The sequence below is a fragment of the Fistularia commersonii genome, chromosome 26 (genome assembly GCF_037954325.1).
Source record: "Fistularia commersonii isolate RoL2024-O1a breed Wild chromosome 26, RoL_Fcom_v1.0, whole genome shotgun sequence".
In the NCBI taxonomy this organism is placed as follows: domain Eukaryota; kingdom Metazoa; phylum Chordata; class Actinopteri; order Syngnathiformes; family Fistulariidae; genus Fistularia; species Fistularia commersonii.
Window position 1 is genome coordinate 7,636,887 of NC_141309.1, and position 113,296 is coordinate 7,750,182.

Consider the following 113,296-nt stretch of genomic DNA (forward strand, 5'->3'; position numbering starts at 1 on the left):
TGTCAAACCTTTGATTTCCTATTCTTTTTTTTTTTTTTTTTTTTCTCCTCGTTCTCCCGCTTGTAAAATTCACAATACGTAGAAAGCAAACTGACGGATCTCGAGAATAAAATGAAAAAATAGGATGACAGTTTGGATTAAAATACTGGATTTTTTTTGTTTTGATTGATGGACTGTGGTTGTGATGTCTGAATGGAAGTTGATTGATCTTGAATCTCTGATCGCTTTCTACAAAGCTGCAGTTCTTCAAAGATCACCTCTGTGAGACTATGAGGACATAGAAGAGATTCAGTTGTAATGTATCCGATACTGATTGTGCAGAAACACAAAGATTTCCCACCCTTTCAGAGAGCTAAAATACATACATATTAATAACAACAATAATAATAATGCTATTTCATAAGTTCAAGAGCTGAACACAGTATATTCTTCTCATCCGAACCCTTTACTTCAATGTTTATTCTCAGTCGCTGTGATCCAGATATTTCCAGAGGACACTTTTTTTGTTGGACCAGGATCAGCATTCAAAAATTTTTTTTGCACAAAAAAATTTCGATGAGCCCTGAGAAAACCAACTTGCTAAATCTATGAAGGTGGAAATGTTTTTTTTCTTCATCTAACCACTTGGTTAAAGCCCAAGAATTGAGCTGTAGAAAACACTTTTGAGGAGAATATAAGTATTACACTTTACTTGGAAGGCCGCAGATGTCCTAAGTTCTATGTTTAAATAATACTTGAAATACTAACATTTCAAGTATTATATATTTCATGTTGAATTATTTACATTAAAATACTGAAAACAAAGTAAAAGCAAATGGTCTCGAATTGTACAGCAATTGCCCACCTTACTGTTTCAAAGTGCTTCGATATGTTAGTAAACAAATGAGCATATTGTTAATATTCCTCTTCCAAATTAGGAATAATTTTGTTTTTTTTCTTTGCTGACTTTGTCCTTATGATGTCACCTGTGCCAGAATAGACCTTTTCATATTAAGCCAAAGAGGGCAACATTTTACTATATATCCTCTTGATTTTAAACAAATATGACAAATGAACAGAGTAATTACATATCAATATTTCTTTTATCTTACAAGAAAATCCTGTGAACTTTTTATATAAAGTAACGCAAAAAACTTCACAGATTTAATTTCTCAAACACTTAACCCCCAATTACATGATAAATGTCAAATTCAAAGGCATGTTGACGTATAATGAAGAAACCAGGAAAAATTAGCACACACACATACGTACACACTCACACCAGCGTCAATCTTTCTAACTATATGCGAATCTGGAGTGGCATAATGTGGAGCTGTTCTCGCCCACTTTAATCCTGTGAATGTGGAACCAAAGTGACACGAAAAACAACAATTTAGCACTTGAGGTCCCTATGGTACGGTAAATCAAGTGTATCTTAACATGCCTGTAATGAAACCGAGGTCACCTCGGCGTACAATGGGAACATTAACTTAAGAACGAATCGGACACTTTAAGACATCGTAAGGAAGAAGAAAAGGATTGCAGGCATTCATTCATGAGAAAAAAGCAGACTGGATAATAAAGCCTATTGTTTTTAATAGCACGACGACTGTGCTACAGACCTGCAAAAGCAGAAAAAAAAAGCACGTTTTAAACCAGTTTCCACATACTGTATGTGGGGCGGAAAAAAAAAATTGAGAATGTCTATGCATTGGGGCTCCACACATGCCCGATGCCAGTTTTCCAAAGTTTAAAACATCTGCTGTCACTTGAATACGCTTAGATATAAGCGTGTGAAAAAGCCCCGTTGAAGCGATTCACTCTGTGACAACGAAGCGACCTTTCTTATCTCGCTGCGGGTCGACTCTCTGGTGCCATCCCACGACTACCGCATCAGCGCTCCGGTTCCACTCGGCGCTGCATTACCGTCACTTGACAAAGGCAGAAAATTCTTTTTTTTTTTCCTTTTTCCTGGCAGAAGATATTCATAATGTGAGCGAAGGCGCAGCATTCAGAGTCCCGCAGGCTCTCTGATGGGGAGGGTTCGGAGGCTGCGAGGCTCCAGGCCTCTTAGACACCAAAGATCTTACATCATTTGTACGGGGGGGGAAAAAAAAAAAAAAAGGCCTGTCATGAGGTAGACGTCCCATCCGCTCTTGTAATTGGCGGGATCCCTTATTGCCGGGATGACTCCTTATTAATGATCATTCTGACGGGGAGAATTGAATTGAGGTCCTTCCACTTCTGTAGCATTCGCCATGACTGTGCAGAGTCAGAGACAGAGAAGTGGCGGAGCTGTGAGAGACTCGGTATAGAACCGGGAACAACAACAACCGCAACAGAAAAAATAACAGAAAACATCCAAACATTGGAAATACCTTGACGAACTGAGCTTTGATCATTTCGAACTTGGCCTGCTCGTGGACCGCCCTGGCCACGTTGTTTCTCTCAAAGGGCTCTGCAACAGGAAACACCGTTAGTCGCGGGGAATGTAGCGGTGCTGCTGTGCTCGAACCGAGTCCTCTGACATGTTTACCTTCCACGCAGATGTATTTGTTTTTCCATGCCGCGGAATTGTTCTTGGGCAGAGCGGTGGCCTCCCGAATAGAGATCACCTGCTTATCCCACCTGCACGGAGCAGAAAACAAACAATTATAATTGAAATCAAATTGACATTTGATTGTTGTACGTGAAAATCTACATGTCAGGGTGAATTTTGTTTGTGCCCGAAAGACTTGAGAGCCAAAATATTTCCCCCTTCATCTTTCTCGACAGCAAAACGAATCCTGTTTTGGGAAATTGTTAGAAAAAAATAACTGCTTTCAAGATGAACATGCGTGACCTGTTAGTCAACAGAGAAAAAAAAAAAGAAGACTGCCCAAAATATTTTGCATAGTTGACACTAAAATTATTCTTGCCTACGATGCAAAAGAGGGGAAAAAGAAAAAAAAGAACGCGGTCCACTTCACGACCGTAGCATGGCACAGTAACACACATCCTGCAAACACATGCAGCGCACTGTCGGTTTGCTGTGTAAGGCCAAAGGTCCCACCTGCTACTGCTTTTCAAGTAGAAACATGAGACTAGGGGATGCAGGAGAGAGGAAATGAGGCACTAGGGAGGGAGAATCCATTGGCAACTGTATTGGGGCAAGTAAAACTTGCGGGAGAAATAAGCTGGGATGCATGTGAGTCACCAGAACGATTGCTGCGGTGCTATGCGTTTTTTTCTGAGAGGTACCTGAAATCTGTGGCGTAGTATTTAAGGAAACCCAGGAACAGATCTCCCAGCGATGATTCATTTCTTGAAATGAAGGGGGGGATGTGTTTGGGTCCCTCTGGCACCATGTCTACCTCTAGAGATGGATCAAAACACTCCTAAAAAAAAAAAAGCCAAGGCGTAGTTTTAAAAGAGGAAAGTTCAGGAAAGCACAAATGGCATTGTTGGGATAAAAAAGTAAAAAAAAAAAAAAACAGGTGCTAAAAGTAAAGCCCCTTGCTGCCGGCCGGAACAAGATTCAACTGCCCCCCCCCAAAAAAAATAGACTTACTGGGTAGTCCCTCTGTAATGAGGGGAGGACAGGCTTGCTTAGAGCTGCAGAGGATAAATAAATACAATGAATAATTCAAAATAATCCAAATCCAGAGAAGAGCTCAAAAATAGGATGGACTGTGTACTAACTCTGGAGATAGTGCAGTATCATCAGCACCAGAGTGTAGCTGCTCAACGTTCCTTTGCTGGCATTGTTGATTTCCGTGTGCCGAGCCCATTTCTTGACAACGAGAATGATGGGTCGTATCCTCAGATCAGCTGAGAGACACGGCGACGGGATGCCACGGGGCATTACAAAACAAGCAAAACATTGTTTTACCCTGTTTCCCAAGACAGAGAATATCGCATTTTGAGCCGTGTTTCTAAGCGATAAGAAAAAAAAAATGAATTACCATAAGCATAGGTCTTTAGAAGGAATGTGTTTCTGATGCCCACTGTGTTGTTGACATTGAGATCAAACTCTAGGTCGCTGAGGGAGAGACGAGCAGAGCTGTCACAATGACTCTTAATTCTAACTTTGACAATAGTGCAAAGAACCTGCAAAATTTTTGGTCCCACCTGCCCTTCTCTCTAAACCTGAGAATCGGCACTTTGGCTCTGATCAGTTGAGTCTTCTCTACGTAGGCTGTGAATAAACAGAAAAAAAAAAACAACCATCCGATTTCTTTACGTTCCTAGAAACCTGTTGTTGTCCACTGAGAAAAGAGCTCCACCTAGTGGACATGTGGAGAGCAGCGTGTCTCTATACGCGGTATAGCAAACCCCATGACAGATCCTGAAGTTTCTTGATTAGGAGCTAGAAAAATAAGTAACAGCTGGTAAAGGTATTATCAATGAATCCTTAACCATGTTTTGAAAAAAAAAAAAAAAAAAAGTTGTCTCCGATGACCCTAAACTTGCCAAAGTGGTCATTACTCACGTAGAGATTTGAACAATCGTTTGAGGACAGACAGCACGTGAATAGGATCGGGTCTTTTCTGTAACAAAAGCAAATGATGATGACGATGATGAGAAGGTCAGCGTCTTTGACTGCACCTTTTACGCACACTGCTTTGGATGCTGAGCCCAGAAATACTCACTTTTTCCTCAAGGACCAGACATAAATCAGCATCGCTGCTTCTGCAGGCTAACCCGCTCATGGAGGATCCAGTCAGGTAGAGCCGTGCCACTGCGGAACGGACCACCGGTCAGGGATCGCGAGAGAAAAACACATAGGGACGAGCGCGGATTTTACGTGCACCTTTGAAGATGTACTGAATGTCTTCCTGCAACCGACTTCGGCACATCTCCTTACGATACAAATCGGAGCTCTGCTGCTGGCAGGCCTCGAACATGGAAACCATCTGCTCACTCAGCTGAGGGCAGAAATACACGCAACACTGACTAAACCAAGAGCACCTACCTACACGGGAGGAAATTGGCACGGTATAATATTGCTAGATCTTTCACGGCTATCAGTCAGTCTGTCCACTTCGCAATGGCTTTTAAAAACCCAATACCTAATTGAGTGAACACGTTCGTAGCTGCAATATCATATATTAGGCTAAGTATCATGATTAATTATTTACTGCCGAAAACATATCGATCGCAGGTCAAAACCAGCTGAATATACCTTGTCCTTCGCATAGGACTGCAGATCCTTTGGGGATTCTCCAATTGCGGGCCACTGAGGCTGCGGGTGGGATTGCGGGCTGGGACAAGATAAATCCGACTGCCTCGACGGCCCGGCCACCGCTGGAAAGAAAAGCGGCGGGGAGTCTATCGACGCCTGGGACGAGGACTCGAGGCGCTGGCGCTTCACGCCATCTGGGCCGAAGTTGTCACGGTGTCTCCTTGAAATTGAAAATTAAGATAAAAAAAAAAAAACGAAGTTAAAAATTGGAGAACACAAACCAGAGATGTTTACGGAAATATTCATTCGGGTGTACGTTGGTTTATTTTTCGATAATGGTTTGTTCAGAGGGTGCTAGATCTGTCGTGTAGGACCAGGTGTTGATATCCCTCGATAAAAGCATACCTAAGGTACCAATGAGATTCTGTGGGGTTCAAGTGAGAGGTTGATAGAGAGACAATCATACTTGCGTCTGGCAGTTGCAGATGGATTGCGATGAGGAGGAGGAGGAGGAAGAGGAGGAGGAAGAAGAGGAGGAGGCGGAACGGGAGGGCCAGGTGGAGTGGGTTTCCACTCATAACGAGGCAACCATTTTGGTCCGGGAGCATGGAAGCTATAACAAATAACACACACACAACACATAAGGACACAAAAAAGCTGATGAACAGGTGAAAATCTGGTACTGCTGTGAAACATAGATAAATATCAATAATGACTGAACGACGATGCAATTAAAGGGTCGTGGGCTGCTACGAGCTAAGCAGCGAAACAGGTTTATACGACCCAGACACATCAGTATTGGTTAGCATGACCGTCATGCTCAGCAAAAGTGACTGCAAGTATAGACAGTAAACCGTGTTTCTGAAGAGACGCATACGTGCTTTGGATGTGTGTAGTTTGGTCAGAGCTAGCCTTGATGAACTTCGCGCATAGACTCAATGCTTTCCTTGCTCGGGATCATCAAAACAATTAGTGACAGAGACATTTTCTGAATCAATTGAAGTGTCTTTGTTGCCTCAGTTGGATTCTAAGTAAAAGAACATGTATTTGATGCACGAGAGAACTAGCATGAAGATGTTTACAGAGAAAAGGCAGCTTAAATGAGCACACCAAGCTAACAGCGTGAAAATTCAAAGTGTTGATCAGTGTTTATTGTTAGCAATTATCATTGATCCTACATTGTCCAGGCATTTCGTCAAAGGTCCCCTTTCTGACAAGCTGTCACTAGCTGCTTCACTCTTCCTTTTCTTTCTCTTTTCCTTTCAGATGTCGCCTCCAGGGGTCGTCACACTGATCATCCGCCTCCATCTAAAACCTCTTCTCAGCATCCTCTTCTCACACCGTCTCACTTCACGTCCTCTTTCACGCCATCTATAAATCTTCTCTTTGGTTCCCTCGTGGCCTCCAGCCTGGCAGTTCCAACCTCAGCATCCTTCCAGACATTCACGATCTCTCCTCTTATCATGCGAATCCAACATATGGCACTGGTCCTATCACTATCGCTGTTCTCCAAAATATGCAAGGACCTTTTGTTGCTATTTAACAATATTACATATTTATATGTTGCCCCATCAGTCTTTTTCCTCTCTGTCTCCTTTCAGCTACTCCCTTTAGGGGTCCCCACAGCCACTCAAACTCCTCCATCTAACCCTATTCTCTGTACTCCCATCTCTCACACAAGCTAACTTCATGTCATCCCTCAAGACATCCGTAAATCTTCTGTTTGGTCTTCCTCTAGGGATCCCTGCCTGACAGCTCTGACCTCAGCATAATTCTACCAATATATTCATTATTCCTCCTGTGTTCATGACCAAACCATCTCGGTCCAGTTTCTCTGACCTTATCTCTCAAACATCTAACATGTGCTGTCCAACCTATCACACCTCACACCCGTCATCATACGCTCTTTGTTTGGCATTAACAACCTTGCGCTGTACCTCGCTGTCTGCTCTCTTCAGTCACCTCAATGTCCCACTTCATCTTCATCCACCCAGAGCCTTCTTTAACTCCTCCCTGAAAACCATACAAGATCCCTGCCCTTTCAGCTTCTACCACTTCATCCTCTGCGCAGTCTTTATCCTCTTCATCTTCATTGTCACCAAATTGATCCTACAGACACCATCCTATGCTACACTCTGACTTACCTCTCCTTTGCAGTCACTGATCTCCTTCAGATTACATGTGTATAAAAGATGTAGTCTACCTTACCACCATCCTTCCCTCAGTGTTCCCATCCTGGATACCAAACTTGCCCATCACTTAGTCATCACCTCCACTGCCTGCGCCAACATGTCAATTGAACCTGTGCCAACTACCAATCTCTAACCTTTTCAGTGATTTTCTTCATCTAAATCACTCCAGGAGCAACACACACCACAACTTCACATTGCCCCGTCACTATGCCCATTATTAACCGTCAACGGAAATCTTTTCCACACAGGGATGAGTATAAAATTGCTTTCATACAGTTAGTCAATTCCCTTCCTTGCTTTTCCGGATACTTAAGTCAGACCCACCTGTTGAATCCATCCACTACTCGTCGGTTGTAGTCGTGATACGGCGCGGCATGGTTCGGGGGAGTCGGACCGTTGTAGTGGCCTGGACGCCCCCGAGGGGCAGCGCTGCGTGGGAACATACCGCGTTTCATTTCGGAGGCGCAGCATCAAACCTCCCCGGCGTTCACGTACGATTTACAACGTGTCAGAAGACTCGAATGAGTCTACGGTCGTGGGAGAGCAGCTACGCCGACTGCAATTTGTCTATTAAAAAAATCCAACAAGAAGTTACAGAGTAAACTGAATGTAACGATCGGTAATTGGTCGCAAGCTAACGCTAGCTCTATCCCGGCGTCTCCCAGCTAAATGAAACAAAATTGAATTAATCTGGCTGCTGCTTTAATTATCAACCGAGATAGCACTGTTTTTCGATGGCTTGAATTCGACAAAACTATAATTATATCTGAATTTTCCGACATAACTTGTCAGCTGTACTTTAGCACAACACTCATACACATGTAAGCATGTAAACAAGAGTAAGGGAGCTAATTTCCGGGGTACGACTTCCGCATTGCTATGACGTAACTATACGTCATTTAAAGGAACCGTTTCCCGACGCTCTTAAAGGACAACTCCATACAAACATACTGGACTTCTTCAGTCTTCTTCTGCATTTCTTCTCTTAAAGACGTTTAAGCTTCATCAGAAAGGCCATCGATTTTTAGTATGTGGATTTTACATGGGTTAGGATTAAGAAGAAAGAATTAGAAGCTTTCACAACACACCTAAACTTGATTTACATCCACATGAAATTCAGTAGGGTTGAAGCCACTGATGACAAATTTCCTTTCTTGGACTGTTGTGTTCAATTTCAACAGGACAGGAGCTTAAATAGTAAGAACTACAGGAAATCCCATTAACCGCCAAAGGCCAAAGACGTATTTGAAAAGCCCTTAAAACTAATTAAGCCTTTACTAAAAACAGAAGAACCTAGAACAGGAGGGCAACAACAAATGTAAAAACTTTGTCATACCATATGTTGCTGCTATCTTGGAAAAATTCAGAAGGGTTTTCGACAAACACCAAATTACACTACACTTCAAACCCCTCAATACCCTGAGGCGAGGATTGCCGCACCCTAATAACAGAACACCAAGGCATGAGATTGAGAATGTGGTGTCAACACATGGTTGGGGAGAGGAGTCAAAGAAGCTCTGTCAAAACAGGAAAACTATCTCTGAACAGAGGAGGGGGCCGTATGCATAACCTTTCGCACTTATGTTGCGCCGTACTGGGATCCACCCAAAGATAGATTAACTCACGCACACCGGTCTACACGCACCTTCCAAACCGCCCAGGATGATCCACCACCAAAACAGGTTTCTCTCCCTTATTTGATGCGTTCAGAATTTTTCAGAACAAACACAAAAAGACTGACCCTCTGATGTGGTTTAATTTGTTACTAAATACTTGTCCAATCAGAATACCAATTCTGACATTTCAATGTTTAATTTTGAATATTTACAATAACTATAAGAATAGCAAATGGGGCTCCACAGTCAAATGAGAGTCAGTTAAGATCCCAAAACATGAAATTGTAATTGGGATGAATATGTAAAATGCAAGTGAGAGGACATGAAGGTAGAGTATACAGAGAATAGGGTTAGATGGAGAAGGTTGATTCGCTGTGACGACCCCTGAAGGGAAAAGCCAAAAGGAGAAGAAGAAGAAGAAGATGTAAAATAATTTATTCAATGACAATAATGTCAATTATTCTGAATATGGGCTTGAGAAAAAAGGAAAAACACGCACATCCGCTGCCCAGTTTCAAGCGGCCCTGTAGTGTTACATCTTAAAGAAGCTAAACCTAATGTCTCCAACTTAAAGTATCCGGGCGTTGAGGCCGTAAAATATCCTCGCAGAGGGGGGAACCCGAACTCTATCCTTTTGAAACATGAACTGTTTTGGATATAAACACTCGGAACACTGACCCCACAAGTTTTAAATGAGGATTTCAATATTAGACCTTGTCTATAGAAATGTTTTTGGACAATTTAGTTGTCCTCGCCATGCTCTGTTTGTCTTGTTCCTCCTCTGTATATATATCGTTTGTTCAAAACCTCTGATCAATAATGTTCAGTTCCATCTCTGTACATATATCAAGAGTATCTGTTTTATTTTGGAGCAAGATGAAGAAAAGTCAAAATAAAAACATACATTTAATAAGAGGTGCCTTTTATAGAAAAAAAAGGGAATCATGATCATTCCCTTTAAAAGTGGTGCCACTGGAACATACTTGTTAAGCATCTGAAGAAGAAGGGATTGTGGCTCGAAACATCATGCAAAAATAATTGATCCTTACTTTGGTGCCCTCTTGGTGTGTGGATTTTTTCAAACCTTTAATTATTCTGAATATCCCACTGATTGGTGACCAATTTTTATGGGAAAGGGTTATTCTCTTTCCAGATTACATGGTGTGAACAGTCCCCGGGACAAGTTGTTGTGTAGCGATAACAACATAAACAGTCTAACGTAGCACAGCGCTGTTTGTTTTTGTAATTGCTCTGCCAGTGACCTAAAAAAAAAACAACGAGGGGCCCCTCGTATTGATCATATCACAGTTGGATGTCAGCTCTTTGGCCTGGGGCCCCCGGGAGTCTGGTGTCGCGAGTCTATCTATCACAATTCACCTCAATATGACAGACAACCTATTGTCTCTGTCTGCCTATCCTTCCGACAACTGGGTTATCAGTAATTTGAACCCAAATTTGAAATGTGAAAGTGTGTTGGTTCTTTTAACAACTACACAATAGAACTGTCCTCTTATGCACTACAGGCACAGAGAGCCAGAGACTGCTTTCTGTAACCCTGAACTCTGAATAAACCAGATTTCGTGTTTTGTTCTGGATGTTATGATTACCCAGATTTGAGAGTGCGAATGCAGCGATGGGCCTTTACCCATTGACAACATTCGAGGATCTAAAATATGCGCATACCTGACTATATAACAGCCTCTGTATGTGTTGGGAGATTTTTTTTTTCCAGGCCTGGGATCATCGAAAAATGATCACTTATAAATGTATCAAAATCTCAACCCAATTAAAGAAACTACAAATCAGAGTGATTTGACTGTTAAAATGACCTTTTTAAGTATTACTGATTTACCCCTGGTGAAGACCAGACATGAGAGCATAAAATATACAGTTACGACACGCATTAATTGAAATGGATAATTGGCAAACAATATACACATTAAACTTTGCCATGGGAGGATGTAAAACGCGGTCAATTTATTGACAGGGAAAGGACCCAGATCGCTCTTGGAGCGTAATGTGTTCTTTTTAATGAGGTAGCTATTTTTTCACCAGTCATAATGACAGTCTCTGTGAATATTAACTCAAGAGATGATATTACTTTTTTTTTTTGCTGTTGTTTTTGTTGTTGTTTTTTTTTCCCTTTCGATGTTTCCAAACTTATTTTCTTCAAAAAAAAAAAAAATAAAAAAAAATAAAAAAAAAAAAAGCAAGTCCCTTGAGAACCGAGTGACGTCACTGCGGAGGACGATTGTCGTGACGTTGGAAGTTCAATACTGACGAGGATCCGGAGGAGGAGGGAGGAGAGGATGCATCAGCCAGATGTGGAGCAGCACAGGAGCGGGGGGGGCTGGGGGGGTCTGGATCGATACATTGCAGGGCATAATGACAGCATATAAAACCTGATCTGCGGGATATTTTGAATGCAAAGGTAAAAAGAGCAATAGATGCAATAGATGTTGCAGAATCACCGCAGGAGCTGCGGGGGCCACACGAAATGAAAAAAAAAAAATCCCTGGTTATTGTGGATGCATTAATATTGAGCGTGTGTGTGAGAGTGAAATAGCTGTAGTCTGGGCGAGGAGAGGAGAGAGTGGGGGTGTAGCTTGTGAGCCAATGGCAGAGGGAGAGAGAGGCGGGTGGACGGGCTGATGCTGTGCGTTATCTACTGGCTGAGGTTCGTCTTTCCCAGTTCAGCAGCAGGGCTCCTCCACCCATCCAGCGAGGATCTGATCTTTTCCCCTCCGTGGAGCCCACCGCCACCCACTCATCACCCACCAACACCCCCCCTCCCCCCATCGCCGGAGAAGAGGGGTCTGGGTGACCGTGGAAAAAAAAGGGGCATGTGGGTGTGAAATCCACGCAGTGGCAGCCACGGGGAGGGAGGGAGGGAGGGAGGATGGAGCAGTTGTCATCAAATTCCTGCAGACGCACCGACGGTGATACAAGGGAGGCTGTCGTATAGAGAGAGAGGCCGTTCATACGCAGCCGCCAATCCGAAATATTCATTTTTTTTTTATTTTATATTATCGCCAGCGGGAGAAAAAAGGGGGGATCAGCGGTCAAGTGTCGCCTGTCGTTTCGACCACAACCATGGGGTAAGTGTGATTATCATCCCACAGGCGAACCTTCCCATCTGCATCCATCACAAGGGAAAGCCCACCAACTTCACACCCATGGAAACGCAACAACATAGTGAGAATAGGAGGTGGTGTGTTTCAGAGACCATCATGAGGCTGGTGTTCAAAGCATGTCGAAGGATGCGAAAGCCATCTGTTTGTTTTTTTGTTTTTTAATTTTTCAAGTGGAGCTGAGATCTTTTGGTTTTCTCATTCATTAAGCGTAGCGGGTAAAGTCGGTGTACCCTTCTCAAGGTGGTTCGTTCCGGGAAAGAGAAATACACTTTCAACACCTATGGTGAACTTTTCCGCACAATCAAACTTTTTTCGAATCCTTGTTATGCAGTTGAACCAGCGTGTCCCAAAGGCTTATTCTTTGGATGCGTTCACGCAACATAAATTGAGCACATCAAACCGGATCCTTGAATGCTCATCATCTAGTCTGGCATTTACTGTCAACCTCCATTATAGATGGTTATGTAATTTTTGAATGTTGGCGTATAGAACCACAGTCTTTCTTCTCAAATATTCAAGATGTTCTATGGCGCTCCGTACATCATGTTCCGGGTCCTGCTCCAGGACTGTGCCGTGCACCTGAGCAGGGGGATAATAACGGTCCAAATGCAGAAATCGTGTCGCTCCGTGGCCTGTTCACTAAACACACGTTCAACTCCGAGCACTCTCACATTTTTTAATACTCGCCGGGCGCACAACAGCGCTCATTTGCATGGCCCCTAACCCCGAAGACAGCGGTCCATTTCGCCCACCGGGCCTGTCGGTCATTAACAATTGTCTCCCGCTGTTCATTGTGATTAATTGCACCGCGGGAGGTTAACAAAATGGCAAAGGCAGCCAAAACTCCTGCATTAACTCCAATACACAGGAGGCTTCTCAGGCGCCCACTCTCACCTCCTACAGTGTGTGCGGCACATCATTCAGCGGTCTCCTACTCAGCTTCAGCTCTCACCAGGCTCAGCCGTACTGGTGACTAAGTTACTGTTATGCAACTGACTGGAGTGAGTCAATTGATACACAATGGAGTGCATTGTAAACTGTTCTTCAAAGGGCAATGCTGGGTACTCTGCATTTGTCAGGGCGTGAATTATTGCTCTTGCAGATGCGATAAAAGTGTTAATAAGTACGGCCCGGCTGCCTGTCACGCAATAATGGCATTGACGGATTGACTCATATTTCACTTGCGGCCCGGCGGTTCAGTCGCAAGCCTCTTCCAGCCCTGACGGTAATGGCTCGGCGGGGAACGTGTGTGTGTCGCGGAAGAACTGGAGATGCTTATCTGGAACGTTTCTCATCTGGTCGGGGAAATGCGGTCGCCGCGAGGGGAGAATCTTTCGCTCTCGTCGTCTGTGCTTGCGCGAGAAAGCATGCGTTCGCGGATGCGACGTAGGTCATCTGAGGCGCTCCCTGTAGACAGACGGAGCAGCAAGGAGCTCGCGGCGCTAATCGGTCTCAAGCTGATATAATATTCAATCACTTTCTTCATGGATGGTGGAAATCTTTTTAGAAGGCTGGAAGGGCCAAGGTGAAGTAAGATGTTTAAGATGGACCATTAAAATAAAGAGGGGTAACTGCATACTTCAACGAGACATACTGAAATTGAAATATATGCTGCAATTTATCATAAAATGAGGTGTGTATGCTGTTTGGTTACACACCGTGACCAGGACTTTTTCCACATCCGTGCGTCCAACCTCCGAAGCATTCTGTAGACATCACCTGTTGCTACACCCAAAACTGCAGATGTGTGTGTTTGTGTGTGTGTGAACATGCAGACGTGCAAAGTCTGGTGGAGCTTGGGGTTGAAATGATATATGAGTGCCTCTAGAGAAAGAGATCATTATTTTGGATCTTACAGAAAATAAGGCCATACTCAATCACCAATTCACTCGATAAAGATTAGTAATATTTGTGCTAAAATTTAGATAAAATAAAAACTTTCCTTGAAAGCATAACTGGAAAAAAAAAGGAACTCCGATTACTTTTCTGTGCTCCCGCTCTCATTTTCCAGCCATATTCGATGAATAATGATAAATAAAAGATGATTGATAATAATGACAAATAATACATACATGGGGAAAATAATAAAAACACCATCTTCTACAACACACAGTTCGGAGACCCCTGATTCCTCAGGGGTCCTGAGGTTTGATCATCTTGTCCAACATCTATCCGGCCTTCCACGTTCTCCTCCTCCCCCTGCCTTCCCAGTGTTTTAGCATTCACATCACCTGCCCTTGTATCGTGCTCGACGCCCTACATGCCAAAGACCTCCTTTTCCATTTATCACTCACTTGGTATCACATTGTTTATTGCCTTTACTTTCCCAATGCTTTTCTCCCTTGTGTTTGCCTTCGACACCACCGGTGAAAACCTCTGTTATTGTAAAAATTTGCACGCTCCTTTACAGTTTTTCTATATTTAACTGACAGAATTTTTTTTCTCCTTGCTTATGGGAGATCGTCTGCATCTTCTTCTGGTGTCTCCCCGTCGTTAAATCTGTGTCGACTTCACGTGGCCTACGCGTTTTTTTTTTTTGTGGCGTTCAGACGACGGGATCGTGTGGTTTTGAAGTGGCTTCCGCGCAATCCAAAATGTCCGGAGTACCATAAAATGCATATTTTGAGAGAACGCAACAGCCGACTCGAAACATATTCCATCATTGCTTTCAGAGTTCAGTTGTGGGAGTTGATATTGCTTTTTTTGACAACTGGTGGGTGTCATCTTGGAACAAAACTCATTGGCGCTCGCATTCGTGCAAGAATCAAAGCACCGGTATTGGCCGCACATAAACTGAGCAACAAGGCGCGCCGAACAGCGAAAAGTGTCACAGCTCAATCAAAATTATGCAATAAAAAACGACGTCGGTTGCCAAGCAGCTATTGGACAGATCATACGGAGAGGCCCCGTTTTTTCGCGACGTGTGTGCTGGAAGAGAGTTAAAATGACTCACAGTTCTGCCACTTACACCGCTGTCGATGATTATGATAATTCGTGCACGGCACTCTACAAGCAGCTTTGTGGAGCAGCATTAATCATCTCAGATTCACACGTAGACTTCCTATACTCTCTGCATTTCCCATCATTCACTCACCCTTCCCGTCCACCTCCTTTTTTTTTTTTTCGCTCCATCTTCATGTTTTTCTGTCTTTCCCGGTCTTGGCTAATCACGCACAGGAAAGGGTACTGCTGCTGAATTTTAATATTCATTTATACAGCAACCCTTTGATGTCCCCCATCACCCCCTCGATGCAGTGTAAGCACTTCTCTATCTCCTGCTCTGCCAGCACTGCCAGCCCAGAATATCTCCCCCTGCACCCTGCACTTTGAGTGTGTCTGTGTGTGTGTGTGTGTGTGTACTGACTGTAGATACTACCCAAAAGCCCCAACAATGCGGGAATATCTGAGGGCATTGTGCAGGAAAAACCAAAGGATGAGGCGTAAACGGATTGAAGGGTGGAGGGGATGGGGGGGGGGGGGGGGGGGGGGGGGCGCACTTGCTCGAGCGATAAGTGACGTGATAGTCCGAAGCGTAGATGAATTTCCGTCCCGCAGATCACGTAGAGGTCAAAAAGTCATTTCAACCCAACCCGCAACTGAGCTTCCATCGTATTCTACGCGGCCACGTGTCCGTATAGACGTATTTTGCAATTTTTTTAATAGTTTGTGTTGACTCATACGCATGTAGGTTTTGACCATGAGGAAACTGCAGTTCGGAGGGTATGTCTCTGGCAGTAAACTGCGGCCCACTGTCTAAATTTAGCCTTAAACTGCCTCTTCTCCGCCCCCCCCGTACTCCCCTGTATGACCCTCGCTCAGCGCTGCAGGCGTTCCCATATCTGAGGCACGGAGAAACAACTCAGGCCGAGAAGAGGGAAACACTGAGCGAGTTTCTGTTGCGCTTTAGTTTGCTAGTTTGCACGGCGGGGGATGAGGGCCAGAAAGGGATCGTAGATCTCACGCGGACGTGTTGAGTAACGGTGCTTTTCTCTACTTGCCAAGTGACGATCAGTCTTTTTGTGGTGTAACCATGGAGGATGGCGAGGTAGCGATCCAGCCGACAGGGAGATCACACTCTCCTACGGACGGCGGATTCGATTTCGGCGGTGGTTTCGGTGACACCTTGGTGTTGCGGCACAAAGAGGTTCACCACTTCTTCTTCGTCCCCTTCAGGGAGCAGCCCATCTACAGCACGCGGGCCCACGTCTTCCAGATTGACCCGAACACCAAGAAGAATTGGTTGCCCACCAGCAAGCATGCCGTCACTGTCTCCTACTTCTACGACAGCACGCGCAACGTCTACCGCATCATCAGCTTGGACGGCACCAAGGTGAGCTTGCAGCTTACGCCCCACACACGATTATTAGTTATTGACACGATTGTCAATTTCGGCCCTTTAGCTATTTAAGGGCAATTTTTCATATGTGTGTGGATACAGACAACCTCCCTGAGCACACTGAGGACCACTGTGAGCAACATTAGATGTGCACGCTGCGGCCACACACCAGTATTACACCTTGGATCATAGCTTCCATTTAGTCCATATTTTTCCATCAGAAAACTCGCTTACTACATTAGCTTCGCTGCACGTTTGGCAGCGCAGACCTTTTTCACTCGCAAAAGAAAAAAATCTCACCCGGCTTCAGCGCTTGTTCTTTTATTTGCACATACTCCGACAGCCTTTCCGACTTAAAAGAACCGCATTTTTCACTGCCCGCTCATTTCGCCGGGATAAGGGGCTAGCATGTTAGCATTAGCGTCACTTAACTTCGCCGTACTGTTATTATTGTACTGTACTGTCAATGCCGTGATTGGCTACGTAGCGTGACTGCATCGTATCATATGATTGGCTGGACACCTGTCACTCACAGACTTACACAGCAAAACGATACAGAGAAAAATGTTATATATCTAATTCATTTGCAGTGCGTTAACTGCGTTGGGTAGGTTTTCTTGTGCGCTGAGAGTGTGTGAGCAGTGCGCAATTGCGCAGTTGCGCAGCTTACATTGTTAGAGGTTATATTTGATAGGGTTTCAGCCGGGATATTTCTGCCTGGCATCATACTGTACTTTACAAGGACGGCTCAGAGAGGAGGGGAGACGTTCGATGGGAAAGACAGATGATAGAGAGAGTGAAGAAGAAAATTGTGGAGCCAGGTGCCCATGCGGAGGGGAAAAATACCAAGTGACTGATGGGGACGAAGTGAGAACTTCGGGAAGGACAGTTGCAGTCACGAGGACATAAACCATTTCCTAGGGTCACAGTGGCAAGCGCTCAATATGTACTTAATAACTGAGCTCAGCTGTTGTGTAATGGATGCCCAAGCCTTCAGCAGCTCTTATTGATGCCACCTAACCATTACGTAACAAAGTTAATAGATTTGCTAATTAAATAACGTATATTATGACCATTGTTGTTTTAGATAAAGTCGATTATTTATTTCTTGGCTTGGTTCGTTATATAGTTTATCGGGACTTCTCATTAGTATCTTTGGCACTCATCTCAACACCCAGCGGTTTCAACTGGGGATGTTTGTTTTCCAGGTTTCTAATTGTGATTTAAGCGTGTATGCCTGGATGTGTGTGTGTGTGTGTGTGTGTGTGTGTGTGTGTGTGTGTGTGTGTTGTTCTGGATGATTTTCAAAGACAAACACAGTAATTATGTGCTTGCTTTCCATGTATGGATGTCATAGTGAGCTTGCAACCCTTTTTGCACAATAAACAAACATACTTCCTGTAAGAATTAACACAAAGACTGAAACACTTGTTGCGCTAAATATATCGAGTCCTATAAGAGTCCTCTAATATTAATTTGACCACACATAGACGCATAGTGATGTTTTGTCCATTTGTTGTCTAGTTGTTTATGATAGCGCAGTACATCTTCGAAATGAATGAAGTGGGTTTTCCCCATCCTGCAGGCAATAATCAACAGCACCATAAGTCCCAACATGACGTTCACCAAGACCTCACAGAAGTTCGGCCAGTGGGCAGATAGTCGAGCTAACACTGTGTACGGTCTAGGATTCTCTACCGAGCATCATCTCTCTAAGGTAAGCCTTCCCCCAGCACCCACACACACTCCCGCCACACACATGCACCCCGTCATATAGTAACTCGTATCAGTCGAGGAATGGCTTCTTGTCTAAAAAAGGGTGGCATATCTGTGTTCTCTGCACCCTTGTCGCTTTAGATTGTCTCAAAAAAGATGAGTTTGCACCTAATGATGTGTTTTTCTGTGTGTAACTGAATGCGTATGTATATGGGTGTATATTTATGAAATTAATAGATGGTTATTTCTCACCTCTGCAGTGTGATTAAGCTGTGTTGTGAACCAGGGAGGCCCAGAGGATACACACACACACACACACACACATACACATGTACACACAAGCGCACACGTGCACGCGGACACACACAGTGGTTTGGATATGTCCTCTGTCTTGGGCTGGCAAAGACAAAGAGGCTGATAACAATCCCTGATATAATGACCATTTCCTGTTTCACATTAGCCCGGACACTAATAAGTAACCTGGAGGTTGTTGGGTCAGCTGGTCCTCTCCTGAATAATTCACGTTAATAGATCTGAATCTTTTTTTCCCGTTTCCTTTTACCTTAATTTTATTTTTATCTGTTTGTCCATTTATGCACACTGATGAGATTTGGTCAGTTAGGGGGCTCCACGTGAATGTAAGAGGCAGACATTTATCCGAGACTATCACGTTCGTTCAAGGCTCTTTGCCAGCAAACAATGACTTATGCTGCTCTTAAGATTATTATAATGATAATCTCTGATACTTAGACAACAGCTTCACGTGACTGAATTAATTATAAAATGAACACGGACACAGTATTATTGCATCTTAATCTTTGTCTTTTTTCAGTCAAAGACAAAAAGTATGTTACCGAAGTCGTACGCACATTTGCCAGAGTAAATAAAATAGATTAACCCCAAATTTGCATAATTATGTTCTTTTTTTAACATGCAAATTTTGCTAACAGAGTAATTCACCCACGGATTACTTATTTTGCATTTCCAGTTTACAGCTTTACCCCTTAGGTTCATGTTGGCTTTTGCCTAGTGTCTTTTTTTTTTTTTTACTATCATTAAGAATATATTCCATAAAAATTGCATGTACATATGAATACAGTGAATCAAATATAATTAAAAGTAATAGAAATAATGTTAAAAAAATAATCAGAAGATGTATTAAATGGTAGAGAAATTGAATGATAAATTGAAGTTAAAACACTGACTGCTTTATCTGCATTAATACAGATAAAGCTTGACACCAACCAAAACTCAAATTCGGTAATGTGCTAATGTTAGCATTTGGGCTGTTGAAAAGGTACTTGTTCAATATCCTGTATACCTTTTAGACCAGCCATTTGCTTCAGCTCAAGTTTAACACTGAAAGGATCGGATCCACGTCTCAGATGACTGCATTGCAAACGCTTAAACTTGAACCAGCCGCATTTAGATAACCGTATCGGCGCAGCACAGAAGTGAAATTATATCGAGTTACGAGTATCATCCCCACTAATGACAGACACGAGATAGAGGTGTCTATTTGATTTCCATGCTATTCAATCCTCTGTATTACTCTGTTCCTGTGAAACACCGCAGGGGGTAGTGGATGCAAATAACCACACCCTGACTGCAGCCAGGATGTGAGCTTGTTTTTTTTTTTCGTACCAGTGTATTTATTCTCAAAATTTGGAATATCTCCTCTTGACTTACACCTTTTTTTTTTTTTTTTTTTTTTTGCGATAACATGCTACCGAATACAAAGTCGGTGGCGGTGTGCATTTTTCTGTGTGTGATAGGAAGCTTGTCAACAGTGACCTAGTTAGCTCAGGTTTCTATGCAGGCATTACGGGTGAGGGCTTGTTTCGGGTCAAATGCAGGTCGTCACTGGCAACAGCTTCTCCCGGTTTCATGGCTTCCCTGTTCCACACAGATGTCTGCATATGATTGTGTGTATGCCTGTCTGTGTGTGTGAGTGTGTTTGTGTGTGTGTGTGCGACCATGTTCCTATGGCTTTGTGAAAGAGATTACCTCTGATGGCTGTCCTCTCTGTCCAGTTTGCCGAGAAGTTCGCCGAATACAAAGAGGCAGCGCGGCTCGCCAAAGAGAAAAGTCAAGAAAAGATGGAAATGGCCACATCTCCCTCACAGGTACATTCAGAACACACCGATCACCGATCCCCTCACTTTTTCTTTTCATTTACTGGACATCTGTTTAAAAAGTCGACTGAGTAATTATCTTTCCCCCCTTTGCATTACAGTCTTCTCAAAAAGAGGTCAATTGATAAAAAAAAAATGATGACCTCTTTAGAAAAAAGACATCATCAATCTTGTTTTGATTCACAACTGTTCTCATGACCCCATTGGATTTGACAACAAAATGTTTTAAAATGAATGTATTGATGTTTTAATTTTTTTTGCAATGTTCAGTTGGTGAGTATTTTTTTGGTTCATTTTCTAAAGTTTAGGTGACAAAGATTTACGGGCAATAAGGCGACTCTCGGACAGGTCTCAAAAAACAATATAAAGAAATGAATGGAGCAATCTCCTCCACATGGAGTCTTATACCCTGTATAGATATACATAATAAAAACATTAGAAAAGACCAACACAGCCCCTGAGAACCAAAAACAAAAACAAACAAACAAAAAAAAACATTGCTTGTTTTTTTAGTTCATTACATGATAATGTGCCATCCATAAAAAAATCTGCTTTATCTCTCTCCATGCCAGAGAGAAATTAAGTAATACCTTTCGGATAATCGTGATTAACCTTTTTTGCTAGACGCTTGCACCCGTCATATATAACGGCGGGAATATTGAGAATAAGCAGTTTTTGATCTCCTTTTTTTTTGTCATCCTCTTTTACAACTTTATTTTTCAATTCCAGTATGTATATACTGGATACTGTATGTTTAGAAAAGGCCCTTGGGGTCCTACATAAGGAAGAACATGCAACTTCTTTTACTGTATCGTGATCCCATTAGCAGAGTTCTGTAACGCATCAGCATGTAAGTAGTATTACAGCTTATACTTCAGCCTGAGTACAGCGCTTGATTAAAGTTGCTTTCCGCTGCGGCGTGAGCCCTCCGGGAGAGGCTTGTCTCTGAACAATATGCCAGATGCACCAAAGGACAACATTAGCTTTATGTGCTGCATGCAGGGGAAAATACAGACAAAGCTTTGTGTGGACTTAAATTGGAGGAGTTAAGCACCCTCAATGTGAGGTATTTGTTTGCGTGGGATATCTAATAATAGGGTGTTTCGGTGAATGTGTAACTATGTCTGGGAGAAAATTAGTTTGTTTCAGAGATTCTCCAGAGAAATCTGTTCTTTAATTTAAAGGCCGTTAACTGGCTCCATGTCCTCGTCTGTTCATTAAGGAGGGTAGGAGACACCCCGGCTGTGTTACTCTCTATTACTCGCGCTATTAATGAAATGACCCACGTGGGATGCCACAGTATTGGAGGGCATTTTTAATGAAGCCAAGTGGACAGTCTCACATTCATTGTGTGTGTGTGTGTGTGTGTGTGTGTGAGTCGGGGGGGGTGTTAACGTGGGACTGGTCAAACTGGGATATTATTGTAAAAGCAGAGAATACTTTACAGTGTATTTTTCTTTTACGCTCCTGCTACACGTAAAAATCGCAACTTTACCTATTTGCCTTCTGATTTTTCCCTTTTGGCTTAGATTTATTTAATTTTATTTTCCAATAAATGTATACTCAAATCATGAATTGCTCACAAAAAAAAAAAATGAATGCTAAATGCAACATATGATAAATAAGACAGCGACACTGGTGGAAATGCTTCATTACAAGATATTAAATGTTACAGACGGCGAAACAGTAAATGGAAACCAAGACTCAATCTGAATCTTATCTCTGCATTCTGTCGGGTCGTTTCAGGTCATGCAGGCATTTCTGCTGAGCCACTTCATTATGGGTTGTGTTGTCCACAGTCTTAAAAGCTTCACTACCTACACGTTGGTTTCAGTTATTTGTCTCTTGTGTCCTTTTATTATTCTGCTGTCGATGGGATGTAAAGCTGTAATCTCTCATTCCTCTGTCATGCTTCGGCTAAAGTAAACATTTTACTGGCCCACAGGCATGAAGAAAAGACCCCCTAATTTACCTCGTCGGCGCTAAGTGTTTTTTTAAATCTTTATAGTTGTTTAAGCAAAATTCATGTCATTTACGGCATTTTCTTTAATGAGAGGGCAGGCAAAGGTGCACAAAAATATATATTTTTTAAGAAAATATTGTTAAACTTTGAGGTAAATGTCAAATGTCAAGGAAAAAGCAAATGGTAGCAAGTAAATAGGATATTAACATTAATAGTTATTGAAAATTCATACACAAAATAAAATAAGATAAACAATTCTTGCTGAAATCAACACGTGAACTACTTTTGATTTAGTACCTCTGTAGGAATCTCCAGTAGGCCGCCCTGACCCCCGATACCCTTACTTTTTCTTCTTGCTTGCTGGACAGCTGTTAAATAAGTCGCCTCAATTGTTGTCTTTCCCTTGTTTTGCTTTTCAGTAGTATAGAAAAGAGGTCAATTGGTTAAAAAATTATGACCTTCTTAGAAAAAGAATAAAAATCTTTGTATTGATTCACATTTTTTCTCATGAACCCTATGGGATTAGACATATTTAAGTTCCTGTTAAATTAATGTATGAATGTTTTTCTATTTTTGCAATGTTCATTTGGCAAGTATGCTTTGGCTAATTTGCTAAAGTTTGTGTCGGCTACAAGGATTAATGGGTAACAAGTCGACTGTGGAAAAGATTGTTATCGAATAAAGGTCCTGAAAAAGGATATCAAGAAAACCACACGTCTTAAACAATGCATAGATATACATAATAAAAGCACTATAATTGACCACACAGCCCCTGAGAACCAAAAACAAAGTAAAAAAAAAAAAAAGATAATCAAAATTGTGACTTTTTTTTTTAGTTCATAACATGATAATATGCAACCCACAAATCATCAATAATTATCAATAATTTGGTGTCTTGCCGAATTTAACACTTGAACAACTTGCGCTTTGGTACCTCTGTAGGAGTCTCCGGCGGGTGAGCTCTCGTCACCGTTGACTCCGGTGACTCCGCCGATGGAAACCATCAACGGCACGGACGATATGTGCGACGCGACACCCAACTCGGATCCCCGTCCAGAACCGTCCCAGAACGCGCTGGCTTTTGCACACAGGTACGTGCCAGATCACTTACTGCAGCAATGATCTCATCCCGACCCCTGGTCTTGATTCTTTTACCCTGGTCAAACACACAAAACAAAACAAAATTGAATGTTAATATATGAATCCGGAATTGATGTGAATCCCGACAATCTTTGGTTATTCCTTTTCCAAATGCCTTTCTGGAAAAACAAGTTAAACCTTCCAGTTGTTTGCATGAGTGACGTTCTTATACTGTCTTGCGGAATATGAGTAAATATAAGAATATCTCCATTGAGAAAACAGAAAAATTGGGAAATATCTCTTGGAAGAATTATATGATCATCTCACCAGTTACATCGGGAGACGTAGTGAATCCTTGCCAAGAACAATGAAGCTCCTCTGGTGGATTTTCTAATGTTTGTTTATCCTCCAACTGGTGGCGAATCTGTAGATTAAACACAGATAGCTGTTGCATCAGATTTGTCCCGATACAAATTTTTCTAATATTTTCATCATTTGTCACAAGCACAAAATTATATACTGTGTTCTTGCCTGTGTGTGTGTGTGTGTGTGTGTGTGTGTGTGTTTATGAATATATATATATTTTTTGACATATATTAGTGAATGCTATTCACTACTGCTCTCTCGTGTTTTTCTCCTCTAGGGAGCAGTTTAAGACATGTCGCGTCTTCTCTTTCTAATAGCGATGTCATTACAAGTCCTGACCGCTTCGACAACGTGACTACTTAAAAAAATAAATATTCAGGATTAAAAAGAAAAAAAAACAACATTTCCAATATAGTAGTCTTGACAGCATATCAGACACAGCGAGGGGTCTTCTTGACAAAAACCTGAGGACTGTTTACGCCACGCAAACAAATAGGTTAACAGAAGCACACCGTGACAGCAGGGAGGAAAAATGAATTTACAGGGACTTCTTTTGACGCGTAGAAGTGTCACTTGAACCGGACCAGCAAAAACATTGTGTTTCTCAGGAATGAAGAATTTTTTCAAGCCAATATATTGTTTAATCTGAGCATGCTCGGTGTTAAAAACCCAATAGTTTCCAACTGCAATGCAATAATATCTTCTTGAATTCAACTCTCATGACTTGTATGATGTTTTATGGCATTATGAGAATGCAGCAATGTTATAGCTATGCATGCACAACTACTTTTGTATACATTCCTATGTCTGTTCCTGTTAGCAGGCTAAAAATGGAGTTTCATATTTACAGTCCCTGTGATCATGAGTGCTTATTCATATGCATTGGTTTGTGTAAACGGCCAAGTTGCCGTGTAAATATATTTTGTTTTGTACAATGACCTGCTGAAGAGCTGTGGTTGCGAGGTTGATGCCCAAAAAGGTGTTGATGAAGTGTTTATGTAAGAGTTATGTAACGATTCCGGGAGTCGTGGAGGCAGGGAAAGAGCAAGATAGACAGACACAACAGAGAGTGTCAAAAACAGATCTGGGAGGTGAGAGAATGATAGAGAGAAAAGGCGCATTGTTTAAAGTCTGTACATGAGTCACAGACAGATGTATGTACACCAGCGCCCACCCACGCACACACACACACACACACACATGCATGCACATGCACACACAAACACACACGTTGTACCAGACACATGATTTTGAATCTGAACAGGAAGTCAATTAGTTCAGTTAGGCTATTTGAGTGCGTGAACTGTAGAGGAAGTGTTCCTGGTACCCGCTGTCAGATGCAGACTGTACACGAAGATCTTTTCATTTGTAATCTTTGTACTCTTGTGCCACTACTTTCCTTTTTTTTTTTTTCCTCCTCTGGATGAGATTCTCATTAATTAAAGATATCAATCAATCAGTAAATGCATTATCTTTCTTTTTTTTTCGCTCAACTGATGGTGCCTGAGTGGAGACGTTTGGCCATTTCTTTTTTTTTTTTTTTTTTGATATTAAAGAGCATTTTGGAGATATTCAAGGACGCCAAGAATTATTTTTTGAACGGGATATTGTCTGTGCAGGCCAGCTCGGGCGCAGATGCTCGGAAATCACATATGTTACATCATAAACTCTTTAAGGCTGCACTGTAGAAGCGCAGCGCAGCAGCAGCACAATGTAGAGAGGACACCCACTGCCTGCTGCAGCCTTGTTGCTGATGTGACTATTAATTCTGTGTGCGTGGGAGACCGGGTCGACTCTTGGCATTCGCGCTAGCGGACGTGTACGTAACAAGCAGCTCTCGGTGTCAGATTTCTCAGAGGGATAGGGCGAGAAGTGTAGGTTCGCGAACCACATGCGGTATATTTCCCCGATTATCCCTTCCTTTCGTGGCTATCGTACGACATCTGCTCCTTTTTAGTTACGACGGCTCCGTCGGTACCCTGTAAACTGATGTAATGGCCAAAGAATGAGAAATAAAATGATCCGGGGGTAGATGTTGAACGCGTTTACCTCCGTGGTTTCCAATGAAATTCAGACCTCCTTGTCGACACCCACACCTGATTTTTTTTTTTTTTTTTTTCATAAGGGTTTGTTCCCGCGGGTTGTCTCAAATAGATGATGATTCATCGCTGTAACATACACACCAGCCCGCTGCTCATCAGTGTGTGGGCAGATGTGTGTGGGTGCAAAGGGCAGAGGAACGCAGAGGAGTGTGAGAGACAGCTGAAAGCTGGTAGAGCCCTTTTTTTTTTTTTTTTACATCTTCGGATGTAGGCGTATTGGCTGCTCTTCTGTGGACCTACTTTGACTTGTTTTCTGATTGGAAGACCTTTTTTTTCTCGGGACTTCCTTGGCCTCGCATGAATGATCCTCCAGTGTGAGAGGATGTGGGCACCTTTTTCGAGGGCTCGTAGTAAAGCCTGTCTGATTGGGGGAAGAGCGCAGATGCCAAACGCAACTGTGCCACATGAGCCTTCATTCCTCTGCTGCTGCCATGGCAACTGCTCTGGCTCCCTGCTTCTTGGAGGGATCCGCGAGGGGGAACGGAGCTGCGCGACAGAACAGCGTTCAGGATGTAGAGGACTTTGAAAATCTTTAGTGTCACAGTCATTTGTGTTTGCTATTGTTGGTTGTTGAGCCTGGAAGGAGAATTCTCTAACATTGCAAAGTGTCAAAATAGCAAATAGAGAGTTGATGTTTTATTTAGTAAGACTCAAAATCCTTTTTTTTTTTTTTTTTTAACAGAAAACAAAACTTAATATTCTTTCAAAACAAGTGTTCTTCATCAGGACACTCAATTTAAAGACAGGCAAAAAGATAGACAAAAGTGAACTTTTTAATAGTAAACAGATGCAGAATTTAAGAAGTTCAGATGAATTAAGACGTCATAAATTCAAAGCATGACACATAAAATCTCCATACAAGTTGACACAAACAGTATCATGTTCTTGGCCGGGTTTACAAACCCGAAAGTCATACAGATTTCTATAGCAATCGACGCGTTAAAAAAAAATGAACAGCAATAATATGTCCTCATTTTCAATTCATCAGAATTTCAGTGACTCTTGCCGCCTATAACTTACCCTGAGTGTGTATCACACACCTTCAGCTCTGTTTTGCCGTCCTCTGCCAAAATTGTTTCTCTCAGTCAGCAGACTCATTTGCTGAAGAAGAACACAAGTGTCAAAACATCCTGCACTGCTTATTATCCCCTAAATTCCCTTCCATCGCTCTCCCTTCCTTTCTCCGTCTGTCTCCGTCTTCACATGTCGACGCTTTCGCCCGCTCTCCCGCTCTCCGAGCTGTTGTGCGGGGTTTATACATTAGCAGGTCTACGTGCCTAGGTGACAGCATCGCTCCATATGTGTATGTGTGTGGTTGCGCGCCCGTTCATGTGTGCGCGTGTAGGATGGAGTGTCGTCTCCCTCCTATGCGTCACAAATGCAGACACACTTGCACTCACCGAGGGGGTGGCTGTTGTGTAAGAAGTGAAGGCGCCGTGGGAGTCATGAGTGAATTAGATCTGGGCATTCTCTCTCTTACAGCTCACAAAGCGGGTGTTATGGCATAGTGGAGTACTGCAGTATTTGTATGTGTGTGTGTGTGAGTATGTCAGTGAGGGGGCGACCAAAACTGAGAACACAGTTGGTCTTATACCTCATCACTGAGCCCAGCTTCCTTTGTGTTTTTTTTTTTTTCTTCCTGGTTTTGTCTTTGAGGGGAATAACAGCGAAGTACGTGGGAGTGGGAGCTCCTTTTTCGCCGATGCACGGCTCGATCAATCTCCATGTCTACGCTCCAAAAATGGTTTAGATCTCGGATGTTCCCCCATCCGAGGCAGACCGATAAGATAAAGAGAGCGGGCATTATGTAAACGTTCCCGAAGCCTGAATCGCTCATTTCCAATGGAATTCTGCTCCCCTCGACTTTACACATGTATCGGATATTAAACTTCCAGTCGATGAAATTCATGGCCAAAGTTTTTTTTTTTCCCCCCAATAACCCCTTCTGGCCCAGACGTGCTACTCTCCTCTATCATTTAGTTACATTCAAACCCTTTGACTCGACTCATCTCCTCATCTATGAGTAGCTGGACCAGATTAGTCTCCAGCCAGTCTGAGAGGATATAATCACAGATTACAACTCTTGTGGCAGACACTTGGCCAAGGCTGGGAGAGTTGGTGTGTGTGTGTGTGGGGGGGGGCACGCTGCTTCCTTTGTAAGCTTCACGGATGGATGGATGGCTGTTAGTCGGAGGCAGGAATGGGACCAAACAAACAACACAGATTATCTAGGTGGATGGATGGATGGATTGATGGATGGATGGATAGATGGATGGATGGATGGATTTTTTTGAATGAATATATGGGTTTCTCGTGTTGAAGCCCTGCAAATCCTGAGTGGTTTGCGTTTAAAAAAATCCCCCCAAAATGCATGCAAATGTAAATCTCATATTCCGGTCATGTTGTTAAACTGATCGTGTGTGTGTTTCCATGTACTACAGCCCTGCCATGACAAAACACTGGGAGGCCGAATTGGAGGCACTAAAAGGGAATAATGCCAAGCTAACAGCAGCCCTGCTGGAGTCCACAGCCAATGTCAAACAGTGGAAACAACAACTGGCTGCCTACCAGGAGGAGGCAGAGAGACTACACAAACGGGTGAGCGAGTGGATGCGGTATACGCTTTCGTTTTCATGTGTTATCGAGCGGTTCGGCGGAAGGAGTGTGAAATCGACCCAAACAAAGGTGTCAAGTTAGGAGATTGCATGGGAGGGGGATCAAAAGTCAGGGGTTCGTTTCAATGGACAAAAAGCTGAGATGTTTTGTTTTGCCTGTCCTTCCTGTTCCTTGCAGGTGACAGAACTCGAGTGCCAGAGCAACCAAACTCCAGCAATCAAATCACAGAAGACAGAACTCAACCAAACCATTGAAGAATTGGAGAATACCTTGAGGGACAAAGAGGAGGTATGTGTGTGTGTGTGTGTGTGTGTGTGTGAGATCAAATCACATATAGAATTTCTTTCCTAAGATACTGTCAACATCAACAAATTTGTCTGACAGACAGGATTGTGCCACATTTCTCTAGCATTCCCTTGCACGCTTTCTGCGTGTTTAGTTCTGCAGATATTACCGGAAATCAGATAAAATGGCTCAAAAAGTGCAAAAGCAAATATACAAAATAAAAGACTGCCGAGTGGTTGAATTTAAAAAAAAACAATTGTTTCTAAATTTTATAAAAGTCTTATCTACCTATTGACAAAATGAACCAAATTACCAACTGAATACAACCCATCTTAGACTGTGCGTGCTGTTGCTTACCTTGAAACACCTTCAACAAAACCTTTTATTTTCGTCTTCCAGGAAATGGAAAAGCTAAAAGAGGAATTGGAAAACATGAATGACCTGATGGAACAGAAAGACACCCTCACCCAGAAACTTGAGGTGGGTAAATTAGACCAGTACCGAAAACTGAAAAAAAATCCTTACCCAAAAAAGTATGACTTGAATGAATCGCCGCTCGATGTTGTTTAGGAGACAGAGCTGCGTAGCAGAGTCCTGGAGCAACAGCTGGCGGGAGCCGAGCAACGACTTGAGGAGAATCAGGAGGAGCAGGAAAATTTCAGGAAGAGCCTGCGGACGCTGCTGGAACTGCTGGATGGAAAGATCTTTGAGCTGACTGAGCTCAGAGACACTCTGGCCCGACTCATAGAGGAGGCCAGTTAGAGACGGAGCCGGCATAATATCAAAGACAGAGCCATAAAGATAATTCTCACCCCTTCGCCCACAACCGATCCCGCCTGGCCCGCCTCTCCTCCCTCCTACACCTCAGATTAGTTTCAGTTGAGATGTTACACTGCCCCGGTTTTGATTTTGCCCCCCCCCCCCCTAAAAATGCGCAGCTAAATCCCTGTTCTCCACCTTCAAGTTACAACCAACTGCAGGCCCATCCTGTAGTTCAAAACAACACGGGAACTACCTCATCCTGGCTTTTGTTTGGCTGGAGTGGGTGCATCCTGGTTGAATTGATCTCTCTAATTGTACAAACACCTAAACTGCCCTGCCACCTGCTCACACCCCCCTCCCCCTCCTCGCCATCGCGTAGAGAAAACATGAGAACTGTGCCTCAGTGCCATCTGCTGTTGGAAACCGGAGAGCCGCACAACAGCGCGCCACATCACATCGTCGTTGCTTCTTCTCTTTAACCCCCCCCCCCCCTTCCCAAGGGAATGTTAAAAGTCATGTGGAAATAATTGCTGGTAAGACTCTGTGAACTGTGCCAAAGCTGCCAACCCACCCCCACCCCGGTCCTCCCGTCCCCATCTAACATTGTGCATCTCGCTGGCCAATCCTTTGACCCAAAGTGACTTACCGCGCAGAGAGACATTGAGACATTGAGTCCGCCGTGGTTGTCTTCTCCGGTAAGGTTCGATGGCGGTCCGCAAAACAGACAATTACAGAACAGATCACAGTCCGTCTTATCTCCAGGGCGGGGGGTTTGCTGGTATGACATTTCAGCCGCTCCATCGCCTGGAAATAGAGGGCTGCTCGGAAACGGAGTTGATCGGTCCTGGTGTGAGAATGAATGGCTGTTACATCCACCGCTTAATTAAAATTCTAACGTAGACGCATTGAATCTTCCAGAAGGCGTTGTTCGTGCCCGCAGAAAGAGAAAATCTATTCCGATTTGACATGAAAAAAAAAAAAAAAAAAAATCCGCATCCAGACTGCTTCCACCATTACAGACTACCGACCTGTCTTCCTGCCAAACTCAGTGTGGTGTGTGTAACCCCAGCAAGGCCTGACCTTACTCATAACGTGTGCCTTCAGCGCGCACATAGGTGGACAGATGTTTGTATATAATATGTGTGTGCGTGTGTGTGTGTTTTGTGCTGTGAGAGAGCGACTACGTTTTTGAACATCAAGGCCAACTACGCACACACACACGCACTGAGCAATACCAGACAGGCTCTAATACGACACCTCTATCGAATTCTATCAGGTATTCAGTGAACTCACGCAGATACGAAATGCAACTCAGCTGATCTCCCCGATCAACAGAAAGTGTACTACTGTTGACCGCGAACCTGTGTGGTAGCCCTGCCTGGTCGGAGTAGTGCATCGCGAAGGGCTCATAGAGTGTCATCTTTGTGTTGGTAAAATTCCACTCTCAGTGAAACTGGCCACAGATTTTCACTCCTCACAGGTGAATACAGGACTGTATTCAGTTTCTATTCTTTTTTTACACAGGATATAATACCGATGATATAAATATAGAACTGTATAACACAACTTTATACTTATAATGGCATTGTAAATGAAGAGAAGGATACATCAAATGCAGTAACACCCTGCAGTGGCTTATTGTTGTGTATTAACCCATGGAGAAGTGTTGCATAGTTATTGTGACGTATATACTTTATAGGTAAACATGGAGAAACCTCTATATATTCGAAACGCATAACAACACAATGTAAACACATGGCGTGCTGAAATATGCAGCGCTCTTCAAACGGCGTGGCTGCTGTACAAGTAAAAAGATCCAAGGCTGCATCTTCAAATCGCTGCCTTTGAAATCAAATTTCAAAAAATCGAAATCCTCACAAAAGATGCTGCAACTCCTAAGGTCTAATCTTACGTTTCAGTCAGGCACCTCGTTTGCACTGTGTCATTACACTTTGTAATTACATGATATAACCTAGAGATTTGCATTTAGTACTAGCACATCATCATTCTCTGAGTACTATATTTTGTGTTGTTAGTCACAAAGGTTAATACACTGGAATAAGACCCATGTAGAGGAATATTTTTCTTTTCACTTTGTTTCACTTTGACAGTCGAATGACGGAGATGGGACACCTCAATATTAATGCTATTGTTGACGAATGCCTTTGTACAGAAGTGGATAAGAAGATTTTCATTCTCTTGTTTTGTAACTTATGGTATTTAATGTAGGTATTATTATTGTATTTAGAGAGGTATGAGAAGACTGGCAATATTTTTGACTATTTAAAGTAATTTTGGACTCATAATATTAAAGAGGTTCCTCAGGCTAATGATGTTTGTAGACTGGTGAGATTTGTGTGTTTGCAGGTGAAAGAATGAACCAAATGCTGGTCAAAAAGATCAGGAGACACACCTGTGGGTGCTTCAGCCAAATAATTCCTATGTTGAATTCAAACTACGACGAGCTGAGAAAACACCTCTGTGAACTGATAAATGCTATGTTTTATATTCAAATACAGTGACCGCAGAAGTGAGTGTGCAAATGTGTTTTGTTTGTTTTATTTTATTTTTGTAAACACTCACGCCCCACTCGAGGATTCATGAGTAAACCAGAGGATCTTAAAAAATTGTTTTATGATGTTTATTTAAATGCAGGGGCAGAATTGTAAATACAAATAGAAAAAAAAAAAAAAAAAAAAAAAACAAAGAAAAGAAGATTTGACAACAGGTTAGGACCAAATGCGTAATATAACCATGGGGGCCAAATATCTATGAAACAAAAATAAATGCAGCCTTAAGGACCACTCTTAAGTTTTTGAGTATTTTAATGTTGTCCTTAATAATCATAGCTCTCTTATATAGATACTTCTTCGGTGGCTGCAGAAGAAGGTAGAGTCAGCTGACATGGATAAAATGATCTAAAAATGAAATTTACAGAGCCCCACGTCACAAAACACAAGTAAAACCAATCCACAACATGCAATGTAAATTACAGGTAATTAACAAACGGGTTGAAGAGACAATTCTTTTAGAAAAAATGTAAAACTGATGCGTGTGTTGCTTTTAGTCATACTGATAACCACATTTAACCTGAACATTCACACTTAAGAGTGTCTATGATGTGTATAAAAAAATCAATGTTATTTTTTCAAGGAGAGGGATCATTTTTACATGTGCAAACAGCTGGGCATGATGGTTCATGTACCATTGCATCACCTGTGGGGCTGCTGTGAATGCGGAGAAAACCAAAAAACAGAAAAAAAACACAATCAAATAGAACAAAAAAAAAAAAAAAAAAATTAATTCGTCAAAACAGAATTTGCTATCCTATATTTTTCTTCCCTTTTCACTGAGAGGACTAGTCAAAGCCGGACACTCAATGGAGTTACCCTCATGAGTTTCTGGTTAAGTTGTGCTATTTACGCTCACTTATTGCCTTACTGGAACAATACATGGAGCTGGATCATCGGTAATATTGACATTTCTATCTATGCTTGTCCTGCTTTGACAACTCCGAATGTCCACGGTGAAAAAGGGGCATATTAATTATCGAGTAATCTGTTAAAGATAAACCTTTGGTATTTTTCCGACACTGAAATGAACATGCTGGGGCTACAACAGTACTCAGCAGGGCAAATGGCTTAACTACTGTTTATCAGAAAAACAGTAACCAATGTCTTTGGGTTGAGAATACCAATGCACCAGGAATATAGAAATAAAAACCTGTTTCTTGCACCTCCCTAGATGTTGCCCCCCCACACACACTTTGGACCATCAGCACTGAGCTGCTCATTTTGGCTGTACAGTAGATGCGCCGCACTTCCAAGCCTCTTCTTTCTCCATAAAATGTATTTCACGCTGAATCTATGAATGGGCTTGCATTCGCAACAGCCCCCGCAACACCACACAAGATATGACTGCTGTAGCCACAGCTATAGGTTTCAGGAATCCAGCTTTCAGAATCCGCACGATGAATTCAATAAAACAGAGCATTACGATTCTCATCAACGGAGGGACTTCCGTCACATTTGTTTTGACGAAGCCATATCAATTAAAATGACAAGCGATTGTATGTTTATTTAAATCCATGCTTTGGCAAGCATCACTATCGTCCCACTAGCTTCAGATCTCCAGTTCCACATCTTAGCTCAGCAGCTGGTCAAAAGCAAATAAAACCTGAAAGATCCTACTGTACAGATAAATAATTAAAAGAGTGTACATTGGATAAGAGAAGTTAGAAATCCATTAAAACAGTGCTAATCAGTGATACCAGAGGCTTCTTCTGACACGAGTGGGAAGTGGAGTAGGCAAATAATATTGTGGAAATCTGAGTGGTTAGGCAACTCTACAATCCTAAACAAGAGGAGTGAAATGCTTTTGTGGATGCTCTGACACTGACAATGGTGCACAACACCAGATCAGGACATAATTTGATTCTTGATCAGGTAAAGCCTGGGATTATCATGCATCAGTGGATTTCAATCAGTAGTTTTAGCCAGTAGTAAAGACATAATGTCAGTGCTTGCACCAGCTCATGATAAAAAAAAGGCATGGTTTTGTTACAAGAGTTCCCTCAGTGAAGCGATTACTTTATTTTGAAACAAATCATTATCATTCTGAAGTTTTAAGTCTTTTAATTGCTATTATTTGGATAAAATGTCTGCTCCGGGTTCAGTGCGTGGGTCCACGCGTGTGTTTTCAACCCGAGCGGTGTTGAGTAACAGAGCGCCCGCTGGGTGCATCTGCCCACTTCGGAGTTCGAAATGACGCGATACAGAGGAGACAAAGTGGATTCGACGGCAGAAGAAACGTCTTCAATCACACCCACCCACTGCACAGCCTACAGTGACTCCCAGCAGCGTGGAGAGAATCTGGGATCCCACGAACCATCCATCACGTAAACACACGTGACCTCTATATGTCGACTAAACCCACATATAAAGTTTGTGATTCATCAACAAACGATGCCCACGTGTTATAATATACCACTGTTGACCTTTATATCCCAAGAACCTCGGACCCTCTCCTACTTGGAAATGTGAAACTGCACTTCAACCCGATTATTATCCTCTCTGACAAGACCGCACAAACTCTATGGTGAAGTGAGGCACATTTGTAGCCAAGTGGTAAATAAAGAACGGCTTAATTGTTGACAAATGGAGATTATCTTGACAATATGGAAGGCACTCCAGACTGAAACCAGTGATTACAGTGGGATCTTTTTAATCACCCATTTGGCTCCAAATTACAACCGAGGCCATTCAAAACTTTTGGATATATGTACTGGTTTTTCAGTTTCAGTGAAGTGACTTGATAAAAAAAAAAAAAACTACAACATGTGCTAGTCACGTTTTTTTTTCCTTTTTTGTATGTGGGCCCCCGAGAGGCCAGTGCTGAGATTTCCATTGCAAAAATGTAAAATAAATAAATAAATAAATTGGAAATAAATCCCCAAAAGCATCCAGCAGAAGTGAGACACATATGTCCTTCAGGATGGGAACTGCAGCAAGGGTAAAACTTAAAGAGGTTCATCATAATTAGTATCGTCGCCTTCTTAAAATAAGTTTTTCAGACGATGCAAAAATTGAGCCATATGTTGAATAGGGAGTTGATTTAAGCAGAAAAGGTCAAAAAATCAATTTGCCAATTATTCAAGAAGGTGACAATAAGCATCATGAATATCTTCATCTCGGGGTGCATGTGTGCCTATGCTATGTGTGCCATGTGAGAGAGTAATCGTGTCATTGGGTGTGTGTGTGTGTGTGCATTGTACAGGATAGCACATAAAGTGCACGTTGGTACAGCGTGTGTGGTGTCAGAGGGCACAAGTTTTTCCGTTACTATTTGTTTAAATTCAGCCTTAAAAACCTAGCTTTCCCAGTCCGGGCCGGCCAGTCCCTCGTCCTCGGAATCAGACTCTGGCGAGGCCTCTTTGATTCGGCGCAGCGCCTCGTAGATGCTCCTGGTCAGAGGGTCGCTGGTGGCCGCCAGCTGTCCCTGGTCCTTCCTCTCGCCACTGGGGACTCGCCTCAGTTTGACGCCCCTGCGGATCTGCGCTAGGATGCTGTTTTGGTCATCGTCACTCTTGACAGGAGGCAGGGGACGCTGGTCGACCTTCCTTAAATGGAAGCTGCCTCTCTTTAGGGAAGCCAGCACCTCATCCATGGGGGAGCTTACTGCATACAGAAGGACAGGAAGTCACACTGTGATTTGCCAATGTAAGAAGCTAATCTGTCTTGCATTTGCACAGAGTATCTTGCCAGTACCTCTCCTGCTGTGGGGCTCAAACTCTGGGGTCTTCCTCAGCTTTTTCCTGGCGCTCACCAGCTGGCTGCTGTCAAAGAAGCGCGGGATGAACGGGCCGAGCGGGGAGAGAGAGAGCTCCGCGTTTTTATCCTCGGCCTTTTGGCCTTGGTGGCCCGGGCTCTCGGAGGGCGACGCGGGCTCCTTTCTCGGAAGAGGGGGTGGAGGGGGAGGAGGGGGAGGAGGAGGGGAGACGGGAGATGCCAGCAGGGAGGACAGGGAGCAGGGGGAGCAGGAGGAGTCGGCGGGACTGGGAACGGGCAGCGGCGGGAGCGAGGCCGTCCGCCCCGTGACCGGCTGGGTGGTTAGTGTGGAACTGGGCTCCGTCTGCACGCTGGTGCTGAGGCAGAGCGGCTGGCTCGGTGTCTGAACATGAGCCGAGTCCAAAAGCTCCCTCTCGTTGTCCACGCCCATTTCCATCATTCTCCCACGCTCCCTCCTCCTGGTGTGTGCCACACGTAATCGGGTCGACTTCAGGATCACCTGGCCTGGGTACCGCTGGGAGAAAATATTAAGAGAGATGTGACAATCAATAAACAGAATCAGATGTTATCCGATTACACATAATATGTCCATGCTCACCTGTTTGAAAGTGCGTAGTCGGTCTAGAGTTCTCTGCCTCTCTTGACTAACCCTGTTGTTCTTTCTTTCTTCATCTTCGTCGTGTTTCATCTACAAATCAAGAGGTATGCATGAAAATTATTTTATTTTAACAAAAAAAATCTACAGAAACAGAGTTGCATCACTATGAAACATATATGACTAAAGGATCTACCTGTAAGGCCTGCTGGGAAACGGTGTCTTTCTGCATGCTTTGATGTTTGAGCTGTTTTTTAGTGTGGTTTGACACACAGATCTCCTGCAAAAGGACAAGAAGACCAGGAGCCATCAAGAAACCAAAAGAGAGGCTGTTTTGCTTCACTACATTCCTCATTAACCAATTTGCTGAAGTCTACATTGCTAGATTTCAGTTTTCTGTTTTTTTCTATCCCGGGAATGAATTTGGAAGTGTCTTGAGAATCGATATGTTTGGCACAGCAGAGAAGCTAAACTGCGGATATGAAGCAAACTGATTAAACGTTGTTTAATAGAGGCAGTCTTTATATTAGCTGTCACTAAGATGATGCCCACGTCCTATTCTATTGGGAACTATAACTGACGAATTACTGAGAATCATTAAGTCATGACTGCACCATTCTACTTTAATGCATACAGCATTTCAGCCTGTCGGTCATAATAGCCTGCCAGGTTTAATTTTAAGCTGTCCGGCTCCTGTCCCGTTCGCTTTGATTTCCGCCGAGTTCCGTGAAAGCCGACACAATAACAGTGCTAACAATAATAACGGCAGAGCTCTTGAGTGGGGCTCATGCGATCTGAGGAAATGCAGTGTAAATCGCCATTGAGGATCTTGCGTAAACATGAGACGTCTGTAGCTGCAGAAGGGTATCTGACAACTGGAACAACTGATTTACCTCACATGATGAATGAAAACGTTTTAAAATGTGACGTGTAAACAAGCTGCTGCCGGACTTCCAAATGACATTTGGCAGCAGCATGTTGTCTATTTACGTTAGCAGCATAGTGTGACTGATTTGGCAAGTTGCAAAGGTTGGTAAGCAATCAATTGACTAACTGAGAACCCCTTTGTCTCACCTGGTCTGAGACCATTGTGCTTATGAGTAGCTGCAACCTGCTACATTAAACCTGTTTTTTGCATATTCAGACAGTATTCAGATTGACATGGCTGGAAAGACTTTATTTGAATACCCTGCAATATGACATATTGTGAAGGGAACCCAAGATGCACTTGTTAGTGTGACTCTGCGGTACGCACCCTTTTGTTCCTCAGATAGGAGCGTTTGGCAGTGATTCGCCCCCTTCTCGCCTCCAGCTGTCGAGCGCTGACCTGAAGTCTGTGCAGCTCTTCCCTCTCTGCGGTATCGTCCTCCGTGATATCATCAGCACTTTCAAAAGTGTCGTAGTACACAACCTCGTCCTGACGCTCTGAAAGTGCATGCAAAAGTACGAATAGAGGTGGGTACACACATATAAAACAGAACTAAATGGAAAAAATTGTAAAACCAAGGGATCAAATTAAGGGATGGAACCGAAGCAAATCTCAATCATGATATTAATAACATATTTTTTGAATTTAATATGAATCAAGACATACAATGATATTTTCAACAATGATGCCTTCCCAAGTTTTCATTTGTTCATTCATTTTAAGCTGTGCAAAAAAGGAAACTTCAGAAGGCTTCAATAATTCTCAAAGAAATTTATAAAACAAAATATAAAATATAAAACATCATCAGGAAATTAGCAGGAGTAAATATTTTTGGCAAAAATAAACATACACACAGACACAAACACAAATTAACAAGAATTTTACTGGGCAGATTGTATAAATTAATTAGACATAGAATTAAATATGGTTTATTATATTTTTCCAATTAAATTAATGCATATGAAGGTAGAAAATATTAAATATTGTCCTGGAAAAAGATGACCTAGTGGTTTCCCAAAGGCTGAAAACCAGCTACGATGAAACGCATCCATACCTGCCACCTGTCTGCGGATGCTTTCCAGCTGAGCAGTGAGAAGCAGCTCCTCACACTGCAAGATCTCTGCCTGGATGTCATAGAGTTGCAGCTGGAGCTCATAGTATTGTGATTCCATGCGGTCCAAGAGGGTCAAGGCATCTTCGCTGCTACACAAGCTCTGCATCTGAAGGCCGCGGGAAAAAATAAAAACAGCTGTGTTTTTATGAGTGACTGTGTATATGTGACTCGGGGATTGTGACATGGTTTTTACCCCACCTCTTCTCGGAGTGCGTGTTTTCTCTGTTCCAGACAAATCTCCTTTGCTCTTTGCAACTGCAGGGTTTCCTTGGCGACAGAATAGCGCAGTCTCTCCATGCGATCGACTGCTGCTGTCCATGAAGCCTTGCCATACTTACGCTGGTCTACCTTCATGCGCTCATAAACTCCTGCATAGACACACAAATGAACATACGCACATAAATCGATTGAAAGATTGAAATCTCATACTAATATCCACCTTAAACCCATCATCCATTTCTTTTCTTTTCATGTAGTCTCACCAGAGAAAAGCGTACCACCCCCCAAAAAGAATTGCAGGACGGAGACATCTATTGTTCATATTTGGGCATTACAATCTCTTCCATTGCACTTTGCACCGAATCCTCTCACTTGTCTTGAGATTTGGGAAGTGTCAGCAGAAACCGACCGATCGGTGATGGAGAAGGGTCGGGATGTGCCGCGTCATATTGTGAATTAATGCTGTGCAAAGGCAATCTGCTCGCAGAGCGATCGGATCAATAGGTTGTCCTTGCTACCTCCTGTCCCTGCCATGGCTGTCAACATTGCCTAGTTAAAAACACTATTGCATTATCGCTGGCATTCAAACGCCTACACAGGTCGATAGAGGACCAGTGCGTATTGTATCTGTGTGTGATTATTTAGAGTCACTCCACTACAGCTCTATTGACTTGACATTGACTGCCACAGCACACTACCTTTCTGTGCCCTTGCGGTGGTCTCAAAGTATTTTACAGTAAATTCCTGGATGTTGAGTACAGCCTCTTGTGCTTTCTTCTGCCAGTCGGAATCCTCCTTTTTAAGAGCTTCAATCCGTCTCGGGCCCAGATAGTCGTTGTCCATAGATATCTGGGGGGGGGAAAAAATTGATAAGTATAACTGTCTTTTCTTTTGGAAAAGCCTTAAAAGTGCAATACCTCAGAGTTTGAAAATATTTGAAAAATGAAAAATATCGTTACGTTTTATAGACATATTGCTAAGAGGTATTCACACCAAGTGGAAAAAAGGGAAAAGTCCACCCATATCATACTCTTTACCAACCAGCCTTACGGTATTTAGAACATTTATACCAAAAAAAAAGAAAGAAGAAAAGATAAAAGATTCACTGGTATGGAACCCTTAAAACTGGGCTCAGAACACAAATAAAAACTTTTTTTTTTTTTCAACAGGAACCCAGACATGACCAGCGAGTGTGTTTATCAGAATCACTGTAATAGGTGATAAAATGGGTTACGGTGAGGGAAAGTGGATTAAAACACATAGCAGTTGGCTGGGGAGATGCAGGCAGAACTTGTCATAAACTGAATATGCAGGATAAGGTTGTTTACATTTCCTTCGAGGATTGAGCATTGACCTTCATCCTTCATCGCGGTTCAGCTCTAAACTGGTGAGGATGTGGGAAGGTTTAGACAACTGTGCCAAAGTTCGAGAAAACTATTATGCTACCATCTCAAGAACTGGTGCTACGTTGGTAGGGAAAACTTTGCTACCGCGAAACAAGTATTGGTTGTTTAACACCAGAAGTGTTTTCAATCACCAGCTGGCTGTTCTGACTGCACGTAGTAAAGACACGGAATTGTTACAGTTATGAGAGAAGGAAACTTAAAGTTACTTGCTCGTCTGACCTGTCGTGCATCTCGGGACACTTTGCACCGCTCAGCGGTGCCTCTGCATCGGTATTGTTTGCGGCTGCAATTTCCCAGTGTAAGGGTTCCAGAACACATCATTTGACTGATACTCTGTCTTTACTTACAAACACAGCGTAATTCTAGAACTTTAGGGATTTGCATCAGTTGATTTTGTCACCACAAATCACAGAAGGTGGGTTCAATAAAAGACCAGCTACCATGTTTGCTTCAGTTTGCTCAATTGCGTAAAAATCTGAGAAAGCCTTTACCTGTTCACCTCGTAAACCCAATAAGTTTCAGCTATGTTTTAATGGGAGATTAAATGTTGCCTTAATGAGTGATACAATTTGTTCAAATGACATTTTTAGGAAGGACGGTTATTATTATTGTGTAAAACCGAGAAAAGGGCTTTAGATGATCAATGGGGAAGAAAAGTAAAGATCACATTTTTCTCTACGAATCCAAATTCAGAACGGCTGTATATCCCACCGTAAAGTAATATATTCCATCTTCTAGCAAAGTATTTTATATTGCTCCACAGCAGAAATCAGAAGCAAGTTTATATTTCCAGGTCATAAACCTTGATATCTAGAGCCCGAAGTGTATGGGGGATATTCATGTCTATTCTGGAAGGCCCAAAATGGGATTTATACAACATGCATTATAATCATGGATCATCTCTAAATATATTACATATGAAGATTTTTTTAAAGATACTGTACAAAACTCAACAATGTTTTCATAATTCCATAACACGCTAGTTTAAAAAAGCCGCAAATGACAAACCAACGCTTTGGACATTTGGGTTTTATACAAGTCAGGTGGTCGTTTTTAGAATCAGTACGTAAGAGTGCACACTCGGCTATAGAGACAGCTCTTTGTCACACTGTCTAGTGAATCAGTGAGCTAAATTAAGATGTGCAATTACCACTTTAATGACAGAACACACACACACCATCACTTATCGGTTCATCAGACTTCCTCTTCGTGCATGGATGAGATACATGCCATTTTCTGTATTCATCAGGAGACATCTTTTGTTCTGTCATTATTGTATTCTGTCAGTTACGTTTGAAGATGGGAGGACACCAAGTATAATCATTCATTCATTCAATCAGCCATTATCTATACAGCTTATCCTGTAGTCAGGGTAGTGGGATGGGCTAGAGTCTATCCCAGCTGTCATTGGGCAAGACGGCCAGATATTGCAGACATAAAACCATTCACTCACTCATTCGTTCACACATCTCCAATTCGTATACTGCCTGTTCTCTACGGCATGAGAAATTGCAAACTCCGAACAGAAAGCCCCCCTGTTGGAATTAAACAAAGGGCCTTCTTGGACCAGGGACCACTGTGCTGCCAAAGTATAATCAGACTTTTTAATTTCAAATGATCTAATTGCAAAATCAACACAAAATGTCCAGAAAAAAAACTGCAGAAACAAAATGAAAATATTTAGTAACTTTGTCTAAGATAAAAAAACTGACCCAAAATAAGGCATTTCCACTGACCAGATCTTGTTTTAAATCAAATATCTGTCCTCCTGATGAACCTGGCATGCGTTCTTCAGAACGTGAAAATCATATTAAAGTTTAAATTTAAAAAACAGTAGATTTAAATATGATAAGACTAAAATATTTCAGTAAGGTTTTTTTTCAGTGAAATCGTAAATAAACTGATGGTGCATTTTTAATGACATAGTCATATGAAAAATAGCCTTGATGCACTACACTCAAATTTATATGTACTTCTACAGTGACTCTGCTGTTTCCACAGGGGTACGAGAATTTATATTGGCTCTGAAAAATGAGACGGCAGTCAGTGAATCCAAGCTGGTACCTTGATCTGCTGTCTACGCAGCATCGCCAGCTCCCTCATGTCTCTGAAGGGCTGCAGCAGGTATTGATACAGCTGCGTGGAGGCCTCTAATAAAGATCCATATGCCTGGTCCTCCTCCTCATACAACGCCAGTAACTCAACCATGCTGTCTGTGCTCCTGTGCCTCTCCAGTAGCTGCAAAAAGAATAATTTTTCAAAATTATTTTCTACATTAAAAGTATTTGATACAATAATGTATAAATAAGAAATCACAGCTTATTGCACTTAAATTGATCAAAAACCAGGGTGGTAAAGGGAGATTAAGTGGACTGGGTGTTGCTTGCTTTAAATCCAAACTTTCAACAGCTATACGGTCTATCTGCGCCAATGGACTTATTCTAGATGTATGGGTGGTAAGATAAAATCGCAATTGGTCATTTGACTTTTTTACAAGCTCAATTTCTAATTTCAACGATCCCAGCAAAACATTAAGCAGCCCGAAGAACTAGATCTTAACGGTTCATTCCAAGGAAAAAAAACGGTCTTTACGGGGGGAAATGAAAAAGGATACATGGGTGTCAAAGTGCAGACGCTCGGTGCACTGACCTCTGCTACTGGGAATACGATCAATACAGGCACATTTTTGCCAGGCTGTACAGTCCTCTAGGCTACCAAGAGGCACTGAAATAGCCATTAACTCAGCCCTCAAATGAGAGGGAGGTTCGATAGGATAGTGTAAGACTCAGTGAGTGTATGTGTGTGTGTATATGCGTGTGTGCGTGTGTGCGTGTGTGTGTGTGTGTGTGTGTGTGTGTTTCAGTGGGAGTGGGCCTGAATGACACGTGTGTGATTTGTCTGTGCTCTTTCTGGCCTCTTTTCACAGCCAAGTGGAAAAGAGGAAGGAAAAGCCTCAAGTAAAAAAAAGAATAATATAAACAATTCTTTCTTCCTTCCACAAAGACAGTAATTATATAGGAAGATGTTAAACAATTCAATTGAAACTTTATTCCATATAAACTACTCAATGTGGAAATGTTGCTTTACGTAGAATTAGGATATAATAGTTAAACCAAAAAGTACGGTACTTTGATTAATACTGTGTGTATTTGAAATGTTTAATTTTTTAAGGCTTATTTACATCTATGAAAATTAAATGTAGTCACGGGATGCAATGTTTTCCCCCACCTGCTCTCTCTTTCTTTGTGCGGCTTGGAGTTAAAAGCACATTACTCAAAGCTCATTGACCAGTGGCAGAGACTCCACGTTTATCAATATGATATCTGTTTGTCTTTATGAGCGGTTAATCAATCACTCTGCCCACTGGTGTGCAAGAAGAGAAGGTCCAGATCAGCTGTTTGCAAGTAGTTGCCAAAGTCAAAAAACACAGAGCAGAATTCGGCAGATCATTCTCTGATGCTGGAGTTTTATGACGATACACAGAGAGGCATTTTGCCATCAAATGCAATATTTTGGCCACTTTTAAAATATCCGTGTCCAAGATTAATTACAAATGATCATGGTTTTAGTACCAAAATATGAATCAATTTTATTACTAAGTCAACTTTCTTCACTTCCTGCCATATACTGCTTATATACTCTTTGGTCTATAGTTTTTCACATCAAAAAATAAGTGTCAGAAAAATATGCAATGACACCAACAGGATGTAAGGTGTCTACATGTGTGTTATCACGTAAACTCTAACACTGTAGTCTGTGTAAGATACATTCCTAGGTAACTCTATGTGCAATTAAAGCAATGCACATTCAGAACAGAGGAGCAAACGCATTGTCATGTGTGTGAGCAGCTATTATATTCAAAGTATCACAGGCATTGTTATACAAATGCCTGTAACTACTTACTAATTAGTTATATCCGATGGCTTCTTTTCATATATTATGACTTCATTAATTTTAATGACAGAGTATATGAAATACATTTACTGGTCTGAGAGCAAATGCCCATTTAAATGTCCTTGTGCGATATCTATAAATACATCCACTATCACATATACCTTGGATTGTTTTAGGTTGTTGGACCGAAGACTGGCTACATAATGATGCTTTGTTTAAGACATGCTACTATTGGTTGAGTTCCATCTCATGTCCTGATGTCTTTTTTTGCAATGTAATTTTTGTGATTTTGAGTGAAGCTTATCATTGAGTCTTTAACACCAGCGTGGCTCTGGTTGATGACCAACAGACTTTCTTGCTACCATTCATTTGACCTGTGTAGGAGCTAACTGGGATGCATCCAGGTGCCCAGCTGTGCAAATGTGGGACATCGATTTGCAGAGAAGGAGCGACCGAAGTGGCCCCAAGGTGAGAGGGTCACACTCTCACCTCTTGCAGAAGTTTTGTTTCACGGCTAAGCGTGTCTTCATACCCGGACTGCCTCAGTTCGCTCAGACTCTCGTAGTACTCATCCGGATCATCGTTTTCAGTGAAAAGGACCTGCGAAAGGATTTTCCAGCCGCAGGTATCCAGTGCATGACCCAAGTAGACCTGCAAACTGGAGCACAGAACGTCCATCTCGGTCACTGACATCTCCGTCGGGCCAAACAGCACCGTCCACATGCTGGTCGGTTCCTCCGGAAAGACGGGCAGACAGGGCTCCAGGTCCGAGTTCACAGAGCACAGCTGCTGGTGCACCGCCCTGAGGTCCTGGAAAGAGAAGAGACCAGCCCAGCTGCAGTCCTCCCTGCTCAGACCCTCCAGCTCCTCCAGGTCCAAGCTGTCCAGTGAGGACAGCTGCTCTTCCCTTTGCGCATCCTCGCCATCACAACTCGCGGTGTATTTGATGGCAGGTTTAATCTTAACAGGGCTGGATGCGCAGGTGGGGAACTTGTTTATTTCGCTGGCTCCTCTCTGGATGGCTACTTTGCCGGGGCTCCTGGACACTTTATCCCGGGCGGGACTTTTGAGCCATTTTGTTTTGTCCACATCCTGCCCGGTGGTCTCCGATGGGTCTCGGTTCCCGAAGCTTCTCCTCTGCACCGTCCTGTTATGGCATGTGATGGCAAATTTGCCCTCCACTTCGTTCCAGGCCACGATGAAGACGAATTTATGCTTCTCGCCCTCCTCAAACGCATTGGGGCGGACGGCTACCCACCCGGACTCCACGTTATCTTCCATTGTGAAGGACATCTCTGCAGAGGTGGGAGTATTAAAAAAAAAATCCTAAAATGTTACCGCTTGCGCAAACGTCGGAGTCTTCACGGAACACAGTCCTCCCTTCTGACACTATTTCCCCCGGCGGACTATCCTCCCCTCGCTGAAGGAGGTGAACTGGCAGCGACGCGGCGACGTGTCCATCATGTTCCCCGCATCCGCGCCCGCCTGCCTGGAGCGGGTCCGGTCCGCCTCCTCGGCTTCGGAGCCACCGTCGTCTCACCGCGAAGCACCGGCGGGATCCGAGACACGGCGGCGCACATCGCTCGGCGAGAAAAACACTGACGCCATAGTTTAAATGTGACACGGTTGGTCCAATCCCGCGGCGTCCCGGAAGGCTAGCATCGCCTCGAAGATGATACACGGTCCTGTTGTCATCGGCTGCCCGCAAAGACTACAAACATGAAATAATGATGGTGCCTTCAAATATCGTCAGAAATATGGAGTTTTGTTGTTAGTTGCGATATTACACCACGGAATCCACGCTGTGACATACGACTATACATCGGAAATATATAACAGAGGTGACATTTTTTCATACGTAGCTGGATCTTGGGTGAGCAGGTGGATGTCGTCGTGAGTGTGAAGTGCGATTTTCCGATTATCGAGGGGGACATGAAGGCAACATATCAATCCCCATTTGTGGGGGGACGGGGGCGCGATGACGTCACAGACAGTCGGGCCTCCGGCGGTGACAGAAACAAAATAGCACCTGGAATAAACACACTTTCATTGAATTCAGTCAGGAAGAAAGACAAATATAATATTGCCGAAACAAATGTTTTCCTCATAATTTTACTACACCATAAACGTTTTTTTACGACTTGTTCTCTAAAGCTAAACATGGATAAACGGGTAGATGCACTGCATGCATGGTGTAAACAAATGTATCCAGTAGCATTAAAAGGGTTCGAGAAATCTGTTGCAACCCCCCATTCCTGCCTGGGTTATCAAACCCTTCTTGTTCAAATATATTGAGCGTGTTGTCTCAAATAAGGACACGATTATAACAGATTAACCGACATTGCAGTTCCTCTAAATCCCCCTTTTTACATGCATTTGCATACATGAATATTTATACACTGCTTCACTTCAAACCTGAATAACCTTGGGTTGAAGCTTAGAAACATTTCTTGTTTGTAATTTCTTAATAAAGATAAAAAAGGTAATTATGACTGTCATTGATAAAATCATAGTCTCAGCCCTCCAGTCTTTTGTCGCCCCTCCCCCCAAATAAAGAATTTTGAAATGCCACGTAAAATGCCACAAAATCTCTACTTCTTGTATTATGTAAAGGAGGCTTACTGACATCTTGATGCCGTTGTAACCTGGTGATATTAAACCTTGCATGCACATGATCGGGAATATTCAGACGATGGTGATCAAAAACGCCGACTCGCCAGTCATTAGTGAAAATCAGGTGTGTGAGTTATGCTGCACGGATGATATCGTGAAGGATATAATGTTGGTGTGAGCTAAGGACAGCTGACTCTCCTCACGTTTCATTCGGAAGGAGCCTGCTGTTATTGTCACGTGGTTTCATGGTGTAATGGTTAGCACTCTGGACTTTGAATCCAGCGATCCGAGTTCAAATCTCGGTGGAACCTCATTCCTTTTCAGACTTCGAAGTATCCCGCTCATCGTTACAGCCTACAACGGACAAATCAAGAACAATTTTCCCGACGCAGGCATAATATGCCTAATGTCATGCAACTTTCTTATCCAACAAAGGCATTCCTTACGGTTGTTTTCTTTTTGAAGATCGGTCGCCACCCAAGTATGTGGTTCCATGGTGTAATGGTTAGCACTCTGGACTCTGAATCCAGCGATCCGAGTTCAAATCTCGGTGGAACCTGACTTTTGAGATGAACAATAGTCCTTGATATGAACTAAACATATGGATGATCCGATCTAACAGGAGTTTAAACACGATATTCAAACTAAATGCCTACTTGGGTGAAAGATTGTACCACCAAATGCAATACTGCTGAATAAGTATCTATTCCTGAAAAGTTTAATTTTAATTTCAGCTCAACACAGCAAATCCTCTGCCTTCACCTAGCCCCACTCCCAGTTCCCTCTTCTCTCACACCAGCTTAAACTTAAAGAACAAACAACTGAAAGTCCTCTTTCACTCCATCCATTAATCTCCTCTCTGGTCTCACTCCAGGCCTGGCAGTTCCAACCTCAGAATCCTTCCCAGATATTCTTTATCCCTCTTATGTACATGACCAAACCATCTAAGTCTGACTTTATCTCAGAGACATCTGACATGTGCTGTCCCTATAACGGACTCCTTTTTTAAGGAAAAGGAAATAAATACCTTTATTGTCACACAATAATTCGTCAACAGCTGTCTGAATTTTCATTTTTTTTCTCTTATTTTTCCTTCCTCTTACAATCTTCATTTATAAAACCTGATACCAAGAACAAATAAATGGCCTGTGATGCAACAGGTTAACATTTCAAAACGGGTTTACTAATCAATATGTAATATATAGACGATGCCCGTCTTAAGTTGTAAAGTCAGCCTTCTTCATCTAACCCTATTCTGTGTATCCTCCTTTCTCACACCAACTAACTTCCTATTCTCTCTTACTACATCCATAGATCTTCTCTTTGGTCTTCCTCTGGACCTCCTACCTGGCAGCTCCAATTCCAGCATCCGTCTACCAATATATTCACTGCCCCTCCACTGTACATGATCGAACCAACTCAGTCTGGGTTCTCTGACCTTCTCTCCAAAACATCTAACATGTTCTGTCCCTTTGATGGACTCATTCCTGATCCTATCCATCCTCGTCCCTCCCAAAGAGAACGTTAGCATCTTCATCTCTGCCTCGTTGTTGTTCTCGTCATTGTGACTGGTTTTAGGCCAAACAGCATAGCTGATCTCACCAGTGTCTTATACACCTTTCGATTCATTGTGGCCGATAGTCTTCTATCGCATGGTACCCCGACACTTTACTCCACCCATTCCAACCTGCATTATCCTATTGTTTTTTTTTTTTTTTTACCTCTTTTCCACATGTCCTTTGCTCTGGACTGTTGACCCCAAGTACTTGAAATCCTCCAACGTCTCGATCTCCACTCCCTGTAGCCTTACCTGGGTTCCTCTCATTTACACACATATATTCTGTCTTGCTGCCATTCACCTTCATTCCTCTCCTTTCCAGAGCATACCTCCACCTCTCTAGATGTTCCTCAACCTGCTCTCAACCTGTTCTCACTACAGACCACGATGTCATCTGCAAACATCATGGTCCATGGAGATTCCTATCTAACATCATTTGTTAGCCTTTCCATCACCACTGCAAACAAGAAGGGGCTCAGAGCTGATTTCAACTATTTCCTTCGGGATAAATAAAGTTGTTCTCATCTCTTCTCTCTCATCCCTGATGGAGTCCCACCTCCACCTTGAACTCCTCTGTTACCCCTACAGCACATTGTACCACCGTCTCACAGCCAGCATACATGTCCTGCACCAGTCTGACATACAGTACTTCTCTGCCACTCAGGACTTCCTCATACAACGCTCAAGTTGTAAAGAAATAATAGAAAAAAACAACCTGACAAATAAATGACCGTAGAATTATTCATCAACACTTTCAGAATTATTTTTATTTATTTATTTTTTTAGTGATTTTAGACTCTGAGATTTTTTAAGGACTTTGTTTAGAATAAAAAAAAAAATTAAATAAATCTACTGGCTTTATTTCCGAATTCTCCCCGTGTGACCAGTAGGTGGCGCAGCAAGTTTTGATACATGCGAAGAAGAAAAGGAGCTATTGCGTCACTTCCTGGCGGGTGTTCGTCTCTAGACTGAAAGTACGTTCGTTTGTTTATTTTGATCAGACGCCACGAGTTTTCCTCCGATCGACAAGGTAAAAGTTTGTTTAGTCATTTCTATTTTTCCCCTATTTTTTATCATAACTTCCCAGCTATAACACAACACTTGTACCTCACATATCGTTAGCCTAATAGCATCATTGCCTAAGTCATATTTTAGGGTTTTCGGAAGCAACACACATCGACGATTTGGATAACCATGGTTAAAATCTTGCAGAGTCTATACCATGACCTCGCAATTTTTCCTCTCACAATTCATACACAAAAAGTAACCAAAATGTTTTACTTGCCTGAACAGAACTCAAGTTTGTCAGGGTGATGCAGAATTGTTAGGAGAGTAAAGTTGTACAGATCTCGGTCTGGCCCAAAAAATTACTTGGGGAAAATATGCTATTCGGTTAATTGCTACTCTATTTTATGAAATATCTGTGCTTTTATACGATTTCACTTCAAGATAAAATGAGGTAACAAACCACATTATTTTGAATCAGACTCTGATGTTGTCAGTTTTACTTGGATGTGACATTCACTTGACATGGATAGAGATGAATAGAGTGCAATTCAGATTTACAGTTTTCTAAATCTAGGTCAAGAAACATACCCAAATGTTGCGATTGAATGTTGGGTCTCTGCTTGACTCAAGATTCTCTGTCTTGCCAGACATTTTCACCATCTTATGATGGAATCATCTGATGAGACGGAAAACATCAACAGAGCAGACGATGCTAGGCTAAACGATGCTTCTTCCCCTGATGGATCTTCTGGACGAAAGGATACCTTGCCGGACATGCTGAGGTCCTCCTTTTAATTTTGACACATTAATCTCAAAGCCTCTCAGTTTATTTGACACATCACAATGTCAAGACTCGCATGTAATCAAAGATGTCACGCTCATTCTAGAGCACATTAATATACATCTCAAGACTTTAAGTAGTTTGATTACTATTTTTGTCTATTTCAGAATAAAACAACAGATGGCCAACCAGTGTTTTGAAATTGCAGTGCAACTCCATGCAGGTAAAAAGCTGAATGTCCTACAAAAACACTATTTTGTACTTTTATTGTGTTCTCCAATGTTGATGTCTGGTTTCTGATGGCAGGAAAAAGTGAGAGATCATGCAGTTCATCTCAAGCAGAGAGAGACTTGTGAGTATTTAAAAATATTATTGTACTGACGTGCTAAGTATTTGCTAATATATTTTTCCATGTCATCTCCCAGGCCAGAATACATTAATGAGCTGGAACGACTCAGGACACTTACTTTTAACTCAACATTAACATTGCACAGGTTAGTTGTTTGCTTGACCCTTGTTGCTGATGAAATATAGTAGCCATTGATTTGAATTTGTCTTTTAGAATGCAGATCTGGGAGGCTATGGAAGAACAGCTGAAACAGAATGATGACGAGGCTAAGTAAATCATTTGCCTTTCTTTTGACTCCCTCATTCTTGTGAAAAATAAGGTTGTTGCTATATATTGTGATGTTTTTTTCTCTAGTGCACTGAAAGCCATGGCTGAACGCTACATGGCTCTTTGTTCACAGGTAAAACAACTTCAGCAGGTAAGCAGCTTACATATTTTTGGTCCATTTCACAGTCAGAACAAACGTAATAATACACAACTTTTGGTCATTAAAAACTGTTTTTTAAGTGACAATATTGTGGTGTACAAATTGACAGAGAACATATTCATTTTGACCAAAATAATTTATAATATACTCACCTCCCAGAGGATTTTTTCCCTGTCATCAGTCTGTGTAAGATACAAGAAATAGGTTAGTCAATGGAGATTTGTTATAAATAACTGATAAAGACATTGAATAGTGCTTCTAGAGTTTAACAAAATGTTACATTTTGTATTTGCCCATGTTTTTTTTAAAGTCGCCCCAAATGTCTGCTTAAGATTGTTTTTTTTTATATTTCTGTTGAAACTGAATTCTTGTTTGGTAGGTTAATCATGAACAATTTTCACTCAAATAAAAAGAAATCAATAAAAGTTACCAAGTAATTTCCCTGAAAGTCCAAAATGATGTGAATACTGTGAATTCATTATTTTTTCCTATAATGCCAAGTACTGTTTTCAAGCTTGAGAACACTCAGGAAAATGAATTTTGTATCTTTTTCTGTCTTTTTTTTTCCAAAGGAAGTGAGAGATCTTCAAAATGAAACCACTGAAATACAGAAAAAAAGGCTTGGTATGTAAATGTTTACATATTTTTATTATTCTAGGAGTAAAATAAGACAGACTGTCTTTATAGAAATAACTTTTTAATTAAATTAATTCATTAGTTTGTTTGTTTCTTCGTTTGTCTATAGAGGTGAAACGGTTAATACACGAGAAAATGAAAGAGATGGAAGAAGAGATGGTCAAGAAAGAGCATCCAGACAGGGAAAAGTATAAGGCTACCTTGAAGAAAGGGCTGGAAAACCTTGAGAAATATAAAATTATGGCCACCATGACGCAGAATGTCTTGAGGGTACAAATGACATCAATGATAAATAATTTGAAAAGCGGTTTGAAGCTATGGGGATATTAGCAGGTTCTACATTAATGCACATTTGTTTGCAGGGCATCCTCCTGGCATGTAAAATCAACTGGCTGGATGATCCCGCAGTTCGAGATGTCGCCTTAACACTGGAGGAACTTCCCATCTCTGATTAGAAAAGCGATTTACTTGTATTATATTCATATACATTTGCATTGTGTTATAATTATAATAAAAACTCGAAAAATATTGTCTTGACGTCTTGTTGATGACATTTTGGTGCCGCTAGAGGCCGACAAGTATCGCTGGGAAGCATTGTTTACACACGTTAGCTTCAGAAGAAGACCTCAGCCAGCGTTCAACTACTCAGTATTTACACGTGTTAGACTAGTCCTTTAACCTTGCCGGTGGGCACAGGCTGAACTTTACTTCATTATCGTTAAAAGTCACGTTGTTAAAGAAAAATGCCGAAAGTAAAAGCGGAGAAGAAAAGCAGGCAACACCAAGAAGTCAAAAACCAAGGTATGTTCCTCGAACATTAGCCGTAGCCTTAGCATAACATCTGTGTTAGTAGCTGCAGCTGTATGGAAGACGATTCATCTCGAATATTCTTATCGCAAGCCGCTTAACTTGAACAGTTTAATGTATTACAAATGTATATGTCAATATTCGCTTCTAGGCATTCTTATAAAGTATTATTAAAAAAAAAGTATCAAAGAAAGTGTAATTGTAAACGTAGACGACGTAGTACAAGACTGAACTTTTCAACGTTCGATAAATTGTTCAGGGACGATTTACGGTAAAAACAATTTATGCAAACGTGATAAGTTTCTCACCTGAAAGCCGTGTAGAAAAAAAAACAAAATTCTCTGCATCCGTTCTCCATAAATCGGTTCTTCAAGTTTATTCCTGTCCTGAAAGACAGTGAATGTCTCCATGAATCATGATCCAGAATACTGTTGGCTCACAAATCGCTTCGACAGCAATCAAGATCCCAGTATTTCCACCTGTACCTCTCTCAAAGACTCATTACTGTGGAAATAGATCAAAAAATACAAGGTTAGTGTTAGATAATATGTTTTTATATGTCAACACATGCACTTTATCACTGGCACATTTGATGCTCGTGTTTTAGCAAAAATGCAGAATGTATTAAATGGATTTGGGAAATACAGAAAGTCTTGCAGGAGTTGGCGATTTTGAAAGGCTGACAGAAATAAGTGTCTACGCTGTTCATAGGGTTGAAATTAAAAAGTCTGTAAACTTCTAATATCCACCATTCCACCAATAATTTATGCCCAAGTATGAACACTATGTGTTGCAGGGATAATGTTCAACACTGGAATTGGTCAGCACATCCTGAAAAACCCTCTGGTCGTCAATGGGATCATTGAAAAGGTAGGTAGCCATTTGTCTTTGACACCTGTTGCTGAATTTATAAAGCAAAATATCATGCAAAGGCATAAACTGATCAGCAGTATTAAGCAATGGCTGACTGTTGTGTTACAGGCTGCCCTGAGGCCTACAGATGTAGTTTTAGAGGTCGGTCCTGGCACTGGTAATATGACGGTAAAACTGCTTGAAAAAGCCAAGAAGGTAACTGTTTTATTAAAAGATTTCCATGTTTTTATTATATATGTATTCAGGTCAAGATAGAGAAAAAGTCAAATAGTCAAATCCAGCCGATTCTGTTCAGCTTGTTTTTTTTAATTATTTGCCACATGTTGAGGAATGGATTTTTATTATATTTTTTCTAAAGACAGTATATCAAAGGCAATATTGAGTTAAATTTTAAAAACCCACACACTTGTCACTTATGTCTACTTTTTTTTTTTTTATTATTTGCCACATGTTGAGGAATGGATTTTTATTGTATTATATTGTTCCTAAAGATAGGACATCAAAAGCAATCTTGAGTTAAATTAAATAAAAACACACACTTTTGTCCCATTTGGAGCAAAGGCTACATTATGAAGTAACCTGTAATCAAGTACTGCTTTTTCTCTTTCACTAAGCATAAAGGGATATAACGTCGTGTGTGGAAGAGAAGCAGATCAGTTGTTAAACACAGATGTCCGAAACAAAACTCTTAAATTATGTTGCATGTAGCATGAGTCCCATCTCTTTTAATATTCCACAAATTGGAGATTCATTAGAGCAGTGCCTCTATGTCTGGCCAAGTTTAAGTCAGTTTGGCTCTAAGAACCCAAAGTGTTGAACAATATTTATATATTCATATTTGCAGTATTTCAAATGGAAGCACGTGACGTTTCAGTATTTTGATTGGATTATGCTGTTCGCTCAGGAAAAAAAACTAACTCCGCAATAGTTTTTGAAAATTTCTGTTTGTAAGCGTCATGTCTGCATCACAGGTGGTGGCCTGCGAGTTGGACCACAGGTTGGTGGCGGAGCTTCAGAAAAGAGTTCAGTGCACGTGAGTGGAGACATTCTCACACTGGCATTTATATCCTAACTGCCTCAACTCAGGCTTTGTTGAATTAAAGGTCAATTTTATTCCAACAGACCGATGCAGACAAAGCTTCAGATATTAGTTGGCGATGTTTTAAAAACAGATCTTCCTTTCTTTGACGTCTGCGTGGCTAATTTACCTTACCAGGTAAAAGAATGCTTCCTGCTCACTTGATGACATGCTGATACCATTATGGACTGTATTTTTCAAACTGTGCTTTTTATTACGTAGATTTCATCGCCCTTTGTCTTCAAACTACTTCTACATCGACCTTTCTTCAGGTAAGAAACAGCTTGTCCCAGTTTGCCTTTAAACATCCAGGGATTTGCAGCGCTGCTTTGTTTTCTTGTTCCTCAGGTGCGCTGTATTAATGTTCCAAAGGGAGTTCGCCATGCGACTGGTTGCCAAACCCGGAGACAAACTCTACTGCAGACTGTCCATCAACACACAGCTACTTGCTCGCGTGGACCATCTCATGAAGGTGGGTGAACGCCACCACATTACATTTTACACTTCTCCCTGTCAAGAAACCATGAAACAGGGTCTCCCCTTCATCAGGTCGGGAAGAATAATTTCCGTCCTCCTCCCAAAGTGGAGTCAAGCGTCGTAAGGATTGAACCAAAAAATCCCCCTCCTCCAGTTAACTTCCAGGTAATTCTATTTTATTATTAAAGTTAATATTAACTATGATGGCAATTAAAGAGTAACCGATGACCACTGAACTCTGTTTCTGCTGGAAAGGAATGGGATGGCCTGGTCAGAATAGCCTTTGTAAGGAAAAACAAAACCCTCAGTGCTGCCTTCAAGTGAGTAACCATTTTTGCAAATGTTGATTTCAAAGTGGGATGTTTTGTCTTGAAAGGATCAGGCCAACATGTAAAAATCAAAACTCCCCCTTACCTACACCAGGATAAGAAGATTGAGACTTCGTGCAGTAATGAAATTAAAGCAACCCAACTCAGAAAACAAATATTTAAAACTGTTGGGCGTGTCTTCATCAAACATTAATTCACATGAAGAATCGTGATCATCTAATTAATCTGATGATTTTTACCTTTCATAGAACCCTGGAGCACATATCACATTTTTTCACCATACACATAAGAGCATTTGTAGTTTGAAGATGTATATGAAGACTTATGCCAAAGGTGGTTGACTGATTCTAAATTCTACCATTCGTTTCCTGAAGTGAACTTGCCGGAAGGGATTTCCCCCCCCACACACACTTGACAGGACTCAAATCTTCACTTCTAGCTACAGGGATCAGAGCAGATTTCCCCCATGGTTGTCATGTTAATTTTAATAGGAAAATGCTGGAACGCTTACCTTGTACTTTTCCATGTTAAGGTCGACAGCAGTGGAACAGCTTCTGGAAAAGAACTACAGAATTCACTGCTCTATGCACAATGTGGTGAGCAAACTATGTTGGACTTGTCAGCCGCCAGCGTTCCGCAAAATACTGCAAACCCACAATCTGGTGCTCTGTCCTGACAGGACGTCCCCGCAGACTTTAGCATCTCCAAGAAACTCGAGACTGTTCTCCAGGAGGTTGACTTCAGTGAAAAGAGAGCCAGGTCCATGGATATCGATGACTTTCTGGTGTAAGTTAATGTTTTTTGCTTTGCTTTGCTTTTCTAAATCTATTTCAAATGCTCAGTTGGTAAAATTCATGTTTGGCATCCTCTTATTCCTCAGACTTCTTCATGCATTCAACGCGGCAGGAATCCACTTCTCATAAACTGCACATGACACGATGATACACCCAGTAAATTTGGTACGTTGGGTATGAAGATTGAATGTCTAAAGCCTTAGCTCATGAGTTTTCAACATCACAAACCTCTACCGCAAAACGAGTATTTTAAACTAAAGACTTTCCAGTCGACCTCAGCTCAATCCTATGACTCCCTGTGGGATTAATAGTTTAAATGTAAAAGTTGGATCATCCTATTACAACTGCCCTTTCTTTTCAGTTGCTCATTGTAAATGATTAGCCTGTATAAAGTAAGAAATATTTAAAGCAGCTAGATCTGCGAATCTGTCTCTTTTTGATGCAAATCTGTGTGAAGCGGTTTGCTGACATCCTTCTGGGCTACCTTGAAATTGCTGTTATTTTCAACATATTCTAGTGTCTGCATCTGTTCATTGATTGGAAGTACTTAATGTCACAAAAATTCAAATGAAACACGAGTCTTTATTACTTTGTCCAGCATTACATCTGGTGCAAACACTGAGCAACATAAACCATAGTCAGTGACTTTTCAATAGGTTTTTTTCTTGTTTCATTTTTGTAACAAAGTGTTAAAAGGGGGTTGGAAAATGTTTTACATTAAGTTACATTAGATATTAAATCAGTTGCCATGTAGAGTGTCATGGCAAAGACTGAAGCAAACTATGGAAAAGACCATTCGGGGGAACACGAGGAAAGAACCGAGACATGGAGGGAACTGAGACATGGAGGAAATAAGCACATAATGAAAATGCTTTTTCCAAACCGGTAAAAAGCTCAAAACAAAGAAAATCAGGGGAGAATGCTGATAATGATCGGGCCAACTGACAACCAAAGCATGAAGACGCCATCACATCCGTGCACATGCATGTCAGCTAGAGAAACCAGAAATTAAAACACCGGTGTAATGTGGTAGGTCACCTTCTAAAACCAGGTCAAAATCATGTACAAAGAAGTAAAAAAAAAAAAAAAAAAAAAAAAAAAAAAGAAGAAAAAAATAATTTAAGAAGAATGTGGTTTTGTCTGTAGGTGGGAGCCGACTTTACATTCTCCATGGGGGGGGTAGAAAAAAAAGTTTTTGTCCTAGGTTTTCTAAAACACCGGTGAGAGAACAGCCAGTTTTGAGTGTTGTGTCCTAACAGATCTGTAGGTACATCAGTCCTGTTGTCTTCACAGCTGATGCCGATAGCTGGTAGTTGTGTCGAACATCTAGTGGTTACGTTTCCATATGTGCCACCACCAACACTACATGCCTCAGCCTCTAAAGAGCACGTGGCCTCTTAGGATTGATCTGCTTACTGGCCTGCTCCTCTTCTTGGAGAGTAGAGCGAAATGACTTCACTTTATCTGTTTTGAAAGAAAGAGAAAAGATCATTGGTCTTTATTTTGATGCAGGAATCTTGACAAAGCTGCCGGATGCGCGCTTCGGTCAAACCTCGGAGCTCGGTCAGGATTTCAATCTTCTGGTCGAGGATCTGCTCCAGCTGGGTTGCGTAGGACTCCACGTCATAATCCACTTCGTCGGTCATCTCTAGCAGCACCTTCTCATCCTCTAGCCACCTGATGGACTCCTGGTCAGAGACATTGTTTCTTTCTTGAGATGGAATGCCATCAGTGGCACTCTGGACCAACCAGAATTTAGAAATATAGCAACCTGACATTGAATATATGATAACACTGCAGAAGAGTTGAAATTTTTAAAAATGTTTTTAGTGCTCATTACGCTGTGGACGTCCACGATGTAACACATTACAACACTATGTGTACTTCAAGATGTATTGACACAAAGTGGCAATTTATGTAAATAAAGTCAAACTGATGTCCCTTAAATTTGTTGTAACCCGACTAGTAGTTTTGTTGCCTCCATCTACATACGGATCAGGGTCCGGTAAAATCCTGGGATTCATATAAAGCTTTTTAACATTGTTTTCTGAATTCACCTGAATATTCAGCAAAATACCATTTTCCCAGGATTTTCAATTAATCACAGAAAGAAGGAATGACCGTATATCGTGGAGAAATAAACCTAAACATGAGCAAGGAAATTAGAATTGTGAAAGGAACATTTTTCTTTTATTGGAAGCTGTGCTATCAGCAATGTCCAATTTTATGTTTGGATACTTGCTTGTCCTTCATTTAAAACTGCAAATGTAGAATTGAACTCTACATTCTAACCTGATATAATTTTACGTAAAATGGAAAAAATGTCTTGAAATATCCAGTGGCTGCTCTTTCTTATACTGCCAGTGGGCCAATATGCTTGAGTATCAGAGAGGTCCCGATTTGTTGTTTCTGTTGTCACCTGGAAAACAGCTCGATGATCCTCTATGACTTGGTCTTCCATCTCCACAAGCTGAGACACTGCCTCGTGGAAGGTGAAGAGCTGGGGAGACACTTCCTCCTCCTGAGAGACAACGGCCAAGGTCATGAATCCTTCGTAATTTGTCTTCAGATAACAAGGATAAAATCTACTGTTTGAGGGCATCTTCTGATGGAGGAATACTGGTTAGATCCCTGGAGACCAGCTCACTAGTCTATGATGATGTATGAAGCAGACAGGCCTGTGCTGTAACCCATCCCTTTTTCTTTGTTCTCCAAGTCACCCGCTCTATCACACCCACCGCCAGCAGAGACTTCAAGCAGCCATCAGTTAGACAATCTCATCCTCATTCTCTGACTCTAATACCACCCTCTTGAGCAGGAAGTCTCCACACTGCTGAGACAGATCAACACCCACTTCCTCCTTGGCAATGTTTGGGTCGGCAGTCAGTCCACATCGGACTTGAGCAAAAACTCTTCACACCTCAGGTCGGGAGAAACCCAACCAGACTGATTTCATCATTCCTAACTTGTGCTTCTCCAGCTCTTTCACTTCCATCTTGGTGGCTTCTCTTGTCGGTGGGTCCGACATTAATGCACTCTATTCTTCAGTGCTTACTCTGGACCCGGTTACAAAAAGCTCTACTCTGATGTCAAATTTCTAATTTTATATGTTAAGTTAAGATTTTTTTCCCCCCATATTAGCAATCATTAAATGTTACCTGAAATCCCTGAGGTTATTGCAAGAGCAAACTTTGTTCCTCTACAAATTGTATCCAAGGTTAGTATCGAATGAGTGTAAATTTTTTGTTTTTGGTTGAGTGTATTGTTTTTTTCATTTTTTTCATTTTCAGTTTTTTTCTTGATGTTATTTGTGGCCGTTACTTGCATACCTGGAATTAACAAAAAAATGTCCTGGAACTTCTCTTAAAAAGATGTACATAGAATCAATCAAGTCAATAAATGGAATGCGTATCATCACAACTTACATTCTGTTTACAAAGTAGTTTAAGGTCATCTCTCTGTGGTGAGTTGCTCAACCACTCTTCGTCCAAGAGTTCCAGCTGGTTGACCACTGGGAGGTTGGGTCGGACCCCTTCCATCACCTGGTTGGGGTCGACGGTCAGCTCCTTCACCCTGATGTGGGAGGACACATTTGCGTGGTCAGCGGGGAGTCATTTGCGGAACAGATCCACGGGTGCAGTTGGATGGTGGTGATGAAATTAACTGCGGGGTTGCGGGGGGGATCAGAAGAAATCAAGGCAGAATGGACAGCAGACTGATAGCTCCATAGTAGCGGTGACATCAGATGGAGCGAGATGAGGAAGAAAAACAACACTTTTACTCCAGAGATGCTGATAATCTACCCATGTGGCTGAAGTGAAGTGCACTTGTGAGTTGTAATACTTGGGACAAATTGCAGACGTGATTGTTCAGGGCGGAAAAATAAAAATCGCTCTTACTGCATTCATTTTAGCAATTAGATTGATCACAGTGCAGTGCCTGGTACATTTTACGGGCGGTCTTTTCATCTAAACAATAAAATGTAAGGGTCCAAAGTCTGATGACCAATTCGCCCAGAGGAGATTGTTTTAATGTGGACTGGTGTAATTAATCAGGCCGCAATGTGCTGATGAGTCATTCCGCTTTTTTTCCTGTTTTTTTTTCACCCCCAGATAAGCTGGGTTTGCTCTTTCTCGAACAAAAGCTCACCCTGGATGCTGCTACCTAAAAGCTTAATCAATACGGTACCATTATGTTTCATGACACACAGCATGAAAATTTTGACTAATCGCACTTAGCTTTCACAATCCTCCATGTCACTGACATCACTCAGCTGTTAACAAAAGCAAGAGACACCCGTGAAGGGCTAAGCTTTTCATAAAACGGTGAGATGAAAAAAGGCTCAAGATAAACGGTGAAGTGTGAGTGAAAGAGCAGGTTAGGGACAATGGAAAGTGTCAAATCATGCAGATGAAGGAGCAGAAGGGCAAAAAGATAATGGATATGTTCAGCACTGAACAGATAGTGCTTAAATAAACCAAATGAGAGGTATCGATCAGTTTGGTAAATATATTAACACATGCTAGGCGTGCATGCAAATGTCTCTGTGTGTTAGTGTTTGGGGAGCGCTACACCTGCTGGGGGAGGTAGCGGCAAAGTCATCGTACTCAAAGGTATTGGTGGGCGAGTGCTCAGGGCGACTCCCCTGACTGCCCTGGGAGAAGGGGATGTCCGACGGACTTATCCCAAACTCCTTCACTCTATAAAGCGGCGCCGCCCACGCCGCCACAAACGGAGGAGTGGCGTATGGGGGAGAAAGGAGGGGAAAGCGGGAAAAACAGGAGAGGAAAGAGAAATAGGACACAAGAGTCAGAAAGAGAGTGTAAATCGGGATAGTCACTTCATAATCACTTTCAATGCAGATCACAATGGACTTATTTTAATCTAAAAATCAAAGGGGATGATTGATTCGTTTCTGCTTGTCACTCTGACCAAGTACTGCTGTATAGCAACATATTGCACCTGTTGGCGTAGCGTAGTGTGTTGAGGGTATTTTCGCAGGATGTCATACCAGGAGAGATTGTCGCAATCTGCCAAAACAAAGCCAAGACCAGTCAGATTGATTCAATTTCCACCAAAGACACCAAATAGTGATTATGGGCTGCTTAATTTAAGGCAATGAACTAACCATGCATGTACGGGAATTTTCTCCAATGAAAGAATCTCGCAGGACCTGGGTGAGCTTACTAGCCCTGAACGGAGTGTGTGGCTTGTTTCGGCCGAGGGCCCGGATACATTCCTGGAATAAGAAGAGAAACTGATGTGCAGTACAAATACGGTACCATCTGAATGCAACAATTGGTGACACAAACTGATAGGCCTTCAGATGCAATTAAAATAGCACTTAAAAATCTTTTAAATTATATGGAAGGTAAGGCCTGCAGACCTTGAGGGCTAACAGGCTTTTGTTAATCTCCGCTCCCTCTAGTCGAGTCTGGCGGTCTGCACTTGACGTGTCAGCTCCCCGCTCATTCCCCGCCAAGTCGATAAGAGAAAATTTGCCGTGCATCTTCCCTTTCCTCCGGAGAATGATCTGGAAAACTGCATGGCTGCGAGACGAATGAGCATTGGCCGACGTCTGCCCCGATGTTCTGGGGTTTGGGGGAAAAAAAGACAAAAAAAACAAGAAACACGCAGTGAGAACAGGGTACTTGTGAAAATGGTGCTAAACAGAAAAGATCAGAGCAGATGACCATTCCTTTGCACACTGATTAATTTGATGATGATAAAAGTGACGGTTTATCATCTAGTTTGTTTTCCTACCTGCAGCTATTGCCCACTTCTATGAGTTTTAAGACGTCTTCAGTGCACCTGACCTCTTTTTCCTGAAGTCCTACCACCTGCACCTGCTGCTTCCCGTCCTCCAGCACCCGTAGCTTAGCTTTACGATTCAGCAGGTCAAAAACCTAACGGCATAGACAAGCAATGGGAGTTAGCTAGAACATTACTTGGAAATAAAAGAAAAGCAAAATAAATTAATACACATCACTTGCCTTCCCGCTGTAGATTTCAAAGAAGGTTGCATACACTTGAAGATCTAATTTCTTGTAATTGGGTTTCTTCAACATAAGAAATACATCCCGTGCTGCATAAAAATAGATTAAAATTGTGTGAACAATAAGGCATATTTCAATTAAGACCCAAGGGAGCTTACACTGAAACATTTCACTGCACACATCTCACTCAGACTACACAGAAAACAGACTACAAATAAAATCAGCTAAACTAGGGCAGCTTGATAACTTACCAGCTAAAGCATAAATTCCTTTTGAGCAATCTTGGTTCTTCCCAGAAAAATCTCCTCCCATAGTCTAAGATGCAAAACACATCACAAAAATACACAAGATGGTTTATAATTCTCTTGGAGCATAATGTAGTGTGTTATTCTTCTGATCTTTGTAACTTTTCCCATTACTCACATGTGTTTTTCCACTGCCTGTCTGTCCGTAGGCAAAGCAAGTGGCCATGCCTCTTTCAAAGATGGTCTCCACCAGTGGTCTAGCAGTGAACCTTAATATGTTACAGAGGACATGTTTTTTCAGACTGCAGGTGACGGGTGTCATATTCTTATTCCAAGTATAATAACGAACAGTTGACAAAGCAAACCTGTAGACCATCTCATTGGCGGCACTGTCATCAAAGGCGTAGTCAAAGCGGAAGGTCTGGTTTTCCAGGTAGCGCGTAAGGTCCACCTTCTGCTTGGGTTCGTGAACCATCACCACGTCCTTACTGGGAATAGTGATCACATCCAAGTCCTTCATGGACAGCTCTGCCACCAAATGAGGAGAGCGTTAGCGGGCTAACATTCAAGCACGGTGCGGCACAGACATGATGATCGTCGGAATTGTACCTTTCTTGTTCAGTGGACGTTTTCTGACACAAACACATATTCTGTGCTCTTCAATCTAAACATGGCAACAGTGGATACGTTTTTAATCTTGTTTCCAAGGGTGATAATCTGACAAATCGGAAAGAAACCAGGATTTCGACTCACCAGATCTCCTGTGGTCAGGGGCCGATAGTCTAAACTGGCTCGGAAATCTCTAATCATATACATGATTTCATAGTTCGGAATTGTTGTATCCACTTCCTGCCAGGAAAAAAAATGCAAATAGATTAAAAAAAAAAAAAAAAAGAAAGAAAAAAGAAAAAGATTAACTCGGATGTTAATTTAGTCAAAGATCACAACTTGAAATTTGCAGATAAATAAATAACTCAAATGGTATTTAAAAGGCAAGCGAGTAAGTTTATTCTAGTAATTGAGGAGAAATGCACTTGACACTAATATACCTGAGCCCTCTTCTCTCTGAGCTCCTGCTGCTGAAGACGACGCCTCTCTCTTTTTTCTTGCAGTTTCTCCACCTCCTTGACGCAGTTTGACTTCCTCCTGGCTGCCATGGAAATGTGAAACAATAAATATTACCTTTTGCGAGACATACATATGGCCTCTCTTCAAAAAGAGAACACTTCCTCTCTGGCCGCTTTTAGTCTTTTTATCCTCCATCCACAGTCAGTGTCCACGGTTGGAATAATGTTTCCTTCAGTCAGTCTTTCCTTTCTCTCACTCTTCAAACAAAGCAAAAGAGTGATTGTCTTTTATTCAGACTAGGGGTGCTCTGGCTGGCACACAGTTCTTTCCATATAACACAAACTCTTCAGGCACAAACAAGACAGTGCATTCAAACCCTTCTTTTGTTCGTTCATTCATTCATCGTGTTTGGACCCTAAAACACCATTTGTAGCCGCTTAAACCCACCACTCAAAATGTAGGCTATGTGCCTTAAAATTAACACTGATCAGGAAAAATTAGGAAATATTCAAACGCCGCTGTAGCAAATCACCCAGCACAGAATACACACCATTCCAGGTGAAAAACAATGATTAGTAACTTTTATAAAGAATAATGTTAGAACCGTGAGTAACAGACACTTCTGATTCCTTGCAGAGTTTATAAAAAGTGTTATCTGATTAGCCGCAGCTTAGAGCCACAGCCCAAACTTCTCTCTCCAAAGCCTGACTGAAGCCATGTAATACAGCCCCAGCCTGCTGCTGGCTTCGGTCCCCTAGAACCCAGACTATCAGAGTAGAGGGATTAATAATCTGCACTAATCTGGGAGGAGATAATCAGCTGGGTCAGCATCAGGACAAGGCCCTTATAACAGGAATACCGCACTGTCACTTGTGGATTGATCAATATCTGAAATGAATGTTGAAAATGGGAAACAAGGCACCTCTCTTTCTGTACCTTCTTTTTGCATAAAAATGGCAGAAACTGCTTGAAAGGAATGGAAGTTATGAAAGAAATGAAATTGCTTTTAAGCCTGAAGGAATAACACCAAGCACCACAGGCTTTTTCACGTGTGCTTGTGTGTGACTCAGCGATTAAAAAAAAAAAGAAATTAGACTGGAAACTGATAACCAGCATTTCTTAGCTACTTCATCACCACATCACTTACACAAAGCTTTCAATACTAACTGGCAGACCTTTGGGTTGTTACTATCAAGGACCCTCAGATTCTACAGGGAATAATCAACAACAAAAAGAGTGCAGGGCAAAGAAACAGAGGATACATACAAAGCTGTCCAGACTCCTTTCTGGAAATTTGGTGATGTGGGAATTCTGTGATAAAAATGCGGTCAACAAAAACATTTCACTCTCATTATGTAATTTACCTGCAACATCAAGTAAGCACAGCACTATTCCGTTTTTAAGGAGTTAGCAATTCTTTTGATTGAATAAAAAGATTATGGTTTTGCTTTTGAAAGTCCAACAAAGTTCACTTTGAGTTGAATATTGCTTTTGAACATTCTCTCTGAAAAGGGTTACAATAAACATGGTTAATCAGGTAAAAAAAAAAAAAAAAATGAAGTTACCATTCTGCAGTTGCTGTTGTGTCTGAGCCTGAATGGGGTGTGTGGGCTGCTGCGACGGAGGCGGGGGTGCTGGCTCTGGTTGTTGAGGCTGTGCGGCTTTTGCCCGGGTTGGAATCACTGGCGAAAAAAAAAAGGTACAAAGATTTGAGACCAAATATCAATCCAAATATTATGATTTGATTTTTTTTAAAAACTTAATCCCAGATCATACTCATGATCACATTTAAATTGTTTTCCCAAAACCATGTTCATCGTGGGCCAAAATAATTTCAAAGATTAGAGCATGTGAAATATACTGGAATAGCAAAGACAACTATCGTGAGCTTCTGGAAACTAGCCACTAATAATAAGATTATTTATTTCATGCCAACAATACCAAAATTTGGAAAAATAAAACTCTACAATGATAACTGTCTTTGTAATTTGAAGTGCTGTTGCAATATTTATGAGTAATCGTTTAATTGATGTTTTCCAATTTCACAAATATTGTCGGAACCAACCTTTGTTATCCCTGGACGGAGTGTCATTCTTTACAGGTGCTATTGTCCGACGGTTCTGCAGATCAGAGTTAAAATCTATAGTCAGATAGTCTGGGGGAAAAAAGGGTTCTGGTTATCACTGACAATTTTTTCATGGATTCTCATGACTTCAGAAAGAGAAATTCTTTCTTTTCCATCGTCCACTGTTTCCTTTGCTAAACTTTGTTGGTTTTGCCGATACAGAAATAGCCTTTGCCTGAAAAACAGATGAGAGCGAATACAGAGGCCTCTTTTGTTAACCTCTACAACATGGAAGAAAGTAAACTGAATATCAAATGCTACGACTTGAAACGACAGTCTTAGAGGCAAGTGCATTTTTGATAAACCCAAATTCCTGCCAGTGATTTGAATTCAGTAATGTACACAAAAACTACTTGATATAAAGTCAAACAATAACCCTGAACTCTAATCATCTCCTTGGAAACTGAAGAATTTTTCATTGAATGCTGATGACATTGGGTATAATTACAGCTGCAATACCGGGTAGAATTATTAATCTACTATCTACTATCAACCAACCACTCCACTTAACCAACAATTAGCTTGAGAATATTGAGGTCCAGTAACCTGCACCCGTAACAAAGTACTGTGCCTGACCAGCCTATGCACTGGACACACAATTATATAGAAACACATCCATTAAGGTATAGAAATTAAAAAGTGGTTATTAAACTTTAACTGAATACACTGAATTTGCAGCATACCTAAACTACATGTGACATGCAGAGCTGCATGCAAAGCACCACCATAAACAACAGCTGATGCCAGTTCATTTGCAGGGTACCGTTCAGTTTGCTCACTCAAAAGCCAAGATGAATATTTTGTAGTGTGTGTACCTTGTGAGTACTCACTTTAGCTATTTTGTTTATTTTCACAGACGTTGGTGTAGGTGGAGGTGGAGTCTCTGGACTAGGTGCGATCTCCTCATCTGGAGCAACATCTGGGTTAAGTGCAAATATACTCTCCAAGTCAATCTGTTCAGAAACAGGGGATTGTGAACACGGGTAATTACTCGATAAACCAAAAGGTGCAAATTTTAATCAATATTTATCTTTACACATTGCAAAATACCTTCAAAAGGCCACACATGCTAATTGAAGATATCAACTAACTGCTAACTATCAAAATAACAAATCAATATTCAGGTGGTCTGTTTCAACCTCATAAAAGGCAAATACACAGTGAAGAATATGAGAAAGAACAAAGAAGGCACAGTAAACTTTGCAATTTGTTTCTGTGTTCTTGTTTTAAAGACAGCGTGGCTCACTTTCGTTCCCATTCATACTTAGCACTACGGGTACATCCATCTAGAACCGATATACAGTCTCTGGCCAAACATTAGGTCCTACATGTTGGTTGCGTAATCATCACAACCCTTAGGATGCATTATTTATTGCTCAGGAATAGAAAGCCCATGCAGCTGCTTCTGTCTTCAGGAGTAGTAAGTGGCGGTTCACCTCTTTCCCTTTTGTGTCTAAATTTTCTATCCACTCCACAGTGACACTCTCATTGTCCTCATTCAGCGAGGTCACCATTGCCTGGTGTATACGTCCTGTCAGTGTTAGAGAGGAAAGACAAGCATCAGTCATATTGACAGTCATCACATGATCATTTGTAAGGGTTTCAACTGCCAGGATGAACAACTTAAATACAAGTATTTTCAATCATTTTTAAATACCCTAATAATTACAGTGTACCATCTCCCTTGAGTTTTACCACTTGAAGTTCCCCATAAGTTCCTCGCAAGTCACATTATTGTACATCATCCCGCATGGATGTAAGGTATCATATCCAGAGTGTACATGTAAAATGTCTAATTACCTCATTTGAGCATAATCTGTGGCTGCCAACTATATAAATCAGATATTCAGAGATCCTTAAATCCTGAAAAGGGTCACATTGAGAATTAAGTAGATAAATTTTTTTTAACGTTTTGACAAAAAAGACCATTATGTGGAGTATTTACGGCAAGCCTTAATCGATGGCCGTGGGTCAGTTGTTATCTTCTTAATAATGCAGATTCATGTACAATCAATCCGAATTTATGTTGTAAATAGCAGAAAAAAGCAAGCGCACCTGTCAAAATGATTTTTATAAACATTCACCCATTTGCTCTGTCTATATCCTGAAACCAACTTAATAATGGAAATTCCAAATGCTGTCCTTTGAGATATAAAAAAAAAAACATGTTGAAAACTTCATGTGTTACAGACATGGAGATTTTTTTTTCAGCAATTAAAGAGTAGAATCTCCATCTCATCAGTTCCCTGTGTGAAGTAGGCATCGATAGCTAAATCATTCAGAGAACTCTTTAAATCAAAAGGAGAAGGGCTATGGTTGATCTGGAAAAGTGCTGCGAGTTCTCACCACAATCCAGGGAAGGAGAAAGTTCCTGTATCCATTATTTAGAGATGCACAGGGAGCAAAGATGCTTTTAGTGTTCTCAGTTGTTAAACATTTCACTGACCTACCTAACAACTGTTTTAAATGGTCACACTCAAGATTACAGATCCATTGCTGATATCTCCCACGTATTAAGAAAGACCAACAAATAAATTGTCTGATGCAGTGAGAGGACACAGATTATTTCCCATGCAATAACTTCCTTCCCCTTACATCAGTGAAATCCAACACCGTGCCACTCATTTACAGTAAACATACCTCCATGAGCTAAAATGCTACATCAAATAATGGATTGTCGTATAGCAGCTTATCTGATGATTGAAACTGAATGGGCTCTCCTCTGTGCCCCACTTTTATATCAAAATCTGGCTGAATAAGTATGCTGTTACTTCCCAGTATCTGAAGGGGCTTAAAAGGGGGTGCATCAAGCTCCACTAAGCCAGAGAAACAAACAAAGCCCCTAAAGCATCAGTTTCACACACAGTTCCAATCAGTGAAACTGTGTCATGTTTGAAGCCTAAAATTATAAGGTATAAACATGGTGTAAAGAAATTGAGCCGGGTGTGAATTCTGCTGTCATAAATGGAATCTATCTAAATGCCATCATCTTAATGAAGTGTGTAAATTCACGATGAGATCTAAAGCTTATCTTAAAAAAAAGCAAACAGACGAGTGTCCTGGCAGAATCAAGGGACCTAGTGGCAACAGATGGGATGGCGGCTAATGGCCTGATTCTGGCTTGAATTTGAACCAGACCCACAACCTGCCCCCTGGAGAGGGTACAATCCCTGCAGTGGATCAAAATCCTACCACAGGCTTCATACACGTTTCTGTCAATAAATTTCAATGTGTAATTTCATTTTAATTTTTCATCTCATTTTAATAATTCTTGCAACCATACATTGTATGTAAATTTACATTAAATTAAATAAGAAATCTTGTACTGATCATATTTGATTTAAGTGACACAATTGTTGAAATTAATCAAAAAAATACAAATTTAATTTCAGTTTATCTAAGTATGAAAATACATGAACTTATGCAACAATGTGAGATTCCAATAGCTTCCAGACCAACAAAATGGGGGGGGGGGGACTTTTTTAAAACCAGAATCAGAAATTCTATAACCGCCAAGTAGGTTTCATATACAAGGAATTTGCCGTGGTTTAGCAGTGCCTAGCACCTGCTTCGTATTTCAAATCTGTTCTGTAAGTCATAGAAATGTCATTTATATGTCATGGGGCTGGATATCCAGGATATGTTACCCTGAATACAGACAACTATGGATCTGCATGTGTGTGCAATGAGAATGGGTTACAGTAGGACACCACAGCTGGGGAGCTGTGAGTTGTAGGGGGGTGTGGGACCCTCTCTGTCTGTGATGTCACAGCACTGAGAAGGGGAATCTGTTGTGTCACACTGGGAAACAAACTGTGATGTCATACAGTAAAAAAATATTGTAGTGTAAATGCACTGTGAAGGGGCAGCTGTGATGTCACAGAGGGGAAGACAAATTTTGTACTGTCAATGGACACTAAATTACTTATCAAACAACAAATTTAGCCATTAACAATGTACTTGTTTTTTTTTAAGATTTTGTACACATATACAGACACACATATATACATATATATATATATATATATATATATTCATAGTCAAAACTGGGTGTGGTTAATACCCAAAGATGACTTAAGCCTGGCTAAAGCGCCATTCACAGAAATATTAATGTAAGAACAAGCCGCTTCTCCTGTCTTCCACCAGTGTTTTCTTTTTTTAACCCAGCAATCTCCTGTTGACAGTATGCAAAATGTTTAAAACAAAACTTGCATTATAGTTTAGTTTTACTCATTGTCATCTTGCCCGCTCATCACCACCACCAGCACCCAAAAAATTAGTACTGACACGCTTTATCTGCCCATTGAAGGTGAGATCAAGTAAACATCGATCAAGATATAAGATTCTTGATAGGGGACATAATAGCGTTCCCATCAGGATCTCTCATCAGGGTGAGCTAGCCTAATTAACATTTAGGTTAAATTAAGCTGAGTATATAAATGCGACAGATGGCACAATTGAAGTTATATCTGAAAACTTGTTACATTTTTGAGACTAGATCTCGAGCAGATATGCCTGTCTTTGCTTCCGCAACAAAGCCGGTCACTTGAACCTTAGCCACTAAGCTAATCTCCGACCAATTATGCAGTCAATGGCACTAAAGTTAGCTTGTTTAGCACTCTAGCTAGCTAAATTCTGATTCACCTCTTAGCCTAACGCCGGTACAATTAACGCTCTTTAAGTCACGCAGTATGAATATACTGGCACAATTCATCGACTTGGAACTGTGAAATACATCATTAAAACGACTGTCCGAAATAGATGGCGCGAATTAAAATCGACAAGATTTTTTCCCTCTCATAATCGCATTGAAGCTAAACAACAAATATAGTCTCATTCAAAGCCTTTAGCCATGCAGAAGCGATCCGCCCTGACAGCTAATATCAACGTTAACCTAAAGCTAACACAGACGTCTTCTCTGTAGCCCGGCACAACGGTTACTGTATCCAACAGTACCGCAGCAACAAAGATCCCACAACTTAATGCAACACTGTGCGGCAAGAAAAGAACAAGGGTGAAACTTACCATCACTGCGTTTTATTTCCACATAAATACCGACGGCTAGCTTCCCAAAACCCGACGCCATTCTACATTACCCGTGCAAATGACTGGAAGTGGTCTAGAAACTTGAAATGAACAGTGAAAAGCAGCTTCAGGCGTTTTGGCAGTTTTTTCTTGATAGAGGAAGAAAATGCAGCCAGACAACCGAATGGGCTAACATTACGTAGCAACCCAGTGTGGATTCCAAAACGTTGGGGTCTTCCCTTCACAGTGAACAGACTCGGGGCCACGCCTACTGCCGCCATATTAAAGGCCGTTCCATTCTATCAGTTTAAAAGTCGCTCCCTCAGAGATTATAAAATGAACGATACAATCTCTAAGCACAATTGAAACGGGTGGTTTGTGCGTTACTACTATAAAACGTCTTTTTTCATCTACACAGGCTGGCACTCAATGTGAGCATTTCAAACAGGAGTTATTTGGAAAGCCGGCCACCCCCCGATCCCTTGAAGTTCTCACGACCGGGGGACGGACTTATGGCGGCAGGGTTCAGCCTTATAGTTTGGAAAATCCATTTCCGGTCAAACCCTTTCAGTATAAAATCCTGACGCCTAGAATCCCAGTCTTTTTGTATTTCTTTTTATTTATTATTATTTTTTTTTATTGAACACAAATAGCATAAACAAAGATACACATGTACAAATAAACATGGCAAGGTAGAATCGAATGTCAATGAAACAACTGGGGATGAGGAAGCAAAAAGACATAAGGACATTCGCTCTGTATGTAATCAGAAGTTAACATTGTTAAAGGTTAGTGAGAAATGTTTAATGCTAGACGAATACAAAAGTAAAAGAAAATAAATAGATAAATGAATAAAAATTTATTTAAAAAAAAAACTTGCAAGGGTAATATAACATATATTAACTTGGTGGTTCACAAGGAATCTCAGACATCAAACTGTATATTTTTTGGATTTTTCCATAAATTTTAAGGATGTTTTTATATAATTTAAAATCGTTTATAAAGAATGTAAAATTGGGGGAACACTTTTGCATTCTGTTTTTTGTGAATGAAGAACTTGGCCAGGCCTAAATTAACGAATCCCAGTCTTTTATCGGGGAACTTATAAGGGGAAGCTTTTTTATTACCCTTACAGAAGCACATTATGCTCTCTGATAGGTTAACACTGGAAAGCTGTTTATATATTTTTTATTTATTTAAAAAAAAAAACAAAGAAAACTTCAGTTGCACATTTAGCTTACCCATTCATCAATTTAAAAAAAATGAAACCCTTGCCCCGAAATATAATCCCTTGCATGCTTTTGTTATTATCAAATAGTAGGCCAATTAATGAATACTAACCAAAGTGGCTGCAACGCTTAACAGTTGCCCATATGTGTCAATACATCAATAACAACTAGTTGGTGTGGAGATGTTGTGCTGTAATAATAAAATAATATGAGAATTTCACGCCATTGTCCTCAGCGTATGTAAATAGAATAATATAGGGTTTTATCAATAATGATTTTCCTTAGCTCTTGATTCAAAACAATATTACTTTTTATTGTAATGTAGCAATTTCGCCATCTAGTGGTCGTTAGACCTCAACTGCCCACAATAAGTGATAAACCGGGCTCAATCTGGCACCCTTCACTTGCGCTGCGTTTTCAAGAACGTTATCGGCTTTTATAGGATTTACAAGTCATTTTTACAGTGAATAAAATGGACAAAATGTAATTTTTAATGGAACTGTCTCTGCTCTTTGTCAGCCAGGCTAACAAAAATGTACAGGACTGTCCCAGAAAATTAGAATTTTGTGATAAAGTGCTATATCTTCTGTAATGCAATTACAAAAACAAAAATGTCATACATTCTGGATTCATTACAAATCAATTGAAATATTGTAAGCCTTTTATTATTTTAATATTGCTGATTATGCTTACATCTTAAGAAAATTCAAAAGTCCTATCTCAAAATATTAGAATATCATGAAAAAGGATTTTTTGTTTTTTTAATTGCATCACAGATGATAAAGAATTTTATCATGGTATTCTAATTTTCTGAGAGAGTCCTGCAATCTATCCTTACAAATGTTATGGTAATGATGCTTGCCATTTCAAAATAAATAAATAAATAAATACATACATATATGAAAGTACACCAAAGAGTTCACAATGAGGTTTTATGTATTTCAAAAGTCGTACTTATTCTATAAAGAAAGAGGAAGGGAGAAGCCCAGAGGGAGGGTAGATAGATAGATAGATAGATAGATAGATAGATAGATAGATAGATAGATAGATAGATAGATAGATAGATAGATAGATAGATATATAGATAGATAGATAGATAGATAGATAGATAGATAGATAGATAGATAGATAGATAGATAGATAGATAGATAGATAGATAGATAGATAGATAGATAGATAGATAGATACTGAAAAAATATGTCTGCAATTATTATATTATCTTTTCTGCTAAATCCTGCTGAACTGACACTCACACTGTCTTGAATACCCACCCCTCCACTTAACCTTTGTCATGAGGCACCTAGCTCTAACCTTAGAAGCTCGAGAATATTCTCTTTCTAGAAGCCAGATCACTCTTTCAGCTGTCAGCCCCCCATATCTATCCCCCCCCACCACCACTTTAGTTTCGGGCATTTGCTAGAGACTTCTCAGCTGTCTATGCCCTAAATAGACCTTATCAGGAGGAGACCATCCATGGTGGTGGGGTTAAACTTAACAGTAATTTCAGCATATCCTGGGTATTTTCCACAAGAAATGCATTATATTTTCGATATAATTGAAGAATATCTCTTGTAGCACAAATAATCATGGGTCACAAGGATCTCTGGTTTTAAGGTTCTTTGGTGGAGGAGTGGGGTTGACTCCACAGACTGAACCCCTATTTTCCTTATGAATGGTCCACCTGGGTTCCCTCCCACCCCATTGCAACTGCAACCGAAAATATAAATAGGGGTGTTGGTGGGGTCAAACTATGTAAACGGACATACAGACTGAGCTGTTCAAGAAACAGGAGAAAGAAAATAAGACTGACAGAACACAAGACATACACCTTGAAGGTACTGCTTCCAGAGAGATGCTTTGTTTTATTTTCATAAGGACAAGTTATGCTGGGGGTAGGGCATAACTTTTAAGATCATTATGTTTCATGTCAGTTGATAGACTGACAGGCACAGAGGGGAGCATGAGGTAAGGATGTCTGTCCATTAGGAAAGTGGCATTTGTTGCACTGCTCGGCGTGGGTACGAGACCATATCCAAATAAGGTGTGAAGGGAGGCCATTTTAAAGTTAGAGATAGCATGTGCAAAGCCTTTTGTTGCAGAAGATCTTGGTCAGCGGGACACTAACTAGAGACAATGGTGAGGACAATACATTTTTATTCCTCCTCAAAATAAAATCTGCCTATCATAGTCAATTTCTGTAAGGTTTTCTCCGGGTTGAGGGTTTCCTAAACTTGGTCATATTTACTCACAAATGTCTGCAGAGTTTGTGTGTTCTTAACATAAAAACAAGGTGCTTTTATTAATAACATTATTCTATGAATTGGAAAATGATTAACCTTTATATAATGGCTTATTGGCTTGACCAATCTGCATAAACAATGAATTGACTGATTTGATGCTACTTTTTGGATCAATTTGGCTTTAGCGAGTGAGCTGATAGAAAGAAGAAAATGTAAAACACATACAATGGGATTTATGAGAATCTGGTTCTCAAGAATGAACAGGAATTCCCAGTTCACTAATGTTCCTTAAATTAGATAAAGCCAAACTTTCTTTATCATTAAATAATCATAATTAGTACGAGTGTCATGCTGTGTCACTTTTCTGTCTTCTGTCAATGTGTGTCAAATATATGGCACAAATTAATAAATTGGACATAGGACAGGAATGACCTAGATTTTGCAATACATTTTTTTTCAATATATAAAAAGTAGGAGAAAATACCAAAAAAAATCCAAAATTGAAACAAAAATAAAATGGAAAGAATTGTGAATTTCCTTGGATGGGGAATTTCTGTTTCCTTGGTATGAGCTATTTTTCAACAGGTACAGGATTTGAAACCACTCATATTTTATCTCCAGACTGGAATATACATATGAAATCTGATCTACAGACATTAATAATTGACAACCCATTATCCCGCTAGATGGGAGACCCAGGCCAGTTAAAAGATGAGGGAAACAAATACTTCCAAGCTGGAGATATTGACAAGGCCATTGAGAGCTACACAAAAGCCATTAAGATATGCAAGGACAAGAAAGTGTTGGCTGTCATCCACAGAAACAGATCGGCTTGCTACCTAAAAAAAGTGAGTTGCATAAAAGAAATGGGAAATATTTGGTAAGAAGCAGGGAACAAACTGCCTTTGATAAACTATACGTTTATTTTTTGTTTCAGGAAAATTATGCCAATGCAGCATCTGATGCAACTAAAGGTATGTAACATAAGTTGTAACACATGAGTCATGACCCTGGATACGCTGTAAAATGGGACTAACACTAGATTCATTTTTTTCACTTCATTTGCATACACAGCCATTGATGTTGATGCAGCAGATGTTAAAGCGTTATACAGGCGCTGTCAAGCTCTGGAGAAGCTTGGAAAACTGGACATGGCTTTCAAAGATGTTCAGAGATGTGCTACCATAGAACCAAAGAACAAGACCTTCCTGGAGACGTTACGTAGACTGGGGGCTGAGATTCAAGCCAAGGTCAGCACTGAGCAGGCTTTTCGTTTACGCAGATTTGAAAGGAAGCAATTAAATTTACTCACTTGTTTCTTTTCCTCCACAGCTCAAGACAACCTTTTCCACCGATTCAAGGGTACAGAACATGTTCGATATCCTCCTTGATGAAGAAATGGAGAAGGATAAGAGAGAAAAAGTAGATCATTTTTCATTGGTCTTTGGATGAACTTTGCATCCATATTCTGAGAATCCTGTCGTTTTACATGTGTGGTCCCCGATCTTTTCTATCTAGGCTGCCAACAACCTGATCGTGCTGTCCAGGGAGGATGCCGGAGCAGAGAGAATCTTCCAGAATAACGGAGTGCCTCTGCTGCTCAACATGATTGAGACAGGCAAACCAGACATGATAGTGGCTGCTATTCGTACTTTGTCAGGAATGTGCACAGGACACAAAGCTCGGGTGGGTATTGTCACAGACGATTATACAGAGTATAGTCTTACAGGTCAATTCAGCCAAATGATGCAAAACAATTTAATATCGTCATCATATTTATAGCAGTTTCAGAAATAAGAATGAGAAGAGTTGGTTGTATGTATCTTTTTGTTACATCTAAACAGGCAATGGCCATAGTGCACATGTTGGGGGTCGACAAAATGTGCAGCATCATGGCGATTGACAACGAGGAGATCGCCCTGGCAACATGCAACCTCTTCCAGTGCATCAATGATTCTCTCACTGGGGGTGATAAGAGGGAATATGGGAAAGAAGAGGCCTTGGTTCTGGGTGAGACAAAAAAATCCCCCCTTAACAATTGGTCTCTTTCACACTTCACTTTATTGTGTCATAGTACATCACAATGAGACACATATTTCTCCAAATTGCAGATGCAACCAAAGACCTGAAGACCATTCTTATGTCTCTGCTCGAGATGGTCTCCAGTAAAAAGGTATCTGGTCATGGCAGAGACCAAGCACTGAACCTCCTGAGCAAGAACGTTCCTCGTAATAACAAGAAGGAACTGGACCACTCCCGGACCCTCTTTACCATTGATCACGGTGAGGCATGATCACCCCCATTGCTCACTGCCAGTGTCTCCAAGGAGCTTTTAAAACTGAACATTAATCCCAACGCATCTGTTTGTTCTGCAGGTCTGAAAAAGATTCTCAAAGTGTGCGGTCAGGTTCCCGAACTGCCAGACCAGTTGGCCATGACAGAGAACACGCAGCTGATTGCCAGCATTCTTCTCAACAGGCTTTATGATGACCTCAAATGTGACCCAGAGAGAAACAATTACAGGGACATTTGCGATGAATATATTAAGTATGTCCCAAAAAAGGACGCCCTTTGTGCAGCGTTGATGTCAAGACTTTCAAAACAGTATTTTGTAATAGCTGTCTTTCCATCTTTCTTTTTTTTTTTTCAAAGATCCAAAATCGACCCCAATGACATGGACAAAACCATTCATGCGATCAATGTAATCTCAGGGCTGCTTCAGGGTCCGTTTGAAGTGGGAAACATCCTGGTTGGTCATCAGGGCATCATGGAAATGATGGTGGCCCTGTGTGGTTCTGAACGCGAGGTGGACCAGATGGTGGCTGTGGAGGCACTGATCCACGCTTCTACCAAAATGAGTCGCGCCAGCTTTATCATCACCAATGGCGTATCGCTGCTGAAAGACATCTACAAGAAAACCAAAAATGAGAAGATCAAAATTCGCTCACTAGTGGTGAGTGAGTAGAGCACTCGATGACAGAACTCTATTATACCGACCCCAAACACTGAATGATAAAATAATTTTTAACATTTTGTTATAATCAACACAAACCTCATATGTCCACACCAGGGTCTGTGTAAATTGGGTTCTGCTGGAGGTGATGACTACAGTTTAAGACAGTTTGCTGAGGGTTCCACTGAGAAGTTGGCCAAACAGTGTAGAAAGTGAGTATTCATACAACTTGTCAGCAAGCAGACGATGCAGTGTTCTCACTTGTCAACATATTTCCCTGATCTGAGAATTATTTGGGAGCATGTAAAATGGAGTCCAGTTACCTTTAAAGTAAGACAGTTATGGATATTTTACCTATCTGTTTTTTACCCTCTGAATACCACGACTAATGACATAATTCCTAATCCCCAATTTCTGGCTCGTATTGCCCCTTGAAACATTTTAAACAATCTGATTTTTTGGCGATTTTTTTCCCCTATGAAATGTGATTATGACAGAGATTTAGTGCAAAGAAAATGGTTAAATCTCATTAAAGTCTAATTTGGTCACTTGCTTGGAAAAATCAAATAGTGCCTTAAATGTACTTTAAAAATATAGGAAAGAAATTAAAATCGATCACTAAACACACCTCCTGTTTTCTCAATCTAGGTGGCTGTGCAATCCTCAGATTGATAGTAAAACAAGGAAGTGGGCTGTCGAGGGTCTTGCCTATCTGACCAATGATGCTGATGTAAAAGATGACTTTGTGGAGGATGAGCCAGCCCTGCAAGCCATGTTTGAACTGTCCAAGGTTTGAAAATGATAAGGAAAAATTACATAGTTGTCATGCATGTCTTGTTGAACATTGTGAGAGATGTCATTTCTTTATGTTTTAGTCAAAGGATAAGACCATCATGTACGCAGTGGCTTGCATCCTAGTGAACTGCACCAACTCCTATGATAAGAAGGAAATAATTCCTGAGCTAGTTCAACTGGCCAAATTTTCAAAGCAACACGTACCTGAGCAACACCCAAAGGTAAAGGATGACATGCATTAATGCAACGACAAAATTATCATGTGAAACAATGGTAGAGGGGGAAATATACTTCACGCGCACACACACAAACACACACATTCATTCACACCCACACACTGAAAGCCTATTGATGACAATATGTTTTGCCTCCCCCTCAGGACAAGAAAGACTTTATTGAGAAGCGAGTGAAAAGGCTGCTGAAGGCAGGAATCATCTCAGCCCTCGCTGTCATGGTCAAAGCAGATAACACCATATTGACAGACCAGACCAAGGAAATGCTTTCAAGGTGAGAGACGAAGGCATGATTCCACATTTTAATGTCCAATTAAAACTTCCCAAACCATCACATTATGAACAAGAAAAAAGTCATGATGATGTCTTGTACGACATTCCTTTTCCTGGCACATCAGTGTGTTTACTTTTATCAAGAACGCAATATCTTGGGGACTGGTCTATAGAAAAGAAAATTAATCCAAGATAGAGTCCTCGCTTTTGTCCATTCTATCCACATCTTTCCCTAAAAACGTATCATTTCTAACGCTAATTCCTATATTTTACCTGAAGGGTTTTCTTAGCACTGTCACAGGATGCTAAAGATCGTGGAACAATTGTAGCCCAAGGCGGGGGAAAGGTGAGTCAAACATGAAATGTATGAGAAATCTTCAACATTTCATAAATGAAAAGCCAACCTGTTTGCATGGTATATCTATGATACTATTACCTGCGCAGACGTTTTAAGCGCAAAGCCTTCTGTTGTCAAAAGTCTGAATAAACTACTGCTTTTTCTTTAAACAAGGCTCTGATTCCTCTGGCACTGGAAGGGACAGAAGCCGGGAAAGTGAAGGCCTGTCACGCCATAGCAAAGATAGCAGCTATTTCTAACCCAGAAATTGCCTTTCCTGGTGAGAGGGTAAGGAATCAAATGGATTGTTGTGATTACGATACCCTTTTTACTGCAGAACTCAATGTGATGTGAATGTTTTGCACGCTCTGCAAAACAGGTCTACGAGGTGGTGCGACCTTTGGTCAGCCTTCTTCACACAGACAGAGATGGCATGCAGAATTTTGAGGCCCTGAGAGGCCTCACCAACCTCGCTGGTTTCAGTGAAAAACTGAGGTAATATTTTCCTGTTCTTCTCTCTGGTGCCTTCACTGTGTCTTGCAGGAGGATGAATGGCATACTATGAGTTTTTGACCGCATCATCATGTCCTTTGCAGGGTAAAAATTGTAAAGGAGAAAGCTCTGCCTGATATCGAGAACTACATGTTTGAGGAACATGACCAGATCAGACAAGCTGCCACCGAATGCATGTGCAACCTTGTCTCGTGCAAAGAGGTGAGACGAAAGCCTCCGATGTGAAACAATAAACGTCAACATCCGAAAAAAAAAAAACAGTTACTTCATTGTAAAATTCAACTCTGCGTATTTGAGGTTCAAGATCGTTACCTGGAAGAAGGCAACGATAAGCTAAAGCTGCTGGTGCTGCTTTGTGGAGAGGATGACGAAAACCTGCAGATCGCTGCCGCCGGAGCCCTGGCCATGCTCACCGCCATTCAGAAGAAGCTTTGCTCGAAACTCACTCGAGTGGTAGGTGCAACGTAACTGAGGGGGAATTTCACAGCAGATTACTTTATTTATTTTCCAACAGTGAAAGAAATACTTTCAGTCTATGGATTACCTTATCTGTGGTTCACTGGTTACTTATGTGACCAAGCAAGTGAAACAGTACATACAACTTTCAATTGTTAAAGACCTGATAACAAAACCATCTATGATTCTGTGTGAAAATACAGTTGAAGTTTCTTTATAACCAGTGAGCAAATACTTACTAGGGGGATCAAGAGTGCAAATTTAAAATTGGATTCATGTCAGATTGGAGGTAGTAGAGGCAGAGCCATCATGTCTTTATAAGTAGCTGGCTCAGATTGTAAGAGATATAGGTCCGATATCTCCCATAAGGAAATCAATATTATCTATGCATTAGTACGGCTGACTGGAACTTAACAGGGCTGAAAAATGATTTATTATTTGCAGCATTTGATTACAATCACTGTTAAAGTAATCAGTATTACATATTTTTATATTTTCCTTTCAAGTCTCCCATAATCTTATAGTTTAAATACAAGCATACAGTATTTTTGTTTTTTTGGTTCATTTAATCAGTATAAATTTAAATAAAGCAAGAATTCTCAAATATCAATCTTTTCTTCCACAGACCACCCAGTGGCTTGAAATCCTGCAGAGACTGTGTCTTCATTCTAACCCCAAAGTCCAGCACCGTGGGCTTGTGATTGTGTGCAACATGCTCAATTCGGACGACAGCGATCTGGCTAAAAAACTAATCGAGAGCGAGATGCTGGAAATTCTCACAGTTATTGGCAAAGCTGCTGACAACCCCAAGAGGCAGGAGCCCATTGACGTGGCGAGGACCTGTCTGGTCAAAGCCATGGATCTTGGTCTCATCAAACCTTTCAGCAGTCCCTCTTAGAAAGATTCCTGTCGGCAAAACAACAGCAACAGACATTCTTCTTTGTTTCCTTTCCTTTTTTCACACCAAATAATATATCAAACAACCCTTTTTGACATTAGGGAGTGTTAATGATTTGCAATAGGAGTTGATCTGTTACAGAGGCTGTTGGGGGAAACACTAGAATCACAATTTCAAATCTGAATCTTGCAAACATATGGTCAAAAACTATACAGGTGTTGTTGTTTTTTTGTTTTTATATTACATTGCATCCCACTTCATGTTTTCTAATTGTAGTAATGGACACCAAACTGTTCTGAAATATCAGTTGTTATAATTCCCAGGGAGGTAACCAATATTTAGGTAGCATTATGCCTCTTTCATACGGTTTTATGTATCTGGGCATTTAGGGGAGATGTCCAACATCTGTAAATATTGTTGTTGCTGGTGGCAGTTAATAATATTAGGTCAATTTTCATTTCATCATAGCATTTAGTACCCATTTTTGAGAGTCTGTAAAAAAGGATTTTATACAATTGTAACGTAGTTCGACATTTAGCCGTTTCTGGGATGTGTTGCTCATTTGAATCTAGTGTCATTCGAAGACAAGCTGACAACCAGTAAGAATAGCATCGTTAATTCCTGTACAGTGACCGCCAGACACAATGCTCAAATAGTCAGTGTTTCCTTTCCAGAAACCTATAGTGTGACTGAAACATAAAAGTGTGAATATTATATGAAAACAGTTCTCATATTAAGAATTTCGTGCAAGAAATGCACTGATGGAAGAACCAATGGTCTCCCTATTATACAACTGATCAGAAAAAATATTGGGATAAATGCATTAATGTGAATTTACTTGTTTCACACCAGATTCCTGGTGACTGGTCTGGGTATCATTCTTAGATTTCTGGCAACTCACAATGAAGACACTGAAAATTTGATGATTCACACCGTTTTTGAAATTGTACATGTCATGGATTTGTTCTTATTTCAGAAAAATTGAGAATTGAATTTGCTTACTTAAATAAAGAGAAAAAACAATATTTATTTGGCTCATTAGGAATTACTTTCCACATGACTTGTATGGTTACGAGGTTTGAGAAGATGTGGCAGTTGGTGTTTTTAAGATGCTCGGCATGCAAGCATAGAGAAATTCAAACAGACAGGAACAACCAGGTTTACATATCGTTGCCACAGTAGGATTGAAAATTATGCATGCAAACACTTTGCTACATTTTGCTATTCAGCAACTCAATTAAAGTTCCATTAATATGCATACAGTAATTTGGTAAATTATACATTCTAAATTCTTCAATTATGCATTTGATTCGATCATTAATAGCCATTTTGTGCATGCATTAATCATAACAACTTCAGCTGTAGGACGACTCAGTATATAACAGATTTTTATAATTGCAAATCCGGAGAGTACCTGTGCATGGGTTACTTAGCTGAGATAGAGTATGAATAATATTTTATTTTTCCTCACGATAAAATATCCTCATAAACCACAATAAGCAAAATCAAGGGATTATTTCACAGCAAACCTGTGTGTAAAAGAATCAGTAATTTTTTTTTTATCTCAAACAATCAGTTTTTTTCCCTTTTTTTACCTCACACATCCCCATATAAGACTTATACTCAAATATATGTATTTTTTTCCCTCAACCCAATAGTTTTAGTCGTGAGTCATAAATGCGTCACCAGATAAATGCATTTTTGGTTTAATTTTGGAGCATTTTGATCCCCATCACCTCCACTAACCCTCCCAGGCTTGAAACCCTGGGAAAGTTGTTTTAAGCCAGTTTTTTTCTTGCGGGGTGTTCCAGGGGGTTCCGGCCGGTAGGGGTCGCGTTGGAGTCACTTTCCCCGCCTCCGTGGACCCGGAGACGGCTTGTATGAAAAGAGGCAGGGCGCTGACTCGGACGCGGACGCGCACACAGGGCATCTCGTCGTTGACACAGAAGGAGCGTCACCCGGCACTGCGCAGTCGTGTTGTTTGTTTTCTTTTTTTTTGGGCCATGGGAAATACGAAATAAAGCATTCTGGTGACAATTTCTCTATATCTGAGGAGGGTCCAAGACAAGGAGCACTGCTGTCTGAGAAGAACCGCAGCCAGTCGGAGGGGGGAAAGCAGCTCTCCGGTACTCCGACCGGTGGAGGGGACGATTGGCCGGTAAGGTTCCGTTTGCGTCATGCGAAACACCGACATCCAAGATTTATGTGCGCGTAAAACAAAAGTCAACTAAGGATGACGCACGGATCCTTACGTGCAATGGTGTTTGTCCGCACAGCAGGTGTGAAGAGAACCTGAATAAATCTCAGATTCAGCTTCTAATTCGGGTTGAATCCACTAAGAGCTTCTAACTGACAAAATCCTAGAACCCATTAGTCCAGTTAGAATGTGATCTGTAGCTGTATTCCCTCTGTAAAGGCCAGGGACCAAAATAAAAGATAAAATGATGAGGTAAAAAAAAAAACCCTGTCTTTATATTAAATCAAATTTGACCAAAAAAAATAATATATATATGTATGATTTTCAGCAAAGCGTTTGTATTTCAATGAAAATACACTGTTGTTTTATCGTTGCTGTAGGGAAAGAGTTCTTCGAGCTTTATAGAGAATCAATAGATCTCAGTATTATTTGTTTTCTCGCTGTCAAATGCTGTGTCTGCAATTTTGGGATGATTTAGTTCGAAAGTGGAAGTTTGTCCAGTCTAACTGGAAATGGACTGCGCTCATTGGTTGTGTAATGCTTGCTTCTCTATTAGTGAGGGAAGAATAAAATATCAAACCAAATCATCTGATTCATTGAAATGTGAACTCATTTGCATTTTAATGCTGCGGCAGAGATCCTGCTGTGTGCTTTTACACCTGGTAATACGTGGTTCACAGTAGAGACAGTTTACTTTGCAGGTTACAGTGACAGAGTTTCTGTACTTTTACATGTTTACTTTTTATACATTAACAAACGCATCACCGGCTCAGTGAAGTCTGTTTGACTTGTTGCGGGCCTCGATATTCATCCCATCATCTCTGCGCTTGACAGTGACTTGGCACCGTCTCCTCATAGTGGCAGGGAGTTGTGTCCTCGCCGTGATCCAACCACAGGGTCCTCCCTGCATTTGGACCGTGACCGTGTGTTTTAGCGTCACCACACCGGAGAGCAGGAGCCCCGGGAGCAGACTTTGGACTGAGGTGCCCCCTGCTCGGGTTCCCATGTTCCAGGATGGAATCAGGTTTAAGATTTTGGATCCCTGAGCCCCTTGAGAGACAAAGCACACGGCTTTTGACCACAACAAATAAGAGGATTAGCCCAAATTAATTTCCAAAGTGGGAGGACTATTAACTAGATTCCCCTAAAACCGCTTTGGGTCTGTTCTGTCTCTCCGACGAAATCACATAGATCCTAACTTAAGGCAATTGCATGTCATGGTCTTTTAATAGCTAATGTAATCTTTCATTTCCAATCAACATGCTTGCCCTCACACTCCTCTGAGTACATTTGTGAACAGAGCTGTTGTTGTTGTTGAGCTGTTGAGGATTTAGTGGGTTTCAGTAAATTGCCGAAATTCATTACAGCTCCTGCTTATCTACATCGGGCGAAATATGTACCAGAGGGATGGATTTAAAGGGTATAGAGGAGTGAAAAACTAGGAATGACTAGTCACACTGGCTTCATGGAGAGGTTTTTTGACAAGGACAACACGGGAATTAAGGCCTGCGGTTTCCTTTATGAACTTCCCGCGTTATCCTTATTTGACTGCAGAGTCTCCGTGTTGGTCAGCAGAAATGTTTGAAAGGGAAAGTGTCTCATGCAAATCCTTTGCTGTGTCTTTGGGAGAAACACCTGACCTCTGCTGCCTGCAGTCTGTTGGCCGGTATGGTGGTTGTCAAGAGTGACCAGAATCTGTGGGTTATGCAATAATTTTCCATTTCACTTGCAATAAAAGTCACTTGGTTTTAGGGCGCACACCTTTGTATCATGAAACATGTATTTTGTGCCAATAAATCGCAGGCAGATAAAATAAGTTGTGTGGACGAATCAGCTGATATTTGAAATGTTTCAAACGTCGAGCGGATTTTAACAAAAGCTAGCACATTAATCAAGTTAGATTCAGAATGAGAGTTTTTGATATTATCTTAATGTCAGAAAGACCGAAAGACGTGGAAATAAAAGGTTCGGCTTGAAATCTGTCTATGCTGTTGGAAGCCGATTGGATCAAATTCTTGATACCCGTTGCAGCGAATTTGAGCGTTGATAAGTCATAATAAATAGCTGAGACCCCCCCGACTTTGACCAGATGTCAGTTTGATTTCAGACGGATTGAACTTAGTATCAAATAACATAGTTAAAATGCCAATTGCACAATGACTCTTAAGTTTAACAAACAATAAGTAAGAACTTCCAACTAAGCTGTTAAAATCACACAACCTTTCAATCTTTTCAATTTCTACTATTGTATCTCGGAAACCAAAATACTATCGTAAGCCGACACCGGTATTGTGCATCATCTCGCCGTTGGCGTGCCGTAGACTTTGTCCTGACATTGAATTTTGGACGCCTCGAGTCACACTTTCCGTTTGGTGAAACAGCAACCTCAAACAGCATAGGCGGGGTGCCTGCTGGGGAGGCTGAGAACCACCTCTAAAACCAACATTAGATTTCTTTTTCTTCTTTTTTTCGGTGAGATCTGCTTATTTAGCCTGTAGTTTGATCTTCCTGCAAGGAGGTAACACAACAATTAACAGCTGCTGGGATTTTTATTGCAGTCTTGTGATTTGGGCCAAAGAGCAGTGTGTACTGTGTGTATGCACTGTCCCATGGGACCAAGTAGTGATAGGACCAAAATAACAGGCATATGAGGCTCATTTAAAACAGTTACATAAGTCAGTGTCTCAAACAGTGGTTGCTCAGCTCCGTCTCGCTCGGTCCTGATAATGGTCTGATTGACCTATGTGCTTCGTGCTGGCATGCAGAGGGGCTGGGTCCCCGCTGACGGCTCTAATCAAAAATGCCTCACTTTGTTGTGATAATAAAACTCAGCCTCTCGTACCGTGCGTGTTTAGCGCGACCTCCGTTCTCCGTTCCCCCCTCCCATCTGCTGTCAGGGGATCGGCGCTCATGCGTGTCGCATTCCAGGTCGACCTGCTGGTATGATATGTCCTTGTGACAATGAGTCGGAGGCATTACTGTCATTTTGGTTTAATCAAAGCCCTCATCAGGCCCCGTCATGGCAACAAGTTGTCACTATTTTTGTCGAATTACTTGTAGTTTGCAGCCTTGTCTCATGAAATATCTGAATAAAAGAGGCGTCGTGTGTTTGAGATTGTAGCGAAAAACCAATTTAACAAGAGTGGCGTTTGCCTCTGGTGCTTTATTGTATCGAGTGTGTCAGCAGTCTCTGAAAGGTTAATGAGTGTTAGGAGCGCTCTTTTGCTATTTTCTAGAATATCCTCAAGGCTGGGCCCCAGGCCTGCAGCATCTGCTACTTTCTATTTACTCTTTTACCATTTGAAGATGGTCATTAAGTCTCTATTTGAGCGATGAGGGTGTCAAACGCTAATCAGGTGATTCCAGGCGTTAACGTCTTCTCAAAGTGATGATTTAGAACAAATACATTTATCAACATTCGCGACGGTTTTAAACTCAACAGCCTCACTTGTGTCGCTTAAACGACCATGTCAAGTGTGTTTTAGTAGAAACACGCGGTTGCTAACTCATCATCAGATAGTAACGAGAGTGTTTCTAAATAAGATGTTACTTCATAGCTTCGGCATTAACCTACACAGTGCAACGATTGGAAGAGGATTGGTCTCCACACCTCACGTCATTTGTGTCGCCCGTTAAATGTGCACAATGTGGTCTGTTCCCTCTGTTATCTGTTTTATTGTGCTCATTCATTGGCAAGCCTGCACTCATGTCAGCACATACCGCATGCTACTGATAGCCACAAGGACTCGGTCAGAAACTCAGCCAGTTGTCAGACAGACCCAATAAGAACATTGAGAGCCCCCTTATTATTTTACACAGTGGTGAAAATAAATTTTAAAACCCTCGTAATAATTGTGTCGTCACATCTGTCAACCTGTGTTGGGATACCAGTTCAGTGGAGCATTCCTCTTCATAGAAGTTCATTTTTTTTTAGTGTAAAACTATATCAATAACTGTCTCCGAGTCGTGCCAGTGTTTTTTCACGCTGAAGACTTTCCAGTAATTCACTCAAATGGATGCTTGATAATGAAATAAAACTCATGTGATTTCTTTCGTGACCTGTTCCACGCAAAATTTTTCCGCTAAAAGGACTTTTGCAAAGCCACTTTCGTACGGAGATAAGTAATCTGGAGAATTCTGTCAACAAATACCAATGCCAGGGCCTGTTTAAAATGCCCTTGTTCACTTTGCAGCAGCTGAATCTGCATGTACGATTTCCCAGTACTATCACTTTGATCGTAATGACCTCTTGAGGGGCGCCCCTCCCTTCTCCGGGCCTGCAACACACTGGAACATGTCTTGTGAAAGGGGGATAACATACCCAGGTTTGCGTTGTACCTTAAAGGGATGGAAGGCCCTTCAAGAACTGAGATTATTCAGAAGTTGCAATGTTTGTTGTTACTTGTTGTGCTTGTTTTGATCCTGCTGAGCCTCCCCCCACCCCCCCATCACGCTCTGCTGCCATACAAAAGACGGGGCTTGCAGAGGCCCTGTTGGGGGACTCACAATTTTCTCATAAAAATTAGAAAATTAAAGGAAAAACACCAATAGATGGATCAAGACGAACTTATTTTCTTTTACAATCATAAACGCAGTGTATAAGTAGCTTGACCCCCGTTTGGTAACAAATTTCACAAAAAGTGGTGTCCAAAATTACCCAGGCAGGAAATGAACCTAACCTTTACGCTCTCGGCCTTAGGAGGACCTTGGACTCTAAGGTAGGGCGAGGCTCGGCTGTGATTGGTCAGGCTTTCCTGCATGCTTTCCATGTTACATCTGATGCTAAGTAAGATTTCACTGGTGGGTGAATATAATAAGCCCTCTGTTTAAATCCCGCTCGTCTCACAGACCGTCACGCTATTATGTATTGCTCTAACCTCACCCTGGTTCTCTAATTAATTGAAGACCGGCTCTGTTTTCTCCCTGTATGCTCATCTCTATACCCCCGGCACCCCCTATACACTCAGTAGATTCATGTGACTGTGGACACAGAGGGCGACCCCCTCCTCAGCGCTTCTCATGCTGATCGCAACGGCAGAGATTCTCGCTGAATAACAAACACACAGGCCCGGGGTCTGCTTCCTGTCAGTCTGGAGTGTGTGATTACATTTTTTTTTTTTTTTTTTGCACTATAACACACTCATTTGTCTCTCGCCGTTCTGCTAGGAAACATTCTCAGCTGTTAGTACAACCTGACATATTGTTTTGATTTACATTTTTATGAAATAGATCATCGGAGGAAGCAATCACCTCATTACTACAAACGGTCACACCTTTTACTCCTTATCTCTGTGTCTCTCTCTCCTTTGTTTTCCTGCTCGCTTTTCTACATCCCGCCCTCTGTTTAGCTGACCTTATCTGCTCATACCATGTCAGAAAGATGTGGCCGTAGATATTGGCCCTCTTTTCCAGTCATCTTTTTGTCTTTATTTAAAGTTTTCCAAAGGTCACATAGATCCGTGCAGACCTTACAAAAGAAAAAGTTGAAACGTACATGTGGGAAGGATAGACCGGTACATTCTTTCACAAGCTCATCATTAAAAGTAATATAACTGATAAGTACTATGACATGTACACGTACCCACTTTAAAGGTATCACGTTTGGCATTTCGCCGAACTGCAAAAGTTTGACTGGTCTTTAAGCCATCTTTAAATCTAGAGTGAAACATGAAAATTCTTGACACTTTTCACTCCAACTGTAACTTAAATTCAGCCACACTTGTGTTGCTTTTTGCAGATTACTTTCATAAGTTGCTACAATATGTTCCATTCTTCGCAAATATGAATTATTTATTTCTTTCTGCAAAAGTCAGACCTAACGATACGATGAAGCAACAAACGCACGACTTGTGGGCGGCAGCACCAACACGGTCCCCTTGTTTTTTTCCTTCCCCGTTTGACGTCACAGCTTCCCTTTTCACAGCGCAGGGAGAAGGTCGGGGGGCCGCAAGCACTCCCGATCTGTGCCAGACATGGGCTCCGATATTTCTGGATTCATAGTATAATGATTTACTGGTTCTTGTGGCTAAACAAAACACTCTAATAATTGTGAGAAAGAAAAAAAAAAAACGTAATTCTTGAAATAGCTCACCGTCCTGCGGCTAGGATCTGCATAGCTTGCAGAATGGAGCCTACACACACACACACACACACACACACACACACACACACACACACGATTGTTGCATGTCTTCTAACGAAATGTGACAGATTTTTTTTTCAACAGATACGCTAATTAAGCCACCGTCACACCAAATATCAACCAAATATTTTCCAAGATGCCAAAATCTAGACATTTCTTATTCTTATTTTGCAGCAAAAGCAAGTGGTAGAAAAATATCCTATCAAGTTAAAAGGCGTGTTGTTATGAGGAAAAGATGTCTCGGCTGGATGGTACACCAAATAATGAAAGGCCTTGGCCTGTGCAGGTGTGGAACGTGCAAAACCAGTTTGGGTTTTGGGAAAGCCGTATCCATGCTTTGATTTGCTCGGTATTAAACACAAACAAAGACTGCCAAACTAGCCAATGCGAGCTACAGCTATAGAGTGTAAATCATCCAAATGTACTGATCTCTGCCCATGAATCAAAAAATTCTTAAACAAAGCTCATGGGAGCTGATGTTGTTGTTCTTAGCTGTCAGGAGGCATTTCAGAAAAGAACTTTTGACTACCCTGAGTGCGTGCAGTTGAAATTATTTTCTATGTTGAGGTAATTTGAAAAGATTAAACCCGCTGCAGCATTTAATCAGTAGATTCATTATCAACACTTTCAAGCGTTAAGACAAGAACATCCCGGTGGCATCAGGGACTCCTCGACGAGATGTTGTTTATCGAGTCAAGGGAAGCTTAGCAAGGGACTTTACTAAATGTGGTTGTTCCACATTTAGACCCGCCATTTTTCAGGCCAAAACACAACAAATAAGTACTAATTAACAAATCTTGGACACAGTAACCCACATAGTTCACTGATCCCGGTAGAATATTGTCCATCGGCCTTTTGCAATCATTGTTTGTACTTCAGGGCCGTGATAACACAATCCATTAATGACTTACTGTAAAGGAAGAAAGAGTCAGGAAGAGCATTCAATGTAACTTATTGTAATTTATCAGCTCGATTTTTAAATGCAAAGAAAAGAATTCCTATCTGTAATAAATTAGTCACACTCAGGTGAGATTCAGAATAGATACCTGAACCCTCCTGACACACAGCTGTGTTGTCACATTGGGAACATTGTGGGTTATGTGAGCAATGCAGACGCTGGCCGGTTGCCGGTCAACTATTGATTCTCTATTGTGTCGTCAAATTGCAGCAGTAATGCAAAAGTATCTGGGACTGATGAAAAGCATTGTAAAAACAGGAACTCATTGTAGTATCATATTATCCGTTATGTATTGTTTCAAATGCTCCCATTTCACTGAATGCTGACTAAGATGTACTAGTTGTAAAATAAATGCATTTTTCACCAATACAAATCAGTAATACAAATTATTTTCCTTAACTTGTTACCACTGGACTTTATTTTAAAGTCTTTTGTGTCAACATTTGTTTTTTTGTCAAGACTGAACGTTGTTTTGGCAGAAATCGTGGCTGTGCATTTGTCATTACCATTTAACGTCTGCTCAGTGGGAGTCATGAGTGGACATTACAAGAGCTGCGTGGACTTTTTGATTGCATTTTTGCATACCAGACAGTCCGTATCAGCTCTCAGCGAGATATTTTTCCAGGATTGCTGGCTGTTTGACTTTCAAGAAGGCAGACTGGCACCAATGGAAATATCCGTGAAACCATGGAGGAGGTATAGCATGAGAGCACGTGTTTGAACTGCAAAGAGGTGCGTTTGGAGGGTAGTAGTTTTTGACTTTGACATATTGACAAGTAGGAAAAATGTTTTTCAGGAACGGACAGATAAATAGTTGAGGAAAATGTATTCAAGAGCAAGATTCGCAACGTGTTTAATGTGTGAAATTGACATTATCTACTGGTGACGTTACTAAAAATATAAAGACATCCACGTCAATAGAGTCAGAGTTGACAACCGTGACACAGAGATTTTTTAGGAGTGTATTCCTTCCCGTTACATCAAACTTTTTTTTTCTCCCTCCTTCACCCAATGCTTTTAGAGTTGCTCAGTCTTTACATGTTCTATTTATGCGCTGACACGACCCTGGTGGACTTTAACAAAGAACTCAACCCCTCTACACCAACACACACACACACACACACACACACACACACACACACACACACACACACACACACACAAATATTGTCCAAGTCAATATCAACATCGAAAGACAGATTCATATTCATATTTAGAATTTCACATGAACTCTTTATCAAATTTATCTTCTCTAGTTTCATCTCATTAGTTTTCCTCCAGACATTCATTTTGCTCACATATTGATAAAAAAACAAACAAACAAACAAAAAAAAACATATATTTTTTCAAGTCAGCATCAAGTCAAGTCATGTAGTTGTGAATTGGAAGACTGCTTCTTTTTGTTTTGGCTCTTTTCTTTCTTACTGCATCGCTCCAGTTAAACTGCTGCAGCATTAGCAGCCGGTACAGTGGTAAGACACTGATGATGGGGACAAATGGGCGAGGCATCCATTTACAGTCGCGTGTCTGCCCCTCTTTTGTTTTGAGGTGAACAACAGACCTGCTGTTGTTCGCCGCAGCTACGGGCCTCTTCATGGATTTTTCTGGAAACGGTCTGTTGGAGCATCGGCTGAGTGGTGGAGTCAGGTGAGAGAGAGAGAGTGAGAGAGGGAGGGAGGGAAAGAGAGAGAGAGAGAGAGAGACTAGCTACAAACAATTATTCTCAACAGTGGGGTGACACTCAGGCCAGGACCAACAGGGAGCCGAACCAGCCTGCAGGCTTATTAACATTCCTCAAAGTCACAGTACACAGCCAGTCGTACAGTTTTGCGGATCAACACCTCATTGCTCAGCGGTGAAGAAGAATCCTGCTATTGACGAAGCTTATAATCTACCACAGAATTAGTTTTGTATGGTGGGAATTCTCGCACAGAGTGTGGGTGATCCTTCCTCGGAAAGCCTTAAGGCCTGTGTGGAAAGTTTTAATACAATCTTGCATCTCATTTTCATCGAAAATAATTCAATATATGCCTCAAATCCGCTGCCTCTTTTCCAAAAAATTGTTATTTGTACTAATTATTAATTGAGAAGAGTTGAAAAACATTAATTGGCTTAAGACCAGAGACTGCAGTTAAAAGCTTGTTAGTTGTTCACAACAAATACTTTTTGTTTTTTTGATTCTGCAGACTGAATCTAATCTTCTCAAGATCAGATTAAATTTATGCGCTAGCCACGTTCTCCTTAGTTGCAGTTCTTGTTCTTTACCTAACCTAACCTAAACTTACCTAAACTAACCTAATTGTCTAATTGTCTCTCTATTTATATTCATATTTATTGACACAATAACTTTTGCCCTGCTGTGACAAAAGAATTTCCACTATGGGGATCAATAAAGTTTATCTTATCTTATCTTATCTTATCTTATCTTATCTTATCTTATCTTATCTTATCTTATCTTATCTTATCTTATCTTATCTTTACCTAACCTAACCTAACCTAACCTTTCCTTATTCAGATTTAACTTCTGCTGCTGATATTATAATAACTAATATTGAACAGATTGATAACTTTTAGAGTTGTAAAAAGTACTATATTTTATCATAGGAATACATATTCTATATTTCAAAAACTGAAGCATAGTTATTGACTGCAAGATTCTTAACAGCTCTTCTTGTAGTCTATGTGAAATAAATGCAATGTCCTGGTTACTTTTGGTCACGATATTTACCAATTTGAATATAATTTCCAGATTCTGGTGACTGGCTGGAAAAGCAAGCATTTTTTTAATGGTGTTTCTGACAAACGCGTGTGTATCATATCCCACTAGACCAACAGAGTAACACTACAGTCTACACTGTCAATAAGGTTAATCTGCCAAATATTATGTAAAACACCATGCCTACAGTGATCTAGTTTCAACCAACTAAATGCAAAAAGTTAAAACGGCTAAAATGTATCTTAGACAGAATTTCAATAAAAAAGCTACGCTCCACATTTGCAAAATTGCTAAACACCCAGCTAAAAATCCACTATATTATAAAGCCACTGCCATGGTTGTGGTATGTATGTTTTATATGTGTGTATGTGTGGATCCATGTCTCTTTGGTAAACTACACAATAAACATACAAATAGGCAAATACTGATAAGCGATGCAGAATTTTTCCATAGTTTCTTCCAAATAGAAAGTCCTTATTTCCTGGAGAGGTTCATGTTTGGGTTTGGTTATAAGGTCACAGGTGAGAGTCATCAGATCACAACACAACAAGTTCAAATGAAGCTGAAAGGCAACAATACTCAAGGATGTGACACCTGCAGGGGGGATTTATATGCAGGTGGTGGAGCTACTGCAGTCTTCTGTCTACATTTCCACTTTGTATCAAGGCTCTTCTTTCACTCCCGGTCTGCCCCCCTTCATTTTATCACTCATCCGAGGATAAACACCAGTAGACAATGAGCCAACAGATCATTTTCAGCCTCAGGGTTATGCATCATTCAGACAAACTCAGCAGCTCAGCTGTTTTATGAGCTTCCATTCATGCAACAACACGTACACAATACTCCGGCTCATAGGAAAAAAAACAGACGAACAGAGTGGAGACGCGAGCCAAAGGAAGGGGCCTGTAAAGTCAGATTGGTCTCTTCATCGTCTGCACACTGATTTTTGTGAAGGGGTGAGATTGTCAAGATTGTGTTTCCCCTTTTAGAAGCGGTCATGTAGTTATTGCACATTCATACACAACTTGCACTTCCTTCACTATCGATTAGCATGTTTTAACTGATTAAATACTAACTCGTGCATCCCTTGTGTTAAACAGGGCCGGGTCCTCTGGTGGATGCAAATCTTCTGACGATCAGGCAGCTTGACAATCAGGAAATGTTGCCCTGATTTTCTTTTCTCTTTTTCGTCTGGCACAGTTTTTCATTAAGCAAGGTAAGCACATGCTCTTGTCTTACAGCAGATGCGTGGACACAATTCACATGACTGGATGCAGATCTCAAATTATTAAGAATATTGTGCCATATAACTTGCAGGCAATTTAGCTTAATTGCTATAAGAATATAGTTTCGGGGTGCTTCTGGCTGAACAGTTAAATATCTAAGGCACGTTTTATTGAGCATAGAAGAATCCAATTGCATTCTGTATTTGAAGTGTCTGTGAGGGCATTAAATTCATAATGAAGCATTATGCCTTGTTCATGGCTTCTAAACATCTTCAAGATTTCACTCAGGAATGGATTATGATACAGACTTCTGACTTGGTCCCGCCTCTGAAATATATGAACAAATTATCTTCTAAGCTGATATTTACTTGTAAATCTTTTTCCCTTCAACTTGGTCTACTTTTGCTGCATTTCTTCATCAGATGTCAACTGTGACAGAAAATGCGATGGGTGGCCTTTGGAATACAAGCAGAGAGAAAACCTACAAGAAGGTAAACGAGTTCTCCGTTCGTTCGAGAGCCCAATTTTGTGTAATTTTCTGTTCTTCTTTCACAAATATGAACTGGTTTACTTAATATTTATTTTAGAATAACATCAAACAGCAAGTCAAAATGTTCCTTACTTATGAGCCTGTGAGTCACAAGAGACCTTACAAATGTCCATTCATGGGACATAATGTCCTGACCCTGGCTGGAGCTCACTGCCAGAGATTAGTCAAGTGCCGGTCAAATTTGATTTAAGATGTCATTGCTTATGGTGGCTTTTCTCAGGATGCAACCCGTATAAGGCTTTCCACATTGCGTTCAGATTAAAAAAAGGACAAAAGTCTTTTAGTGGCCAGTCAGGCAAGACTATCCCTCAGCCATTATATGCTTGATGGTTGTGTTTAAAACCATAAAATCGTACTGTAGTTGCTCTTGGAGTTTTCACGACGAGTAAGCCTTTAAACACAGAATACCTTTGAAAGTAACTCAGAAAGAGACGGCGGGGTTGCGGTCCAACAACTCAGATAATTCATGTAATGTGTAAGGCAGTGACAGCCGGAGCTAACTGACTGCTTTTTTCCCCCATCAAGACAACGTCATCAGCCTTAAAGGGTGCCATTCAGCTCGGTATTGGCTACACAGTAGGAAACCTCACCTCCAAGCCAGACAGAGATGTGCTTATGCAAGACTTCTACGTGGTTGAAAGTGTCTTTCTGCCCAGGTCAGAGCAACATATCGTCAACCTTTTCAGACAAATGTTTATATTTCATGTATACATTTTCTGATAGAGGAATCCATGATCGAGAAGTTTGCGGATTGTCATTAATATAATAGCCAGATTTTTGCATGATATTGCATCAGATGCATCAAGTCATGTGCACATGGTAACAGGCTCTCTAGACAAAGAGAATGGAAAATTACGTCAAAGTTAAATGCTATTATTAGCAAAGTAAACTACTTGGTCCCGATCATCCAGTCCATCCAGTTTGTCGCCGCCAACAGCCTCCATCACCTTTTATGATAAAGTATATATTGCAAGGCATACAACTATGTTGGGGGATTACAGAACATATGTTAGTGTGCTGTTCCTTGTAAAACTGCCACATCACTTCAAAACAAATTTATAATTAAGGGATTCCTCTTTACACAGACAAAATCATCGGCCAAGTAAATGCTCTGTTTACAAAAGGTGTTGAAATGTCCCAAAGGTGCTCGATGAAAAAAGTAACATTTGCGAGTGTCTAGTTATGTCATTTCCTTATTTACAATAGGAATGGGATCAATTTTAGGAATTGATTCTCTTCAATTTATGCAATATATGACAGATGACAATCAGGTATTTAAATTGTACCATTGATGATTAAATATTCTACAAGGAAATATATTGTTGGTTTATTATTTGAAGATGCACCTGGATGTAGATAGTTGGTCCATGCACATACGTTCACCTTTTGTGGTCCTGTTGCTTGGCAACAACTGTATATTGCTCTTTGGTTTTGCGTTGACCCGAGTGCGATGAGTGTTTAAAACCGGCAAGCAGCTTGTTTAAAACAGTCAAGTGTGAAATGTAAATATTTCATTGCGTTTTTTTACACCACCTTAGTTTGCAGCAATGTCAAGCCATGATTAAGAGCAATGAAATAATGAAAAAAAATGTTCGAAACAATCTTCAGGAAATATGGTGTCTTGCATTTCCCCTCGAAATTCATCTCTCGCTGCACTGCTGAAACACTGCACCACTGTCCTCTGGCTTCACACAGTTCTGAAAGAGCTTCAGAGTGATGGATATGCTTCTCAAATTTTTTGCAGTTGTGTTTGTTCTGTCAGTATCTTCGTGCATGTATCTATGACAACCAGTGCACATCTTCTCAAACACAAGTAAATACACTTGCTGATGTCTCCGTGTGATAGGAATAAATCATTTCCAGGTGATAGGGTTAGGGAAATTGTTTCCATTCAAGGCATACGTTACCATCAAAACCCTTCTGTCACTGGTTACAGATAATTGTACTTGTTTTGACACTACGCAAAGCTGTCGCATTTCACTGTGGAGTACTCACAGGTGTTGTGTTACGCTGCAGGGCCATCTTGTTGCCCCTATTCGCTTACCAACAAGTCAGGCACTCGGTAGCCTACTTACCTAGAAAACGATCCAAGTTCTCAGAGTGTTCTCCATATTTAGAGTTGCCCTGGAAAACAAAACGTTCATTAACCCAATTTTTGTAGTCTGAGGGTTGGCCATACCGGTTTTTATGAGAATTTATTTAGTAAGACTTTACAGCTGAGTCAACTTACCGATGATTTATCCCTGCTGATCGCCACGGATTCAGGTTAGGTTGGTTTACGAAACAGTATTGTCAAAGCCAGTCTGACGACATAAGCTTTTTCCATTATATTCAGGACGACAACCCAGAAAAAAATTGGGTTTTTCCCAGCTCCTCACTTTTTTCTCTTCCTCTCCGAAGGCGTCATTTTTTTTCAGCGGCGCTGTTCTTTATTGTAATCAGAGCCCTTGCGTGTCTCCAGGCAAAAAACTATACAAGGCACGTTGTCACAACGATACTTTAGAATCTGGGTTCCCAGTTATTCTTGCTCGAAGGGAGGGTCAGTTGACAGACACGAAAAAATTCGAATTGGTAAACAGATGAGGTGTCGAAACTTTCTGCATTGTCCTTTCTGTTTGGAAATAACCGTAAAAAATTGCCAACCTGTCAAAGCAATAATACATTTAAGGTCTTTGTTATCATTCCTCATCTGAACTCACATACTGTTATGTCTTGTTGTTTCCTGGGGGCTGGGGGGGGCTCGGATATCATTCCACAGCGAGGGAAGCAACTTGACCCCGGCGCATCACTATCCCGACTTCCGCTTCAAGACTTATGCGCCTCTGGCTTTCCGCTACTTCAGAGATCTATTCGGCATCAAGCCGGATGACTACCTGGTAAGACCGAAAGCAGGCCATGCTATCACCGATCAATACTTGTTCAACGTGCACGTCTACCTGCCTAATATTTTTGAGTATGTTACCATATACGTTGAAATGCACGTTGGGTTTATTTACTGGGTCGTAAAAACATTTGGAAAGAGTCATGTGACCTCAGTCATGAGAAGTAAATGTAAGGCCTGAAGTTCCAAGCAGAAACGCATACCGTTTTAAATAAGTATGCATATCATTCATGTCTTGTGAAAGTCCTTATAGAGAGTAATTGAAAGGAAGACTGTTCAACGAAGCAAGTAATTGAAAACAAGACTTATATAACGTATTTTACACAACATCAACCATACTTATTGATGTTTTGAGAGAAAAAAAACACTTCGGATTAAAAAAAAAACAAACTGTAGTAGTTCTCGTGACAGCGGGTGTTTTCCTTTCAAAACACATAATAATGCGTTCATAGTTTCTATGCAAACATGGCAATACTGTTTCTGTTTGCGTTCAGGGGTGTTACCAGTGTAGCAACTGGTGAAAAGCTGGTTCTCCAATGTGAACTATTTCACTGTTTTTTTTGCTGTTTTTTTTTTCACCTTCAGTACTCTCTGGTAAATGAGCCTCTGATTGAGCTGACCAACCCTGGCGCCAGTGGATCTCTCTTCTACCTAACCAGTGATGACGAGTTTATTATTAAGACTGTCCAGCACAAAGAGGCCAAATTTCTGCAGAGGTTACTTCCTGGATACTATATGGTGAGACTCAGAAAATCTCTGTATGCAGCTGAAAGTGTGACAAAACTGAAGTACTGTGTATTAAATAAGGGTCCATTATTCCTCTGTAATACATTTGAGCGCAAAACTCTTGAGGAGGTAAGGTGCATTTAAAGTTCAGTTTCATGTTGCAAGCAAACACAGGCAGCTAAATTTTGCTGCCATTTAAAAATGGTGTTTTCTGTTGGGTTAAATTATCTTGTGACCCCTCCATTAATGCGATTCAAATTGAATTAGCTGCAAAAGAAACGGCGATGATTTTGGCTCACCGCTTTATTATCACCAGCATGGGTTATTTTTAAAAAGTGAAACTATTTATTTGAAAACAGAGCAGTAATTTAGATGGGCTGAGAGCTGCACTGCATCAGGAACTAAAAAACTGCAGACAAGTGGAGGATATTGCGCAGTACGTTCTCGTGAAATTAAAATGGAAGCTGGTTCAGTGTATCACTACTTTAAAGGCCCTAATGGTCTTCTGAAATTATACATTTTGCCAGTATTCACATGTATCATTTATTGGGTTATTGCAAGTCCTGCGTCCATTAATACTGTTTTCTCACTTCTTGCATTAATCTGTACTTGAAGCTATGGACTGGGTTAATTTGGTTATTTGTCATATTGTGTCTGACTGCACATCCCACTTGAATTCCCTGAAGATGTATGTGGTGGAACTAATTTATTTTTCAAAGTTTTCTGAATAGTGGTAGTGGCTGTACATCATAAATGTCTTTTTCGAAGTCTATGTAGTTTGGTGATTTTGTGCTAAAATTACCACTATTTTGTTAGTGCACAAGAAAAGTTTTAAAACTATAACTTGGTTAGCAGTAAGAATTCTACCCTGAAATTTGTAACTTCAACCAGTTCTGAGAAGCTTTCTCTAATTGTCTGCAGTAGCCCAAATATGCCCAGCTAAGTAGTTTAAGTCAATATTTTAATTTCCTTTAAATTTACATTTTAAATTGGTCATTTACATAGAGTCGATTTGAAAAGTCGCGCATACGTGACTACACGTTTGTTTGCAACTCACTTTGTTTGCTACACCCCCTCCAAAAAACACAAGCTCATAATGGATAATTTACTTAAAATATTTGGACTTTAAATTTACCGGTTACATTAGATGCATTTGACAGTAATGTTAATGTTAATGTTATTGTTAATGTTAATGTTAATGTTAATGTTAATGTTGATGTTGATGTTGATGTTGATGTTGATGCTGATGCTGATGCTGATGCTGATGCTGATGCTGATACTAATGCTAATGCTTTTTTTTTTATTCAACCTTTATTTAACCAGGAAAAAAAGTCCCGTTGAGATTAGAAAACTCTTTTACAGGGGAGTCCTGGCCAAGAGGCAGCAATAAGTTACAGACAGAACAATATACAAACAGTTAAAAGAAGCAATTACATGCTAATGATGCTAATGATAATGATAACGCTAATGATAATGTATGTATATGTAAATGTGTGTATTGACCTTTAAGATTAATCTATCTTGGTAATTTACAATAACATGTTTTTTTCTTTGGGTAAATAGAACCTGAACCAGAATCCACGCACCCTCCTGCCCAAGTTTTATGGACTGTACTGTATCCAATCAGGAGGCATCAACATCCGACTGGTGGTGATGAACAATGTGCTGCCTCGCTCGCTTAAAATGCACTACAAATATGATCTTAAAGGATCTACTTACAAGAGACGGGCATCCAGGAAAGAGCGAGAGAAAGCCTGCCCGACGTTCAAGGATCTGGATTTCCAGGATATGCATGAAGAAGGGGTTTACTTTGATGCAGAAACATACAACAACCTAATGAAGACCCTCCAGAGAGACTGTCGGGTAGGTGCAAGACAGGATTCAAGTATTTTATTACGTCACTCCCTTATTCACTCACAGTCATATGTGAAAGCTGCAAAGTCAAAGTTCACCCAGCTCACCAGGTACAGTTAAGGGTTAAATTTCATGCTGAATGACACTGTGACTGAGAAGAAAGGGGTCAAACCAGCAATTTTTTTAACATTCAAATTAAAAAATTAAAACGCGTTCATGTATTTGTGAGGGGAACCCCTGTGTATTTGTATCGCGTTCTCAGTCTTAGCTCTGTTTGCCCCCGGCTCTTTCTCCTGTCTCTCCTGTGTGCGTTGCAGGACATGACAGCTCCTCAAACATTGAATGTGATTAAGATATGATCTTTGTGACCTTAGGAAGAATCGGCGCTTTTGAGAAAAAAACAAAAACAAAATGCATTCCTCACTTTTTCGCTGTGCAGATGGTGGGAAATATTGTAAGAGAATAGTTCAGCTGACTGTTTATTAGACATGATCTGATTCGGGGTTCTGTCAAGAAACAGACAAGTAATTCTTCCAGGAACACAACTTTTTTTTTCTTCTGAATTTACGTTTATGCTTTGAACCAACTTTCGTCAATCAACAGAGGTTTGATGTGTCAAAGACAAAAGAAATGTGACTGAAAGTCTGGGAAAATTAATGAAACAGACAAACACAAGTGGATTGGTTTTCTGACATTGTTCGATCGGCATTTTGAAATGAATTACGAGCTACACACACACACACACACACTCACACAAACACACTCAACACTTCCTGACTATCATTGCTTCACTATCTTAAAAGGAAAAGTGTCGTCCTCACAGACTTCTCAGTAAAATCAGCCCTTTGTATTCTGTTGGTCAATCTCTCCTCAGTTATGGCACTTTTGTCATCAACGTGTTATCATTAGCTGTCATGTTTTTTTTTAAAAGTGCAGCCAGAGTGACATCCTCCACCCTTGCTCAGTCAGTGTTTACTTTTTAACCAAGCAGCACTCTAAAATGTATTGTTTATTTTCCCGTGTGCATCGTATATACTGGCTTTCTTATGTTCTGTATGTGTGTGTGTGTGTGCGGGAGCTTTGGAAACTGTACAGTTTTTTTTTTTTTTTTCATGCCTTCCTGTGCTCGCCTCTCGATCGGGCGGCGAAAAGCTCTCTAAGCAGAATCTCTGCGTGTTTCCATGAGTAAGCAGCTCACCCTTTCACCCCAGGAGAGGCTGCTGACTAAAACATAGAGGTGGGGGTCAGCAGAAGCCCCTGTAACAGGGCATGGGGAGTGCAGAGGGAGTGATTAGGGCGGTTTGTTGTCCCATTAAGATGTATGTTGGTTTGGTGAGATCATCGAAAACGTATCCGGTGTTTTCCAGAGCAATGGTTTACATTCGATCAGCAGAAAACAGAGATATTAGATAGCCAGGGTGTTATTCTGAATATACATGTGCCTTTGGACGATTGTCTCTGTATTGCCTTGCGTCTCTCTAAATTCTCACGAAATTCTGCAGGGTTTTGGTTGAGAAATTGAGATCAGTTTTTTTTCGCTGAGCTAGATTGGCTGAACAACAGGGTCACGCTCTGTCTGAGTGTCGGTGCCAGAAATATTTCATGAAGATGTGTTTCTCACTGAACAATAAGGGCCAGAGTAGCCAAAAAAAATAAACATTAATGTATTGTATAGTTCTCTATCCACTCAGACACACTTCTCTCTTAACACGCTCTTAACATGGAGATTCAGAGCTTTAACTATGATATAAGACTCTGATTTCACTTGCATAGTTCACAACCTTTATAAAAACTAGCTATTATCTAACCAAATCTGATGTTATCAAGTTTATTTACGTGTGTTCATTCATACATGCATAATGTACATACATAATGTAACTTATATTTCATACGTGTCAATATGTTTTTACACGAACGAGCAGGACAAATATAGCTCTTCTCTTTCTGCTGTGACAGCTCGATTGTTTGCCTGGGAAACCCGGAGCTGCGACGCACAGTTATGGCCTTCTGTAGGCAGGCTGGTGTGTGCCAGCCTTATTCAAAATGGTTGCGGGTTGAATAGGCTGGGGGAGTTCAAGTGAAGGGATGCAAATCGCTGATATGGAAAAGAAACAGCTTTCACAAAAGTCCCTGTGTTGTTTGAGTGAGTTATTAGATGTATTTTGTGTTGTGATGGGCGAGAATGAATGTATCATTATTTATTAACCATTTCTGGGGTGGGTGCAGAATGGATTTACGCTCTAGTAAAATGATCCTTAACGACAATATTCCAGATAACTTCCTCTGATAGCTGGAGGAAGGATGTGTTATTTGAAGTGTTATATGTAGAGTGAAGGTGAATATATAAATATATATACTGCTCAAAAAAATAAAGGGAACACTTGAACAACACAATGTAACTCCAAGTCAATCACACTTCTGTGAAATCATAGTGTCCACTCATTCATTTTAACTTGTTTTAAGGACATTACATCAAAGTTGGATCAGCCTGGAGTTTGTTTTTACACTTTAATTTTGAGTGTGAGTCCTAATCAGACCTCCATGGGTTGATACAATTGATTTCCATTGATCATTTTTGTGTGATTTTGTTGTCAGCACATTCAACTGTGTAAAGAGCAAAGTATTTCATCAGAATATTTCATTCATTTAGATCTAGGATGTGTTTTTTAAGTGTTCCCTTTATTTTTTTGAGCAGTGTATATATATATATATACACATATATATGTATATATATATACACATATATATATATATGTATATATAGATAAATTTATATACATATATGTAAAGCTAAGGAGACGCTTTTCTAATATGTTATGTACTGGTAATATTTTTCTAAATTTCTTTGAAATTTGAGACAGAATTATTATTATGATCAGTATAATTATTATCATTATTATAAAAATAGTGCCAACCTTTCTTTCCACTGTAGGTCATAAACTGGGCTGACTACCTAGCTGCCAGTAAAATCCCAGTCTGCGTCTCTTTAGCCCCATTCTGCCAAATAACTGCGCCATTATATCACTTTGAAGGGGGAAATAGACTCCCGAAAAACTCAAGGACCCCTCGGTGTGTAACACTTGGATCGTTGTACAGAAAATACCGTGTTTACTTTCGCCGAATGTGGTTCAGACAGAGATTTCCTTTTACTGGTTGTCTGGTCTTTGAGGTTCGGAAGTGTGACGGCAATGAAATTCTTTGAGGGAAAACATTTCTTCGTGACGCTGCTGAAAGGTCAAGGAGCCGAAAGTGCAGCAGCCAGTCTTGACATCGGTTTCTCAAGGGTTCGAACGTGTCACAGAAAAAGCGACTGCATTTTTATTTGGCAGTGATGCTGTTTTGCTTCAGTAGACGGTCTCAATAATCAAATGATTATGTTGTTTTTATAGGTTTTGGAGAGTTTCAAGATCATGGACTACAGCCTGCTGCTAGGAGTCCACATCCTGGACCACAGCCAGAGAGAGGGGCTCGAGCAGGGCCAGGCTGGGGGCGATGGCAGGAGACCCGTGGCTCAGAAAGTCCTTTACTCGACTGCCATGGAGTCGATCCAGGGAGACGGCAAGGCAGCGGAGGCGCTCACCACAGATGACACGTGAGTTGGCTCGGCCAGGGAAAACACTCTTTTTTTATGCGCGAGCGTTTTCGCCACACTCTGCCCGTGTCTCTGGCACATTTGTAAAACTACACGTCTTCCTCGGAAAGGGAAACTCAAGCCCGCTCTTGTAACCATAGCAACACAAACACATACACCGCCACCTGTTTTGTATATTTACTCCAATTTACACAAGTGCATAGTACTTAAAGTGCACCTTTTATAAACACTACTAAAGATGCAGCGGCTCAGAGCCTCTATTTGAACAGGGTTTCAACACGGCTGAAGAACAAGGAGCCGTTCTCTAACCGATGGCATGTCTTTAAATCCGTCACAGGATGGGTGGTATCCCCGCCAAAACACACAAAGAGGAGAAGCTGCTTATCTTCCTCGGCATCATAGATATCCTACAGTCTTACAGGTAATCATTTTTAAGATTTTGTGGTGACGCAAGCCCCCCCGCCGTTGCATTTGAGGTGGGGAATAGAACGGTGAATCATTCAAGGACTGTCGTCAGTGTCAGTTATAAACAGTAAACATGTGACAACTAAGTGGGAATATGTCAGAATATTTACAGGCCAGAGAACAAAAGCTACGATTCTTTTTTTTTTTTTTTTCGCATCCTGCATCGATGGACATCGCGTGCTGTCAATTTTTACGTCAGAAGCGCATCTTCAATGCTTACCTTTTTTTTAAAATATGTGATGTATTACGACTAAAACGCAGTACAGTATGCGATGCTGAGGTCGAAACATGAAGTTCTTATATAACCACATATGTTTGTTTCAAGGCATCTTGTTTTGTTTTCTCTCCCAGACTCATTAAAAAGTTGGAACACTCGTGGAAAGCCCTGGTGTACGATGGCGTAAGTTGATCTCCGGCTAAAAATCTGACATCGCTGCCTATGAATAGGCTCCTTTGTTCGGTCATTTATCCTTGCCCCCCCCCCCCTGTTCTCCGCCTGTCCTCAGGACTCCGTCTCGGTGCACAGGCCCGGGTTCTATGCCAGCCGCTTCCTCAAGTTCATGAGCACACGAGTCTTCAGGAAAACTCAGTGTGAGTTTCGCGTCGTAACGCCGAGGAGGAAACGTAGGCCAAAAAAAACACACACACACAAAGAGCAGGAAAGGCGGTGCACGTTGAGTTTTCTCTGATCTAGCGCTTGGCATCGCGTGTCGCATAACGTTTCATTAGTGACATGTATAATTTCCTTGTATTGTCTTCCTGATCAACCAGAATGTTTGACATCTTTATCTCTCTGATCTCTCTTCTTTGAGCCCCGTCGGAATCAGGATTTGAATAGCAAATATGTTTTGTTCATTTGTTGAAGTAGCAACCCCCCACCACAACCCAACCCCTTTTTTGTTCTAATTCAACACTTCTACAGCATCTGATTTGACTGATAATCGCTCAATTCACACAAAGACTATTCACTCAACCCAAAAGTCTTTACCGACAGGTGACAGACACAGAGGAAAATTACCCTCTCTATTTCAACTCAGACATGATAGATAGATAGATCCTCTGTTCTTTTACCAAATCCAAAACATCCAATCCCCAGTCTATTCAATAAGAACATCGTGAAAAATCAATGTCAACAACAAACAGTTGCATGTCGGCGCTGTTGTGTTACGCTTTAATATCTACGTCAAATATAGTAACAATGTTATGCAACGGCGCGGGAAGCCTTTTGGAAATAAACCCAGCTGAGGAAATGATTCGAGGATTTAGCTTCCCTATTAACCGTTGCCAAGTCCGGTCACGGACAGGATTTCATTTCATGCCCTCCCTGGGAAGCTGGGCAAAACATGGCTCCTGGGACATTTGTTTCATTTTCATTATTTACTTTAATACATTATGGTTACTGCTTATATTGGATCACCAGGCTTAATTCATTAATTAGTAAGTTCTTTTTAACATCCCATTATTTTCCTGTTGTTTGCTTTTTTCTCTTCCCTTTTGTCTTTTATCTAACCTGTTGTTTTTCGTTTTTTTTTTTTTTATTCCGCAGTGATTCGATTCTCCCCTTCAAAGAGGACCCGATCGTCCATCCCGGCCCTGAAATCGTCGTCTCAGGAGATCCTTTCATTGCAGGCAGATGAAAAGAGCGAGGGGAAAGGCAGAAGGGACAGGCTGGGAGGAGCGCGCAGCTTGGCCAGTCTGGATGGACAAGGTACATGAATCAAAATGAGAATCTGAAATCTCAAGAGGAGTTAACGCCATTTTTAGTGTTGTTTCCAAGTCAGTGAATCTTTAACCCCTCTTGTTTTAAATACGATTGTGACGTAACAGCTCGGGTTAAATTCCAGGATGTGGCCATTTTAGTGGTTTTAGAATCACCCGATGTCCAACAGCGGCTCCAACATTTTATAAAATAAAAGCCGCTATGAACATCGGAAGTTATTCTCATTTATTACAAGCTGCAAATCTGACACGGTATTCAAAACTTTGTGTCCAGCAGAGCACGAAGGAGATAAACAATACAAGGGTGATAACAGTGACAAGCTATCTTACTTCCTACTTCTTTTTAAGAAAATTGTGTGATTGGCTGTCTGACCTGCGTTTAGTAATCAAATTAAATGTGTACGTTCAGCGTCTTTGGCTGTTGTTATGCAACTGACTTAATTTCCTCATTGGGAATCAAGAGATGAACGGGGAGATAACACTGAGAAAAGTACAAGAAGTCGGTTTCCATGTAACAGTTTAATCAGGTAATTTAAATCACATTCTCATGCCTGGCCTTGTCTCGGCTATTAAGGCCTATTAAAGTGAGTCCGTGATTATCCGCGGCCCGGTGCTGACTGGAATTCGAAAAGGCCGAAGACCCAGCTACTTATCGATCATCGCAGCTTCATAAAGTGGCGTTGTTGAGACTGTGCAGAAGTAAGATTGAGTCTAATGGAATCAGTTTGGAATTATTTCCTCTGGCTCCAGATCAAGGAACCAGGAAGCTGAGCTTCCTGGTCTGGCTGTGTCCACCAAAGACAAGCTTCTCTTTTTAGTTTTGACAATGGAAATGTTTTTATCTTAGATAGTGACTTGCCAAAAATGCAGAAGGTATGGCACTGAGGAACAATTCGGTGTTTTGAAAGGATCTAAACTTTGGATAAAACCTTGCACTGGTCATTGGTGTTTTTTTTTCTTTACCAAAAATTACAATAACATCAGGACGAATACCAAGAAAAAAAAACCCAACATGGCATATGGAGCCCCGCATCAATAATCTGCAACTGTTTGTATGACTTTGGCCTTCCCAACAGCAGTTAATTCCTCTTCAGTCTTTGCACGAGTCGGTTTCAAGGCAGAACTTTAAACAGCTACATGTCGAACAAGCTTAACCTTCCGGCCTAAATTGAACAAGTTAAGACTGCTTTCCATGATTTTCCTCTCCTTTTCCTCTTCGGTTTCGAGATTCGGTATCGTAGCGACCGAATCGCTCAGCTTAAAAGAACGGCGGGCCTTCGACGCACCACGAGCTGGGAATTTTTAGGGGAAAAAAATGACCCGCTGGAGTTCGCCAACACGGAACCATGTCGCACTCCGTTACCAAAATAGGTCTGATTTGCTAAAAGTTTCTCATAAAAGGAATTCGCTGTCCCCCTGAATTGAAACCCCACCAAATGGTAGTTTCAACGTAAATTGTAGCTCTGTTTAAACCATGAAGCTACGAGTTCATAGGAACTATGGCTCCGTCATACCAAAATATACTGCTCAAAAAAATAAAGGGAACACTTGAACAACACAATGTAACTCCAAGTCAATCACACTTCTGTGAAATCATAGTGTCCACTCAGGAAGCAACACAGTTTCAATTTGACTTGTTTTAAGGACATTACATCAAAGTTGGATCAGCCTGGAGTTTGTTTTTACACTTTAATTTTGAGTGTGATTCCTAATCCAGACCTCCATGGGTTGATACAATTGATTTCCATTGATCATTTTTGTGTGATTTTGTTGTCAGCACATTCAACTGTGTAAAGAGCAAAGTATTTCATCAGAATATTTCATTCATTTAGATCTAGGATGTGTTTTTTAAGTGTTCCCTTTATTTTTTTTGAGCAGTGTATATTCATGTTGTGCGTGTTTTCTCTCCTCAGCTGTTTTCGGCTCATACCTGCGCCCAGACCTGGTCCCTACAACCCCCTCCTTCTACGAGGGTTCCTCCATGGGAACCATCTCCATGTCTTCCATTTTTGTCAATGTGGACAACCAAACAGAGGAAAGGTACGAAGTCTGCACTGGTCTCCTATTTTTTGTGTCCCGGTTCCTCTAGTTACTTTTATTTCCTGATAGCCTCAGCCTGAGATGAAATAAAAGAAAGCCAGTCTGTAACTTATCAGTCAAAAGCAGAGCTGCTAGATCACACACCAGAGGGAAGGCCATGCCAATTTTCCAGAATGAACAGACATGCAGTCTCGTGCTATTGTTACCTGTGCTTGTACTTCACGGGGCTGGATTGCTTGGTGCGTCACGGAGGAGGCGGCTCAGCTGGCCCGATAGCATGTTTTCAAATACGCTCAAACAACAGCGGCGGTAAGATAAAGGACACGCAAGCCACGATGCTTAGCTTTTTGTAACATTTTTATAAAACTGAAAAAAAACAACAAAAAAACCTCTGTGAATCTGCAAAAACACTTCATTTTCAACGGAAAACTTCATTAAAAAGCACAACTTTATCCCATGTGAGTTATTATTGATTATGAACCTTTACAAATGAGCTTTAATGTAATAATCAGGTCCCGAGAGCTGATCAAAATATGACTTTATTGAACAATAATCCGTGTGTAATATTATTACAGTGCCACGATATAATCCTATAGACACAATAGTGTAGTTCTCCCTCTGCCCAGCAGTGTCAGGTTCAACTGGCTTAATGCCCTGACAACTACTTTCATAAATATTTAAACAGAGGCTTTGTCATGAATGCCATATTCCTGGCAGGGCGTTGTGACAGGAGGAAAAAGCAGGGTAACAGCAAATCCATGATCTCCATGTGTCGAACCCAAGAGGAAATGTGCTATTAGTGTTCAATTTCTTTTTAATTCCCCCCCCTGTTGACATCTCTAGAGAAGTTATATGGCGTCACATAATATAAAACAGAACTTATACCGTCCCCTAGCGGGTAAAATCAGTACTTTTGACAGTAAAACTTAACATTTTATAGAAAGTACACCAGACCTCTTCATCACCTACAAAAGGGATTCGCAAAGTAGGGAAGACAAAATGTTTTTAAAGTCGAGAATCATTTGAGTACCTTGTTTTTAGCTATAATTATGGCAGAAGTAAAAATAAATCTTTTCCTTTCGGCTTTTCCCTTCAGGGGTCGCCACAGCGAATCAACTTTCTCCACCTAACCCTATTCTCCGTATCCTCCTGTCTCACACCAACTACCTTCATATCCTCTCTCACAACATCCATATATCTTCTCATTGGTCTTCTTCTAGACCTCCTGCCTGGCAGCTCCAATTCCAGCATCCATCTACCAATATATTCACTCTCCCTCCTCTGTACATGACCCAACCATCTCAGTCTGGCTTCTCTGACCTTCTCTCCGAAACATTTAACATGTGCTGTTCCTCTGATAGACTCATTCCTGATCCTATCCATGCTTGTCTTTCCAAAAGAGAACCTCAGCATCTTCATCTCTGCGACCTCTAGCTCTGTCTCCTGTCTTTTTGTTAATGTCACTGTTTCTAGTCAAATGCAGCGATCCCTCGCTATAACGCGGTTTACATTTCACGGTTTCGCAACTTCACGGATTTGCATCGTGCATCGTGTTCTGCATTCTGATCGGATAAAAGGTCGCCCCGCTTCTTCTCTACCTGTGCGTCAATAATGTTGCAGTTTAATATGTACACGTACGTAAAACAGCTTGCCAAATTTGCATTACGTACGTGCAAATTCTCTTGCAATTTCGAGTTTCTCTAAAACCCATAATGTTGACAAAACGCTCCGGACCGACAAAAGCACCTGCGGCAGGGCCCAAAAGGCAGCGGAAGATGCTATCTATTGCAGATAAAGTTAAATTTCTGGACATGCTAAGGGAAGGTAAAAGCTATGCGGCTGCAGGTCGGCATTACGGAATTATTGAATCTTCCGTTCGTTCCATAAAGAAGTATTGTATAGTGATTGTAAAAAAAAATAAAGGTTTCTACTACACGAATTTTGCCTATCACGGGTTCTTTTTGGAACGTAACCCCCGCGAAAAACAAGGGTATACTGTGCTGTACAGCATTGCTGGTCTCACCACTGTCTTGTACACCTTTCCTTTCATTCTGGTTACGATTACGTGGCCAGAATGAAAAAAAAAAAATCATAATGCATCTCCGGTATTGTTCAGGGGCCGGGCAAAATGTGGAGGCGGGCTGTATCTGTAGTTTTGGGACCGTTGATCTAGACTGTTGACCCTAAATACTTGAAATCCTCCAATGTCTTGATCTCCACTCCCTGTAGCCTCACAGTTCCATCCGGATTCCTCTCATTCACACACATATATTCTTTCTTGCTGCAGAAGTCAAAATAAATACAGGTTTAATTTCAAGTGAATATTCTGTTTATTATGTTTGCTCATTGGTTCATAACTTGATTTTTGGCGAATTCAATAAAACAATTTAAAATTGAAAAAAAATTGTTGTATAGATTTAAAAAAATACGACAAAAATATCCAAGTTTGGATTGATCAGATGACCCATTCAGGTGTGGTTGCGACATTAACAGCTTTTTTGATGCATCAGACCCTGGAAATGGAACAATCTTTTATATTGTAAGACCTCATTTCCTGTAGTGCATTGTTTCCAAAATTGAAAAATGGTTGTCGTTACGACACAATCTCAAGTAAACTTTATTAATTTCCTGTAACGCTGTGTTTGAGTCTTCCTGTCGTGTCTGACAGGATCGCTCTCTTACTAACAGCCTATTTCAGTTGCGTCAATGAGCAGAATTTTTTCACCCGTGCAATGTTTATCCAACTGGCTCCAAGCAATATTCTAACATTCTTCAAATGAAATCTGTTTTCTAGAGATGACGCTGCATCCAGTTCTACGTTCACATTGGAGGACAGCGCCATCTGCCTCACTTCAGAGCAGAGCACCATGGAAATGGACAATGACCGCGATGACGGATCCGTTCTTGATGTCTACTTGGTACGTTGGTCCCACGTGAAATGTTTCTCACGCGCCTGACGGCGATTTTTATTTACTCCCTCTGTTATTTCCTTCTCGCCCCATCTACAGTGAAAGGAGCAGCCCAACAAACTTCCATTTCCTCCTGCCAATCATCAGACAATCAACACACTCCATTGGACTGGTCATGTTGACCTTTTACTATTTACTTTGCTGCTACATTCATGTTGCCACTTGTATTGCCAACTCATAACTTGTTGCCGGCCTGAAAGAAGGCACCGACAGTCACAGCGAAGGACATCTGTAATTTCATCATGTAATATGATTAGCATTAGGCTGTACTGAGTGTTGCTTTTTAGAGCATGTTTCAGTGCAGTGCCCTGACATTTTATGTATGTATTCTGTTTTAATAGCCTACACAAAGATATAAACTATTTAATATATAAACAAATGAAAAAAAACAAAAAAAAAACAAGCAAGTTTTCCTTGGCATGGATGTGGCTCAGATATGGAGGTGTGTATCAGCCCAAGGAATCTTTAGTTAAGTCAAAATGTGTTAATGGTCGGGACGACATTCACAACCCAGCATTTTTAGTCCTTTAAGGACATGTTGCTATTAGGATGAATATAAAAACAAAAAAAAAACACTTTCCTTTCTGTTGACCAGGCAAATGAACAACTACTTCAAAGTTCGCATCTCCATTAGTTGCTGATCAGAAAAGAAATGTTTACAGTGGATTTACAGAGTGACAATACGGAGCAGGATATTGTCACACGCGTTGTAGGACTCGGTCCAGCTCGCCCCACCGGCTAGCAAGGAAGAAGAAGGAAACACATGAACAGCCTTGATTATTCTGACGTTCCAAAGGTCAAACACAAGACTGTAGCACGATTATCGCGGCCATCTCATCCTTCATGTGCTGTTATTCGCACAGCCCCGATATGAACTAAAGACTAGGTCAGGTGCTACTGAAGAGCCCAGTGAGAAAAGACAGTTACTTCATCTTGGATGAAGTACAGAGCGGAGGGCTGATGCACTCACTCTTGATTAAAAGGCACTTGGGACATCGGTTATTATTACTGTAAGTGATCTTTTCCTCTTGAGACATTGCTTATGTCGGGTGGGCCACGCGACACGAGCACAGACTTGGACGAGTGAACATGCACTTTTTCTTCAACAAATGCACACCTCTGTATGTCAATAATAGTACATGTATACAGAGACCATGAAGGAACATTGTAGATCATCTTGATGTGGAGCTTATAGTTCTGTGAGGTTTGCGTCATGACTGAAGAAGCTTTTACTCAGGATATCCTTTGATACTGAATAACTGTGTCCTCTTCAAGCAGTGGAGACGTGAGTTTTAGAAGCTGTCCGATACCTCTTCATCAACAATAGATCCAGCTATAAATGTAGAATTCCAAGATCACATGACAACTGAGATCATAATTTATTACATACATTTTTAATATTTTACCATTTTGCTGAAAAAAAAAAACTTAATCAATGAATGTAAAGACAATGCATATTTATATAAAAGAGACTCCTATAAATAAACTGTTAAAATTCAGTGTCTTTCTTTGTTTTTGTACAAGTGGTAAGGACTGGGCAGCACATTGCTGTATATCAAATATTGCCAATTACATTGTTATGGATATTTTTAATCCTGAAAGGAATTACTATTTTTCTAGTATCCAGATATGGATCAGATATGGATAGCCTCACCGTTCCACCCCAGTTCCTCTCATTCACACACATATATTCTGTCTTGCTGCGACTCCTTTCCTCCTCTCCACCTCTCTAGATTTTCCTCTACCCGTTTTCTGCTCTCACTACAGATCAAAATGTCATCCGCAAACATCATGGTCCATGGGGATTCCTGTCTAACCTCATCTGTCAGCCTGTCCATCACCATTGCGAACAAGAAGGGGCTCAGAGCTGATCCCTGATGGAGTCCCACCTCCACCTTGAACTTCTCTGTTACCCCTACAGCACACCGTACCAGTGTCTCACAGCTAGCATACATGTCCTGCACCAGTCTTACATACTTCTCTGCCACCCCAGACTTCCTCATACAATACCAGAGCTCCTCTCTTGCTTTTGTAGGTCTACAAAAACACAATGCAGCTCCCTCTGGCCTTCTCTGTACTTCTCTATTAGCATTCTCAACACAAATACTGCACCTGTAGTACTCTTCCGAGGCATGAAGCCATACTGCTGTTCACAAATGCTGACTTCTGCTCTCAGTCTAGTTTCCACTACTCTTTCCCATAACTTCATTGTATGGCTCATCAACTTTATCCCTCTATAGTTGCCGCAATTCTGCACATCCCCTTTATTCTTAAAAATAGGCACCATCACACTTTGTCTCCTTTTTTCAAGCATCTTCTCACTCTCTAAGATCCTGTTGAATAATCTAGTCAGAAAATCTACCGCTGCCTCTCCTAGACACTTCCACACCTCCACAGGTATATCATCAGGACCAACTGCTTTTCCACTCTTCATCCTCTTCAATGGCTTCCTCACTTCACTTTTACTAATTTGTGCTACTTTGTGGTCTACAATAGTCACCTCTTCTACCCTTGCCTCTCTTTCATTTTCCACATTCATCAGCTCTTCTATGTAGTCTTTCCATCTTCCCATCACTCTTCTAGCATCTGTCAATACATTTCCCTCTATCCTTAATCACCCGGACCTGCTGTACATCCTTTCCATCTTTATCTCTCTGTTTCGCCAACCTATATAGATCATTCTCATCCTCCTTACTATCCAACCGAGCATACAAGTCATCATACGCCCTTTGTTTTGCCTTTGCTACCTCTATCTTTACCTTTCGCCGCATCTCCCTGAACTCCTGTCTGTTCTCTTCAATCCTCTCAGTATCCCAATTCCTCTTTGCTAACCGCTTTCTCTGTATATACTCCTCCACTTCCTCATTCCACCACCAAGTCTCCTTATCTACTTTTCTTCCAGATGACACACCAAGTACTCTTCTACCTGTCTCCCTGATAACACTAGCTGTTGTTGTCCAATCATCTGGAAGCTCACCCTGACCACCCAGGCCCTTTCTCAACTCCTCCCTGAAAACCATGCAACACTCCTCCCTTTTCAGCTTCCACCACTTTGTCCTCTGCTCTGCCTTTGTCCTCTTCATCTTCCTTATCACCAGAGTCGTCCTACAAACCACCATCCTATGCCGTCTGGTTACACTCTCACCTACAACTACTTTGCAGTCACTGATCTCTTTCAGGTTACCTCGTCTATACAAGATGTAGTCTTCCTGCATGGTCCTACCTCCGCTCTTATAAGTTACCCTATGTTCCAGTT

The 113,296-nt window shown here is 41.1% G+C and overlaps 8 protein-coding genes and 2 non-coding genes across 18 annotated transcripts; 7 read left to right on the top strand and 3 right to left on the bottom strand.

Moving 5' to 3' along the window:
* Positions 1 to 1,928: 1,928 nt before the first annotated feature.
* Positions 1,929 to 11,750, bottom strand: tent2 (terminal nucleotidyltransferase 2). The gene is made up of 17 exons (XM_086174386.1): positions 11,621 to 11,750; positions 11,423 to 11,430; positions 8,672 to 8,730; positions 7,660 to 7,764; positions 5,610 to 5,756; positions 5,144 to 5,363; positions 4,772 to 4,886; positions 4,611 to 4,699; positions 4,451 to 4,508; positions 4,090 to 4,156; positions 3,924 to 4,000; positions 3,661 to 3,789; positions 3,530 to 3,573; positions 3,220 to 3,356; positions 2,516 to 2,607; positions 2,358 to 2,437; positions 1,929 to 2,241 (listed from the first exon to the last, which is right to left on the bottom strand). Exons 1-17 carry the CDS (start codon positions 11,748 to 11,750, stop codon positions 2,155 to 2,157), a joined length of 1,644 nt encoding a protein of 547 aa, XP_086030512.1. The 3' UTR covers positions 1,929 to 2,154.
* On the top strand, positions 11,318 to 31,776 carry homer1b (homer scaffold protein 1b). Of its 3 annotated transcripts, XM_086173749.1 has the most exons (10): positions 11,318 to 11,382; positions 11,988 to 12,049; positions 16,259 to 16,415; positions 18,007 to 18,138; positions 20,171 to 20,263; positions 23,178 to 23,326; positions 28,225 to 28,381; positions 28,577 to 28,687; positions 29,084 to 29,164; positions 29,255 to 31,776. In XM_086173749.1, exons 2-10 carry the CDS (start codon positions 12,045 to 12,047, stop codon positions 29,444 to 29,446), a joined length of 1,077 nt encoding a protein of 358 aa, XP_086029875.1. In that variant the 5' UTR covers positions 11,318 to 11,382; positions 11,988 to 12,044; the 3' UTR covers positions 29,447 to 31,776. The 3 variants fall into 3 exon arrangements, with proteins under 3 accessions (XP_086029875.1, XP_086029874.1, XP_086029873.1); XM_086173748.1 differs by lacking the exon at positions 11,318 to 11,382 and having other exon boundaries at positions 11,789 to 12,049; XM_086173747.1 differs by lacking the exons at positions 11,318 to 11,382; positions 11,988 to 12,049 and having other exon boundaries at positions 16,021 to 16,415.
* A 2,980-nt stretch (positions 31,777 to 34,756) lies between these two features.
* On the bottom strand, positions 34,757 to 45,301 carry LOC147218466 (junction-mediating and -regulatory protein-like). The gene is made up of 10 exons (XM_086173746.1): positions 44,379 to 45,301; positions 42,060 to 42,233; positions 39,288 to 39,438; positions 38,569 to 38,738; positions 38,311 to 38,476; positions 37,584 to 37,753; positions 36,525 to 36,608; positions 36,332 to 36,421; positions 35,713 to 36,247; positions 34,757 to 35,622 (listed from the first exon to the last, which is right to left on the bottom strand). Exons 1-10 carry the CDS (start codon positions 45,180 to 45,182, stop codon positions 35,315 to 35,317), a joined length of 2,652 nt encoding a protein of 883 aa, XP_086029872.1. The 5' UTR covers positions 45,183 to 45,301; the 3' UTR covers positions 34,757 to 35,314.
* A 1,440-nt stretch (positions 45,302 to 46,741) lies between these two features.
* On the top strand, positions 46,742 to 46,813 carry trnaq-uug (transfer RNA glutamine (anticodon UUG)). The gene has a single exon. It is a non-coding gene; the product is annotated as a tRNA-Gln (tRNA).
* Positions 46,814 to 46,989: 176 nt separating this feature from the next.
* trnaq-cug (transfer RNA glutamine (anticodon CUG)) lies at positions 46,990 to 47,061 on the top strand. Its single transcript has one exon. It is a non-coding gene; the product is annotated as a tRNA-Gln (tRNA).
* A 1,956-nt stretch (positions 47,062 to 49,017) lies between these two features.
* cenph (centromere protein H) lies at positions 49,018 to 51,773 on the top strand. The gene is made up of 10 exons (XM_086174068.1): positions 49,018 to 49,090; positions 49,716 to 49,850; positions 50,017 to 50,072; positions 50,156 to 50,201; positions 50,275 to 50,343; positions 50,412 to 50,468; positions 50,553 to 50,616; positions 51,198 to 51,249; positions 51,371 to 51,531; positions 51,624 to 51,773. Exons 2-10 carry the CDS (start codon positions 49,732 to 49,734, stop codon positions 51,714 to 51,716), a joined length of 717 nt encoding a protein of 238 aa, XP_086030194.1. The 5' UTR covers positions 49,018 to 49,090; positions 49,716 to 49,731; the 3' UTR covers positions 51,717 to 51,773.
* Positions 51,774 to 51,891: 118 nt separating this feature from the next.
* Positions 51,892 to 57,566, top strand: dimt1l (DIM1 dimethyladenosine transferase 1-like (S. cerevisiae)). The gene is made up of 13 exons (XM_086174080.1): positions 51,892 to 52,062; positions 52,865 to 52,938; positions 53,050 to 53,136; positions 53,913 to 53,974; positions 54,064 to 54,157; positions 54,242 to 54,291; positions 54,368 to 54,491; positions 54,569 to 54,661; positions 54,752 to 54,816; positions 55,358 to 55,421; positions 55,505 to 55,611; positions 55,706 to 55,784; positions 57,132 to 57,566. Exons 1-12 carry the CDS (start codon positions 52,005 to 52,007, stop codon positions 55,746 to 55,748), a joined length of 921 nt encoding a protein of 306 aa, XP_086030206.1. The 5' UTR covers positions 51,892 to 52,004; the 3' UTR covers positions 55,749 to 55,784; positions 57,132 to 57,566.
* On the bottom strand, positions 56,182 to 70,563 carry LOC147218471 (kinesin-like protein KIF2A). Of its 6 annotated transcripts, none has more exons than XM_086174075.1 (22): positions 70,079 to 70,555; positions 66,490 to 66,584; positions 65,884 to 66,006; positions 64,994 to 65,048; positions 64,494 to 64,610; positions 64,195 to 64,239; positions 62,910 to 63,010; positions 62,614 to 62,709; positions 62,470 to 62,524; positions 62,226 to 62,388; positions 62,039 to 62,129; positions 61,867 to 61,930; positions 61,613 to 61,704; positions 61,383 to 61,525; positions 61,006 to 61,210; positions 60,748 to 60,858; positions 60,582 to 60,649; positions 60,227 to 60,319; positions 59,045 to 59,192; positions 58,039 to 58,140; positions 57,172 to 57,307; positions 56,182 to 57,083 (listed from the first exon to the last, which is right to left on the bottom strand). In XM_086174075.1, the coding sequence occupies exons 1-22, from the start codon at positions 70,137 to 70,139 to the stop codon at positions 56,998 to 57,000; spliced, it is 2,250 nt and encodes a 749-aa protein (XP_086030201.1). In that variant the 5' UTR covers positions 70,140 to 70,555; the 3' UTR covers positions 56,182 to 56,997. The 6 variants fall into 6 exon arrangements, with proteins under 6 accessions (XP_086030201.1, XP_086030200.1, XP_086030202.1 ...); XM_086174074.1 differs by having other exon boundaries at positions 60,194 to 60,319; XM_086174076.1 differs by lacking the exon at positions 64,195 to 64,239 and having other exon boundaries at positions 60,194 to 60,319; positions 70,079 to 70,553.
* A 2,456-nt stretch (positions 70,564 to 73,019) lies between these two features.
* Positions 73,020 to 81,031, top strand: unc45b (unc-45 myosin chaperone B). 2 transcript variants are annotated; one of them, XM_086173913.1, is made up of 20 exons: positions 73,020 to 73,142; positions 74,234 to 74,395; positions 74,485 to 74,521; positions 74,622 to 74,797; positions 74,880 to 74,969; positions 75,066 to 75,233; positions 75,392 to 75,557; positions 75,659 to 75,829; positions 75,923 to 76,094; positions 76,200 to 76,500; positions 76,618 to 76,712; positions 77,149 to 77,290; positions 77,376 to 77,516; positions 77,675 to 77,802; positions 78,081 to 78,147; positions 78,313 to 78,426; positions 78,518 to 78,633; positions 78,735 to 78,852; positions 78,949 to 79,104; positions 79,733 to 81,031. In XM_086173913.1, the coding sequence occupies exons 2-20, from the start codon at positions 74,234 to 74,236 to the stop codon at positions 80,003 to 80,005; spliced, it is 2,793 nt and encodes a 930-aa protein (XP_086030039.1). In that variant the 5' UTR covers positions 73,020 to 73,142; the 3' UTR covers positions 80,006 to 81,031. The 2 variants fall into 2 exon arrangements, with proteins under 2 accessions (XP_086030039.1, XP_086030037.1); XM_086173911.1 differs by lacking the exon at positions 73,020 to 73,142 and adding an exon at positions 73,319 to 73,443.
* Positions 81,032 to 81,872: 841 nt separating this feature from the next.
* Positions 81,873 to 111,539, top strand: pip5k1bb (phosphatidylinositol-4-phosphate 5-kinase, type I, beta b). The gene is made up of 15 exons (XM_086174016.1): positions 81,873 to 82,163; positions 93,119 to 93,234; positions 93,667 to 93,735; positions 94,320 to 94,450; positions 96,553 to 96,670; positions 97,261 to 97,413; positions 98,965 to 99,264; positions 102,645 to 102,847; positions 103,185 to 103,268; positions 103,664 to 103,712; positions 103,819 to 103,903; positions 104,859 to 105,020; positions 106,945 to 107,071; positions 109,866 to 109,989; positions 110,080 to 111,539. Exons 3-15 carry the CDS (start codon positions 93,667 to 93,669, stop codon positions 110,080 to 110,082), a joined length of 1,608 nt encoding a protein of 535 aa, XP_086030142.1. The 5' UTR covers positions 81,873 to 82,163; positions 93,119 to 93,234; the 3' UTR covers positions 110,083 to 111,539.
* Positions 111,540 to 113,296: the final 1,757 nt, after the last annotated feature.

Coding starts and splice junctions, on each gene's coding strand:
- cenph (XM_086174068.1), top strand. CDS start 49,732: ATGATGGAATCATCTGATGAGACGGAAAACATCAACAGAGCAGACGAT. Junction 50,344..50,411: donor TCAACATTAACATTGCACAG/GTTAGTTGTTTG, acceptor TTTGTCTTTTAG/AATGCAGATCTGGGAGGCTA. Junction 51,532..51,623: donor TGACGCAGAATGTCTTGAGG/GTACAAATGACA, acceptor ATTTGTTTGCAG/GGCATCCTCCTGGCATGTAA.
- homer1b (XM_086173747.1), top strand. CDS start 16,116: ATGGAGGATGGCGAGGTAGCGATCCAGCCGACAGGGAGATCACACTCT. Junction 16,416..18,006: donor TCAGCTTGGACGGCACCAAG/GTGAGCTTGCAG, acceptor CCCATCCTGCAG/GCAATAATCAACAGCACCAT. Junction 18,139..20,170: donor CCGAGCATCATCTCTCTAAG/GTAAGCCTTCCC, acceptor CTCTCTGTCCAG/TTTGCCGAGAAGTTCGCCGA.
- LOC147218471 (XM_086174074.1), bottom strand. CDS start 70,139: ATGGCGTCGGGTTTTGGGAAGCTAGCCGTCGGTATTTATGTGGAAATA. Junction 63,011..64,194: donor AAAGGAGTCTGGACAGCTTT/GTATGTATCCTC, acceptor TTTCCATGGCAG/CCAGGAGGAAGTCAAACTGC. Junction 62,710..62,909: donor TCAGAGAGAAGAGGGCTCAG/GTATATTAGTGT, acceptor TTTTCCTGGCAG/GAAGTGGATACAACAATTCC.
- pip5k1bb (XM_086174016.1), top strand. CDS start 93,667: ATGTCAACTGTGACAGAAAATGCGATGGGTGGCCTTTGGAATACAAGC. Junction 102,848..103,184: donor GCGCTCACCACAGATGACAC/GTGAGTTGGCTC, acceptor AATCCGTCACAG/GATGGGTGGTATCCCCGCCA. Junction 103,713..103,818: donor AAGCCCTGGTGTACGATGGC/GTAAGTTGATCT, acceptor GCCTGTCCTCAG/GACTCCGTCTCGGTGCACAG.
- LOC147218466 (XM_086173746.1), bottom strand. CDS start 45,182: ATGTCCTTCACAATGGAAGATAACGTGGAGTCCGGGTGGGTAGCCGTC. Junction 38,477..38,568: donor AACACGCACTCCGAGAAGAG/GTGGGGTAAAAA, acceptor CGCGGCCTTCAG/ATGCAGAGCTTGTGTAGCAG. Junction 36,422..36,524: donor TTTCCCAGCAGGCCTTACAG/GTAGATCCTTTA, acceptor CTTGATTTGTAG/ATGAAACACGACGAAGATGA.
- tent2 (XM_086174386.1), bottom strand. CDS start 11,750: ATGGGGGGAGGGGGGGTGTTGGTGGGTGATGAGTGGGTGGCGGTGGGC. Junction 7,765..8,671: donor CAAGATAGCAGCAACATATG/GTATGACAAAGT, acceptor GTTCCCACGCAG/CGCTGCCCCTCGGGGGCGTC. Junction 2,608..3,219: donor TACTACGCCACAGATTTCAG/GTACCTCTCAGA, acceptor TGCTCCGTGCAG/GTGGGATAAGCAGGTGATCT.
- dimt1l (XM_086174080.1), top strand. CDS start 52,005: ATGCCGAAAGTAAAAGCGGAGAAGAAAAGCAGGCAACACCAAGAAGTC. Junction 54,292..54,367: donor CTACATCGACCTTTCTTCAG/GTAAGAAACAGC, acceptor CTTGTTCCTCAG/GTGCGCTGTATTAATGTTCC. Junction 54,817..55,357: donor ACCCTCAGTGCTGCCTTCAA/GTGAGTAACCAT, acceptor TTCCATGTTAAG/GTCGACAGCAGTGGAACAGC.
- unc45b (XM_086173911.1), top strand. Junction 74,798..74,879: donor GGGCTGAGATTCAAGCCAAG/GTCAGCACTGAG, acceptor TTTCCTCCACAG/CTCAAGACAACCTTTTCCAC. Junction 77,803..78,080: donor ACCAAGGAAATGCTTTCAAG/GTGAGAGACGAA, acceptor TTTTACCTGAAG/GGTTTTCTTAGCACTGTCAC.